Below are 144,179 nucleotides of genomic sequence, written 5' to 3'. Positions count from 1 at the left end.
TATTTTTAATTAACTCTGCAACTCTTCCAACCATTGACTTTTCTTCACACTGCCATGAGTTTCACACCAAAACATTAACAATAAATACATATTGCCATAGTAAAATGAATTAAAGTGTCAAAAAAATAAGGATATTTCATGCTGAAACCCTCATATTAAACATCAATGTTATTCACCCTGTTGATGGTTTATATTTAGGATAATGTTTTACAGCTTTGTTATTCAATTTGTTTTTTAAATCTTATTTAACTTTCATATATTTTACATGTGATAAGGCCACACAGAGGGACAGAAATAATTACAGACACCTGAGATAATCTGAAGTACCCAAAAGGGCCAATAGATGTCTTGTAATAGATTACATAACATCCTTGAATGATTTACATTTACGTCATTTAGCAGACGCTCTTATCCAGAGCGACTTACAGTTAGTGAATACATATATATATATATATATTTTAAAAAATTATACTGGCCCCCTGTGGGAATCGAACCCACAACCCTGGTGTTGCAAACGCCATGCTCTATCAACTGAGCTACATCCCTGCCGGCCATTCCCTCCCCTACCCTGGACGACACTGGGCCAATTGTGCGCCGCCCATGAGTCTCCCGGTCGCAGCCGGCTGCGACAGAGCCTGGATTCGAACCAGGATCTCTAATGGCACAGTTAGCACTGCAATGCAGTGCCTTAGACCACTGCGCCACTCAGGAGTTGATACGACAATTCTGGTAGTTTACTGGTAAACTTGGAAGGTTTCCAGTAATATACCCTCCCTTTGCCACCTTAGAAATAGCAGACTAAATTGCATTGCATTCGAGCCATGTACGTTCTCAACATTAACCCATGGACAGTGAATCTTTCTAATACACTATATATACAAAAGTATGTGGCCACCCCTTCAAATTAGTAGATTCAGCTATTTCAGCCTCACCCGTTGCTGACAGGTGTATAAAATCGAGCACACAGCCATGTAATCTCCATAGACAAACATTGGCAGTAGATTGGCCTTAATGAAGGGTTCAGTGACTTTCAACGTGGCACCGTCATAGGATGCCACCTTTCCAACAAGTCCGTTCGCCAAATTTCTGCCCTGCTCGAGCTTCCCTGGTCAACTGTAAGTGCTATTACTGTGAAGTGGAAACATCTAGGAGCAACAACGGCTCAGCCGCGAAGTGGTAGGCCACACAAGCTCACAGAACGGGACCGCCGAGTGCTGAAGCGCGTAGTGCGTAAAAATCGTCTGTCCTCAGTTGCAACACTCACTACCGAATTCCAAACTGCCTCTGGAAGCAACGTCAGTACAACTGTTAGTCGGGAGCTTTATAAAATGTGTTTTCATGGCCGAGCAACTGCACACAAGCCTAAGATCACCATGCGCAATGCCAAGCGTCAGTTGGCGTGCAGCAAAGCTTGCCAACATTGGACTCTGGAGCAGTCTGGCAGTCCGATGGATAAATCTGGGTTTTGAGGATGCCAGGAGAACACTACCTGCCCGAATGCATAGTACCAATTGTAAAGTTTGGTGGAGGAGGAATAATGATCTGGGTCTGTTTTTCAAATCTAATCAAAAATCTAATTTTATTGGTCACATACACATGTTTAGCAGATGTTGTTGCGGGTGTAGCAAAATGCTTTTTCATGGTTCGGGCTATGCCCCTTAGTGAAGGGAAATCTTAACGCTACAGCATACAATGACTATGTTTTCTCTCATAGTCCAAGAGCATCTGGTCATCGCGGTGGTGGCACAGGGCTACTAATTTCTCCTAACTGGAGATATTCTATTTTCTCCCTCTGTCACACCCTGATCTGTTTCACCTGTCTTTGTGATTGTCTCCACCCCCCTCCAGGTGTCGCCCATCTTCCCCATTATCCCCAGTGTATTTATACCTGTGTTCTCCGTTTGTCTGTTGCCAGTTCGTTTTGTTTTGTCAAGCCTACCAGCGGTTTTCCCCTTGCTCCTGTCGTTCTCAAGTTCCTGTTTTCTACTTTTCCCGGTTTTGACCATTCTGCCTGCCCTGACCCTGACCCTGAGCCTGCCTGCCGTTCTGTACCTTGTCACACCACCCTGGATTATTGACCTCTGCCTGCCCTGACCCTGAGACTGCCTGCCGTTCTGTACCTTTTGGACTCTGATCTGGATTACTGACCTCTGCCCTTGACCTGTCGTTTGCCTGCCCCCTGTTTTTGTAATAAACTTTTGTTACCTCGACACTGTCTGCATCTGGGTCTTCTCCTGAAACGTGATACCCTCTCTCACCTGTCCATCTCCGCATTTGAATTCCATGCTGTCACTTGTCCAATCAAGCTTAACATTGTTGTCATCTATCGCCCACCAGGTGCTCTTGGCGAGTACCTCATTGAGCTTGACACTTTGATAAGCTCATTTCCTGACGATGGCTCACCAGCCTTTGTACTTAGCAACTTTAACCTCATGATGTCTGCCTTCGATTAACTTCTTTCCAACTCTCTCTTTCCCTTCCTTGACTCTTTTGACCTCACCCTTTCCCAATCCCCTCCAACTCACAAGGCAGGCAGATATCTCAGCTTGGATGTCGGCCCACGACCTCAAGCTCAACCTCGACAAGACGGAGCTGCTCTTCCTCCCGGGTAAGGCCTGCTCGCTCAAAGACGTCTCCATCATGGTTGACAACTCCAGTGTCGCCCTCCCAGAGTGCAAATAACCTTGGTGTGACCCTGGACAACACACTGTCGTTCTCTGCAAACATCAAATCAGTGTCTCGCTCTACAACATCCGTAGAGTATGACCCTACCTCACACAGGACGCGGCATAGATCCTAATCCAGGCACTTGTCATCTCCCATATAGACTACTGCAACTCACTATTGGCTGGGCTCCCCACTTGTGCGATCAAACCCCTGCAACTTATCCAGAACGCTGCAGCCCGCCTGGTTTTCAACCATCCCAAGTTCTCCCGCTCCTCCGCACACTCCACTGGCTTCCAGTTGAAGCTCGCATCCACTACAAGACCATGGTGCTAGCCTATGGAGCAGCAAGAGGAACTGCCCCTCCCTACCTTCAGGCTTTGCTCAAACCCTACACCCCAACCTGAGTACTCCGTTCTGACACCTCTGGTCTCTTGGCCCTCCCACCCCTATGGGAAGGCAGCACCCGCTCAGCCCAATCCAAGCTCTTCTCTGTCCTGGCACCCCAATGACGAAACCAGCTTCCCCCTGAAGCTAGGACAGCAAAGTCCCTGCCCATCTTCCGAAACCACCTGAAACCCTACCTCTTCAAAGAGTATCTTAAATAATATCCCTCCTCACCATGACTCCCCACCCCCAAATAAAATACAAATAAAACCTTCCTGAACCAACACTTGCACTTGACCCCCCCTACCTTTCTATCTCTGACTTTGCTGATAACAAAGTGTACTTACTATGCCTGTGATATGTGGTTGTCCCACCTAGCTATCGTAAGATTAATGCACTAACTGTAAGTTGTGCTGGATAAGAGCGTCTGATAAATGACTCAAATGTACAAAAAATCTAAACTTATGCCATGTTAAAGGGGATTTTCATCCTGGGGGAATCTGGGCTTGTTTTCATCATGTCTTTTTAGGACAGTGAGATGTGTTTCTGTTATGTGAATTATTTAACAAACTATTTAAGTGTCTCTGTGCGTCTCCCAAAAGGTTGTAAGTCTTTTGGATTTAAGAAACGGACAGAGTCTCGGTCTGCATAGTCAGAGATTTTATTCATTGAGAATTGTGCCATCACAATTTCAGAGTCCATCTTTTATACTCATACGTCATACAAAAATACCTCCTCTCTGTAGGCGGGCTGTAGTTTTCCACTTTAAAACTGCTCTCCTGACCATCAGTACACACACACACACACACACACACACACACACACACACACACACACACACACACACATGCACTCTTCCAAGCCTAACAGATTCTCTCCTCCCTAAATTCCTCAGTTATCTTGGTTTCTCAGTTGCCTGTAGACAGTTCTCCTTGTCCTTTGTTGTCTGGTCTAACTCTTACTCACATTGCTAAATAGTAGCTCAATGTCATAGTCTTTACTGGTTCTACACTCACACATTACCAGGTAGTAGATTCTAACACATCTCACACAGTTTCGGAGTATAATAATTAGTCACTACTAAGAAAGTACTAATCATACTTAAAACAAGAACATTTCACAACTATATTTAAAGGTGGAACATTTAGTCATTACTTTTAACCTGTATATATTCTAATTTCTATATCAGTTTCACACATAATTGCCCAGGAGTCAGGGCTTCGCGTGCTGAATGATACACCCTATAACGGCTTCCGGTGTATTGATGGGGGGGCGGGCGTCTTTCAGCGAGGTTCCTATCAGTGGATTCATTGCTAAATATACAAGCAGACACATTTTTTCCAGTCTGTGAAAGACTACAATTTGTGTTGGTCAGTGCTTCGTGCACTGGCCCCACTCCCTCCCCCAAAGCAGGCATTTTTTTTAATGAGGTCGGACACTAAGAACAATCCTTTGGGCAAAACTTAAAGAACTGACCAGATGCAATGGCTTCAAGTGATTCCTCTCATCAACACGAATTTCACGATGGAGCACCTATTAGCTACCTGGTGACATTCAACCATACATTTTTCAACAGGAATATAGCGACAAGGATTCAAAACGAAGAGTTTGATTTAGCTAATGTTAGAAGCTCAGCTACAGCCGATGCCAGCACCAAGAGAGCAGATGACAAATACGGTGCCTAGCTAAGTAAGTTATTTTTCCTGCAAGCCATCTAGCTAGCTAGCTAACTTTAGTTTATCTACTGAAACCCATATTGTGTATTGCTGCCTAACACACTACTGTGTTAAAGTGGGGGGGAAATCCAATTATTTTTCTGTTTGCTAACATAGCTATCTAGGTAGCTAGCTAACATAGATATGGCTACCAGTAGTTGTTTAGCTAACTAAGTTAGCTAGCTAAACAACTGCCGGTAGCCATATCTATGACAAAAAATAGAAGAGGTTTTACAATCTGAGATCTTTTGTATCTCAATTGTAAAAACTCTTCTCTTTTTAGTCGTAGATATGGCTAGCTACTAAACAGCAAGCTACAACATTACAACCAGCCACCTACAGCTAGGTTTACCAGCAAACATTAGTACATGACTGGAGTTGAGTAGCTAGTTAGCTTGGTGCCTGCTAACTTGTTATGTGTCACGCCATACATTTGTAACTTGTTAGCAAATGTGTAACATCAGCAACTGTAAATAATTTTTCTAGCAAGCGATGTAACATAATTGATGAGAGTTGACATTGGTTATGATTATGACCGTGGATGCATTTAAATCTCACAAAATTATAAGCATGACGCAAGATAGGATTCCAAACAGATGTAAATAACAAGTATTGCATATACAGCAAGCTAGCTGTTTGTTCTCTGTTTGCTAGCTAGGTTTACTAGCAAACAGAGAGGAGAAACAATAATACAAAAATTCACTGTTGTAAATCTCTAAAACTGCAGCTGGTTTTACTATAAAAATATTTTTCAAAGCATGCCTAATAGACATGGCTGTAGGTAGATACTGTCTGCCTAACTACCTAGGCTCATTTGTACAGTCTGGTCACTGTGCAAAGGTTGAGGGTTATGCCATATTTCTTTCAATTAGGCTATATATTGTTGTAAATGTCATCTCTGTGCCTGTGCACATGTATGCATGTTCAACTAGTCTACCCTAATGTTGATGTTATGCTGGCACGGTTCAACCTCATGTTCAAACTCTACAATAGAGTTTAATTTGCTTAGTTTTTTGTCTTACGGACAGTACCGTGTGGTGCCTGGGATTCTTCCTGGAGTGTATTCTAGATACAGAAACAGAATTCCTTTGCCTGCGTGTGTAGCAAAACTGTATCCCGTGAACTGTATCCCTCTTGAGCGATTAGACATTATGCTGGATTTCAAGCTGAATCGCAATTTGATCATGACAACACTCCTCCCACAGCTTTACAAGTACTTACTGTATGTTTCTTTGGAATGGCAATTCCATCATCTGCTGATCACCGGTTCTCTTAGCTACAGATTGTTACACCAGATAATGTGATTTAACCAAAGATTTTGGGTATCCATTACTGGGAGTTACAGGATTAGTACTGTTTGGTGTAGCACAGCAAATTTGACCAACCTTAGCGATGCCGTCTTCATCCTCGATTCTGGGAAACAGGAGTCTCATAAAATGTCTCTGTCCAGTTGCAGGGGGTCAGTTTGAATTCATAAAATGCTCCGTTATACAAATTAATATTTTTTTAGCTCCATAAAGTAATCCAACAATATGTGCACCGTCATCGTGTCTATTTCAAGTCTTCTCACTCATTGATTGAGACAGGTCTATGTCATCATGACATGCAGCACCTTGGGGTGGACACCCACCTGTCTCGATCAATGAAAGAAGACTTGAAATAGACTAGATGTCGGCAAATAACATTATCTGGTGAAACAATCTGTAGCTACAGTTCTCTGCACTTGTGTGTCTCTACATCTGAGACACACTCGGACCCACTGTACTACACCACTCATACACATTTTTTTGGTATGTTACTTTTATGTTACTTGTATGTTACTTTTACCATATAACATTCTTGTTGAATACCCAGTTCTCTTGAGTTAGCATTAAATAGTGTACAGTCCCCTGTATTTTAGATGTTGACAAATAAACAAACATTCTTTGGATATATCTGAATGTCTAGCATCTGTTTGATGCTACAGAGCCCTGTACAGCTTATATAAATATCTTCTGTGAATCCATAATTTTATGGTGGTTCTACATCAGGGCTCTCCAACCCTGTTCCTGGAGAGCTACCGTCCTGTAGGTTTTCACTCCAACCCTAATCTAGCACACCATATTCTAATAATTAGCTGGTTGATAAGATGAACCAGGTTAGTTACAACTGGGGTTGGAGCAAAAACCTACAGGAGGTTAGCTCTCCAGGAACAGGGTTGGAGACCCCTGTTCTACATGGTCTTATGCTGAGCCACACTAGCTGCGTTTACACAGGCAGCCCAATTCTGATATTTTTTCAATTGGTCTTAATCACATCAGGTCTTTTTCAGAACTGATCTGATTGGTCATAAGGCCAATTAGTGAAAAGAATGTCAGAATTTGGCTGCCTTTGTAAACACAGCCATAGTCCTTTATCCAGCTTCGGTACACTGGCAATGGTGTTCGACATGGTGGGCTGGGGAAGCTGAGACTCTTTGTGCTTATGGCGATGGGCTTGTCCTGTCTGCTGTGAATAGCCAGCTGGATAAGACTGCCGAAAGTGGTGTAGGGCTTCTTAACCACCAACTGTTTGGTCCTCTTGCAGAAGATTTGCTGGTACTGCACGTCTCCTGGAAAGACATGGTTGTGGTGTTAGCTTTTTACACTTTTTGTGGAAGGGACGTAGGGCAACACGTCTTTGATGGTAAAGGTATCAACCGAATGGGACCGGCTAGCGTATTGTTTAGGGACAATGAGGGGATATTGTGAGCTGCTTTTGAGAGGAACGATCAGTCAACAAAGTGAATGGGCTGGGGGGCTAAAGAAGGTATAACAAGTCTTAGGAAGGCAGTTCTTACATAGTATGAATTGTTGTGTATGAGAGATTGAGGAGAAATGGCACCTCAATCACTTTCATACACAACAATGCATTTACTGTCTAAGGACAACCCTGCACAACCAAAACCCCCTTCCTCATCTCAAAGTACTGTCTGTAAACCTCCCCCAGCCCATTCACTTTGACAGATCATTCTTGGCAATAGTAGCCCTTTGCAGGGCAATTTTGTAGACATGTCTTGAGAATCTGCAGAGAGAAGAATGAGGTGGTTTCGTAATTACTGTTGTAGTCTTGATTTTATACCTTTCAGTGTCCCTTGCTGATTTCTGTCCCACAATCGTGTTGTGCTCCATAACTGCAAGGTGTGTCCGCTCCCTCATGCTTGTGTACCCAAAATTCCCCCTCTTTGGGGTATTTGTCATCAGGGCACTGTGGAATGAATCCAAATAACCTGAGTTTTACAAAAAGAAAAGGTAAAAAGAGAAGAGGGGTAGACTAAATTGATTACATGGTCTGGAAGGTACTCTGTCGTCCTCAGGTTACCTATAACCACCTGCAACCACATAACACAAACACAAACCATACAAACCCTACCCAATTCATGTTTATACCATGCTTACTGTAAATTGAGCTATCTTAGCCGTCAGCTTGTAAATATTTTGGCCAACTTACACTACCGTTCAAAAGTTTATAGACATGTCTTGAGAATCTGCAGAGAGAAGAATGAGGTGGTTGTGTCATTACTGTGTTCGAGCTATGGACAATTGGACATTGCCCAAACGTTATAATAAGATTAACCTACTATCGCCGTTGATATGGCCTGTTAGTGACTTTGCCAACTGAAAGGTAAACATAGGCAAATAGCCTAGGCTACAAGCAGATTCAGCACCAAGGACAGTGAACAGAATTCCTGCGATTTGACAGTTAGGTCCAACAGATGAAAATGGAAAATGCCATTTTTTAAACAAAATTATAAAGGAAAAACAATAAGCAGTCTATTGTTATAACTTCATGTTCCTAAACAGGCTTCCTACAGTCATTGACACCTGTCATTCAATGGGCATCGCACATAGGCCTAATGAGTCCACAGAAGCTGCATGGAGAACAAATCATGTCCAATATATGCTTGTGATATTTTAATAAAGCATTAGTTATAGGCTACTGATTGGGCTACTGTGCGCCTTTGCTGGCAAAATTGATGCCATTGCGTTACTGCTAAGACCAGCTTCTGGTGAGTCTTAAATATCACCAGTAGCACAGCTTGAAATTGGCACATTGGTGCATGTTTTTAAGGACACACCTCAAATATTTCCACCCCTCACACCTCAGCGCAAGTGAGCTGATATAAGACAGGTAAATTACCAACCCTGGAGTTAGGTCTGGAAAATGCCAGTGCGCCAGTTTTTACATGACAAAATTGCAAACTAACGTTTGAATGGCACTAGCCTCGAGGGACCCCCCTTCAAGCTAATGAGCAATCATTTTGACTGCAATATTGTAACAGTGTAATTCATACATTTCATATATGCTTTCACGCAAATAATAATTTGGTTGTTTTTATGAAGGTCTTAGGTAACATTAGAACATTATCTTTATTTTATTTAAAATAACACAATAGCATTTAAATTAGTTTATGTTAGGCTACTGTAGGCTATATATAAACACAACAAAAACACTAAAAACAACCGAATTCAAGTGTTCAATCTATTTTATTAGTGTAGTGCCTTTAATACAACTATCACACAGAAAGCATGTGTTGGGATGCAGTAACAGCTTATTTGTATATAAAAATAATAATAATAAAGACCCCAACAACCAAGACGCACGGTCAGCAAGATGTGTGGTCAAATGCTGAAAACCTCAGTAGCCTAAACATCATTATAAGCTCCAATTGTGCTTGATAAATAGTGAAAAACAGCACGAGCAACAATGGCATTATAGACATGACGATAGTCGTTTCTATATAGGCATTGGTTGAAGCTCAGTGTTAAATTAAAATCTCTCTACCATCATATCTAAGCCAATACGACAGCAATCTTGCTGAAAATTTGCAAATCAACTTGATTGGAGGTACACAACACACTACCCTCCTCTTGTCATGAGCCGTCCGTCCGTTAAAGAGAACCACATTCTGGATTTTTAACAGGGTCGTTAGCATTAGGGTAAGACAATTTCTTGCCCAGGACTAGCTCAATATCTTGGCGTCAGATAAGAACAAGACTACAGAGTCCATAAAGTGACCATAAGACTTGCCACCTTTCGGACTGAATAAGTTTGTAGGGGCTGTGAAGTAAAATGTTATATTTGTGCTTTTCTAATAACCAATTTGACTGGGTTCATGCAAGTGACTGATTGATCGTGCCTGTGAGGAATCCTCACTATCAGTATAAGCAATTTGGTAGTACGCTCAGAACATTGTTTTGAGAATCGAAAGGGGTGTCTCAGTTTCAAGGTCTCAGCTTGGAGAGAAGAAGCCTCGTGAGGTATTGGTCGGTCACATGCATGAACCAAACATTAATGATGGATTATATAAGAGAACTAACGGGACTGCCCCGACAGAGCTCCCGACCGACGTGTGCTATGGTGCATTAAGTTTGTTGGAACCTCTCCAGCTTGCTGATAATAAAGAATGATTCATTTAATATTGACTACAGGTGTCCCTGGTGGTAATTTCCACGACAATTTGCCGTCACGAAAAGGATTATTGATTTTGCCGGCGGAGCTTTCCAGTGAGGGTCTGTGAGGAAAACCGGTGGTGCTTTTTATGAAGCGTGAGTGAAATTCCTGTTTGACTAAAAGACAACGAGGACCCGCCCAGACAATACCCTTACTGTGAGCTGCCCAGGAGGGGACACATCATCCGCGAACAATTGAGGGACACAGCGACTGAATTTCAGTAAGTCAATTTAAATGAATGAATTTGTATTTTAAAAGAATATATAAAAAATTAAATAAAAAATAAACATAAAAATGAAGGAGGGTACACTAGTCTTAAGTAATAGCACGAGGTGTTATTCTATATGTATGGGAGGCGGCAAGACTATAGAGCCTATAGAGACTATAGCATTTATGACTATATAAACTATTGAGACTATAGATGCTGTAGGGACTATAGATGCTAAAGTGTGAGACTATAAGGACTATGGATGCTATAGGGACTATAGATGCTCAGGGACTGTAGATACTGTAGAGGCCATGGCGACTGTAGAGACACTGTTGAAGATACATATGACAGAAGAAGAAGGCCAGAGCTAGGCTTATAGAGAAGACTAGAGCAAGGGCAAGTAATGGTACCATGGAAAAGCAGCGCTATTTTTTTATTTTACCTTTATTTAACTAGGCAAGTCAGTTAAGAACAAATTCTTATTTACAATGACGGTCTACACCGGCCAAACCCGTACGACGCTGGGCCAATTGTGCGCCGCCCTATGGGACTCCCAATCACAGCTGGTTGTGATACAGCCTGGAATCGAACCAGGGGGTCTGTAGTGACGCCGCAAGCACTGAGATGCAGTGCCTTAGACCGCTGCGCCACTCGGGAGCCCATAATAAATAAATGCAAGCAGATATTTTGATTAGCTACGTAGCTACCTAGAAATGATAGACACTTGTAGTGCACAACTGAACTGAGGCTCTGTTTACATGTACGTTTGGGGTTCAACCATTGACTATATGCGGTTCATAACTAGCTAACTAGTTTCTTAACAAAGCAATTTGTTTTCTTGGCTATGGTTTGTGTTGTAGTCTTGGTTGTTCTCATTTGAGGAAATGTAACGTAGCTAACTGCAGCATTTTCCCTGTCTGAAATCTGGCTACCTCATCTTACCGTAGCTTGGTCTGTGTAATGCAAATGAACGTGAGCTAACTGCAGTGTTTTTTCTGTCTGAAATCTGTCTACCTCGTCTAGAGGTAGTCCTGCTGGTGTAGTCTTCTACGTATGGTAGACTTTGACACATCTACACCTGCATCCAGGAGAGTGTTTTTGATCTGTTGGGCTGTTGTCAGGGGGGTTTTCTTCACCATAGAGAGTATTCTCCGGTCATCCACTACAGTGGTCTTCCTCGGTCTACCGGGTCTTTTGACATAATTTAGTTCACCGGTTGTTTTTTTCTTGTTAATGATGAAGAACCAAACTGTTGACTTGGGCATGGCCAGGGTTTTTGCAATGTTCCTGATTGATTGATTTTCATTCATGAGCCTAATGACGGCCAGCTTCATTTGCATCGACACTGCTGTCTTCCTCATGTTGTCACACCCCAACAACAAACTCCAAAGGCAATAGCAAAGTCTAGAATCAATACTATTCATCAACAGCTCTCCTGCATTCACTAACAACACAAATGAATACACCTGCCGACAAACATCTGTGAAGCCAATTTAACAAATACTTGTAGTACATTAAAATGGGGGGACCATGTACAAAAGGTGCTGTCATTTCTAAACGGTTCATCCGATATGTATGAAAATACCCTCAAATTAAAGCTGACAGTCTGCACTTCACCCTCATTGTCATTGTATCCTTTCAAACTCAAAGTGCTAGAGTACAGAACCAAAATAACAAACAAATGGTCACTGTCCAATGAATTATGGTGCTCACTGTATATACTGTATCTCATTTGGCTGTATGTCTGTATTTGGCTGTATGTATTGGTGTTGCATCACCATCTTTATTGCAATAATAAATTCAACTGCAAACATAACTTTAAGCAACATTTTATTTTGACAGAGGTAATGAACTGTCCATTGATCAGCACAGCAATTGAGAAAACAGGACCATGTTTGAAACACAAGTGCTTTTGAGCTTATGGCAATATTACACAGGTAAGGTAACAGTTACAGAAATCAGGAATGTAGACAGGCTCTATCTATCTGAGCTACTGTATCCAACACACCACCATCTGTTGTTATGTTGGGCACCAACTGACCAAAAAAGGATGATATTATTATGATACATTATTTTCAATGACATGTATTGCTAAAATAAAGGTTTAAGGAAATACATGCATGCACCACATTATTACAAGACAAAACAGCTCAATCAAGCCTGATGGTCTTGTAAGTATAAAAGCAAAGCTTGCTTTAATTTAATTTTTTTAAAGCATGAAAAGGTAGTGTAATGGGACACTACACTATAATGGGACACTACACTATACACTACATGACCAAAAGTATGTGGACACATGCTCATCGAACATCTCATTCCAAAATCATGGCCATTAATATGGAGTTGGTTCCCGCTTTGCTGCTATAGGTCAGTACAGGTGCATCAAAGCTGGGACCGAGAGACTGAAAAACAGCTTCTATCTCAAGGCCATCAGACAGTTAAATAGCCATCACTAGGCGGCTTCCACCCGGTTACATAACCCTGCACCTTAGAGGCTGCTGCCCCATATACATAGACTTGAAATCACTGGCCACTTTAATAATGGAACACTTGTCACTCGAATAATGTTTACATATTTTTGCTTTACTCATCTCATATGTATATACTGTATTCTATTATACTGTATTTTAGTCTATTCCACTCCGACATTGCTTATCCTAATATTTCAAATATTTATATATTCCTTAATATTCCTTTTACTTTTAGGTTGTGTGTATTGTGTGTATTGTTGTGAATTGTTAGATATATACTGCACTGTTGGAGCTAGAAACACAAGCATTTCGATACACCCGCAATAACATCTGCTAAACATGTCTATTTGACAAATACAATTGGATTTGATTTGATTTGATAACAGCCTCCACTCTTCTGGGAAGGCTTTCCACTAGATGTTGGAACATTGCTGCGGGGACTTGCTTCCATTCAGCCACAAGAGTATTAGTGAGGTCGGGCACTGATATTGGGTGATTAGGCCTGGCTCGCAGTCGGCGTTCCAAATCATCCCAAAGGTGTTCGATGGGGTTGAGGTCAGGGCTCTGTGCAGGCTAGTCATGTTATTCCACACCAATCTCAAGAAACCATTTCTGTATGGACCTCGCTTTGAGCACGGGGGCATTGTCATGCTGAAACAAGAAAGGGCCTTCCCCAAACTGTTGCCACAAAGTTGGAAGCACAGAATAATCTATAATGTAATTGTATGCTGCAACGTTAAGATTTCCCTTCACTGGAACTAAGGGGCCTAGCCCGAACCATGAAAAACAGCCCCAGACCATTATTCCTCCTCCACCAAACATTACAGTTGGCACTATGCATTCGGGCAGGTAGCATTCTCCTGGCATCCGCCAAACCTCTGCCAGATGGTGAAGCGTGATTCATTACTCCAAAGAAAGTGTTTCCACTGCTCCAGAGTCCAATGTCAGCGCGCTTTACACCACTCCAGCATTGCGCATGGTGATCTTAGGGTTGTGTGCAGCTGCTCGGCCATGGAAACCCATTTAATGAAGCTCCCGATGAACAGTTATTGTGCTGACGGTGCTTCCAGAGGCAGTTTGGAACTCGGTAGTGAGTGTTGCAACCGAGGACAGACCATTTTTACGCTATTCACGCTTCAGCACTCGGCGATCCTGTCCTGTGTGCTTGTGTGGCCTACCACTTTGCGGCTGAGCTGTTGTTGCTCCTAGACGTTTCCACTTCACAATAACAGTACTTACAGTTTACTGGGGCAGCTCTAGCAGGGCAGAAATTTGATGAACTGACTTGTTGGAAAGGTGGCATCCTATGACGATGCGACGTTGAAAGTCACTGAGCTCTTCAGTAAGGCCATTCTACTGCCAATGTTTGTCTATGGAGATTGTATGGCTGTGTGCTTGATTTTATACACCTGTCAGCAACGGGTGACACTGAAATAGCCGAATCCACTAATTTGAAGGGGTGTCCACATACTTTTATATATATACAGTGTATCTTACTGTGGTGTGTGAAGAATCCAATACTTTACTTAGGTAAAAATCACATTATTGTGGAATCACCTCCTTTAAGAGTATGAATGGGGGTCCTGTGTGGTGCAGTGGTCAAAAGCACTGCATCGCAGTGCTGAGGCGCCACTACAGCCTGGGGTTAGATCCCAGGCTGTATCACAGCCTGCTGTGACTGGGAGCCCCATAGGACGGCTCACAATTGGCCTAGCGCCATCCGGGGTAGGGGAGGGTTTGTGCAGGTGGGGCTTTCCTTGGCTCATTGTGCTCTAGCGACTCCTTGTGGCAGGGTTGGGCACCTGCAAGCTGACTTCGATCATCAGTTGAACAGTGTTTTGTCCAACACATTGGTAAGGCTGACATCCGGGTTAAGCGAGCAGTGTGATAAGAAGTAGGAGGCCAGGTGGGTCATGTTTAGGAGGACGCATGACTCGACCTTCGCCTCTCCTCAGCCCATTGAGGAGTTGCAGAGATGAGCCAAGGTCCTAATTCAGGGAGAAAATGGGTTAAAAATACGATTGTGGCCATACCACCCTGAACGCGCCTGATCAGGGTCGGGCCTGGTTAGTACTGGGGCAGGAGACCGCCTGGGAATACCAGGTGCTGTAAGCTCAAAATAAAATACAAAAATAAAATAAAAATGAAAAAGTGTATGAATTAGGCTGTTTTAAAAGGTAAAATGCTTACTTACGGGCTCTTCCCAATAATGCAGACAGAAAGAAAATAGAGAAATAATAGAAAAGTAATAACACATAATGACTAAAACGGTCCCGCTTTAAATTACGTGCAGCTTATAAAGGCTTCATAAAGCCTTCATAAACACTACATAAATGTGTCACAAATCATCTATAACTGTATGTCATGCTCTATAGAAGGTTCATAAATGTGACATAGCTGTGTGACATAACCCACTATGTGAAATATTACATAAACCTGTGTTTTATAAAGGTGGCATAAGCACTGATTAATAAAGGCTTTATAAATCATATTAAATTGAGGCTTCACAAAGCATTTATAACCTTGTCATGCATCTTGGTAGAGCATTGCAACGCCAGGATAGTGGGTTCAATTGCCGGAACCAACCATACGTAAAAATGAATGCACACATGACTGTAAGTCGCTTTGGATAAAAGTGGCTGATAAATTGTATATATTATATTACTTTAAAATATTTATAGGATTGCCCAACCGTTCCCCTCTTGGGTGCATAGCCAATATTGGACCTGACCTCAACTTAGCCCAAAATGCACAGCAAAAAAAAACATTGGAAGGCGTTTTAATTTTATTATTTTTAAATAATTTTCTGTGTCCACAACAATGCTTAAGCCACATCAGTGGACGACTTTTGAGTTCTGGCAAAAATCTAAGGAACTTCAATTTTTTTGTGTAGTTGCCCTTTAATTCAGTGCACATGCCCTGCACTGTTGTTTGGTTAGCCGTGTTTCTGTAGGGCAGTAAGTGCACATGTGATGAGTTCGCAAATCAAATGCCCACTTGTGGTGCCATTGGACAGCAAAAAACGAGTAAGTTAACCTTTTATTTATTGTAATTTAAATTAGTTTGTAGTAGTTAGATTACATACAGTAGCTACCTCAATCATTATTTCAAATAATTTCGGTGACTTCACAGCAAAGGTGTCTGTACTAAGGCATTGATGTATGTGTTATGACCAAAGGTGTCTGACTTTATAGCAAGTACAGCATCATGCGATATAGAGTCTTTATGGATGTGTTATGAATGAACGAAGTATTACAGGACACTACATAAAGTGTCAATAAATAGGTTATTAATGTTCTGCTAATTTATGAAGGTTCTCATGACCCACAGGATACTGTAGGGTGTGAGAGGTATTTAAATGGATTGATGGACCTGCACATTTTTTGTGTGTGTGCAGTAGTGGAAAAAGTACCCAATTGTAATACTTGAGTAAAAGTAAAGATACCTTAATAGAAAATTATTCAAGTAAAAGTGAAAGTACCCATTAAAATACAACTTGAGTAAAAATCAAAGTATTTGGTTTTAAATATACTTAAGTATCAAAAGTAAATGTAATTGCTAAAATATACTTTGTATCAAAAGTCAAAGTAAATGTGTGTGTGTATGGATGTATGTATATATGTATGTATGTACAGTGGGGATAACAAGTATTTGACACACTGCCGATTTTGCAGGTTTTCCTACTTACAAAGCATGTAGAGGTCTGTAATTTTTATCATAGGTACACTTCAACTGTGAGAGACGGAATCTAAAACAAAAATCCAGAAAATCACATTGTATGATTTTGAAGTAATGAATTAGCATTTTATTGCATGACATAAGTATTTGATACATCAGAAAAGCAGAACTTAATATTTGGTACAAAAACCTTTGTTTGCAATTACACAGTTAATACGTTTCCTGTAGGTCTTGACCAGATTTGCACACACTGCAGCAGGGATTTTGGCCCACTCCTCCATACAGACCTTCTCCAGATCCTTCAGGTTTCGGGGCTGTCGCTGGGCAATACGGACTTTCAGCTCCCTCCAAAGATTTTCTATTGGGTTCGGGTCTGGAGACTGGCTAGGCCACTCCAGGACCTTGAGATGCTTCTTACGGAGCCACTCCTTAGTTGCCCTGGCTGTGTGTTTCGGGTCATTGTCATGCTGGAAGACCCAGCCACGACCCATCTTCAATGCTCTTACTGAGGGAAGGAGGTTGTTGGCCAAGATCTTACGATACATGGCCCCATCCATCCTCCCCTCAATACGGTGCAGTCGTCCTGTCCCCTTTGCAGAAAAGCATCCCCAAAGAATGATGTTTCCACCTCCATGCTTCACGGTTGGGATGGTGTTCTTGGGGTTGTACTCATCCTTCTTCTTCCTCCAAACACGGTGAGTGGAGTTTAGACCAAAAAGCTCTATTTTTGTCTCATCAGACCACATGACCTTCTCCCATTCCTCCTCTGGATCATCCAGATGGTCATTGGTAAACTTCAGACGGGCCTGGACATGCGCTGGCTTGAGCAGGGGGACCTTGCATGCGCTGCATAATTTTAATCCATGACGGCGTAGTGTGTTACTAATGGTTTTCTTTGAGACTGTGGTCCCAGTTCTCTTCAGGTCATTGACCAGGTCCTGCCGTGTAGTTCTGGGCTGAACCCTCACCTTCCTCATGATCATTGATGCCCCACGAGGTGAGATCTTGCATGGAGCCCCAGACCGAGGGTGATTGACCGTCATCTTGAACTTCTTCCATTTTCTAATAATTGCGCCAACAGTTGTTGCCTGCTCACCAAGCTGCTTGCCTATTGTCCTGTAGCCCATCCCAGCCTTGTGCAGGTCTACAATTTTATCCCTGATGTCCTTACACAGCTCTCTGGTCTTGGGCATTGTGGAGAGGTTGGAGTCTGTTTGATTGAGTTTTTTGGACAGGTGTCTTTTATACAGGTAACGAGTTCAAACAGGTGCTGTTAATACAGGTAATGAGTGGAGAACAGGAGCGCTTCTTAAAGAAAAACTAACAGGTCTGTGAGAGCCGGAATTCTTACTGGTTGGTAGGTGATCAAATACTTATGTCATGCAATAAAATGCAAATGAATTACTTAAAAATCATACAATGTGATTTTCTGGATTTTTGTTTTAGATTCTGTCTCTCACAGTTGAAGTGTCCCTATGATAAAAAGTACAGATCTCTACATGCTTTGTAAGTAGGAAAACCTGCAAAATCGGCAGTGTATCAAATACTTGTTCTCCCCACTGTATATGTGTTTATGTGTATGTGTATGTGTGTGTATATATATATGTGTATATATGTATATATAAATATATAAATTTGCGAGAAAAAAAAAGTAAATGTATAAATAATTTCAAAATCTTTATTTTAAGCAAATTCCTTTTATTTTTTTATTTTTTTACAGATAGCCAGGGGCACACTCCAACACTCAGACACAATTTACAAACTAAGCATGTGTGTTTAGTAAGTCTGCCAGATCAGAGGCAGTAGGGATGAGTGCGTGAATTGGACCATTTTCCTGTCCTGCTAAGCATTCAAAAAGTAACAAGTACTTCTGGGTGTCAGGGAAAAAGTAAATGTAGTCAAAAATATAAATAGTAAAGTAAAGTACAGATACCCCAAAGTAGTACTTTAAAGTATTTTGACTTAAGTACTTTACACCACTGTGTGTGTGTGTCAGAGCCAAGATGATCTGGAGACCAGGGCTTGGTTACAACCTGTTACAATGGTGCCAACATTTTGAGGCTGATCTTTCAGCGGGGGAGTGGGTGAATGTGTCAAAGAACTGATTGTGCCCAGCACAACACGGTATGGCTCGTTATATTGTTGTGTGCATGTTTGTGTACTGAGGACCATGTAACTTGGTTCCAGAAGCAAGACACTTTCAATTTCCTTATATTGGGGGCTTTCATCAAGGTAAGTGTTTCTTAGTGTAACATCGTCCCCAGGTTATTGCGCACACAGCACATATAAGCCTGGGATATCAACCATTAAAAGTTGGCCTTAGTGGGAGTGACCATAGAATTCTATGGGAGTGACATTACTGAGTAAAGTATTTGTCATCAGGCTATGTCCTTTGCTAGCAAAAACATTCCCCCTTGTCATCACTATTTAACACAGCCACAAAGTCATAATTATGGCTAAACCCTGCCTGCCCATTTCCACAATTTCTCTTCTTAAAATTTGATTTTAAACCTAACCTTAACTAATGAAGGCCAAGTTTGGAGTTTGCGCTGGTGGGTGGACCTGGGAGGGCATAGGCCCACCCACTTGGCAACCAGGCCCACCCACTGGGGTGCCAGGCCCAGCCAAACAGAATGAGTTTTTCCCCACAAAAGGGCTTTATTACAGACATAAATAATCCTCAGCAAACCCTACCCCTACACCCCCCTCAGACGATCCCTCAGGTGAAGAAGCCGGATGTGGAGGTCCTGGGCTGGCGTGGTTACACGAGGTCTGCGGTTGTGAGGCCGGTTAGACGTACTGCCAAATTCTCTAAAATGACGTTGGAGGCAGCTTATGGTAGAGAAATTAACATTCAATTCTCTGGCAACAGCTCTTGTGGACATTCCTTTCAGTCAGCATGCCAATTGCATGCTCCCTCAAAACTTGAGACATCTGCGGTATTGTGTTGTGTGACAAAACTGCACATTTTAAAGTGGCCTTTTGTTATTCCCCAGCACAAGGTGCACCTGTGTAATGATCGTGCTGTTTAATTAGCTTCTTGATATGCCACACCTGTCAGGTGGATGGATTATCTTGGCAAAGAAGAAATGCTCACTAATAGGGATGTAAACAAATTTGTGCACAACATTTTAGAGAAATCATATTTTATTTCAGTTCACGAAACATGGGGCCAACACTTTACAAATCAAATCAAATCAAATAAAATTTTATTGGTCACATGCGCCGAATACAACAGGTGCAGACATTACAGTGAAATGCTTACTTACAGCCCTTAACCAACAGTGCATTTATTTTAAACAAAAAAAGTAAGAATAAAACAACAACAAAAAAGTGTTGAGAAAAAAAGAGCAGAAGTAAAAATAAAGTGACAGTAGGGAGGCTATATATACAATAGAATAAAGTGACAGTAGGGAGGCTATATATACAGGGGGGTATATACATGTTGTGTTTATATTTTTGTTCAGTATATGTATACACTGCATATAGGTAGACTATATCAGTATGATTCTAGACTGGTTTGGTACTTCTATACTTTACTGGTACACAGATTCATTAATATTCAGATTCCCTCATCCTGTTATCCCCTGCTGAGCTATTGGTTCCCGGGTTGGACTCAAGATCCATATTAGTCCACCTCACTGACAGCATCTGGGGCTTGGTGTTGCTCTACATAGAGGAGAGTACAGGGCAGTGGTGGAGAGCACCAATAGAGCCAGTCTCAGGACAATGTCTTTCATTTGGTCCCAGATAGCGAACCGCCTATGTTAAACTCTCTAATTCATAATTTTTTTATCTGCCTTTTTCCAGCCAAATATGTTGTTATACTGCTATTGGAAAACAATGGACAAATAATACAAGCCTGAGGAGAATGATATTGAGATGGAGCTGGATGTCACTCCTTCCAGGCAGCATTTTGTCTCCTATAACTTGTCTCTCTGATGAGAAAGTGCTGTCAGTGCATGAGGCTTTCTCTCACAGATGCACAGGCCTAACCTGCTCCCATCCATCGATTGGCCCTCACTGACACGAGGACAAAGGCCATAATCAGTCTTCCTGCAGAAGGTGGATTAGCAGCCTCCTTTGTATCTGTTTACGCCAATAAAGATTCTCCCCTGTTTTCTCTCCACTTTAGTTCGAGAAGATATGTAATCTGTTATTGCATTAATAACCTTGCTTTAATGAGGCACATGAACTGCGTAATAGCTCTTTATAGATGTTTGTGGTAAATGGGTGTACACACTTCTACACTGTCATACTGAACAGATGAGAAAGAGGTGTAATGGTCAGTTAGCACTAAACTCAACGTCACTAATAGAAATACAAGAGAGGGCAGGAATGTGATAAACATTACCAGACAACTCCTTTTTTCTATGTTTACAGCTTAGGTCAGCTATCCTGGTCTATGTAGTCCCTTGGGAAACCCAACTACCGAACCATCCAATGATGGGATTTATAAATAAATTATCTGGGTTCCCAAAAGGACTGATCTTTATAATACAGTGCATTCGAAAAGTATTCAGACCCCTTGACTTTTTTCACATTTTGTTACGTTACAGCCTTATTCTAAAATGGATTACATTGTTTTATTTCCTCATCAATCTACACACAGTACCCCATAATGACAAAGCAAAAACAGGTTTTCATAAATGTTTGCAAATGGATAAATAAATAAAAATATTCAGAACCTTTGCTCAGTACTTTGTTGAAGCACCTTTGCCAGCGATTACAGCCTCGAGTCTTCTTGGGGATGACGCTACAAGCTTGGCACACCTGTATTTGGGGAGTTTCTCCCATTCTTCTCTGCAGATCCTCTCAAGCTCTGTCAGGTTGGTTGGGGAGCGTCGCTGCACAGCTATTTTCAGGTCTCTCCAGAGATGTTCAAGTCCGGGCTCTGGCTGGGCCACTCAAGGACATTCAGACGCTTGTCCCAAAGCCACTCTTGCGTTGTCTTGGCTGTGTGCTTAGGGTCATTGTATTGTTGGAAGGTGAACCTTCGCAACTGTCTGAGGTCCTGAGCGCTCTGGAGCATGTTTTCATCAAAGAACTCTCTGTACTTTCCTCCGTTCATCTTTCCCTCGATCCTGACTAGTCTCCCAGTCCCTGCCGCTGAAAAACATCCCCACAGCATGATGCTGCCACCACCATGCTTCACCGTAGGGATGGTAACAGGTTTCCTCCAGACGTGACGCTTGTTAATCAGACCAAAGAGTTCAATCTTGGTTTCATCAGACCAGAGAATCTTGTTTCTCATGGTCTGAGAGTCTTTAGGTGCCTTTCGGCAAACTCCAAGCGGGCTGTCATGTGCCTTTTACTGAGGAGTGGCTTCCATCTGCCAACTCTACCATAAAGGCCTGATTGGTGGAGTGCTGAAGAGATGGTTGTCCTTCTGGAAGGTTCTCCCATCTCCACAGAGGAACTCTGGGGCTCTGTCAGTGACCATCGGGTTCTTGGTCACCTCCGCGGCCAGCTCTAGGAAGAGTCTTGGTGATTCCAAACTTCTTCCATTTAAGAATGATGGAGGCCACAGTGTTCTTGGGGACCTTCAATGCTGCATACATTTTTTGGTACACTTCCCCAGATCTGTGCCTTGACACTATCCTGTCTTGGAGCTCTACGGACAATTCCTTCAACCTCATGGCTTGGTTTTTGCTCTGACATGCACTGTCAACTGTGGGACCTTATATAGACAGGTGTGTGCCTTTCCAAATCATGTCCAATCAATTGAATTTACCACAGGTGGACTCCAATCAAGTTCTGGAAACATCTCAAGGATGATCAGTGGAAACAGGATGCACCTGAGCTCAATTTCGAGTCTCATAGCAAAGGGTCTGAATGCTTACCTAAATAAGGTATTTCTGTTTTTCTAAAAACCTGTTTTTGCTTTGTCATTATGGGGTATTGTGTGTAGGTTGATGAGGAAACCTTTGTATTTAATCAATTTTAGAATAAGGCTGTAACATAACAAAATGTGGAAAAAGGGAACGGGTCTGAATACTTTACGAATGCACTGTATATGAACAACTTTTGGAAAGCTCATATTCTGAGCTAGCCATTAAAGATATATTTGAATATGAACAACCATTTAACTGGAAAATAATATGTAAAAATATGACCTTGGCTTCCCGTAATTCGAAACATCAACTTATATATTTTAAGTCTGTTCACAGACTGTATTTAAAGCACGGATCCGTAGTTGCTTTTCCCAACAAAAGGGGCCCCACTGTTTTTTTTTTTTTTTAAATAGACAGTACCAGTCAAAGGTTTGGACACACCTACTCATTCAAGGGTTTTTCATTTTACATTGTAGAATAATAGTGAAGACATCAAAACTAAGAAATATCACATATGGAATCATGTAGTAACCGAAAAAGTGTTAAACAATTCAAAAAATATTTTATATTTGAGATTCTTCAAATATACACCCTTTGCCTTAATGACAGCTTTGCACACTCTTGGCATTCTCTCAACCAGCTTCATGAGGTAGTCACCTGGAAAGCATTTCAATTAACAGGTGTGCATTCTTAAAAGTTAATTTGTGGAATTTCTTTCCTTCTTAATGCGTTTCAGCCAATCAAGTGTATTGTGACAAGGTAGGGGGGTATACAGAAGATAGCCCTATTTGGTAAAATACCAAGTCCATACTATGGCAAGAACAGCTCAAATAAGCAAAGAGAAACGACAGTCCATCATTACTTTAAGACATGAAGGTCAGTCAATACGGAACATTTCAAGAACTTTGAAAGTTTCTTCAAGTGCAGTCGCAAAAACCATCAAGCGCTATGATGAAACTGGCTCTCATGAGGACCGCCACAGGAAAGGAAGACCCAGAGTCACCTCTGCTGCAGAGGATACGTTTTGAGAGAAAAATCACGTATTTACCTGATTTGTTTAATATTTAAAATTAACCATTAATATGCTTAACGATAGTAGAGACATTTCTTTAGTGCCAATGCTGTGCTTCTGAGAATGGAAGGTTCATCTCTTCCACGTTCACTCCCCGCAGCTGGTCTAGGTGTGTAGTCAAGGACATGGGATAGAGATAAACTTGAGGAACAGATAGACCTGTATAGTTTCAATTTCTCTTTGTTTCTGAGTAGCCTGGTCACAAAGCATAAGACAAAGAGCCTCTGAGAAGTGACCACAGTTCTTCAGCCCATCCTGTTCTTTTACTATCTTCCAGGGGCACAGCTGTGGGGAGATAGAAGAGAACGGAGGCTAGCTTGGTAGAGAAAGGAGCAAACAGAAATGCCGTTATCACTTCTTTGTGTGCTATAACCTCACCCACCCAATACACCTGGCCACAAGAAGAAAATAAGATAGCTTATGATGCCCTGATCTGCCAGGGAGGGGTGGAACCAACCATGACTAAGAAGTTTTGTGTTTCTATATACAGTGGGGAAAAAAAGTATTTAGTCAGCCACCAATTGTGCAAGTTCTCCCACTTAAAAAGATGAGAGAGGCCTGTAATTTTCATCATAGGTACACGTCAACTATGACAGACAAAATGAGAAATAAAATTCCAGAAAATCACATAGTAGGATTTTTTATGAATTTATTTGCAAATGATGGTGGAAAATAAGTATTTGGTCACCTACAAACAAGCAAGATTTCTGGCTCTCACAGACCTGTAACTTCTTCTTTAAGAGGCTCCTCTGTCCTCCACTCGTTACCTGTATTAATGGCACCTGTTTGAACTTGTTATCAGTATAATTGACACCTGTCCACAACCTCAAACAGTCACACTCCAAACTCCACTATGACCAAGACCAAAGAGCTGTCAAAGGACACCAGAAACAAAATTGTAGAACTGCACCAGGCTGGGAAGACTGAATCTGCAATAGGTAAGCAGCTTTGTTTGAAGAAATCAACGGTGGGAGCAATTATTAGGAAATGGAAGACATACAAGACCACTGATAATCTCCCTCGATCTGGGGCTCCACGCAAGTTCTCACCCCGTGGGGTCAAAATGATCACAAGAATGGTGAGCAAAAATCCCAGAACCACACGGGGGGACCTAGTGAATGACCTGCAGAGAGCTGGGACCAAAGTAACAAAGCCTACCATCAGTAACACACTACGCCGCCAGGGACTCAAATCCTGCAGTGCAAGACGTGTCCCCCTGCTTAAGCCAGTACATGTCCAGGCCCATCTGAAGTTTGCTAGAGTGCATTTGGATGATCCAGAAGAGGATTGGGAGAATGTCATATGGTCAGATGAAACCAAAATAGAACTTTTAGGTAAAAAACTCAACTCGTCGTGTTTGGAGGACAAAGAATGCTGAGTTGCACCATACCTACTGTGAAGCATGGGGGTGGAAACATCATGCTTTGGGGCTGTTTTTCTGCAAAGGGACCAGGACGACTGATCCGTGTAAAGGAAAGAATGAATGGGGCCATGTATCGTGAGATTTGGAGTGAAAACCTCCTTCCATCAGCAAGGGCATTGAAGATGAAACGTGGCTGGGACTTTCAGCATGACAATGATCCCAAACACACCGCCCGGGCAACGAAGGAGTGGCTTCGTAAGAAGCATTTCAAGGTCCTGGAGTGGCCTAGCCAGTCTCCAGATCTCAACCCCATAGAACATCTTTGGAGGGGAGTTGAAAGTCCATGTTGCCCAGCGACAGCCCCAAAACATCACTGCTCTAGAGGAGATCTGCATGGAGGAATGAGCCAAAATACCAGCAACAGTGTGTGAAAACCTTGTGAAGACTTACAGAAAACGTTTGACCTGTGTCATTGCCAACAAAGGGTATATAACAAAGTATTGAGAAACTTTTGTTATTGACCAAATACTTATTTTCCACCATAATTTGCAAATAAATTCATAAAAAATCCTACTATGTGATTTTCTGGAATTTTATTTCTCATTTTGTCTGTCATAGTTGACGTGTACCTATGATGAAAATTACAGGCCTCTCTCATCTTTTTAAGTGGGAGAACTTGCACAATTGGTGGCTGACTAAATACTTTTTTTCCCCACTGTAAACCCATTGAGTTTCTGTATTATTTGGGCTCTCACTGCATTCACTTTGTGTGTTGTATGACCAGCTCCCTTATTGCAATAAATTTTTTATAAAGGTAATACCTTGATTGATTATTGACTTTGCCTCTCCTCATTATTGATTAAAGGTAGAATTTCCACCACAAAGTTCATTAGAGTTACCATCTCAGAAATTGCAGCCCAAATAAATGCTTCACGAAGTTCAAGTAACAGACACATCTCAACATCAACTGTTCAGAGGAGACAGAATCAGGCCTTCATGGTCGAATTGCTGCAAAAAAAACACTACTAAAGGACACCAATAATAATAAGAGACTTGCTTGGGCAAAGAAACACGAGCAATGAACATTAGACCGGTGGAAATCTGTCCTTTGGTCTGATGAGTCCAAATTTGTGATTTTTGGTTCCAACCGCCGTGTCTTTAGAAGACGCAGAGTAGGTGAACGGATGATCTCCGCATGTGTGGTTTCCACCATGAAGCATAGAGGAGGAGGTGTGATGGTGTGGGGGTGCTTTGCTGGTGACACTGTCTGTGATTTATTTAGAATTCAAGGTACACTTAACCAGCATGGCTACCACAGCATTCTGCAGCGATACGCCATCCCATCTGGTTTGTGCTTAGTGGGACTATCATTTGTTTTTCAACAGGACAATTACCCAACACACCTCCAGGCTGTGTAAGGGCTATTTGACCAAGAAGTCGTGTGATGGAGTGCTACATCAGATGACCTGGCCTCCACAATCACCCGACCTCAACCCAATTGAGATGGTTTGGGATGAGTTGGCCCACAGAGTGAAGGAAAAGCAGCCAACAAGTGCTCAGCATATGTGGGAACTCCTTCAAGACTGTTGGAAAAGCATTCTAGGTGAAGCTGGATGAGAGAATGCCAAGAGTGTTAAAAGCTGTCATCAAGGCAAGGGGTGGCTACTTTGAAGAATATAAAATAGAAAATATATTTTGATTTGTTTAACACTTTTTTGGTTACTACATGATGTATTATTTCATAGTTTTGATGTCTTCACTATTATTATACAATGTAGAAAATAGTAAAAAATAAAGAAAAACCCTTGAATGAGTTGGTGTCCAAACTTTTGACTGGTACTGTATTTCCCTCCTTAGATAAAACAATTGCCAGAAACTATAACAGAATGCTCAAATCAATTCAATCTGATCTCAGTAGATGTAATAATATCCCAGTTGCTTTAACTGGCAGAATATCTATTGTCAAAATTAATACCCTTACCAATATCATGGACAGTAATGGTTTGAGAACATTCCAAGACTTTAAAGATAAATACACATTATGAGGCAACTCCTTTTATCTATATTTACAACATAGGGGAACTATGGAAATCCAACTACCAAACCATCAAATTATCGGATAAATAATGAATAAATAATATTGGCTCCTGAAAAGACTGATCTCTATTGTCAGGGCCGTGTAGAAATGGTGTGGTGTGGAATCAGGTGCAGAAGCAGATTGATAGTCCAATAATCTTTACTGGAAAGTGCGAGGCAATAATCCAAAACAGCCAGAGGCAAAACGCACACAGGCGTAAAATACAAGCGCGCATAAACAGGCGCGCAAAACTCTTCTCAACCGAGAAGTAAGCAATACAGTAGAGGCGTACCAAACACAGGTACGAAAATGACACCTAACACGAAACAATTACACACAACACTACACTAACAACAAGGAAACTAAATAGGGTGCTTAATTAGACATAACACAAGACAGGTGTGGCTAACAGACAAAACTAGTCTAACAGAAAACATAGAGCGGTGGCAGCTAGTACTCCGGAGACGACGACCGGCGAAACCTGCCCGAACAAGGAGGAGGAGCTGCCTCGGCCGAAACCGTGACAGTATCCCCCCCTTGACGCGCGGCTCCAGCCGTGCGCCGACTCCGGCCTCGGGGACGCCCAGGAGGGCGCGGCGCCGGGCGCGTAGGATGACCACGATGGAATTCGGTCATCAGGGACGGATCCAGAATATCCCTCCTCGGCACCCAGCACCGCTCCTCCCGGACCGTACCCTCCCACTCCACGAGATATTGGAGACCCCCCATCCGGCGTCTGGAATCCAGGATGGTCCGAACAGTGTGCGCCGGAGCCCCCCGATCTCCAACGGGGCGGAGGAGTCTCCTCAATCTCGAAGTCCTGGAGTGGACCAGCTACCACCGGCCTGAGGAGAGACACATGGAATGAGGGGTTAATATTCTTGTAATCAATAGGTAGTTCTAACCTGTAACACACCTCATTCAATCTCCTCAGGACTTTAAAAGGCCCCACAAACCGCCGACCCAGCTTCCCGGCAGGGCAGGCGGAGGGGTAGGTTTCTGGTTGAGAGCCAGACTCGATCTCCAGGTGCGTACACTGGCCCCTCACTGCGGCGTAGGTCGGCGCTCGTCTTTTGTCGACGTATGGCACGCTGCAGATGGACATGAGCAGCGTTCCACGTCTCCTCCGAGCGCCCTACCCACTCATCCACAGCGGGGGCCTCGATCTGGCTCTCATGCCACGGTGCCAGAACCGGCTGATACCCTAAGACACACTGAAAAGGGGTTAGTCTAGTGGAGGAGTGGCGGAGAGAGTTCTGTGCCATCTCGGCCCAGGGCACATATCTCGCCCACTCCTCCGGCCGGTCCTGACAATATGACCTCAGAAACCTACCCACATCCTGGTTGACTCTTTCGACCTGCCCATTGCTCTCCGGGTGGTAACCCGAGGTAAGGCTCACCGAGACCCCCAAACGTTCCATAAATGCTCTCCAGACTCTGGAGGTAAACTGGGGGCCTCGATCAGACACTATATCTCGGGTACCCCGTAATGCCGGAAGACGTGAGTAAATAGAGCCTCAGCGGTCTGTAGGGCAGTAGGAAGACCCGGCATGGGAAGGAGACGACAGGCCTTAGAGAACCGATCCACAACGACCAGGATGGTGGTATTCCCCTGAGAGGAGGGAAGATCGGTAACAAAATCCACCGATAGATGAGACCAGGGTCGCTGTGGAACGGGCAGGGGCTGTAATTTACCCCCTGGGCAAATGTCTGGGTGCCTTACACTGGGCACATATTGAGCAGGAGGAGACATAAACCCTCACATCCCTGGCTAATGTTGGCCACCAGTACTTCATACTAAGGCAGTGCACCGTCCGGCCAATACCCGGATGTCCAGAGGAGGGCGACGTGTGAGCCCAATAAATCAACCGATCCCGGACCTCGAAGCGGGACGTACGTCCGACCCACCGGACACTGTGGAGGACTAGGGTCGGTATGCAACGCCCGCTCGATCTCCGCATCGACCTCCCACACCACCGGTGCCACCAGACACGACTCCGGTAGTATGGGAATGGACTCCACGCACCTCTCCTCCGCGTCATACCGGCGGGACAGAGCATCTGCCTTCCCGTTCTGGGACCCAGGGATGTAAGTGATCTTAAACACAAACCGGGCGAGAAACATAGTCCATCGAGCCTGGCGAGGATTTAGTCTCCTAGCGGCCCGAATATATTCCAGGTTACGGTGATCGGTCAGAATAAGGAAAGGGTGCTGAGCCCCCTCAAGCCAATGCCTCCACACCTTTAGGGCCTGGACTACGGCTAACAGCTCCCTGTCCCCTACGTCATAATTCCGCTCCGCCGGACTGAGCTTCTTAGAATAAAAAGCACAGGGGCGGAGCTTAGGTGGTGTACCCGAGCGTTGAGATAGAACGGCCCCAATACCGGCCTCGGACGCGTCTACCTCAACTTGAAACGGTAAAGTGGGATCCGGGGTGCGCCAACACCGGAGCCGAGGTAAACAGGTCCTTCAGTCTCCCAAAAGCCCTGTCCGCCTCAGCCGACCACTGCAAGCGCACCGGACCCCCCTTCAGAAGAGACGTAATGGGAGCTGCCACCTGTCCAAAACCCCCGGATAAACCTCCGGTAGTAATTCGCAAAACCCAAAAACCGCTGCACCTCTTTAACCGTCGTTGGGGTTTGCCAATTACGCACGGCGGACACTCGGTCCACCTCCATTCTCACCCCTGACGCAGACAACTGGTAACCCAAAAAGGAAACTGACTCCTGGAAGAACAGGCATTTCTCAGCCTTGACATACAGGTCATGCTCCAACAGTCTCCTCAATACCCTGCGCACCAGGGCTACATGCTCGGCCCGAGTAGGGCTGTACACCAGAATATCATCGATGTACACCACCACTCCCTGCGCCTGCATGTCCCGGAAAATTTCATCTACAAACGATTGGAAGACTGATGGAGCATTCATTAACCCATATGGCATGACGAGATACTCGTAATGGCCGGAGGTAGTACTAAATGCTGTCTTCCACTCATCGCCCTCCCTAATGCGCACCAAATTATATGCGCTCCTGAGGTCCAATTTTGTGAAGAACCGTGCCCCGTGCAATGACTCCGTCATTGTCCCAATCAGCGGAAGTGGATAACTATATTTAACAGTCACCTGATTGAGACCGCGGTAGTCAATACACGGACGCAGACCTCCATCCTTCTTCTTCACAAAAAAGAAGCTCGAGGACGCGGGAGAAGTAGAGGTCCGTATGTATCCCTGTCTCAGAGACTCGGCAATGTAAGTTTCCATTGCCCTTTTCTCCTCCTGTGACAAAGGATACACATGGCTCCGCGGAAGCGCGGCTCCTGTCTGGAGGTCTATCGCACAATCCCCCCTGTCTATGAGGTGGCAATCGTGCCGCTCGGGTTTTACTAAACACGAGTGCCAAATCCTCATACTCAGGAGGAATGTGCAGTGCGGACATCTGGTTCGGACTTTCCACCGAGGTCGCCCCTACGGAAACACCCAGACATAACCCCTCACACTGAGCAGACCACCCTTTAAGAGCCTTCTCTCGCCACGAAATAGTAGGATCATGGGTAGTCAACCAGGGAAGCCACAGTACCACCGGATACGCAGGAGAGTCAATCAGATAGAGTTGAATCATCTCCTCATGACCCCCCTGCGTCATCATCCTAAGTGGCGCTGTGAGCTCCCCAATCCACCCAGATCCTAACGGACGACTATCTAAGGCATGTACGGGGAAAGGCTTATCGACTGGAAGGAGGGGAATCCCTAACTTAACACAGAATTTACGATCTATAAAATTCCCAGCTGCGCCTGAATCGACTAGCGCCTTATGCTGGGAACGAGGTGCAACCTGTGGAAAACAAACAGGTAATGTAAAGTGGACGACAGAAAGCTCTGGGTAAGTAGGGCGCCTACTCACCTGGGAGAACTCCCCACTGTATGGCCTGCCATCTCCCTCCTCAGGGAACCCTCCCCAGCACCTAGCCGCTGCTCCCCTCGGGTTCCTTCCTCTTTTCGTTCTAGCGCCAGCCCCTCCGAGCTCCATCGGACTCGGCTCGGAGGTGCTGGAGGGTGGAATGGGAGGCCCCCATCTGGGACGCCCGCGGGTCGTGAGTAGGTTGTCCAGACGAATAGCCATGTCCACAAGCTGGTCAAAAGTTAAAGTAGCGTCCCTACACGCTAACTCCCTGCGGACGTCCTCCCTAAGGCTACACCTAAAATGGTCTATGAGGGCCCTCTCATTCCACCCCGCGTCAGCCGCTAGAGTCCGGAACTCCAGTGCGAATTCTTGAGCGCTCCTCATCCCCCTGTCGGAGGTGGAATAGACGTTCCCCCGCCGCTCTTCCCTCTGGTGGATGGTCAAAGACCGCACGAAAGCGGCGGGAGAACTCCGCATAGGTGACTGTGGCGGAGTCTATTCCCCTCCATTCGGCGTTGGCCCACTCCAACGCCTTGCCGGTGAGACAGGAGATGAGGGCGGAAACGCTCTCGTATCCCGAGGGCGCCGGGTGTATAGTGGCCAGGTAGAGCTCCACTTGCAAAAGGAAACCCTGACACCCGGCAGCGGAGCCGTCGTACGCCCTCGGGAGCGAGAGCCGAATCCCACTGGGTTCCGGTGGATGAGTAGGCAGGTTCTCTGGTGGTGATGGAGCGACCGGTGGGGCTGTGGGAACACCGCTGATCACCCAGCGCCGAAGAGTGTCCATGACGCCCTCCAACGCGTGCCCGATCCGATTGATGCGATGTTCCTGTCCCTGGAGACGGTCCTCCACGCTGTCGACTTGTGCTCCTGCTGATTCCATCGAAGTGGTGTGTAATTCTGTCAGGGCCGTGTAGAAATGGTGTGGTGTGGAATCAGGTGCAGAAGCAGATTGATAGTCCAATAATCTTTACTGGAAAGTGCGAGGCAATAATCCAAAACAGCCAGAGGCAAAACGCACACAGGCGTAAAATACAAGCGCGCATAAACAGGCGCGCAAAACTCTTCTCAACCGAGAAGTAAGCAATACAGTAGAGGCGTACCAAACACAGGTACGAAAATGACACCTAACACGAAACAATTACACACAACACTACACTAACAACAAGGAAACTAAATAGGGTGCTTAATTAGACATAACACAAGACAGGTGTGGCTAACAGACAAAACTAGTCTAACAGAAAACATAGAGCGGTGGCAGCTAGTACTCCGGAGACGACGACCGGCGAAACCTGCCCGAACAAGGAGGAGGAGCTGCCTCGGCCGAAACCGTGACATCTATATTATACAAACTACTTTTGGAAAGCTCATATTCTGAGCTAGTCATTAAAATATTATGGTCCACAGATCTAATTGAATCTGAACAATCCTTTAACTGGAACAGAATATGTAAAAATATGACCTTGGCAACCCGTAATCCGAACCATCAATTTATACATTTTTAGTTTGTTCACAGACTGTATTTCCGGGTGGGGGAGGGAGGATGCGGCTCGGTAGATTGGGATTGAGGGGGGAAATGGGTTGGGGTTATCTTTGTATGCATTTCTTTGATTGTTTTTGTACCTGTAACCCCCCATCTGAAACAAATTATAAAACTAAATAAAAAGTTGGTCACAAAAAAAAAGAATAGGCCTGTCTGTGTAAATGCAGCCTATGTCCTCCAATGAAAGTAAATGTTCAATTAAATTCAGTCCCACAATCCCAACATAAGCAAAGATCCAATTAATCCAGCGAAAGATCTCACTTGTATCAAGTGTGAAAACCCTTTTTTTTAACTACAAACAGTTTTCTGACACAGTGTGTGTGTGTGTGTGTGTGTGTGCACTCGTATGTGTGCACACGTGTGCGTACATGCATGAGTGTGTGTGTGTGCTTGTGATTGTGAAACTCTGTTCACCTCATAAACACTACAGGCAGAGCTTTCGGTGTGCCTGTCTCATTTCAGTCCCATCATGATCCGATGACGAACAGCATTATACCCACCATAAGTCTGCCCCTTGCCGGTGCACAGTGGAAAAATGTGATACTTTAATTAATCCAAATTGTATGAAATGGATTCTGATTCTGAGCAGCTCATGGAAACAGCTGTCCCAGGATAATAGTGCTGGATTGGCCTCTGCCTCATCCAGGCTGGATTGCAATGCTCTACCATGGGATTCAGGGTGAGAGGATGTAGAATTAACCCAGATTCATAGAATAGTCACACTCTAAAACACTAGGAAGGCTTTGTTACACCGTAACAGTTCTGGTACATTGTGTCTGAAATATGACTGATGATGCAGTTTTACTATGTCTGCAGGGGGAAAATTGACACCTCAGATAATTACCTGTTCAATTACTTATTTAGGCACCACAAGGCTTTGATAGGGCCCAGCTACACATCCTAACCTTCAACAGCCAAGGGGACCATTAAAGAGACTAAGTAACTCCTATTCAGCTATACTTTATGACCCATTTGGTGCTATGACTCAGCTTAATTGCTATGGAATGGAGTTGAGAATTGCTTTAGTATTGCCTTGTTTGGCTCCAAACAAAATCATTTACAAGTGATCATTCTTCACACAACTTAAGTCATTAAGTGAAGAAAGGCGTGAAGAGAATGTGAAATTGTAGCAATGCATTCAACATCTTTGCTCTCATTGCCGATTGTCCTGACAGTTTAATAGCTGCTCGACCAATTAGTAATTTATCTCCTCATTATTACTTTTATGTGATCATTAGTATTAGCTTAATTGTTTATCAGATGTATGGTGTTCTTACTAATCTGTTTAGGGCCATTTCCATCAAGACAATTTGGAACTTTTTGTAGGACACCAAATTATGGGGTTTTGTTTACTCCCATGGCGTTTGCACTTTTAAATGCATCCATGTTTAATAGCCATTTTAAACATCCTTTCAAACTGTTTGCCTTCTGGTTTGTTTGTAATAAAGTATATTCAGCACTGGCCAGTGGGTCATTGATTTATAGCTAAGACTTATTCCAACACCTTCCCTTTGCTTGTTGATAGTTTGGCAGTTGGACCACAGCTCAGCCTGGTCTCATTGACTAGACCTAACATAGTAAATGTAAATCCAGGACACTCAAATGAGTATGATATGTTACATTTGGTATGGTTACATAAGACAAGGTTACTTAAGGCAAGAATGAAAGTAGGCTGATTGGTTGAGGTGGATAGGTGAGTGTATAATGTGAACGTCTAGCAACCCAAAGGTTGCGTGTTTGAATCTCATTGCGGACAACTTCAGCATTTTAGCAACTACTTAATACTTTTTTGCTACTTAGTTAGTTGCTACTAATTACTTAGCATGTTAGTTAACCCTTCCCCTAACCCTAACCCTAACCTCAACCATTTAACCTTAACCTTAACCTTAACCCTAACCTTAACCCCTAACCCTAGCCTAGCTAATGTTAGCCACCTAGCTAACGTTAGCATTAGCCACCTAGCCCCCTAGCTAACATTAGCCTGAACAAATTGGGATTTGTAACAAATGCGAGGTTTGGAAATTCATAACATATTGTACGAATTGCAATTCGTAGCATATCATACGAAATGTAATTTGTAACATATCATTACGAAATGGATGATGGACATCCACAAATGTAATACATACCATATGAAATGTAACATTCATACTAATTGGAATGTCCTACATTGTCTTTACTATGTTACGTCTACCCCTGAGTCCAAGTTGCACAGCTAACTGTACCAGTTCTCTCTGTGAAGCCTGTTCTGTGTTGCACCTCCTGGCTGATTCTGATTCTGTACAGGATGAAGAGTGGAGTTTAATTCCACATCACTTCTCCAATTAATCTTCAGAGGCTTTAATTAGCCTGTCTGTCTCATGTCAGATTTAGGTGTGCAGTGCTGTTGAACTCGGCTCTGTAGCTGTGTCTTAACTCAGACTGGGCTAATTTGTTTTTAGCAGGAGAGCTGAAAGTTGTGTCTCTGAGCTCTGTCATGTCCAAATCTAGATCAACTCAGATCTGCAGTTGTTGAGCTTGAATTTATCAGGTTACCTCTCTGCAGTCTCCAGAGAACAACACAAGATCAGAAAGGAAAGATAAACTAGGTTCCCCTGTAACCCACAAGGTTTCATGGTACCTTGAGACAGAGAGGAAGAGGCAAAGCAAGAGGGTTTACTCCACCCAAAATCTGTCCAAGAAAATAAGACTACCAAATGAGGAATTTTTGTATGGAGGTCAATGAGAGTGGCGAATTTGGTCAACAAAAAATGTAATTGCTCATTTGCTACGTGAGGCTTATTTGACCTAATATACTTTTTTAATGGTTAGGCTGTTACGCTTTGCCCTAGTCACTCGCTAGCCACACCCATAGTCACTTCTTGGTTTGAGTGAGTGAGGGCAGAAGTAGAGAGGAATCCTTCTAATTATCCCCTGTTTTGACTGATTGACTGTTGCTGTTCAGGACACTTCCACATCCTGTCGGTAACACCCTCTCAGGGATCAGAGCTCAGATTGGCTCACATTACACTGCTCTCTCGCCCCCTTCAGCTCTCTAAGACACAACATTGTAAATCCTGTTGATTTTTGTTTACTAGTGAATCCAGTAGCTGCTGGACTTGACTGCCATCTTGTGGTTGTAATGTATAACACTGTACCAAAGATTGTTATAAATAAACCAAGATAGACCACAGCCCGTTGTTTCAAATTGGAACAAATGAGTCATAGTGGGCAGAACAAGCAAGGAGGTGGGCAGAGCCAAGCACGACCTAGCGAGAGCTTATTGGTGCGTTCTAGGTATATTTGCATATTTCCGTTAGGGAACGCCTACTCTGAAGTGCGCGTGTGCAATAACTCAATTCGCCTTTTCACTCCTTCTAAAAAACGGAGAAAAAAAAATACTTTGGCAAAGGGTAAAGTCTACAAACTTTTGTCCACTGTTCGTAACAGATTATAGTTTTGGGAACAGAAAACTGTATTGAGATCAAGTGTTTCATCGATGAGAAAATTAGCAGAATGTCGGCCAAAATCTATCTCGTTCAATATTCTCCCACTGGGCATCCTCTTACTACCATATTTGGTAGTGAGTGGAAACGCCAAGCGGATGCTTCACATTTATACATCCAGTGAAATATCTGTCTCATTGTTCTATCTGTGACAGTACCATCAAAGACAGTACAGTATGAAGTTAGGCTGAAACTGCTTCTCCAATAGAAATCCCCCATCACACTTTTTTTTTGTTGTCATTTAGCAGACGCTCTTATCCAGAGCGACTTACAGGAGCAATTAGGGTTAAGTGCCTTGCTCAAGGGCACATCGACAGATTTTTCACCTAGTCATCTCAGGGATTAGAACCAGCAACCTTTCGGTTACTGGCACAATGCTCTTAAAAACTAAGCTACCTGCCGCCACTTGTAGGTGATGTCACTTGGAGGCGATGACGTTGGCTGGCAAAGCTCATGCGTAGAAACACGTCATCAGGTCTAACAGTCGTCTCGCGCCGATATAACGTTTTCTTTACGAAAATGAAAACGTGTCAATTTGTCACTTTCACGAGGTTGGAGAAATAACATATTCAGCTACTGAAGACATTGGCTTGAATATATAACAGGCTGTGCCTTTAGATTGAGAAAAACGTTTTTTTATCACTTCTCATTGACTTCTCAAACCCCAAACCTCGGCCTGGTCTGTTCGGTCTGTTTTGAAAGTGTTCCCGGAAGTCTCGCGGTATTGCACCTCTGGGTTTAGAAACTCTGTGGTGGCATGGTGCTCTCAAAAAGTCACGACTTGGCATAATGTTTATATCATCACAATTCACATCTAGTTGGACCTCAATGAAGAATATGCTCATGTGAATATTGTGTAGGAGACACAGAGGGAATGCCAGGCCTTCATCTTCACCTTAATTCTGCTCGATAAGCTGTCAGATACAGTTGAAGTCGGAAGTTTACATACACCTTAGCCAAATACATTTAAACTCTGTTTTTCACAATTCCTGACATTTAATCCTAGTAAAAATTCCCTGTCTTAGGTCAGTTAGGATCACCACTTTATTTTAAGAATGTGAAATGTCAGAATAATAGTAGAGTGATTTATTTCAGCTTTTATTTCTTTCATCACAATCCCAGTGGGTCAGCCATTTACATACACTCAATTAGTATTTGGTAGCATTGCCTTTAAATTGTTTAACTTGGGTCAAACATTTCGGATAGCCTTCCACAAGCTTCCCACAATAAGTTGGGTGAATTTTGGCCCAGTCCTCCTGACAGAGCTGGTGTAACTGAGTCAGGTTTGTAGGCCTCCTTGCTCGCACAGGCTTTTTCAGTTCTGCCCACACATTTTCTATAGGATTGAGGTCAGGGCTTTGTGATGGCCACTCCAATACCTTGACTTTGTTGTCCTTAAGCCATTTTGTCACAACTTTGGAAGTATGCTTGGGGTCATTGTCCATTTGGAAGACCCATTTGTGACCAAGCTTTAACTTCCTGACTGATGTCGAGATGTTGCTTCAATATATCCACATCATTTTCCTTCCTCATGATGCCATCTATTTTGTGAAGTCCACCAGTCCCTCCTGCAGCAAAGCACCCCCACAGCATGATGCTGCCACCCCCATGCTTCACGGTTGGGATGTTGTTCTTCGGCTTGCAAGTCCCCCCTTTTTCCTCCAAACATAACGATGGTCATTATGGCCAAACAGTTCTATTTTTTGTTTCATCAGACCAGAGGACATTTCTCCAAAAAGTACGATCTTTGTCCCCATGTGCAGTTGCAAACCGTAGTCTAGCTTTTTTATGGCTGTTTTGGAGCAGTGGCTTCTTCCTTGCTGAGCGGCATTTCAGGTTATGTCGATATAGGACTCGTTTTACTGTGGATATAGATACTTTTGTACCTGTTTCCTCCAGCATCTTCACAAGGTCCTTTGCTGTTGTTCTGGGATTTATTTGCACTTTTCGCACCAAAGTACGTTCACAATTGTTGAAAAAATACTTATGTCATGCACAAAGTAGATGTCCTGACCGACTTGCCAAAACTATAGTTTGTTAACAAGAAATTTGTGGAGTGGTTGAAATATGAGTTTTAATGACTCCAACCTAAGTGTACGTAAACTTCTGACTTCAACTGTAAATATATCAGTTCCTTCTTCCTGTCTGACAGTAATCTACTGTAGCCAGAGAAAGGTTACAGAGATAATAAAGAATAAAAGTGTTCCAACACTCCGCTCTCTGCATAACACTTTTCTTCTCACTGCCATCTGTGTTGTTCTTTGTAATCTGCCATAGAAGTGTGTGTGTGTGTGTCTACCATCGTGCCAACTACAAAGCTAGAGAACATGTTCCACAGCATGAAACACAGATATGATACATGATGCACTGTACACTACAATGTTGTAGTAAATACTAGCACATCTGCAAATCATGGGGGGAAACCCATTTCACCCCGCATACATCACTCTGTTGGCCCTGTCTGTTGTCCTCATTCTGTCTTAATGTCCATCCCCTGAAACCCACCAACTCCCAATCTTCACCGAATATAGATTTAGTATAGAAACATTATTTGAACCACAGGTGCATGCAATAAATTCTCCATGGGTGAGTGAGTGTGATAACTTACAAAGGACAACTTACACATTAAAGGTAACTCTATGATGATATCTAACTGGAGCTTATTTTAATTTTTATGTCCCCATGTGCCCCTTTGAAGATATTATAACAAAGCTTTCTAGGTGCATGTGTGGTGCGCTGGTTGGGGTACATTCTTTATTAAACAATGCTTGAATGCCATGGAACATTGAGTCATGTTGCACAGCAGTGGAACAATGGCTCTGTGTACTGTCGCTACCATCTGCTGCAGTCTGTGTTTGCTTGCCAGAGACAGATTGTGTCTGCCCTGTTTGTTGTCACAGCGATGTCTGAAGGCTAGAATCACTTCTGGAATAGAGAGATACCAAGGTCTCTAGACTCTAGAGAGCAACACAAACAAAAATAAAAAGTCAGATACAATTCAAATCATAGGAAAATATCTGAACTTCATCTTTTTCAACACTTCCCAAAACATAGGCAATGACTTCTTATATTCCTTTTTAGAAGTGGAGGCATCATATCATGTCCTTTCCAAATTGCTTGAATGTCTTACGTTATGTAAGTTTCAATGTGAGACCTCCTATGCTAATTTTGACCTCAAGGGGGAATCATAAGCCACAGATGACAATATCACGTGCATCCTACCACTGTCACATTTTGCATGAACGGTTGGGCAAATTATAATTTTACATTTACATGGCTTACACAGTCTACAGACTGCTTTTAAAAGTCATAGTTATTGGCTAGCCGGAGCATTGTAAATAAATGCAAAAGAAAGTTTGATGTTCCTAACAGACTGGACATTTTTGTGGAATGAGCTAACATGTAACTAAAGCCAGAAATCATATGTTTATCGAGAGATTTACTCTATACACCAACTAATTGGTTCCAGTAACCAGTTGCATAAGCAGGCTTATTTTAACTTCCAAACTTACATAACAATCTCCACTAAGTGGCTAGGCAGCTGGCACACACGTTTATCAACAAAAGACAGAGAGGGAAAGACTAGAAAGATCTGTGTATGTGTAACTCATTGTTACCTCATTCATTATGCCAACTCCAGATGACCAGGTTGGACACCTCAAGTTGGACACCTCAAGTTGGACACCTCAAGTTGGACACCTCTCTGTAATGCTTCAGTGCTGTTAATGTATTACAGAATGTTTTTCCATTCACGGGACAAGTAAAAAAACATTGCATGCTTTACACATCAATGTGAAAACAACTACATACAGATGGTTTTATAAGACCTTTATTTATTGTTCACCTTTTCATCATATAAAATTAGCTTGGTGATACAGTATCTGAACGGCATATTATGTGATAAACAATCTACATTAATATCTGATTTCCTATAGACACAGATATGACAGTTGAGGCAACAACAACTGAATTGAAATTGTAACTCAACAAAGCACTGCTTATCCTTTGACAATACATGAGCTCCATTTTCTCATTAATACCCTAAAATATGAGATATTTTCCTTTCTAAAAGGGCTATATGCATTAAGATAACATGTTGATAGACCTTCTCTCGAACTAATATCAGCGAAAATCATTGCAAAACTGAAGAATACCATGCACAGGGCTTTTCTTATTGACATGCATTATTCCTTCAACAAATTGGTGAACATCTAAATAAGACTGCCATTATATACTCATACTACCTTTTGTACCCTTACAAAAAAAAAAACGGATGAAAAAAATCACGTGGTTTTCAGACACATTCATTACGTGTGAACAAATCACGTGATTCATTTTAGAGTCATATGCATGGTTTTTGGACATGTGTGAAGTTTCACATGTGACATTTTTCACGTGTTTTTCCCTCATGGGAGGGAGAAAAAATCCTCACCTGACGTTTTTTTAAACTCAATTATTTTAACCACTTCCAGCTACTCTCCCATCCAGGGACCAACCAGGATCGACTCTGCTTAACTTCAGAGGCAAACCAGCAGTGGGATGCAGGGTGCTATGTTGCTGGAATGATTGTGCCAAAACTTGCAACTGGAAAAAAGGCAGCAAAAGCAACGGCCAGGCATTTTATTTCATTGTGTTATGATTTTAAAAATAATCACTGAAAACTATTATTTTGCATTCATTTAGAATTAATTTGTTCTTGCATTTCAAAACGATTTCCTCGCAATATTTTGTTTTGCTATCAATACTTTTGGGTTTATGTTTTGCTTTCAATATCTTTATTTTTGCTTGCAATACTAAGAATTTTGTTCTCGACTTCAGAATCCGCTGAAAAACATCCCCACAGCATGATGCTGCCACCACGCTTCACCATAGGTATGGTACCAGGTTGCATCCAGACGTGACGCTTGGCATTCAGGCCAAAGAGTTCAATCCTGGTTTCATCAGACCAGAGAATCTTGTTTCTCATGATCTGAAAGTTCTTTGGGTGCCTTTTGGCAAACTCCAAGCGTGCTGTCATGTGCATTTTACTAAGGAGTGGCTTCCGTCTAGCCACTCTACCATAAAGGCCTGATTGGTGGAGTGCTGCAGAGATACAGTGGGGAAAAAAAGTATTTAGTCAGCCACCAATTGTGCAAGTTCTCCCACTTAAAAAGATGATAGAGGCCTGTAATTTTCATCATAGGTACACGTCAACTGTGACAGACAAAATGAAGAAAAAAAATCCAGAAAATCACATTGTAGGATCTTTTATGAATTTATTTGCAAATTATGGTGGAAAATAAGTATTTGGTCAATAACAAACGTTTATCAATACTTTGTTATATACCCTTTGTTGGCAATGACACAGGTCAAACGTTTTCTGTAAGTCTTCACAAGGTTTTCACACACTGTTGCTGGTATTTTGGCCCATTCCTCCATGCAGATCTCCTCTAGAGCAGTGATGTTTTGGGGCTGTCGCTGGGCAACACGGACTTTCAACTCCCTCCAAAGATTTTCTATGGGGTTGAGATCTGGAGACTGGCTAGGCCACTCCAGGACCTTGAAATGCTTCTTACGAAGCCACTCCGTTGCCCGGGCGGTGTGTTTGGGATCATTGTCATGCTGAAAGACCCAGCCACGTTTCATCTTCAATGCCCTTGCTGATGGAAGGAGGTTTTCACTCAAAATCTCACGATACATGGCCCCATTCATTCTTTCCTTTACACGGATCAGTCGTCCTGGTCCCTTTGCAGAAAAACAGCCCCAAAGCATGATGTTTCCACCCCCATGCTTCACAGTAGGTATGGTGTTCTTTGGATGCAACTCAGCATTCTTTGTCCTCCAAACACGACGAGTTGAGTTTTTACCAAAAAGTTCTATTTTGGTTTCATCTGACCATATGACATTCTCCCAATCCTCTTCTGGATCATCCAAATGCACTCTAGCAAACTTCAGATGGGCCTGGACATGTACTGGCTTAAGCAGGGGGACACGTCTGGCACTGCAGGATTTGAGTCCCTGGCGGCGTAGTGTGTTACTGATGGTAGGCTTTGTTACTTTGGTCCCTGCTCTCTGCAGGTCATTCACTAGGTCCCCCCGTGTGGTTCTAGGATTTTTGCTCACCGTTCTTGTGATCATTTTGACCCCACGGGGTGAGATCTTGCGTGGAGCCCCAGATCGAGGGAGATTATCAGTGGTCTTGTATGTCTTCCATTTCCTAATAATTGCTCCCACAGTTGATTTCTTCAAACCAAGCTGCTTACCTATTGCAGATTCAGTCTTCCCAGCCTGGTGCAGGTCTACAATTTTGTTTCTGGTGTCCTTTGACAGCTCTTTGGTCTTGGTCATAGTGGAGTTTGGAGTGTGACTGTTTGAGGTTGTGGACAGGTGTCTTTTATACTGATAACAAGTTCAAACAGGTGCCATTAATACAGGTAACGAGTGGAGGACAGAGGAGCCTCTTAAAGAAGAAGTTACAGGTCTGTGAGAGCCAGAAATCTTGCTTGTTTGTAGGTGACCAAATACTTATTTTCCACCATAATTTGCAAATAAATTCATAAAAAATCCTACAATGTGATTTTCTGGATTTTTTTTCCTCAATTTGTCTGTCATAGTTGACGTGTACCTATGATGAAAATTACAGGCCTCTCTCATCTTTTTAAGTGGGAGAACTTGCACAATTGGTGGCTGACTAAATACTTTTTTCCCCCACTGTAGTTGTCCTTCGAAGGTTCTCCCATCTCCACAGAAGAACTCTGAAACTCTGTCAGAGTGACCATGTGATTCATGGTCACCTCCCTGACCAAGGCCCTTCTCCCCCAAATGCTGTTTGGCCAGGCAGACAGCTCTAGGAAGAGTATTGGTGGTTCCAAACTTCTTCCAATTGAAGAATTATGGAGGTCTGAATACTTATGTAAATAAGTTGTTTTTTATTTTTAATACATTTGCAAAAATGTCTAAAAACCTGTTTTTGCTTTGTCATTATGGGGTATTGTGTGTAGATTGATGTGAAAAATGTAATCCGTTTTAGAATAAGGCTGTAACGTAACAAAATGTGGAAAAAGGGAAGGGGTCTGAATACTTTCCGATGGCACTGTATGTGACGTAATATGCAATTTTCAGGGACCACTTTTAATTTGTGTGCGCTACTTTCAGAACTACTAGCTAAAAATTATACATTTACATTTTAGTCATTTAGCAGATGCTCTTATCCATTTTGTTCCACATTTTGAGCTCAGTTGCATCCTGTTTCTATTGAACATCCTTGAGATGTTTCTACAACTTGATTGGAGTCCACCTGTGGTAAATTCAATTACAGTAGTGAGTAGATACATTTTTCATACTTGTCCTCCGTTGGAATCAAACCCACAACCCTGGCGTTGCAAGCGCCATGCTCTACCAACTGAGCCACACGGGACCATGTACATACAAGAAAACAAACCATTTCTGAACACAAAATGAAACACACAAAGACAATGGACACATTAAATAGGTGCCTAAACAAATCCAGAAAAAATCTACAGTCAACTACAGTTTAATCAATTTACAGTTAAACTGATACGACCACTAAGTTATTTACATAAAAGACCACTGATTAAGCCACTGTACCACGACAAATGCAGTGGATAAGGATTATCATAGATAATAAGGACATTTTCAGCTGCAATAAATAGAGCAAAAAGGCAGAGACAGGGGGTCAATTGGCATTAGGATTGTATCTCAGTACTAGACACAGGGGTAAATCCTAACTTCCACTTACTGTAAGTAAAATTTTCACTTTAGTCTCCCATTCACATCAGTGCATGACTAAGTGAAAATTCGACTTAAGTGGCAGTTAGGGTTCCTCCATTGTGCGCAGGGCAGGTTCAGTTAAGACACTGGAATGTTTTAAAGGGGCGGAGTGCTGGTGTGCCAGACAGTCAGTCAGCTCAGTTAGTACACAGGCTTGTAGAGGATCTGTCCGTTGAGCAGCCTGCGTTTGAGCTCCTTCCACAGCAGGCTGCGCTCCCTCTGGGATCCCTTCATGAAGCCCCGGTTCTCCAGGGCACGGCGAGACAGGTAAGGGATGACCTCGTTGACTGGGCCGTAGGGGACGTACTTGTACACTGGGAATCCAGCCTGGCCTATTCTCAGACAAAGAGACAGAGAGGGAGTGTGAGACATGTTACATGACTGGAGAAACTACAACAGGCAATACGTTTCACACAAGCACAAAAAAACATTAGAACTTAATTACATGTGAGGTATTTTTGTCTAAACGTTTATGTTTCTAAACTAATTTTGCAAATCAATAGAAAGCAATATTATATAACAACAAAATGTGTAAGGAGAGCTATGGTATGGTATCAGGTGACTGAGTGAGACCCTAAGGTTGTTGTTTGTTTCACAGTCATCTATAGTTCAGTCGGTGGTATGGAGGCTCTAAGATTTCTCAGAATTTCAGACTAAAATGCCAATCAATAAATCTTGAACTCCAATAAACCCATTGATTATGCAACAACAATATACAGTACTGTGTTGATATTACTGTACCTAGAGGGAAGCTGATCTGGTCACACATGCCGAGCAGCTGTCCAAAATAGACCTTGTTCTCAGTGGGGGACAGAGCCATCTCGTTCATCCTGCAGAAACAACACAGATGGGTTGTAAATATTCAACAACATAACACTGCTCAATAATAAACATCACCTCACTGATGTAAGCATTTATATAATACATTTGGTTTCTATGATGTGGTGTCACTATTGGTTTGGTGCTTTGTGTAACAAAATGTATGTACAAATTAACTAGCTGATGCACGTCCTACCCTAAATTAGTCTAACTGCCTCTTGATTTGAATAAAGCCCAGAGGCTGGCCTTACTTTTCCAGGGTGAATTTGACAGTGTCCTCGTTGTGTGACGCCACCATGACATTAGCCTTTCTGTTGTGGTCGATCTCCTCCAACACAAACTCTAAACACCTTCAGAGGATCAGGGAAAAGACCAGGAACTTCAGCTAATCCATTCAGCTGATATAATGATTTCATCACATAATGCATATCCTTATTCAACCAATTAAATAACAATTTACTAAAGTCACACAGAACGCCAGTGGGAGTAGGGTGAAGTTGATCTTAGGTCAGTTTTGCATTTTCCACAGTAATGGTTAAGGTTAGGGGAGGGAAGCTGATCCTAGATCTGTCCCTAGGGGAAACTTCACACCAGAGCACGTAAGGGGCCTTACTTGTGGTACATTCTGTTGGTGGCCTCATAATCTGGGTTGATGGGGTCCTCATAGCCGATTTCCTCCGCTCTGCTCCTCTCCTGGTACATGTAGGCGCCGCGAACCAGCTTGGCCCCAAAGTACCAGCCCTCACGCCGGGACAGCTCCACGTCCACAGACACATTGTCATACGCTTCCTGTATAAGTCATAGGTCACACAATTATATAACGCTATGGTTAACAACACAAATATTGCCATTCAAGTCACCTGAGTGTCCATAACATCTCTTATAAAGGATAAATTAGTAACACAGTCATGTTATTTTCATTTGATATGTTCATATCAGGTTTATGTGTACACACCTTATCATAAAACTAAAAAGATGCAGCATAAACATGGATATGGCAGGTTTAAAAGGTTTATATAGTAGGTTGGTCTTTTACAGGTTAAATATGGAAGGCTTTTATGGGTTAACTATGAAAGGGCTTATGAAACCGGTTGTCCTCTATTCCTAGGGGCACGACAAGTCTATACATAGAGGGCCTCCCTACATACATAATCTATGAGATTGTACATGTAGTCCCGACAGTCCCGAGCTTGACAAAAATGCAGATGAACAACAACAACCAGAGATGATGGGGGGTGTTGAGAACGGTGTCAAGGCCTCACCTTGAGGTAGCACTGGTAGGTATTAAAGATGATGGGCTTCTCTCTGTTGAAGATCCTCTGCATCTCCAGGGTCAGTCTGCTGATGGCCGGCTGAAAGTACGTCTGCTCAGCGTCCACCATCAGCCTCACCCCATTGTCCACTGCATGCTGGGATACGAGAAGCAACAACAGCTTTCTGTTAACCCCTGCTGAGCTTTAACCCTAGGTACCTCCTGGGATAGAAATGGTGCTTTACTTCAACACAAAAGTGAAGACATTTGTCTGGATCACTTGAAACATTTCAGTGGTCATGTTATGCCTTCTTTTCTATTTCTGAGCATTTGGAAGCATTTGGGCCATTGCTATCTACTGTTGCCTTTAGTCCAGCCATGATAATGTAATTATCTATAGAGACTCACTTCAGAACAGACAGACTCTGGATACAACACGTCATAGTAGTAGACTCTTGCTCCTATTGGAGGAGGGTAATTACAATTCAAACCTTTCCCAACAATGACGACATTACTGAAGTTGCATTATTCTTTTTTTAAGTTAGTAAATCTGACAAACAAAACTATTGCCAAAAGGTTTATTTCCAATAAACGAATGGTATGGCCTGCTCACTGAGGCAGGGCAGAGAGTAAGATAAGTTTCTCGTAAAATTTGAGATATACTGCATCCCATGATCCATGTGACCAGCTAGGTCAATATACTGTTGTTAACCAACTGTTCAATTGTAAAACCATGTTAGGCAACAGTGCCTTATATTGAACTCTAGAATCGCCTTACCTTGGCCAGAACATCCACTCTCTGCAGCATCCTCTTCATCTGTTTCTCCTCTTCAACAGTGAACTTCCTCAACAGAGGCTCCAGCTGACCAGTCTAGAAGACCAGCGGAAACTGACATTTCATTAAGGGTAAACTTTGACTTGAACTACAAAATGCATTCATGTATGCATGCATATACTGTATGTACACTGCATGGATGGATGGATTTGAGCTTGGACTTCAAGAGTTTGTGTACAAACGCATTCAGGTGGATAGCATACAGTATGCATACCTGCATGTTAAATATCGTAAGGGTATGTAAATGTGTGTGTGTGTGTGTGTGTGTGTATGTGTGTGTGTAATATGTGGCTAGCTCACCTCAAAGTTGGGAATGACGAGCAGGTTTGAGATCGATGTTCTGTCGTTGATCAAGCTATTCCAGTCCAGGAGGTCTATTGTTCTGGGGAACATGAAAATGGCAGATTCCAAGTCAAATCCAGTCCTGTACACACATCCTATCCATTGAATAGTAGATAGTCTGTGTGCTCATGATGCATTCCAGGTGAGTTTAACCGCTTACCCTGATAAGCCCAGTTTCTCTCCAGTAAACCAGTTCTCAATGTCGTCTTTATTTCCAACACCCAGCTTAGTCAAACTCTCCTACGGGAAACAAAAGGATTTCCAAAAATGTAATAATATTAATAACTAGGCTACTACTGATGAAACATTAACGATATAGGGAATCACTAGCCTTTTTTTCCCCCCCACAGGTGTTTTTGTCTCAAAGAAGCTAATCTGCTTTTTAAGCTGGGAATCTGCTTGACCTCAGTCACATCTCTACTTTGAGTGTTGCTCTAGGCGACACGCACCTTCAGTTGCTCCAGTTCCAGTTTCTGCTCCAGTGCGTCCATGCCCGACTTCCCCTGCTGTGCTGCCAACAGGTTGAAGAACCTCCTCCATTTCACCAGCACCTCAGAGAACTGGAGCTGGAGAGGGGAGCAGCAGAAAGGTCATAAAACCAAACAAACAAAGCTGCACTCTGTCACGATCACTGCCCATGTTAAATCAAGGGCTAAAAGAGAGAGTCTAACAGGCAGAGGGTCTTACTCACCAGGAACTGTGGGCGGCCCAGGGCTGTCATCTTAATGGCAGAAAATCCATCTACAGAGGCCCCCCCTGAGAGGAATAATAAAGATAAAGATAAAACATAATATTTAGTGCAGCAATAACACCATTGATAAATATATCATAAGAATCATATTATGCATGATATAATAACATCTGCAAAGAGTCTGCAATGAGTTTGACCTTTCAAGGATGTTTAGAAAAATTTTATGAATTGATGAATTCACTGCATTTTATTGTGTGCTCACCTGAGGCTTTGATGCAGTTCAGGAAGGTCTCCATTTGGTTGTCACACTTGGCCTCATCAGCATAGAAATAGGTCCTGGCACTGATCACGCCCCCACGACGGTCCCCAAACTGACGGTGGGCCTTGTACTTCTTCTCACGGTGGTCAATGCCTACAATCAGAAGACAACATGAGACATCTATCTAGGCAACCAGACTTTCCTCTAGACTAGAGTAGCCACACCGACCACTGGCAGGAAAGGACAGGAGAGTAGCCTAGTGTCAATAGGAATGACCCTCACCACCATCACCTAAATAATCTACTGCAGGACTAATTTGGCACAGATACCTGAAGATCTTTTTCTTTAGAACATCAGTCTTAGCATATATCAGCATAAACACATGCTTGAGCAGGCATGTGCTTCTTTAATACAAATACTGACCCATATGTACACCATATCATTTTTGGGAATGTGGAAAATTAGTCAAAAGAAGTCAAAGAAAATAGATGTTTAGATATCTAGTGCCACTCAGAAAATAATACATGGGGGGGAGAGAGCGTTACATAAATTTAAGTCCAGGGCCCCAAAACATGCAACACATGACATGAACCAGGGTTTCAGCTGCTCTCTAACTTAACATGCATACCTGCCCTCCTTAACCCCTCTCCTAGCCTCCAGAGTAAATCCAGATAAAACCAGTTGCCTCAACCATGCAAACTCTCATGTAAGAGTCCTATATCAACCCTTAAATGACTGCTGGCATAGACCCAGGAGGTTAGCATTCAGGCACACTGCTGAAGTAACAGACATTTTGGCAGTGACCCCACTGCTATCACTCCCCACACCTCCACCAACCAGATGGCTTGATGCATCAGAAATAAAACATTTGTCAAGTAGTAACATTTACTGTAGTCATGTTCCTGCGTTACGAAGTATTCTCTAGTTGGCACTACAACAAATTAAGTGCACATTAAGTCAATCAAAGTATTGTAAATGAAAACTCATTTTCAGTTGTTTATCATTTTCCATCAACAAATACACACCTGGACTTTCTTTCTCAGCTTCAGACACACAGGAGCTGAAAAATATGAAACATCAAATTAACATGACATAACACTACTAGGTCTAATATCACTGCCAGTCTGCCACCACTACTATAACGACAAATAATAATTGTAAAAGTGTTCAGTACCATATAAGATGTTGGACATCATGTTGAAGTTTTTTTTATTTTTTTTATTTCACCTTTATTTAACCAGGTAAATCCCATTTCAGCTAAAGAATGGATATTTAATTGTTTCGCAAACAAAACCCAATTTTAATACACATTTAAAATCTATTAATAAAAAATCTGAGAACAGTAATATTTTACACACACACACACACACGAAGGTACCCATAAGCAATTATTTCTGATAAAAAAACAAAAACAGTAGGTAGATGAGGTGGAAGATGAGGTCTTGAACTGTATTATGAGTTATAATTTCATAACTCAAGGTCATGCGCTAAAGATTATCACGTTTTGTGCCAGGCTCCACATGCAGGTGCTGTTAATATCAGTTTGAGCTCAGCGTTTCACAACCTATCCAGTGAGTTTGCCAATATCTTGACTGTGCTATATATGGTACGCATGGCAGCACAGGGGGCCTAACGTTATGTAGAAGTGCAAATGTCCTGCTATTTGATCTCTTGTACCGTTGTGGACTTCTGATAAAGAGTGCTGACTGTGAGTCACAAGGGGGGCTATTTCAAAACCTCAGTGCATCACACATGGCCTAGGTTAATCCAGTAAGATCCTGTCTAGATCCACAACTCTACAATCCAAGTTTGAATAAAATGAAGGATATTGATCTTTCATTAGCACATTACTGAATTGATTTTTTTGAGCTATTGGTTGTCTCAGTGGCTGCATCGCTCAATGTTATTAGGGCCTTACGATACGATCACGATACTTAGGTGTCGATACAATATGTATTGCGATTCTCACGATTCTATATGTATTGGGATTCGATATTGCGATTTGCTGTCCCAAACATATTGCTCACTATATGTCTGCTGCAGAGAGACAAGAGAGCATGAGAAAACTAGTTTTGATCAGTCAAGGAAATAAAAGGGCTGAAAACATGTTGGCTCACTATTTAAAAAGAAGATAGAGAACAAGCTATAGGATGAAAAATATTGGGAGTTTTGGCACAGGTAGAGCGGACAAGCACTACCTACAGCAGCACATTTGAGTTGTATTATTTATTTTTTCACAATCGATACTTGGGAGTCAAATATCTACATTGAGTATATCAAACATTAGGAACACCTTCCTAATATTGAATTGTGCAACCCTTTTGCACTCAGAACCACCTGAATCGGTCGGGGCATGGAATCTCCAAGGTGTCAAAAGCTTTCCACAGGGATGCTGGCCCATGTTGACTACAATGCTTCCCCCAGTTGTGTCAAGTTGGCTAGATGTCCTTTGGATGGTGGACCATTCTTGATACACAAAGGAAACTGTAGAGCATGAAAAAAACAGCAGAGTTGCAGTTCTTGACACAAACCGGTATGCCTGGCACCTACAACCATACCCCGTTCAAAGGCACTTAAATCTTTTGTCTTGCCCATTCACCCTCTAAAATGGCACATATACACAATCCATGTCTCAATTGTCTCAAGGCTTAAAAATCCTTATTTAACCAGTCTCCTCCCCTTCATCTACACTGATTGAAGTGGATTTAACAGGTGACATCATTAAAGGATCACAGTGTTCACCTGGATAGTATATGTCATGGAAAAAGCAGGTATTCTTAATGTTTTTTTATACTCTGTGTATATAATAATTTCCCAAAATAATATCGCGATATGTAACTATCAATTTTTTACACCATCACTAAATATTATCTGGAGATAAATATTTGCACAGGCTGACTGTACAATCTGAATATCCTTTAGTTGAGTCTGGAGGTTTGGAAGCCATAGACTTCAGAAAGTCAATCAAAGCATGTCCTTTGCCAAAGTTAATAAAAAAAGGTTGACCAGAACTCTGGTACACTCCCACAATGATGAATTCACAACAAGTTGATCCTGTACGGACGGACCATCATCACATTAGGAGGGTGTTAAAGCCTTACTTGTGTGAACAATTCCAGTGAATATGAGTAATCCTTTTCTCTGGTACATTCAATTATTAACAAGAGAGGAGAGGATGTTATGTGTTATTCCATCAATGTAGTTTGGCTCTAAAGGTGCAAATTAGTCTACTCATGTGAAGAGTTCCACAGCAATGATGAGGTAAGGCCAGAATGTTACCAAGTTTGTCTTTGATGGTATCACTAACCCGTTCACTGTATTCCCATCCACCACCCCACCCCCTGGCTCATCTTTGACCTGTTGCTGAGACATTGCTATGCAGCATCTCCTTCCCTAATCATGATGTTACATGAGAACAAACCGGAGGAGATGGAGAGGGCGGCAGCTGGCTGATGGGTAACCCAAAATACTGAGCCACGTAGTACACAGCACCCTCTAGGCTGTTCCATAACTTGCAATGATTTGTAGACCCCAATGTTGTCATATATGGACATTTCCTTATGGTTGAGTTGATGGAGACAGCAGAATATTGTTCACAACATGATTACCGCAACATGTTTTTAATAACGAAATGCATGCTGTGTATGCATAAATGGTATGTATCACTGAATCGTTCTGTAACACAAAATATACCATAATAACATATTATGTTAACATTTAATTTATTTCTGCTGGACTCAAGCCCCTTCCTCAAATGTACACTTTAATTGGAACCATTCAGTGGGGCCTCTTCAGTATTCCGCCTGTTAGTTCAGCTTGAGTGTGTGCATAGCCCATCTAAGAAAATCCCTAACCAAACATGGGAGGGCTGTTTTCCAAAACACATTACATAACACTTCCTGGGCCTCCTTCGAAAGAGTGCGTCAAGTTACCCAACAAGGCTGTCATGTGACTGCATTCTCAAAAGGGACTGGAATAAATGTGCTCCTTCAGCTCAACAAATCAGGAGAGAGGGGTGTGTCTGAACTGACCAATAGTGTCTGGGTATTGCTGGGCAACGTCAGATACTGAAAGTGATGCATGAAAAAAGAAATCTGGTGGGAAGCTGTAAACACAGCTTTTTATGAATATGAAACATGAGTAGGCCTGTGGGTTTGAGAGGGAGAGAGACAGACATAGCAGGGAGAACCTACATTAAAATCTGAGAAAAGTGCAACATATGAAACTGTAACCCATAACCTTTGCAAATAGTATTGGATCAGATAGGATGATTTTGGCAGTGGCATTTTGCCATAGGTCAATTGCATAACATGTTTACATAGTGGCCACTGAGTTAGCAGTATAGGCATCTCACTCTATAGCACATAGCTAGAAATAAATAAATGATTCCTAATCAATAGCTTATGAAACTAGAAAATGTGGAAGCTTGTGTTTGAAGTGTTGAGCCCTATATCCTTTATTAGAGTTATAGAGGCCGGGTTTGTGAGATATAGACTAGGAATGACAGAGACTACTTACTCCATCTCCTTCTTCTCTGCCTCCTCCTGGGTCAGGTCCTCCTCCACACTGTAATCCAGGACTGACCCCACACCAAAGGCCTGGTTCTTATGGATCAGAGGCTTGATGGAGTTGTGGTCCTCCCCAGCCACAAACTGCCCGTAGAACGTCATCTTCATCAGCCTCTCAAACAACCGCTTGCCAAACACCTTCTTGCTGAGGTCCATCAACTGAGGACAGAGCAAATAATCAACGGAGTTAGACCCATGTAAAGTATTGTGAGCTATAGCTTGGAAAATACATAAATGTGACTCTGGATGACAACACAATTGTTTGTTTCCAACATTAGGGCTGTTTTCCTAGAAGTTAAATCTGCTTCATGTTTTGTTTCCTTGCCACGATGCTAACGAGTATCGAGATACTGGTATCGTCCCGGCCTATTAATTGTATCCACCCAGGACCTGATCTGAGAAAACCACCACCGTTTGACTTAGGTTCATGTGCAATGCACATTTAACTTTCAGTCACAAAATTCAATGCAAATGGTATGATAGCCTAGGCTACTTGTACACCTGGAAATGTCAGGAAACGCTTTGTCCCACAATCACGCCAGCGTGATTTAGTGCTTCCAAACCCTTTTAAACATTGTGTCTCTGTGCTACAGACTTGTGCAATTAATGACGGCTGAGCTACAGCGGTGTTTGAGACAAGGCCGGATCCCGAAGACGGTTCTTCTCACAAAAACATCTGTAAAGTCCGAACGGTTTGAACTGCAAACTATTACGACCTCACAAGCCACACAATAATTAGAAGACTATAGGAAATCCCAGGACATAGTGTCTATAATACTGTAATAATCTCACATAGTTGCTGTCACAAACTCCACACAGTTGTCACTTACTAGTTGGATCTTCATTTCCCACTGAGCAAACAATTTCTGTATTTACAGCATTCTTATAAATGCATAATTTTTTTTAAAATCAGGTTTTTGCTTGGCGGACCTTATTTAGATATTGACATTTGTCAATAAAACTCATGAATGCAACTGTTTATGTCAAATTGTTTTGTGTTCTACCTGTAGCCCTGGTTGTCCTTAAAAGAAAAATGGTAAAACACTTCAATGTGAGGCTAAATATGAGTAGTCTCCAGGGGCGCAACTTTAACTGGGGATGGAGGAACATGATTTAGGACCATGCGGACGCCTCCGAGCAGCCGGGTAGGCTATTTGGAGTGTTTATCTGACTGGATTAAAAAGAAATAAAAAATGTTCCCCCCACTTCTAAAACCAAAATTGGGCCCATCCTCTCTACATCCTTGACTTGCGCGCTATGTAGTCACGTGGGTCGCGCGTCAAGCAAATGAATGAAAGTAGTGAATTGGAACTTTTTCACTGTGAGAATCCCTTGGACCCTTGTTAACAAGCTGTTCTTGTTTTTCCGCATGAATGTTTAATAATGTCTATTTAACAGTCAAAAATGTTATCGCTTGTATCATAGTTCTACTAACCACACCTACTACTAACCACAATGTAACAAAAACAATCTCATCAAAATAATATCCGTACCTCCTTGTTCTTGTCAACGAGGAAGTCGAATGTGCAAAGCTTGAAGACCAACAGACTTCTAAGCAGCTCAATGTTATTTTTACTTTTATATGCTTCATGCGTATTATCAAAGTCGATTGCGATCTTCTGTTTTTGAGCATCGGTGTTATTTTTTGTTTGGCTGATGAGGTCCGCTTGAACAGCTTTCACCACGGTGCACTCATCAACTTGCTGCTCTTCTTTCCTTCCTCCAACCTCCTTACGTTTCGTGGATGCGACCGTGGACCGAAATCTCCCCTGAGACAAGCATATTCTCTTGATGTTGTCAGAATTTGCCCTGACTAGAGCTGGTACTACTTTAGTGTACGACATTAGTTTAGCTGTATTTAAAGCAGTTAGAAAACCGGTTTCTTGTGTTAGAGGGCGCGTGGTTATATCACTTTTAGTTCGTGGCTAGACTGACAGAGTTGGTGCGCGCGCGCACTATTTAGAACCCAAGGACCGCCTACTAGTAGTCGGCACTCCTACTCTGACGCATCTGGCATGAACTCAGTGTTATGAGGAACTCCCCCTCCACACTGTTATTCTGCAAAGATTAAGGCTACAGCATGTCCTTCATAAGAAATCAAATCAAAGGTGAAATATGGGTTGTTGAAACATACATCTTATAAAGACTTGTCAAATTTAGGTTCATGAACTAGGAAATTATTACATTTTAGTCATTTAGCAGACGCTCTTATCCAGAGCGACTTACAGGAGCAATTGGGGTTAAGTGCCTTGCTCAAGGGCACATCGACAGATTTTTCACGCAGTCGGCTCGGGGATTAGAACCAGCGACCTTTCGGTTACTGGCACAACGCTCTTAACCACTAAGCTACCTGCCGCTTTAAAATGTTTAGTCATTTAGCAGACGCTCTTATCCAGACCGATTTACAGTTAGTGAGCGCATACATTTTCATGATACCAATAGCTTTCACATTGATGTTGAGTGACTTTATGCCACGCCTGGCGCAAAAATTCAAGCAGCTCGGCTTTGTTTAATGGCTTGTGACCATCCATCTTCCTCTTGATCACATTCCAGAAGTTTTCAATCGGGTTCAGGTCTGGAGATTGGGCTGGCCATGACAGGGTCTTGATCTGGTGGTCCTCCATCCACACCTTGATTGACCTGGCTTTGTGGCATGGAGCATTGTCCTGCTGGAAAAACCAATCCTCAGAGTTGGGGAACAATATCAGAGCAAAAGGAAGCAAGTTTTCTTCCAGGACAACCTTGTACGTGGCATGCGTCCTTCACAAAGACAAATCTGCCTGATTCCAGCCTTGCTGAAGCACCCCTAGATCATCACCGATCCTCCACCAAATTTCACAGTGGGTGCGAGACACTGTGGCTTGCAGGCCTCTCCAGGTCTCCATCTAACCATTAGACGACGAGGTGTTGGGCAACGCTGAAAATTTGACTCATCAGAGAAGATGACCTTACTCCAGTCCTCTACGGTCCGATCATTATGGTCTTTTGCAAACCTCAGCCTGGCTCTTCTTTGCTTCTCATTGATGAAGGGCTTTTTTCTAGCTTTGCACGACTTCAGCCCTGCCCCTAGGAGCCTGTTTCGAACCGTCCTCGTCGTGCACTTCACCCCAGCTGCCGTTTGCATTCTTTTTGTAGGTCACTTGATGTCATCCTACGGTTGTTGAGTGACATTCGAATGAGTTGGCGGTCATCCCGGTCAGTAGAGAGTCGTTTTCGCCCTCTGCCGGGCTGTAGCTTTGTTGTCCCCAATGGCTGCTGCTTGACCTTGTTCTTATGAACCGCCGTCTTTGACATTTTAAGGATAGAAGCAACCTGACGCTCACTGTATCCCTCTGCCAGTAAAGCCAGAATTGAACCCTTCTTTTCCTCACTCAAAACTTTCGGCAAGGTCAATAGTTATTTTATGATTAATATTACTTTTGAGGTACTATTAGCACTGTTTTTGCCATCCAGCTGGTCCTATTGCAAGAGGAGAGTGATGACCACAGCAGTGGTTTTTATAATTTTCCTCATTAAATAACATTTGGTTCAGGTGATCACCTAATCAGTACCTAATTCAGTAGAATGAGGTGTGCCTGTGTTGGAATTTTATTTATTTATTTTTTGGAATTCAACAGACACTGGAATGGAATGGCTGTCATACATGTAGAGATGCTGATTTAAGGAAAATTTGCAGTGGTCTCTTAATTTTTTCCAGAGCTGTATATATATATATATATATATATATATATATATATATATATATATATATATATATATATATATAATACACACACATATACATATACATATATATATATATATAGCCTAATCTCAGCTCGTTGCCTGTATAAAAGACACCTGGGAGCCAGAAATCTTTCTGATTGAGAGGGGGTCAAATACTTATTTCCCTCATTAAAATGCAAATCAATTTATAACATTTTTGACATGCGTTTTTTCTTGATCATTTTGTTGTTATTCTGTCTCTCACTGTTCAAATAAACCTACCATTAAAATTATAGACTGATCATGTCTTTCTCAGTGGGCAAACGTACAAAATCAGCAGGGGATCAAATACATTTTTCCCTCACTGTGTATATATATATATATATATATATATATATATATATAAAATGTAAATGTAAATGATGTATATATATATACATGTATATATATATACATGTATATATATATATACTGTGACGTCACGAGAGGCTACACAGCTTTCAGCGGGATTGCTCAAGTAGTGCAAGGAGACCAGGTTCAACCAAAACAAGGATTTTATTAAAGGTCTGGGGAAACTAACGAAAGTATAACACAATACTGTTCTCTGGTGGCTCTTAAGGGTTAACAGTTCAGGGATGTCTCTTCCACATCCAAAATCATAACTCTCCCTTGCTCAAATAACTTTTCCCCAGTCTTACTGTCTTCCACGTTGCAGCTAGTGGCCAACCCAGCAAAACGTCCTTCCAAATGTCCCACACGTATTTCCACAGGTGCATATATCCAAAGGTGAGTATTTCCCAAAGGTAAGTATCTCCAAATCCTTATATTCCTCATGGAAGTGGACGTGCAGCACTCTTGTCCTCCAGAGAGCCCAGCTTGGAGACTGTGTCTCTTCACCCCCCAAACACTCCCTCAGTGTGTCTCTTCCCTTCCCAAACCTTCAGCTCATCAGCTCCTGATTGGTTTCAGCTGCGTGGGAAGATTGGCCATAGAGGGTTGGAGTTCCCGACCATACCAGCAGATGGAGCCATAGCTGTCTGGGTTTGCAGCCATCTCAGGGGGATGTAACGTCCCTCCAGGACACAGCCTCTTGTGACATCACAATACACACACACACATATATATATATATGTATATATATATATATATATATATATATACACACATATACACATATATATATATATATATATATATATATATATATATATATATATATATATATATATATATATATATATATATATATTGTGTGTGTGTGTGTATATATATATCCAGACTAGCATTATACTATCACCTCAGTGGGTTAAGCCTATTGGCAAGGTGTGCTAGTGTGTTTGCCTGATGGCTTCTGTCTGAAAATACAGCAATCGATGAGCTTATCCTACACCTTAATACTGTCTGAGAGCCAGAGTTTTACAACCATGCAGTCATAAAGGTTTTATGTTCAGCTTCTGTTTGAGAAGATAACACTTCACCCAAGTCAATACATATGCCTGCATGGCCTGAAGAAATGTTGAACTAGTTGTCATTCATCCGACCATAATAGACACCGAAAATACATAAAGCATATCCAACAGAACAGAATCATGTCCTTTGTGTCAAGTTCTCTCTCTCAAATTGTTCGGTAACACTTAATTTAGATAGTCCATCTGTAGAGAGAGAGTGTGTGTGTACTGTGAGGCACTATGTGCAGCTTCCTATTGTCAACAACAGAGGGAGCCATTGACTAAGTGCTAAATCTGCTCTGTAACTGATAATGTTTTCATATGGTAGTCGGTTTTACTGGGGGTGGGGAGTTTTCTGCAGTCTGTGGTGATGTTGGTTCTGTGGGGAGGTCCCAGGGAGGTTTACAACTTGTTGCCATTACCTCTTCATACTGAATTTGCAGAACAGACTTTAGGCTAACAACCTACCGGTAGGCAACTTCATTTACTACTGTATAACGCCACCCTCTGGATGGGTAACTTTTTGGACAACACAGGAAAATATTTTATGTGCTTTTTGGAAGAAAGTCAGACATATTTCCACTGGAAAGCCCTTGGAGGGATGCTGTTCATCACAACATGGAAACAACGAGATATGTCTTAGTCATTGTGCTTCTACGTGTCTTCTGTTGTTGGACTTACAGCCAAGAACTAAATCCCAGAGGTAGAAATGTATGCAAAGCTGGGTAAGTCATTGTGTGCCAGGTTAAAAAAAGTTTTAGGCTTGAAATTGATGGACAAAACTATTACAGTAGCCTGATTCATGTCAGTGAAGGTAGATAAACATGCATTCAATTGTTTTAGATATGTTAAAGTTTGAGATTTTCTGAATACCCAAGCCCTTCTATACACAGATAACCTTCCTCAGATCTCTGCTTATTTAGTCTACTGCTACACTGGTTCGTTGTGCCAGTAATTCCCTGCATTATGAATGCATTGACCGATTTGCATCTGAATGTGATTAGGATAATGTTCAGGATTTAAATGTATTAGTCCATTTGTCATGACTGAAATGTGATCATAATATTAGTTTGGATGGAAGGAGTTCAATTACGTTAGTTTCTATAAATCAAATACAGATGATTTCCATAATAACAAATGTTTTTTTCCCCCTCCCAGATCTGACAGGCTCCAATGCTGTAGTGGCTGGGCACAGCAAGGAGATGAGTGCTTAATACGTGAGTACTGGAAAGCCTCTATTATCCCATTCCACAAACCTGAATCAGATAATTGGGAGTAGACTCCCAAGCCATTTTTCCCTTTCATTTCTAAAAGCACAATTATTTATTGCGAACTAACTTGCCCAATGGTTTTTCTTCAGCAATTTGTGAGGGTAACTTCACCTGCAAAGAGAATGAAGTTTGTGTGCGACCCAACGAATGCCGCTGTCGTCATGGTTATTTTGGAGCCACTTGTGATACAAGTAAGTTAGTTCCCTGTTCCTCACTCACAGCTATCCTTAAAGCAGCAATCAGCAGTTGAAACAAAGTGACCTCCCTGTCCCTGTTAAGGGTAAAAGCTGAGGGATGGGGCAGGAGAAATGTAACCACTCTCAAATTCATAGACATAGCTATGGATGCAAGTACTAACCATCCATGATATCAAAATTATAGTTTAAATCGTGTTTTGAGGCTATATAGTGTTTGTTAACATTTACTTTGTTTACAAACATTGGAGTAAAATAGGCTTATATTTTGGGTTCTGATGGGGTACGACAGTTGAACTAAGCTCATGAGGCATTAATTAGTTATATACTTCAAGAATCAATGGGTACACATAATTAATTTATACGTAAAGAAAAATGGATGTAGCAATTGCAGATTGCCCCTTTAAATGTAATTTTGCCATTTATTTAAAGCATAAATTCCTGTGAAAGGTAATGTCAGTGTGTTAACACTGCAGTCATTTTCACATACAGCCAGTCCAGGTAGCCTACTTCTCAGAACTACGTAGCCTACGTCCAGAGAACTTAGTGCACAAATGATCTCATTGTTGACACATATTTTCCTTTCATCCTCCCTGTAGAATGTCCGTCTGAGTTCTGGGGGCCTGACTGCAAGGGTAAGTGTGATTGCCATCCCAACGGGAGGTGCGATGATGTCACTGGGGCCTGCACCTGTAACCCTAATCGCTGGGGGCCAAACTGTGAGCGAGCCTGCGGCTGCCAGAAGGGCCAATGCAACCAGGAGACAGGTGCTTGTACGTGCTACGCAGGCTTCTGGGGCCCTCAGTGCTCCAACAACTGTTACTGCAGCGTCAACTCTGTGTGTGACGTGGGGACAGGTCAGTGCCACTGCAACCCCGGCTGGTATGGGAGGAGCTGCGGTGCCCAGTGTGTCTGCAACGGCTCTCCGTGTGACCAGCTCACCGGCCGCTGCAAGTGTCGAGATCGTCTGTGGGGTATTCACTGCGAGCGCATGTGCCAGTGTGTCCATGGACGCTGTAACCAGGCGGATGGATCGTGCACCTGCAGGCCAGGATTCAGAGGGAAATTCTGTAGGGAGCCGTGTCCAGCTGGATTCTACGGACAAAATTGCAGAAACAGGTGTGTGACAGCTGTGTTGGACAAATATGACTTACTTGGAACCACTCTGGTAGCCACATAGGTTATTTAGCTGGATAAGACATACGTCTTTGCTCTTTCAGTCTGCTGTACGGTGCCCATTGTGGTAACCATGTGGTGAAGCTGGCTAATCTAATGTGGTTTACAAACTGTTTTGAGCTGTGACACACCTAAAGAGTTTGGCCAACTGAAGCTGTTGGCAAACAAAAATAATATCTTGTCACAAGCCAGTTTCTAGCCACAAGGAAACTAGCATCGGTTGAAAGGATCTAGAAGAGGGAACCAACCATTTGGAAACACTATTCTAGCATGAATGTGACTGTAATGAATTTAGTTAGTCCATGCTATTCATGTTTTGTTACAATGTTACTGAGGACTTGGTCTTACCGTTCTTCCAGGTGTGGTCGCTGTAAAGGCCAGCAGCCCTGCAAGGTGGCAGAGGGACGTTGCATCGCATGTGAAAGCGGTTGGAATGGCACCAGGTGTGACCAGATGTGTACCCCTGGGTTCTTTGGTGAAAACTGCAAGGAAGTTTGCTCATCCTGCAAAGACGGACACTTCTGCAACCGCATCAATGGCAAATGCCCCCACTGCAACCCTGGTTGGATGGGTGATCGGTAGGAATATGATTATGAGCTTCCGATCACATTCGTCATCTCTAATCAAATATAGATAAGAAAATAAAATATAATTATATCACCTCTAAGTTTGTGTGTGATCTTCAACCATTTGTGTCTTCACAGATGTGAGGTCAAGTGCCCAAATGGAACCTATGGAGAGAACTGTGTCAATGACTGCAACAGCTGCTTCAATGGGATGTGTCACTTCGCCACAGGAAATTGTCTCTGTGATCCCGGCTTCTCTGGTGCCTAGTGAGTGCAAAACATTTTACATGCAAAAATGTAATTGAATGTAATAAATAGAGAATGTAATATGGATGGTGTCGAGACCAATTTTGAAATCTCAGGCAAATAAATGTGCCACTCTTTCCTATGCAGCTGTAATGTGACCTGTTCAGCGGGTCAGTATGGGCTTAACTGTACCCAGACCTGTTCCTGCCATGACAACAACTGCAACATAGTGACTGGAGCATGTAACCTACGTAAGAACCTTTCCTAAAACAGACTTATCTAATGTGATGAGGGAGAAAACGTGTAATGTATTATTTTTCCAGAGAGCTTATTGGTAACATGCATTTGAAGTCGGAAGTTTACATACACCTTAGCCAAATACATTTAAACTACATTTTTCACAATTCCTGACATTTAATCCTAGTACAAATTCCCTGTCTTAGGTCAGTTAGGATCACAACTTTATTTTAAGAATGTGAAATGTCAGAATAATAGTAGAGGGAATGATTTATTTCAGCTTTTATTTCTTTCATCACATTCCCAGTGGGTCAGAAGTTTACATACACTCAATTAGTATTTGGTAGCATTGCCTTTAAATTGTTTAACTTGGGTCAAATGTGTTGGGTAGCCTTCCACAAGCTTCCCACAATAATTTGGGTGAATTTTGGCCCATTCCTCCTGACAGAGCTGGTGTAACTGAGTCAGGTTTGTAGGCCTCCTTGCTCGCACATGCTTTTTCAGTTCTGCCCACAAATGCTCTATAGGATTGAGGTCAGGGCTTTGTGATGGCCACTCCAATACCTTGACTTTGTTGTCCTTATGTCATTTTGCCACAACTTTGGAAGTATGCTTGGGATCATTGTCCATCTGGAAGACCCATTTGCGACCAAGCTTTAACTTCCTGACTAATGTCTTGAGATGTTGCTTCAATATATCCACATAATTTTCCTTCCTCATGATGCCATTTATTTTGTGAAGTGCACCAGTCCCTCCTGCAGCAAAGCACCCCCACAGCATGATGCTGCCACCCCTGTGCTTCACGGTTGGGATGGTGTTCTTCGGCTTGCAAGCAACCCCCTTTTTCCTCCAAACATAACGATGGTCATTATGGCCAATCAGTTCTATTTTTGTTTCATCGGACCAGAGGACATTTCTCCAACAAGTACAATCTTTGTCCCCATGTGCAGTTGCAAACTGTAGTCTGGCTTTTTTATGGCGGTTTTGGAGAAGTGGCTTCTTCCTTGCTGAGCGGCCTTTCAGGTTATGTCGATATAGGACTCGTTTTACTGTGGATATAAATACTTTTGTACCTGTTTCCTCCAGCATCTTCACAAGGTCCTTTGCTGTTGTTCTGGGATTGATTTGCACTTTTCGTACCAAAGTACGTTCATCTCTAGGAGACAGAACGCGTCTCCTTCCTGAGCGGTATGACGGCTGCGTGGTCCCATGGTGTTTATACTTGCGTACTATTGTTTGTACAGATAAACGTGGTACCTTCAGGCGTTTGGAAATTACTCCCAAGGATGATCCAGACTTGTGGAGGTCTACCATTTTCTTCTGAGGTCTTGGCTGATTTCTTTTGATTTTCCCATGATGTCAAGCAAAGAGGCACTGAGTTTGAAGGTAGGCCTTGAAATACATCCACAGGTACACCTCCAATTGACTCAAATGATGCCAATTAGCCTATCAGAAGCTTCTAAAGCCATGACATCATTTTCTGGAATTTTCCATGCTGTTTAAAAGGCACAGTCAACTTAGTGTATTGTATGTAAACTTCTGACCCACTGGAATTGTGATACAGTGAATTATAAGTGAAATAATCTGTCTGTAAACAATTGTTGGAAAAATTACTTGTGTCATGCACAAAGTAGATGTCCTAACCGACTTGCCAAAACGATAGTATATATATATATTTTTTTTTTCTGTTGTATTTTTGACTTTATGTTTTGTTTACCCCATATGTAACTCTGTGTTGTTGTTTTTATCGCACTGCTTTGCTTTATCTTGGCCAGGTCGCAGTTGTAAATGAGAACTTGTTCTCAACTGGCTTACCTGGTTAAATAAAGGTTAAATAAAAAATTCAAATAAATAGTTTGTTAACAAGAGTTTTAATGCCTCCAACCTAAGTGTATGTAAACTTCCGACTTCAACTGTATGTCTGCCATAAAAACACACATGGCAGAGATTTCTTTTTAAAATAGAGTCTATTCTGTGGCAAGTGAGACAGATGTATGACCTCTGCTCTTTGAACAGAGCCTAACCAGAGGATGGGTGTGATGGCAGCAGGGGTGCTGGTCACCTGTCTCCTCCTCCTGCTCCTCTCCTTGCTGTGTTGCTGCTGTGTCTGCAGACAGAACAAACAGAATGAGTAAGAATGATTGTTGTTTGTATTGGGCACAGTACATCATACATATATTGTCACATTGGTTGGAGTTAAACTTATACTTCACAGCTTATTTTGTTTCTCTGTTGATTGCGTTTAGCCCTGAGAAAATGTCCAAAAGAAGACTATGTGGAGGGTTCACACGAATCAGCTCTAAACTTCCTCGTATCCCACTGAGACGGCAGAAGCTACCCAAAGTTGTTGGTAGGTCCTACCTGCACAAACTCTATGAATGTTAATGTATGTTTTCACCATGTTCTCATGATTGATGATAAACCAGCCCAATACCCAAAGACAGTTCTCTCCAAAATCAAAGTAGCATCCCTGCTCCTTGGTTTTTTGCTTTGCTTGCTCTCTGAATGGCTGTGACAGTGAACTCAGCGTCTGTTTAAAACCATACTTAAACAGCGTCCTGCTTCCCCCCTTTTCACCCTCCCCATTTCCCTACATTCCATCGAGGGCCCCTCTGGACCACCGACAGGAAGTGGCAAAAATTATCCTAACCTGCAATGTCTCTCTACTGGAACAGGGGCAGTGGGGCTGGTGGGACAGAAGGGAGAACGTTTGGGCTGGTCCCAGGTGTAAAACAATTTATTTGAAGGGACAAAATGCAGTGAATGATTATTGTTGTCAACAAATAAGTTCAAAGCTTTAGTGAATGTAGGTTCTAACGGTAAGAGGCTAAGTGCTTGCTCTGTTTCTGTTCTCCACAGTGTCCCACCATGACCCTGAGAATACTTTCAACTGTAGTTTCATTGAGCCCCCCTCTGCAGTGGAGCAACCCACCCCCTCCGGGTCATCCCGAGCCTCCTTCTCTTCCGTAGAGACCACAGAGGATGGACATGTCTATGCTGTGCCTGACGGTGAGTGTCCCAGACTAAATCTTCCCTGTCAATCCTGCATGATAGTGAGTGCTGCATTAAAAAACCCTCTGTCTGTTCTGTCTGTGACAGTCACACCTGTCTATCATAGAACCTTAATTTCTGCAGGTGATGGGAATTTGTTAAGGCAAATTATTGTTGAACTCATCATGAAGAAAATATGTGAATGAAGGTTACATTTTTCACATTCAGCTCCGATAATGATGGGAATGTCATTCCAAAAACAAGATAGCATTTTGGAATGACAGAACATTATGAGGTGATGTTGAGTCCTTGATTGCACACAATGTTTTTTTTGTATGATTCACCGATTTTCTGCAATGACTTGATTTTTGTCCAAACAACTGCTGCATAGTCATATCCTGTGTCATATCCTGTGTAAGATCCAGAGGGTATGACTGCGTAAACTACAGTTCTTGACAGATCATAATTATACTGATCTGCCCTAAATACACTGCCTAATCTGCTGCCATATCATCCAATTAAAGTTTCAAAAGTAAGCATCAACAGGAAAATGTTACTAATAGGAAATCCAGCATTTAAAACATTCCCAAAGCATGTGTATTTATTTCCTCAACATCTTTAGAACTGAAAGGGAGTCTGATTCTGCTTATTTTTTATTTAATTGAATAAAAATTGACGTTTGAATCTCTTCCCCCCCTCCCCCTCCCCCTCCCCCCCTCTCCCCCTCTCTCTCTCCCCCTCCCCCTCCTCCCCTCTCCTCTCCCCTCCCTCCCCTCCCCCGCTCTCTCTCTCCCTCTCTCTCCCCCCTCCCCTCTCTCTCTCTCCCCCTCTCTCTCTCTCCCCCTCTCTCTCTCTCCACCCTCTCTCTCTCTCCCCCCTCTCTCTCTCTCTCTCCCCCCCTCTCTCTCTCTCTCCCCCCTCCCTCTCTCTCCCTCTCCTCTCTCCCCTCTCTCTCCCTCTCCTCTCTCCCCTCTCTCTCCCTCTCCTCTCTCCCCTCTCCTCTCTCCCCTCTCTCTCCCTCTCCTCTCTCCTCCCCCCTCTCTCTCTAAGAAGAGAACAAAAAGAAATGGGACAGAATCAACACAACAGAGACTACAGTACTAGCTGATAATGATATCCCTGAGGTAGACACGTTGCCGGAGGACATGGATATGACTGAGCAGGCCTCAGTTAACACCAGTGAGCTGCCACTCCAGAAGTTATCAGAGAGTGAGGGCTCCTGCAGTGGCACAGAGTCAGCCACCAGCACCCTCCGCCTCAGGGCCTCTGCCCCTCAGCCACCCCAGCAGTCCAGCAAGGAGCCAGAGAACAATAGAGGGTCAAACAATGTCAAAGATAACGGGAAGCCTATAGCTGCTGAGAGGGTTAAACCACAGCCACCAGACCCCTCCACCAAGCCCAAGCTCTCCTGGATCCATGCATCTCCTGGGCCAAATCAGAATCAGATAAGTCAGGAAGAGACTGTGGCTGAGGATAACATTTGTTCCAGAAAGAAAGCCAGCAAGCATCAAACTCCCAACGCCCCCGAGTCTGCAGGTACAGATGGGGCCAGCTCCATAGGTGAGAAGAAGCCAAATAAAAGCAGACCAGGTCGGTTGCAGATAGAGCACATCAACGGGGCAGTGCAGAGTGTCCTCAGGAAAATGGGCAACTTCCGGAAAACTGCAATCCCCAAAGAGTCCCCAGAGAAGAGCCCCAGCTTATCCCTAAACAGGGAGGTTAACCAACCGAACATACACTCTGAGGTAGCCTCCCTCTTAACTGCTCAGCTGAAGGAGAAGACTCAGAGCCTGAACAGGAGTGAGGCCGGCAGCTGTGAGGAGAGCCTGTCTCACTTCCAGGCCCAGAGAAAGAAGCCCACCCCGCCCCAAAAGACCTCGGGCACCCAGCCTGGAGCTGGAAAGGCTTTGCTTCCCACATCCGCCAGCTCACAGAAGCCTCTGCCAGATACTCCATCTAAAGAAGCCAAAAGCCCAGAGAAACAAGACTCTAACAACTCTGAAAGCAGATCAGATAAGGGAGAGCCCAAAAATAAGACCCCAATGAAAAAGCCTCCTCGAAAAAAGCGCAAGGAAGGTAATGTAGACTCAAAAATACAGACTACTACTCCAAAGGTTGCAGTGATGCCACCAAAGGCTGCAAATTAGCATGGCCAGTCTTGATGTTTCTCAATTCTGGGAAAACAATGACGCACATGTTGTGATGCTTGAAAGAATTTATTGAACACGTTTCATTGTATTTTGCACCAAATTGAATAACGATGGAATCTTTTCCCTTCGGTGGATGTTTTTGATCTTGAGAAATGTTATGATACAATGCAGTATTCTTTATATTTTAACTTTTTATATTCCTTCACTTTAGTTACTTTTAAAATCAATATATTAGTAAAAGTGCTAAGACATCAGAATACTTATTTACCAACCCTCGTTATTTTACTCATTTCCTATTTTGTTCATATTGAATAAACCAAACACCCCAAAATCTCGATTTTGCATCTCCTACATCTACTAAATGTTTTAAGTTGGATAGTTGATCCCACTGCCCAGAACTGTGAAGCCACGACAGGACCACAGACAAACAAGAGGTGTGGCGTATTGATGGTGGAACAGTCTGGGGTCTGTGTAGAGCGCCCTGTGGCTGTCTGACACATGTGCTACAGTTGTGTGTGTGCAGTTTGTTGGGGGAATGGTAGACTTTGAGGCAGCTGTAAAGGCTACAGAAGATCATATGGTGTTTAATTGAATCCAGACTGTTGGTACCGGTCGTCCAGAATCCATGATGTGACCTGCTTAGACAGGAACATCTCTCCCTTTGCTATCAGGAGTCACAGACAAAGCAAAGACACATTTAGGAGCAGCAAGGTCCTGAAAATAAGTTGTTATTAAACATAAATAAGTAACACAGTAAGTAAGTAAGTAACATTGTAAGATTGGCAGATCACTTGAAATAATACTGTATGTCCACACAGACCAGCTGCCTTGTTGTGAAAGGTAGATCATAATGAACGCATTGATAGAGGCTCCAACATGCTTTCAAGACATGACTGCGTGCATTGCTGCATGCATAGGCGCCTATACATCATTATTTAATTCTATAAGTTTTACTGTGGAAAAAGGATGGGGCCTAGTTGTGGGAAGGGGACTAGAATTACGTTTTGACTGCCTGTTTAAACATCTCCCTGGAGCTTGGTCTGTGTCTGAATACCAGGCCTTGAGAAGCAACCACCAACTCAATCCTGTCCCAGAATCCTCTTGGGAGACAGTGGTTACCATAGAGACACCCTATGAAAGCATTAACATCTTGTAGCCATTACATCGTTGGAAAAACATTTACGAGTTGAGGAAAAAAGCAAATATTTTCTGCTAAGCAAAGCAGAAAACCTAGTGATAACGCCTAAATATCAGTATGACCTAATTGGACACCTTGGTCTCAGTAACAAACATAAGTTGTTACCTAAATATGGTTTTAATTTGATGTTGAACTCCACGTCTCTCCCTGCCCTAGTTCCACAGAAACTTGCCTGACCTTACCAGGAACTGAGACCCGGCTGTGGCTCTTTACCTACCTCCTTAGAAATATGAATATACAGCAATAACATATGTGGACATGGACACTTTCTGTACTACCCTTTGTCTGTAATTTTCATCATAGGTACACGTCAACTATGACAGACAAATTGAGAAAAAAAATTCCAGAAAATCACAATGTAGGATTTTTAATGAATTTATTTGCAAATTATGGTGGAAAATAAGTATTTGGTCACCTACAAACAAGCAAGATTTCTGGCTGTCACAGACCTGTAACTTCTTCTTTAAGAGGCTCCTCTGTCCTCCACTCGTTACCTGTATTAATGGCACCTGTTTGAACTTGTTATCAGTATAAAAGACACCTGTCCACAACCTCAAACAGTCACACTCCAAACTCCACTATGGCCAAGACCAAAGAGCTGTCAAAGGACACCAGAAACAAAATTGTAGACCTGCACCAGGCTGGGAAGACTGAATCTGCAATAGGTAAGCAGCTTGGTTTGAAGAAATCAACTGTGGGAGCAATTATTAGGAAATGGAAGACAATCAACTGTGGGGTCAAAATGATCACAAGAACGGTGAGCAAAAATCCCAGAACCACACGGGGGACCTAGTGAATGACCTGCAGAGAGGGTCTTTCAGCGTGACAATGATCCCAAACACACCGCCCGGGCAACGAAGGAGTGGCTTCGTAAGAAGCATTTCAAGGTCCTGGAGTGGCCTAGCCAGTCTCCAGATCTCAACCCCATAGAAAATCTTTGGAGGGAGTTGAAAGTCCGTGTTGCCCAGCGACAGCCCCAAAACATCACTGCTCTAGAGGAGATCTGCATGGAGGAATGGGCCAAAATACCAGCAACAGTGTGTGAAACCCTTGTGAAGACTTACAGAAAACGTTTGACCTGTGTCATTGCCAACAAAGGGTATATAACAAGGTATTGAGAAACTTTTGTTATTGACCAAATACTTGTTTTCCACCATAATTTGCAAATAAATTCATTAAAAATCCTACAATGTGATTCTCTGGATTTGTTTTCTCTCATTTTGTCTGTCATAGTTGACGTGTACCTATGATGAAAATTACAGGCCTCTCTCATCTTTTTAAGTGGGAGAACTTGCACAATTGGTGGCTGACTAAATACTTTTTTTCCCCACTGTACATGGCTCCAAAAGTACTGTATATAACACCGCAAGCAAATGGCAGGACTTTTCTATGGGCATGACTACATGTTTGCGAGTGTCTAGTCCAGGGGTGTCAAACTAATTTTAGCTCAGGGGCCACATGGAGGAAAATCTATTCCCAAGTGGGCCGGACCGGAAAAATCATGGTATATATAACTTAAAAACAACAACTTCAGATTGTTTTCTTTGTTTTAATACGATCAACATACAACATAAAGCTGGAGCCTGAGGACAGTGTGTCCAAAATAGTACAAGCACAACATCACTATTAATCAACAAAATTATTTGAAAATTCTAAAGAAAAAGAACACACAAACACACAATGCCTCAGTGATTAACAGAACTGTTTCACAGATCACATAACTATATCAGGGTGTCATTTCTCAGGCAGAAATGTAGATAAAAATAATGAAATCCTGTTCCCCAAACAAGTGCAAGAACCACAGAGTCAAGAATAGGTTAAATATACAAATAAAATAAAATCAATTAAAAACAATAGCACATCAACATAAAAACATATAAACATAAATCTGAAAGCGTTGCTCAAACTCCCGTAACAGTCCCGTTATTTTATCTTTGAACCGCTTCATGTCTGCCACATGTTGGGTCGCGCACACATTTTTCAGACAGGGGAAGTGAGCTGCATCACCACCGGCAAGTTGCGTCTCCCACAATGACAGCTTCAACTTGAAAGAACGTATGCTGTCATAATACTGCGTGACAACTTTGTTGCGCCCTTGCAGCTGTTTGTTCAAGTTATTCAGGTGCTCTGTAACATCCACCATAAATGCAAGGTCCTGCATCCATTCTGCGGAATGAAATTCTAACACTGGTTTGCCCTTTTCTTCCATGAACTGTTCAATTTCTTCTCGTAAATCAAAGAAACGCCTCAGCACAGCACCTCGGCTTAACCATCTTACCTCAGTGTGGTATGGCAGGCCATAGATGTGGTCTTTCTCTCTGAGAAGGCTGTCAAACTGACGGTGATTCAGGCTTCTGGATCGGATGAAATTAACAGTTTGGATGACCACCTTCATGACGTTATCCATCTTTAATGACTTGCAACACAAAGCCTCCTGGTGCAAAATACAGTGAAAAGTCAAAAAATCACGTCCTCCATTTGCAGATTGCACTTTCTCTCTGAACTTTGTCACAACGCCTGCTTTTTTCCCGATCATTGAGGGCGCACCATCTGTAGCCAGGCTGACAGCGCGGGACCAGTCCACTCCGACCCTGTCCAGCGCGCCGACGAGTGCGGTAAAAATATCAGCTGCTGTCGTTGTATCTGTCATCGGCACCAACTCCACGAACTCCTCGGTGACGGTCAATGTGTCATCAACTCCGCGGATGAAAATGGCCAGTTGTGCAACATCTGTAATGTCCGTGCTTTCATCAATTACAACCGAAAACGCAATAAATGGCTTTACTTTTTGCTTCAACTGGCTGTCCAAATCCACTGAAAGATCGGAAATCCTGTCTGCAACTGTGTTTCTTGTCAGGCTGATATTTGCAAAAGCCTGCCGCTTTTCAGGGCACACAATCTCCGCTGCCTTCATCATGCATGTTTTTACAAATTCACCCTCACTAAATGGTTTTGAAGCCATTGGGATTTCATTAGCAATGAGGTAGCTAGCTTTCACTGCAGCGTCACTGATGTGTCGGCTGTGAGTAAACACAGACTGCTGTTTCTTCAGACCCGCCAACAGTTCATTCACCTTCTCTCATCTCCGCTGTCCTTGAAAGTTGTAATATTTGTCGGCATGAAGACTCACATAGTGGCGACGAAGGTTATATTCTTTCAGCACTGCAACATGCTCTGAACACACCAAACATACAGCTTTCCCATTCAATTCCGTGAATAAATAGGATGACCATTTTTCTTGGAACACTCTGCGTCCACTTTTCTCTTTTTTGACAGAGACATATTGGGGCAGTGAGGGTGCCAAAGCACATAATGTTAAAAGTAGAAGCCGTAATAAATATTGCGGGAAAAACAAAGTAGCTCATTGGCTGCACGTGCTTGACCTACTTGCTCTGCCCCGGTATAAACAGTTTGCTTGCTTAACACAATTGCTATTGCGCCATCCAGTGGACGCAATTGGAACAGCAGTTTATTTTATTGAAAAATTGCAGCGCATTTTTATACTTTACAAAATTATTATATATATATATATATATATATATATATATTATTTTTTTCAAAATCATCTCGCGGGCCGGATTAAACCCGTTTGCGGGCCTGATCCGGCCCGCGGGCCGGACGTTTGACACCCCTGGTCTAGTCACTGTGGTATGAACGGGACGTTGGGGACCTTCTGTGTAGGCAATGCTACACCATGATCTTTTTATTTTCTCTGTTCCCTGAAACAGGAATGGAATGTACAGACATCATGAAATGTCATGATTGAAAACCAACACAGGCGACCCAGAATGAACAGACAGGATCATAGCCAGACCCAGTGTTATGATGTGACTCATCAAAGAGGGAATTTACTTTGTATGTTGTGTAAGAACTTTTTATCAGTCACATGGTCATATTGGAGTCACTCAAATAAAGGTGTCAATCAACTTCCTGGAAAAGGCTGCTATCATCGTCAACATGTAGGCCAAAGCACATGTCTCATCTCTGCAGGCAGTACCAAAACTGGCTCCATCTTTCCATGCTAACATACTTGTTCTGCTAACATACGATTGAATTGTCTGTCAGGACCACATTCTAGTCTTCTTGAACTCATCTGTTATTCTTTGGACACAATCACAACATCCGCAATAAAATTGCTCATGATCTACAGTGGGGAAAAAAAGTATTTAGTCAGCCACCAATTGTGCAAGTTCTCCCACTTAAAAAGATGAGAGAGGCCTGTAATTTTCATCATAGGTACACGTCAACTATGACAGACAAATTGAGGAAAAAAAATCCAGAAAATCACATTGTAGGATTTCTAATGAATTTGTTTGCAAATTATGGTGGAAAATAAGTATTTGGTCACCTACAAACAAGCAAGATTTCTGGCTCTCACAGACCTGTAACTTCTTCTTTAAGAGGCTCCTCTGTCCTCCACTCGTTACCTGTATTATTGGCACCTGTTTGAACTTGTTATCAGTATAAAAGACACCTGTCCACAACCTCAAACAGTCACACTCCAAACTCCACTATGGCCAAGACCAAAGAGCTGTCAAAGGACACCAGAAACAAAATTGTAGACCTGCACCAGGCTGGGAAGACTGAATCTGCAATAGGTAAGCAGCTTGGTTTGAAGAAATCAACTGTGGGAGCAATTATTAGGAAATGGAAGACATACAAGACCACTGATAATCTCCCTCGATCTGGGGCTCCACGCAAGATCACACCCTGTGGGGTCAAAATGATCACAAGAACGGTGAGCGAAAATCCCAGAACCACACAGGGGGACCTAGTGAATAACCTGCAGAGAGCTGGGACCAAAGTAACAAAGCCTACCATCAGTAACACACTACGCCGCCAGGGACTCAAATACTGCAGTGGAAGATGTGTCCCCCTGCTTAAGCCAGTACATGTCCAGGCCCGTCTGAAGTTTGCTAGAGTGCATTTGGATGATCCAGAAGAGGATTGGGAGAATGTCATATGGTCAGATGAAACCAAAATAGAACTTTTTGTTAAAAACTCAACTCGTCGTGTTTGGAGGACAAAGAATGCTGAGTTGCATCCAAAGAACACCATACCTACTGTGAAGCATGGGGGTGGAAACATCATGCTGTGGGGCTGTTTTTCTGCAAAGGGACTAGGATGACTGATCCGTGTAAAGGAAAGAATGAATGGGGCCATGTATCATGAGATTTTGAGTGAAAACCTCCTTCCATCAGCAAGGGCATTGAAGATGAAACGTGGCTGGGTCTTTCAGCATGACAATGATCCCAAACACACTGCCCGGGCAACGAAGGAGTGGCTTCGTAAGAAGCATTTCAAGGTCCTGGAGTGGCCTAGTCAGTCTCCAGATCTCAACCCCATAGAAAATCTTTGGAGGGAGTTGAAAGTCCGTGTTGCCCAGCGACAGCCCCAAAACATCACTGCTCTAGAGGAGATCTGCATGGAGGAATGGGCCAAAATACCAGCAACAGTGTGTGAAAACCTTGTGAAGACTTACAGAAAACGTTTGACCTGTGTCATTGCCAACAAACGGTATACAACAAAGTATTGAGAAACTTTTGTTATTGACCAAATACTTATTTTCCACCATAATTTGCAAATAAATTCATTAAAAATCCTACAATGTGATTTTCTGGAAAAAAAATTCTCATTTTGTCTGTCATAGTTGACGTGTACCTATGATGAAAATTACAGGCCTCTCTCATCTTTTTAAGTGGGAGAACTTGCACAATTGGTGGCTGACTAAATACTTTTTTCCCCCACTGTATATCTACCCCCAGAGATTATACTTTACCAGAATCCGCAATCTGGCTGTATAGCATTCATTTTAAACTGTCCATGCAGGTGTTATGACAGGTTTATACTATAGAAAAATGTGTCAAAACATCTGGGTTGTACCAATGATGTATATAAACCCTGGATTGCTGATGCTATGCGTTGGACATTGAGAGGCTGTGAAGCCACATGTCGGCCATATTGGCACTCCCCAATAAGAGCAGTCCTCCATAGGAATGAATGGAATTCTACAGTACTTCAAAGTAATGTTTCAAGGACAGAATTACATGTTTAAGTATTTATTTATTGTAGTGGGGACATCAACATTAGTCATCGCAAAATAAATGATACTTTTACGGAAAATGTTTTTAAATTTGTATGTTTAGCTCACTAAATATAATTTAAAAGTATGCATTAAGGTGTCTGTAATTGATTAAATGTGGCAAATGTAGACATTTATAAATGCATTTCTATAGCTTCCAAACTAGTTTTTACGATGGTGGGGGAGTGCCAAGATGGAGGCACTAGTGTATATATAAATCATTGGGTTGTACCGACCTTGGATGTGGGATATAAAGCATTACATAAACAGGACATGTATAAAAATAGATGGATGCTGGATGGACTCTACAAAAAGAGGGAATGGCTCCATCTGCTGGACACGGTCTTCCTTGTGTTACCTACTATAGCAGGTGTAAAAGAAACGCCTGAAACTATCATGAACAAAATTATAAAAACGCAACATGTAAAATGTTGGTCCCATGTTTCATGAGCGGGAAAAAAAGATTCCAGAAATGTTCCATACACACAAAAAGCTTCTCATTATCCTTTGCCAAGATAATCCATCCACCTGACAGGGGTGGCACATCTAGAAGCTCATTAAACAGCATGATCATTACACAGGTGCACCTTGTGCTGGGGACAATAAAAGGTCACTAAAATATGCAGTTGTCACACAACACAATGCCACAGATGTGTCAAGTTGAGGGAGCGCGCAATTGGCATGCTGACGGCAGGAATGTCCACCAGAGCTGTTGCCAGAGAAATGAATGTTAATTTCTCTACCATAAACCGCCTCCAACGTCGTTCGAGAGAATTTGGCAGTACATTCAACCGGCCTCACAACCACGTGTCACTACGCCAGCCCAGGACCTCCACATCCGCCTTCTTCACCTGCGGAATCGTCTGAGACCAGCCACCCGGACAGCTGATGAAACTGAAGAGTATTTCTGTACATAATAAAGCCCTTTTATGGGGAAAAACTCAATCTGATTGGCTGGGCCTGGCTCCCCAGTGGGTGGGCCTTGGCTGCGCCCCTACCCAATCATGTGAAATCCATAGATTATGGCCTAATGAATTTATTTCAATTGACTGATTTTCTTATATGAACTGTAACTCAGTAAAATCATTGAAACTGTTTTGTTTATAAAATAAATAATAATCGGTATATATCCCCTACATACTGGTCTTGACGTTTTTTTTAAACTGTCGGGAGGTTCTCTTCTGCACTGTTCAACCAATCCAGTAAATGTGGAGGAGAAGTTAAGATTGAGTGTCACCTTGATAACATCCAAAAAGTCGCTTCAAAGGCTCTCTTTCCATTTCCCCTGAAAACCAGAACATCCGGTTGTTGGGGACGCGGCAAAGGCTGTGTGTTACCCAACAGAGCAGGACCTGGCTGTCACACCTGTGACCATAGACCACTTCTCACGGTGAGGGAAACCAAGGACAGCAGTGCCTTCTGAGTGGAGGGCTACCTACAGCTATCTTCTGGTAAATAACCGTTTGGGGTTCTCTCGTTTTGCCAAAGTCTGTCCTCAGTCCGCTCTCCTCCATGACCTGGAAACCGATAAGTGGTCGAGGAGTGAATCAATTCGGAAGATGGGCCTTTTATTAACTAGATTTGCACACCTCATGCCTCTCTCGAATCCTTTTGAAAAAGGTCAAAGTTAATCGAGGAGAGTCGGCGAGGAGAGTGAAAGCGGCTGGAAATGCACTCGCTTGAAACGAGATGGTCCTACTCCATTTGCGCATCATTAGGCAAATGTTTACAGGGGTGGATCCTAAATAAATGTGTAAAGCGCTCCAAACAAATTAAGTTAGTTGTGCAAGACATTTTATAGATAAAACAATAAGTAGCATATTGTTTTTAAACGTGTGCATGCTTTTCTCCTCTGACAAAACAAAAGCTGATTCAAAGTGGGTTTGGAAGATTTTAAAACTCTTCTGCGGTAGGATACACGAGTAACCTCGATGAGAGATGGCTATCGAGGAGGGGAGGACACTCTTCCGTTTGCCTACTAACAAATTGACACATTCCTCGACAACTTATCGATTTCCGGGTCACAGAGGAGAGGACAGAGGCGAGAGGATGGTCTTGTTCCCAAACAAGAATCTCCCATGGTCCTCCATTCATCGATAGCCTCCTTCTGGCAAGGAAGCACAAGTATATCGTACCTGAGTCCACAAGTGCATCCTACCCCCTTTGAATCAGCTATTGTTTTCTCAAAGGAGAAGCGCATGCAAACATTTAAAAACAATATGCTACTTATCCCTTCATTTATAATAATGTATTGCAGGACTAGATACATTTGTTTTGATCACTTTAAACATTTATTTTGGGATTCCACCCTGTAAACGTCATTTGCCTGATGACACGCAATTGGAGGAGTCATTTCATACAAGGGCATTTGTCCACTTTCCCTCTTCTCGCCACCTCACCTCGATGACCTTTTACCTGTTCAAACAGAGAGGACAGAGGAGCGAGGATGCAGGAGTTGAGCAAATCTAATTGAGAATAGGCCTGTGTTTCTTCTGGGACTGACTGACTGAAGGATAAACCTAGTGCTGTTGACCTTTGACCTGTGTTGGACTTGAGCTTTGACTTGTGGATAGGTGCTATTTATGAAGTTTGAGTGCTTTTCTCAACATCCATAAATAACACTATTCAATAAGTCCATAGTCATACACATCATACCTATTCAGGTCTCATTGCCAGTTATGGGATCCTAATCAATAAATAAAAATACTAGTACCCAAATATTACTGCCACACAGTCCCAAGTTATTGCTGTGTAATGCAAAACAATCTACACGACAGAACTCTACAGCACTGTACTAAAGTGATTAGATAGACATCTTGTTATCTTCTACAATGCAATGCTAATACTAAAATAGTAGACGTGGTGGGGTAACTTAGGGCGCAATATTATCTCAAGAGACTAATGTCAAGTACAGTTGATGGCTAGTTAGCTACATATCTGATTCTACAAATCAAAACATGCGTATAGGTTTATGTTTAATTTATTAACAGTTTTAACGTATCAGTACATTTACAAATGGTGAGGGACAGGAGAGCATGACAATGACAGTATGTGAGGTAAAGTTGATAGGAAATACTTCCACGATGTTCTGACCAGTCTTTTTAAAACTCCCATGCCATGGATTTCTGATAGCCAGCAGTCAGCCTCGTAGTGACAGATCAATGTCAATGCAGGTGATGGTCCACGAAGATCGACTCAGGAATGGAAATTGAAGTGTGGCGTTGGCATCCTTTCTGCCGCAACATAGGCCCACTTCTATTCCTCCTCGTTTTCGTATTGGTGTTTAATGTGTTTCCAGAGTTTCTACGAACCAAACACAACATTGAAAGTTGGATTACACGTATAACGACTTATGCTGTATCCTAAATATGAAGAGAATTTAGCTGAACAAACAAGTTAATGGACATAGGCATAGCTAGCTAAGCAGTAACTACTGACAAGCCATCTAGCTAGCTAAAGCAGAAATCACACAGATGCCGTCAGTGTCAAAATTTGCGCACGAGAGTAGATAGCGTCAATTCACATATTGCTTAGCATATGCCAACTAAATTGTCATAAGAATCCATAATAAACAGTTGTATTTGTTATGTTCGCTATGTGTAGCCCTTGTGAATTATGGTTGTGGGTTCCTCTTAACGCACCTAATGTCCTACGGAGGCACCATAGCAAGCTAAATTAGCTAACTATTAAGAATCCTGTCAGCCACAAAAACGACTATCTATCAACTTCTAGCTAAAATTAGTTTAGTAACGTTTTGGTTCAAAGTTGCTGGCAAGTTTGATCAGATCACGTTAGCTACTAACGTTAGCTATGTCTGCCTGACAGTGTTGTGGTCGCGCTAGCTATTAATAAAGAAGAACATCAAGACGAAGCAGCTGATTTACAAGTGGGATGCACTGTTGAGCACTACATCCCGAGGGGTTCGTGCTGATTATACAGAGATTGTGACAGCCGGTTAAATGGCGTCCTTTGACAAAGAACAAGATGTATGTCAGGAGAAGTGCAGTATTATCATAAGGAGACTTATACTTGGAATACGGAGGAGGAATGGAGGGAAAGAGAGGCAGATGAGGTCTAAGAGAGAGGGAGGAAGAGGGTGAGCTTGAGTCGGTTAAAAATGGCGGGAAAAGGGGAGATGGTTTGTTAAAGAAGAATGGTAGAAAGTGTAAGCAGAGTGAGTTGAAGACAGGAGGAGAAATGGAAGTGAATGAGGGCAAAGTATCGGAGGTGGTAACTGTGGTGAAGTTCTTGGAGCCCTAGGCTTGCACCGAGGGTCAGGATAAAGATTAGTCTGACAGTAGGAGTGAAGTCTTTGGAAAAAGTGGACCCTTGCTTTGTGGCTGATCCATTTGTGGTTTCAGGGTGGGTGAAAACAGAGTTGGGTGCTGTGGAATCGGTGAGGGTAACCAGAAGTGGTCTTGTTATAATTGTTTGTGTTTCTGCTGGTCAGAGGGAGCAGGCGCTCCGTGTTAAACGAATGGGGGCAAGAGGTGTGAATTGTTTTGCTCTCAAGAAAAGGGTGCCATTGAAAGGAGTGATTACTGGGGTAGCGGTAAATGTTTGGTGAGATGCAGACAGGGTGGCGTGAGTGGAGAAACAGAAGAGTCATTGTCTGATCTTTTGAGTTGTGATGTTGAGTCTTTGCCCGACAAAGTGATGTTTGGATATATAAGTTATACTGTACGAGCTTTTGTGCTGAATACATTACATTGTTACAAGTGTCAAGCTTATGGGTATGTGGCAGCAGTGTGTAGGCGGGATGTTCCTAGGTGTGAGAAGTGTTCAGAAGGGCATGAGACAAGGGAATATGTAGCATTGGGGAAAGTAGTGTTATGTGTTAATTGTAGGGGTGCCCATGGGGCTGGGGATCAGAAAAGTCAGGTGCAAGAGAGGCAGGTTATGGTTTCCAGGGTTATAGTAGTGCAGAAGTTGTCAGTGAAGAAAGTTGAGAAAGATGGTTCAAGGGGGAGGGATGTGAGTAGTAGATCTGTACCAGTACAGAGAGATAAACCAAAAAGTGATATGTTTGAGTAAGATTGGATTTTTGCCATTTATAGCAATGGTTATCAACTGTACTGCAGGGATGGAACATAAGTCTGCCAAGGATATATGTCTGTGATCTAAATCAAAAGGTAGGCATAAAGTTATTGTTTTCAAATATGTATTATTGGCACTGGCTGTATTATTCTTATTATCAACACAAAACGTATTTCTGCCAATGTATCCGCTCAGACACAAGAAATTGACTTTCTAATTTGACGCCCTATGAGGCCCCTGGCCCGTCTGTTCTCTTTAGCTGTGTTCGAATACTCATACTAACCTCACTAACCGTACTATTTGTGACGTAAACTGAGTAGTAGTATGCTTATTGGTCATAGTATGGATATAGTTAGTATGTGAGACACCATTTCCGTGCTTTTAGGGCCCCCGAGTGGCGCAGTGGTCTAAGTAGCTGTGCCACTAGAGATCCTGGTCAAATCCAGGCTCTGTCGTAGCCGGCCGCGACCGGGAGACCCATGGGGCAGCGCACAATTGGCCCAGCGTTGTCCAGGGTAGGGGAGGGAATGGCCCTCAGGGATGTAGTTCAGTTGGTAGAGCATGGCGTTTGCAACGCCAGGGTTGTGGGTTCGATTCCCACGGGGGCCAGTATGAAAAAAAAAAAAGATGTATGCACTCACTAACTGTAAGTCGCACTGGATAAGAGCGTCTGCTAAATGACAAAAATGTAAATAATCAAATTCTACAGAAGATGGGCGTGGCTTCACAAGGTTTTCAGATTTGAAGAAATAACTGATAACTGATGAATTTACGAACGCTCAACACAAGTTGAATATGGCCGGTGTCAGTAAATGTCGGCAAAAAAGCGTAATTAAATTGTTGCCAGCTGCACAGTTACAGTCACCAACGTTCTTGATAACATGAAAACAGCCTAACCAGCTCTGCTAGGGCGATTAAAATGGTAAGTGTTCTCTTGTCTCATTTGTGTCTGGAAGTAACTAGCAAGCTAGCCAGTTAGCTTTGGTGCTTGACTGCCGTTGTGAGATCAGAACGCTCAGATCAACCCTACTCCTCCGCCAGAGCGTCCAGCAGTGTGCGCTCTGAACGCTCTGAATTTACAAACGGACAATCTGACAACGTTCTGGATTTACGAACGCCCAGGGCGCACTCTTGCACTCCAGATTGAATTTAACGACACTCGAATTGGTAAAATGTCTAACTAGTAATTTATGCTAACAAGCTAGCAAGAGGTTGCATAGCAACAGCATCAACTTCCGGTAGACAGGCGAAGCGCTAGTACGCTCAACTGAAAGGATACCGTTCGTTTACAGTATACTAAAATTAACTAATAGAGTATGTAGTATATACTCATTAAGTATGTAGTATACAGTATGTTCCAGTGTGTTCACGCGCGTAAAACACACTTTTTTTGGGGGGGGGGCCTTCGCAAACCACTGGCGGTTGTTTGTCCTAAGCAAGGTCAGGCAAAGGAGACTACGGGAAGATCTGTCAATAGACTTACCCCCCGATTCAATTGCTCGAATATGGCATCTCCTCCTTGGTCAAACATTCGTTCAAAGAACACTGCCCCGACCATGATGGTAATGGCAAAAGTAGATGTTCTCCTGAAGAGCAAATTGTAGACACCTTTCGCAAGCGACATGTTGGCTGATGGTGATTAGAGAAAGGAGGACATTACGTCAGAACAACATAAACGGAAGTGTGTATGATGTGAAATTAAGTGGTAAACCTGTGAGTCACATCCTTGTGCGACAAAGGAAATTCTAAAACAAAATTCTGACGATCTAAAATAATACATTGTCTTGAAGATTAAAAACTATAATTACTTGTCTAACAAATATAAGTATAACAAACTGCGGAGTACCTAAAGATGGAGAGATAACAAACAGGCTACAGAGAGGACTCCAACCTGTAGCAAAGATTATGGATATACTGACAAAATACATGTATCTCCGGCCTAACACTCAGTGTATATTGGCAATAATAATAATACATTTTATTTGGCAGATGCCTTTCAGGACACTCAAGGACATCTTACATAATAAAATAATGGGCGGGTTCTGGCACGTGTCACTTCGCACTAATCCCATGTGCATTAAACAATAGCTAGGCTACAATGTGTAGGCTACTCACGTTAGCTAGCTAGCTAAGACTCACTAGCCAACTTGGTTAGCAAAAACAAGGAAAATGTCCAAACAAAGCTCACTGTTCTATGTTTTCAAGAGACCGTGTCTGGAAGAGGATGTTGTAGAATTTGCAAAGTAATTTGATATCAGTGATTTCGCCATGAAGGTCCTCCAGTCCCCGTCTATATCAATCACTGATTGCATTGATCTAATCGAGGGCCTTAAGGACCGTTTCAGTACATTCAGAGACAATGATCAGAACTACAAAGCTGTTTTTATTGAACACTTTTAAAAAGCATGAAATGCTTATCCACTTCGACTCGCACTCTCCCTCCTGCCAATGAGACATGACTATCAGTCCAGTGAAAAAAATTATAATAATTATTTCAATTTGTGCCTCGTAAGTAATAGGCTACAACAACTGACCTATTACCAGTGTTATCATATAGCCTAGCTTGAGACTCGAGTTTTTAAATATAAGGGACACAACGTTATTTATAATAAGGGACAGGCCTACATGGAGAAAATCGGAAATCTTATTATATATGAAAATAGGCAAATTAATGAAACAAATGTATTTCCAGTCAATGTTAATAGCCTATCATTTTTAGGAATTGTGCTCGGCTTGCATTTTGAGTCATGAAGTGATCTTGACTAAAAATAGTCTATATAGCACGGATAATCAACTACATTCAACTGCGTGCCAATTTTTTCTTGAGCAGATGGTCAGGGGACCGGAACGTAATTACAAATCATGTGTAGATTTTAAATTGACCGCAAGAAGCACAAACATATATCATATTTTACTAAAACATACTTTCAAACGTTGCTTACATTTGTATACGATCACATATACTGTATCTCTCTATTATTGTTGGGAATACTTTCAAACATATTTCCAAAATGTAAATTACTTGGAGCTGATTTTCTGGTGTTTTTACAGTCTTTTATGTACAACAATAAAACTTGGGAGGTCAAATAAAATCACCTGCTGGGCCAAATTCGGACTGCGAGTTCTCCCCACCTCACTTTTATCTCAGCAAAAATAATCGTTTTTTCTCTATAAACTAATATATCATGCATTTGCATTGGGGGCATTTATTTGACCTTGGAACGTGTTGTAAAACCCTAATTTAATGCAAATGTCACTTAAATATGAACAAATATGAATCCTTATTAATGTTTAAACATACATCATGAATAAATACAGCTTTATGAAACTTGTCTAGTATTACGTTTGGGACTTTTATTTTGAAATATTTCGACATATCGTGACCCGGAAGTACGTTTTTAGTGTCGCTGACAAACGAATTCGCGTCGAAGAATCTTTGGTCGAAATCACAACAATTTAACAGTTTAAAGATAAACAATTTCCTAAAATGTAACGTTGGCTGACAGCTTTTACTGAGTGTCCCGTGGAGTGTCTTTAAATTCTCACATAAAAGGGTTTGTATTGCTTATTTCTTTATACTAAAAGACAAGGGTTACGTTAGCTTCTGTTCCTTCCCCTCCTGGCTGGAGTGAGAGGGTCTGCAGGCAGCTCTCTCCAGCCCTGCTTCAAATAATCAAATTCCTGATGAGCAGGTGGTTGCGGGATTAGTAGCCTATATAATCAGGTATGTAGAGTAAGGTTTTTTTTTATTATTTTTTTTTATTATTATTATTTTTATTTTATTTTTTCTGCTCTTTTTTTCTCAACACTTTTTTTGTTAAAAATAAATGCACTGTTGGTTAAGGGCTGTAAGTAAGCATTTCACTGTAATGTCTGCACCTGTTGTATTAGGCGCATGTGACCAATACAATTTGATTTGATTTGCTATTAGCAACGCTGGTGTGTTTACACTACAGCGTTGGTCCCTTTTGGATTGGCATTGAGTTGCACAAAAACAGTCCGTAGCATAGGAAGCCTGGGGCGTATTCATTTCGGAAACCGTTTATCGTTTAAGAACCAAACGGAAGCTTCCGTTTAAGAAACGTTTTGCAACAGAATCGGCGTAATGAATACGCCTCAGAAGTTAAATATAACTTTACTTACACAAACGTACTGTGCCGGTGGTCATGACGGTTGGTCATTAACACGGAGGAATTTGAGTCAAAATATGTAAAGGAATAACATTATTGAAGACTTTCCAAACGTGGGTCTGTTGTAGACTCATTTCTTCTCCGCTTACCTCATGTCAAAATAAAAGTCCTGTATGTGCGCCATATGTTGACAAAAAATGAATAACTTGTGGGGGACTTTTATTTGACATGAGGCAAGCAGAGGACTTAGGTCTACAACAGACCCACGTTCGGAAAGTCTGTTTAATAATAAGTAGCTTTATATATTTTGACTCAAATTCCCTCAGTTTAAATGACTAACTCCTACCCACCGGCTCAGTAAGTTGAAGTTGAATTTTATGGTAAGCACCTCAAGGTTTTGGCACTTTGATTAGGCCTATATTGTGGTGGTCGTTGTTGCAAATCATTGTGCGTTTGTTTCAGAGATGTGAGGGTACCTACAGCTGACTGAAGTGAAGACCAGATTCTCAACCATGGGGAAGCGGTATTACTGCGACTACTGTGACCGGTCCTTTCAGGACAACATGCACAACAGGAAAAAACACCTGTATGGCGTTCAACACCACAGATCTAAAAAGGCCTGGTTTGACAATTTCAGGGGTAAGTCATTTCATTTCCCCAAAGTTTCATGGTGCATTGAAGACAACTGAGAACAACAACAAAAAAACGAGCTCATACTGGGAGAAATCTTTACGTAAGTGATCTTCAGGTCAGAGATCTAGGATGATGCCTGTGTTTGTGACTTGTAATTCCGAGTTGGATGACCGTAAAAATATATTTTTCCCAGTCTGAATTTTTTTTTTTTTTGGGGGGGGGGAGTTCCCAGTTGTCTTGAATGCACCATTAGTCCAACATGGTTTGGGGGTCAGAACAATTTTTTTTTGCTGCCTGGTGCTCTTAAAGGGCCAATCAGCAGTTAAAACAATAACAAAGCCACTGTTTCTGTAAAAATGTGATGGATGGGGCTGGATAAATTTGAAACCCCACCTCTTTAAGGAATACCTGGGATAGGATAAAGTAATCCTTCTACCCCCCCCCAAAAAAAAAAAAATATAATAAAAAATAATAATTGTAAAGTGGTTATCCCATTGGCTATAAGGTGAATGCACCTATTTGTAAGTCGCTCTGGATAAGAGCGTCTGCTAAATGACGTAAATGTAAATGAGAAAATTTATCACTCCCAAATTCATAGACAGAGCTTTGGATGCAAGGACAGGGACTGACCATTGATAATATCAGAATTATTGTTTAAACCATGTTTTTAGGCTATACAGTGTTTGTTTACATTTACTTTGTTTACAAACATTGGAGTAAAACAAGCTTATGTTTTGCATTCTGACAGTTAAACTAAAGCTCATGAGGCATTTATAAGTTATATTCTTCAAGAATCAGTGGGTACATATCATTAATTTGTAACTCTAAAAATGGAGACTTTGTATAAGGTGCACTTTGAAAAAGGGCACTCTATGGACTGGCAGAAAACCAATGGGGATGATGGCCACCACTTAGTAAACGAAAAATTTAGAAAAAATAATTATCTTGCACTCTTTTAGAACGAATGAAGGCACTTCTTCATTTAAAAGGCTTTATTTACTTGGCATTTCAGTAGACATGTTTGAAAATAGCAGGACCAACGCCAACGTGTTTTGACTTGGTATCAGCCTTCATCAGATCAGGGCTTAAAGGTTTGACACAGTAACCAATTAGAAGACATGTAACATAATTAAACAAAATAACAGCATAAAGAGATGGTTGGTATGGTAGGGTTGGTATCTTCTGGCAACATCTGACAGATACTTGTTGTAACAGGCTGTAGATTTTGGTGTGTAGACAATATGACACCTCTTCTCTCATCACAGATGCAGCAGCCATCCTGTATGATGAACAAACTAAGAAACCCTGCAGGAAGTTTCTTCAGACAGGTAAAGACAACAAAGATACAATTAACGTTTCATGAAAGACCCTTACAACTATCAGTGTGTAATGCTTATTTTTTGTCCTTTGCATCAGGCCAGTGTGTTTTTGGCAACAACTGCAGGTTCTCTCACATGTCAGAGAGGGACATGGAGAACCTAAGAATGCAGATTGAAGGTGAGTTGTTTCCACAAGATGGCACTGTCTGCCATGGAGATGTTCCTCATATGGAGAGAGTTAGTTAATGAGCAATGCTGTCGTTTTACTCACACCTTGCATGATGATAACATTTTTAAGAAGTACAATTTTCCATCACTATTGTGGCAAGTTACTCTGGTGTTTCAATTATGAACACACAATGCCATTTAATTTAGGTGGTTAAATTAAATCTAGTATTAATCATCTTTACTCATTTCACTCAGAATTCAAAGTTACCATGGTGATTGTGTTAATGAGATCCATATTAAGAGGTGTAGTCTAATCTCTAGATGAAAGAAGGAGCAGAGAGGACCCGGAGCACAGAGCGTCCCCTGAGCGGAGCATAGAGGAGTGGCTCACCAGGAGAGAGAAGAAGAGAGCCGCCCTCAGCAGTGGAAGGTACAGTATGAGTTAATGGTCAAAGGCTGTCAGTACATACATACAGTGCATGTTAGTGCTAAAATATGTTATTTACGCTTGCACAGAGCCAGATTTGATACAGTTAGTACGAAAATATACTTTTTCCTAAAAGTATTTTACTTTAGTTTACTCTCTACAGTGTTCTGAAAGAGGAAGATGAGGAGGATGAAGAGAATCAACCAGAGAATGACATACCTCAACATTTCCTCACCATTCCTGACCTCCCTCCCTCCCTTCTGCCCCCTCCCCCTGGTGGTTGGAAAGTCAAAGTCAGAACTGAATGGGGTTAAAGGGGCAGTGCAGTTAACAGGATTTTTCTGTTTTTTTTAATGGCATTTCCACACTATGAGGTCGAAATAACCTGAAATTGTGAAAATTATAATTGTGCCCTTTTTGTGTAAGAGCTGCTTGAAAAAAAATAATCTGGAATTTCAACCTGTTCAGGTGGGATGGAGTTTTTGGCCCAGATCATGACATCACAAACTGATCTGATTATTCTGACCAATGACCAGTCATCTTTTATTTGCATATGTATCGTCCTACTTTGAAGGCGTAAGCATGGTAGGCTCTAGAGTCTAGATCAGGGTTCTTCAATTCCAGTCCTGGAGGGCCGAAACACCTCTGTTTTTCATCCTCTCCTTCTAATCAGGGGCTAATTCAGACCTGGGACACCAGGTGAGTGCAATTAACTACCAGGTAGAAATAAAAAACAGAAGTGTTTCGGCCCTCCAGGACCGGAATTGAAGAACCCTGGTCTAGATGATCCTATCCGCCAATCAGGGCTGTGTATGTTAATATATGAAAATTTGTATCAACCCACCCACACGAGCAGACTGAGCATTTCAATGGCAAAAGGAGGCTCAGGGAAATAAATAATGTAAAATGTTTTAATGAAATAAACACAGAGTGATTTATTACACATACAGTGATTTAAAAATTAAAAAGGATGCATGGGGGCTTTAAAGCTGGTTCATAATTTCTTGCTCTAAGTTTTATGTGGTAATGCAAGAACTGATCATTAATTTCTATTAGGGCTCAAACTTTACTTGATAGAAGTGAGTGAATTGATAATCTTCACATTTTAATTGAGTTTCTTCATTACGGACTACATTAAAATTGAGTTGTTACGTGCATGCAGACATTTTGTTGAGTAGGTCCTTGTATTGAAGAAAATGTATTATGAATTAGAAATTTACAGAATGTGATGTTCTAATGCCTTTTAAGTTATAGCCTCAGGAAAGCAGCAGAACAGCAGTGGCAACCATGATATATTTTGAAAAATGCTGTGATTTGCTTCCCTCCACATATTCTATGTGATGGGAAAGTGGTTTGTCCATATTGGTTGATTTATTTCTAATGGATGGCATACAGCTTTACCTGGGTCCAAACTGGTTAAGAGAAGAGGGAGAAGGATCGGAACCGGAACAAAGAGCTCCACCCCCTCTCTGAGTTACAGGCAAGTCTATGGGCCAAATGTCTCCTCCCCTTATGTAATTCGAAAGATGAGAAAATCGAGATTTGTCCAAAGCATTGGAACTAATGCTGCTCGTTGTCTCACGCATCCCGTGTCATGACAGATCTACGATACCATTTATGTAGTCTGTCCACGAGAGATTACCTCACCAATGATGTTGGCCATGTACCAAGGATGGCTGGCCACTTTTGTAACAAAATTGTTGTAATTTTTTGATCTTCTGGTAATAAAATAGTGTTTTAAATAGACTTATTGTTATTTCCCCTGTTTCATTTGTGATAACAATAGGGGGATAACAGAACAAGTGGTATTCAGGTCATTACTTCAGTGTGTTAATGGAGCCCTGTCTGTATGTGCCACACAGCTGCGGTTCAGACCAGATCTTGGTAGGATGTCCCATCACCCTGTGACAGGGACCCTTTACTGGCAGCATCTGCCTTTCCTGTGGCAGTGACACAGATTTTAACCGAAACCGCTACACCCTAGAAGAACACTTTCAATTTGTTTCAGATTGGCTCTGTGAGGGGGATGACAGGACAGTTGGATCCTTCCCTGGTTGGTTGGCCGGCAGTGTGAATAATATTCGGATGAATATTATGACCATGCTGGCTGTCTCGCATGTCTGGGCTCTGTCATAAAAACTTGCATGGCCAACATTGGAGCAGGACTACAGTGAATTACTTGTCTTAAAGCCTTGGTGTCTGCCTACCTGCCACCAAGAGCTCTGATACATTTCCCTGGCCCTGAGATTTCCAGGCATAAAATAACTCCACATAATTAAGTTTGTAATTACCAAAAAGTTATGACATTTTACTGTGGATGACTTTTATCCACACTTGTAGTTTTGCATGTACTCAAACTATAATAATAAAATAATATGCCATTTAGCAGACGCTTTTATCCAAAGCGACTTACAGTCATGTGTGCATACATTTTTACGTATGGGTGGTCTATTCACCAACATGTACAGTCATTGTACCCAAACAAAATTCAAGTACAAAAGTGTTTAGCTATCACTAGCAGCCTCTCGCTACTTGTCATTAATTAATTCATGTCATTAATATGCAGCTTGCATTGATTGCTTAATTGTCAGTACACTCTGTGCCCTTTAGCTGCACTGCTCCCCTTTACCATCATAACTTCTCTTTAAGACCTTAACCTCCACAAATGAGAAGTTGCTGTACTGAATACTGAGTCAATTCCCTGCTGAAATGTGCCACATTAACAAGCTCTCTCTCAGCTCAGCAAGAGAGAATTACAAGCAGAGTCCCAATGAAGCTCTGTTGTACATAGAGGCTGTCTTCCTTGAATCCATGATGAAACAAGTCGCCTGTGTCTTGGAAATATATCAGTAGGCTATTTTATAACAGGTGGCTGTTGTTGAACATTCTTGCTAGAGTAATTGTGTTTGACATAGGTGCTACTGAAAGCAGCTTGTGTTGTTTTGTTATTCTTCAAAAGTCCCTACAGATGTTCCATTATTGACTGTGCTCTAGGCACCAGGCAGTAGTAGAGGTCCTTTCACTGTGACTGTGAGTCGGTTTGTTTTTCACAGTCCGATCACTCAAGCATCGAATTGGGATTTGATGGGTGTAAGGTTAAATGCAGAGTAGACAGCAAATAAACACTACCATTTTTTACTTTTGATTTGTAACACGCAGTTGTAAGAGAAATGGCTCCCCAGCAGCAAGTCTTTAGCTTCTCTGCTGAAAGCATATGCACCAGGAACAGATGTTGATGTTGATTCAGTTGTTTGAGGAGAGCAGCACATAACAGCCAGGTCAAACCTCATTTCACAGATTGGTCATTAATCATTAATGTCATCTTTTTATTTTATATATCACCCTATTAGATAGCTTGGAATTATGGTCAACACATGGAATTATCATGATTGCGTCCTATGCGTCACGGTAATAATATAGATCATTATGCAGTTCTAGAAAACGACAACATAAAACAAATGGAAATTAATATTTGGCTGATAAGTATCTAATAAACATTCCACTGCCTTGTTTGGAATCCAAAGGTTGATTGAAAATTAATGGGAAATAAAGGTTGATTAATGCATTATGCCGCAATAATAGTTGGTAAAGATGAAGTGGGATAATTGATCATATATTCATAGTGTATGCAGCTGCTTGGTTGGACCCGTTATTGGTAGGCAGTCCGAGATGCATGAATTAATCATTATTGAGGCTGGGCACATTCTCCCCTTCCCGAGACAAACACCAACAGTCTTAATATTTAATTAAGAGACGAGCAATATTCTGCATCGCCTTTTGTGGAACGAGTGCCAGGGTTACCCCCAGCTGCTCTCTTGCCTCTCAGTAATTCAGTACCTGCAGGCACTATTCCAAACGTAGATCCTGTTTTATAACCGTCCAACCATTGTAGCTTTCTTTTCAGTGGAGGCACCTCAGAGGAAGATTAAATCATCAAAAAAAATATATCCCTTTTAGAACTATACTAAATACAGATTCACGTCACCAAATGATTGATTAAAACACAATGTTTTGCAATGAAGGTCTACAGTAGCCTCAGCAGCACTCTTTAGGGTAGCACCATGTGTAGCCGGAGGACAGCTAGCTTCTGTCCTCCTCTGGGTACATTGACTTCAATAAAAACCTAGGAGGCTCATGGTTTTCACCCCCTTCCATAGACTTACACAGTAATTATGACAACTTCCTTAGTACGTCCTCTAACCTATCAGAGCTCTTGCAGCATGAACTGACATGTTCTCCACCCAATCAAAGGATCAGAGAATGAATCTACTACTGAAAGCATAAATTACAGCTAGCTAGCACTGCAGTGCATAAAATGTGGTGAGTAGTTGACACAAAGAGAGAGAAAGACAGTAGTTGAACAGTTTTGAACATTCATTTCTTCCAAAATTAAGGAGAAGCAAGAGAGAGAGATTTGGTTCTATTTTTTTTACTTTCACATTCACTTAGCTAGCAAATACAGCTAGCTAGTTTAGCCTACTCAAACACCCGACTCAAACAGAGGGGCATGCTATATTAGCTAGCTGGCTATAGCTATCCACCACTGGAACTCTTCCAAGTCAAGGTAAGCTTTTGGTTTTATTAATTTATTGCCACCGGTGTAACTGCTTTCTGACTGTACACTGTACTGCATGATTATAGCGGGTTTACTAACGCAGTAGTTCTAGTTGACTATGATGTGACAACGATGTAGGCTGTGTGTAGCGGTTAGCGGTCATGATATGAAGGTTTGGCTTGGAAAGGTTTATTCGCCTGGTCACAGACAGCTGATGTGTTGTGTACTGAAGTCCACAAGCGAAGGGAAAAGGTGAGAGGAGGAGAGTGCGTAGATAGTTGCGAGAAGGAATTAAATATACAATGAGAAAAGTGATCATGCTGTTTTTATGTGGCTGCTATGAAAATTAACTGTTTGTGTGTGATCAGGGGTCTATTCATTCCGTTGATTCTGTTGAAAAACGTTTCTTAAACGGAAGCAAACGGAATGAAACGGGGATAAACATTCCTGAATTTGTCCAACAGAAACTATAATTTGCAACTGTTGGACTAATGAATACACCCCAGATCAGATAGATGCAGGCAAGAGTGTGCAAAGGCGGTATTGAATGTGTTGCTGTCTGTCACCTTGATTACTCAAAATTCTCTCGACCTGTGCACCTACATTGTAAACTTTCATTCATAGGCTAGGTTGTAGCAACCTCATTATGGGTACAGGGAATATCTGAGTATTATATAGTAGCCTAAACCTATCAATGTTACATTGAGCTGTGTGAATGGAATATGAATGACAGTCATCCAATATGCTATAATAGAAATAAGGCCATACTCATTAAAAAAAAGTATCATCCTCCCTCATCTTAAATGGCACCGACCTCCACTGTTTCTCTTCTAACAAATATAAATACTTTAAAAGGCTTGGCAAATCTCAGGAGAATAACATGTTGTATGAATCTTTAAAACATAAGTGTTGAGTCTTACTCTATCCACAAAAATATGCTAAACTTTAAATGTGCCCCAGTGATAACTTTTTTTCATTGTCTGGAAAGCTGTCTAGATGTTTTCAAAGGGATGTAGATATTATTAGACTTTGTAGTCCCCTAGAATATAATTTATTTATCTTTGCTAAAATGGTATGTGTTACAGTCTATGAAGGGTGATAAGGAGTTAGTAAACCGGATATGCAAAATATAAAAGATGGAAAAGGAAAGAAGGCATAGATTACCATCGTTCAATTTTAATTAGTTTCTGCATATCTGCACTGCTGAAAGAAACCCATTATAAACAGCAGTGTGGTGTATGTGGGTACCATTTCCTCTTTCAGATCCATTACATAATCATTTCAGTTGTATTCTTTGGCTATTTACCAGCATTCAAAAAACAAGTTCCTATGATAAAGTATACAATTCATTTCTGCCCTTCTCCCAGTGGACAAAATATACAGTCGTCAATATGATCCAAAGTCCGTCTAAAAGTCTGAATTGTCCTGCCAGTCACATCCATCCCCTTCTGTCTCATCACCTCTGGAGCTCTCCCTTGGAGCCATTAGAGTCCTTTAGGAGATCTTTGGCCAGCTAAAGCCAGCAACTAGTGTCTGCCAAAGTCCCCTTAGGGGAATGTTATAGACTGTCTGCCAGACTCTTGTTGTGAGATGGAGGACCTCGAGGGAGAAAGGGAGTGCTTTCCCTGGGCGTGAGTCATAGCCCTGTCACTGTCAGAGGGGTAAAGAGAAGACATGCCTTGTTTGGGACTAAACTCATAATTCAGTGAGTGCCTCCATGTTAAAGCCTCTCGGGTCATCAGCTTGTCAAGACACGATATCATCAAATAGGATTCTGACACGTAAACAACCAGAGATATGGGAACCCTTTGGGCAGTAGCTGGTGAAATAACAATAAACAAAGTATCTGTGAAGAATACTATGTGGGAATTTGAATATGTTTATCTTAGTTGCATGGTTTCATGGAAAATCGAGGCGCGTGATCAAATGACAGATTTCATTTGCAATGGGACTGTAAGTTATTATTGTCAATTGTGTTTCATTTTTTCCCAACGGAATCTTGCCTTTACTGTGGTGTATTGATTTTACACAATTGATATTGATTTTACATTCATGTTGATATAATATTAATGCTCTGAGAGGTTGGCTGTCAGGTTATTATACCACCCATCCATCCCTTGAAAATATATTTTCATACAACAGCATAGCCATTTGTTGTATTGCTGATTATCTTCAGATAATGTCACTTTATCAATCCCCACTTGAGTACTCACTGTCTTTATCACCTGCTTTATGTTAGTAAACAGGGCAGAAAGAAGTTCCATTTTGTAATTGTCAGACCCTAGAGGTTGTGGGTGGGAATTTCAGACAGGTTTGCTGGTATTTTGCCATATGAATAATAGATTAACAATTATAGTCACCTAAAACAGAACTTTCAATTCACTCTCCTCTCTGGTACGACTTCCCATGTGATTAATATGGTAGGCTGAAAAGAAAGTGAAATAGACCAAGAACATTGAGATTCCAATTTCCAGCTCCCTTCTCTTTCTACACAGTCGGTCTCCTTTTCTACCTCTGTATGGTTTACTGAACATTTGGATCACTCATATAGAGGTGGGATGATGAACTGAAAACTATCGGCACCGACCATATCGATCACTTATCGCAGGCATTTTGCTGATATCGTTTATTACAATAAGTAGCCTATACTAGAGAAATGAAATAAGTTTGCTAATATGGGTGATTGTTAATGGGAGCCAGCCATACAACCATCAAACAAGTAGTAGTAGTTTAAAGGATTATTATTTTTTTTACGGTGGTGCACATTAATGTTATAAACGTATTGTTCTATTTGTCGTTACTGCATCAATTCAGGTAATTTATTGTGGTATGGATTTTTGTCCATATCACCCAAGGCTATCTCTTAATGATGTCTGCTACTGCTCAATATCTAAAGTTGTCCTGTCTACACATGCTGGGATTTGAGTCCTAGGGACCCAGAGATACTGACGTCTGTCTGAAGGGAGGGCCGCCATCTGTCCTGTTGGGATTAAACCATATAGCTACTGGCACAACACTAATGGTGTTGTCACAGAAAGCAGCTGGATGATTCATATTCAAACTTCATTAGAAAGCAGCTACACAATTCCGTATAATTTCCAAATTTCTATCACATTCTAGTAACTTCCCTGAGTAGATTTTGAGGCCATCTTATATGAATGTGTATATCACCTATTGGCTCACAACATAACACATGGTTTGCAAACTGTGGGGCGCTCCCCCTAGGGGTAGGCAAGGGGGGGCCGCAAGGTTCACACAAAAAAAATTATAATAATATATAGTACAAAGGTTTGGACACACCTACTCATTCCAGGGTTTTTCTTTATTTTTACTATTTTCTACATTGTAGAATAATAGTGAAGGCATCAAACTATGAAATAACACATATGGAATCATGTAGTACCAAAAAAACGGTTAAACCAATCAAAATATATTTTATATTTGAGATTATTCAAATAGCCACCCTTTGCCTTGATTATATCTTTGCACACTCTTGGCATTCTCTCAACCAGCTTCACCTGGAATGCTTTTCCAACAGTATTGAAGGAGTTCCCACATATGCTGAGCACTTGTTGAATTCTAAATAAATCACAGACAGTGTCACCAGCAAAGCACCCCCACACACAGGCCTAATGTCCATTGCTCGTGTTTCTTGGCCCAAGCAAGTCTCGTCTTCTTATTGGTGTCCTTTAGTAGTGGTTTCTTTGCAGCAATTCGACCATGAAGGCCTGATTCACACGGTCTCTTCTGAATAGTTGATGTTGAGATGTGTCTGTTAATTGAACTCTGTGAAGCATTTATTTGGACTGAGGCTGGTAACTCTAATGAACTTATCCTCTGCAGCAGAGGTAACTCTGGGTCTTCCATTCCTGTGGCAGTCCTCATGATAGCCAGTTTCATCATAGCGCTTGATGGTTTTTGTGACGGCACTTGAAGAAACATTCAAAGTTCTTGAAATGTTCCGTGTTGACTGACCATGTCTTAAAGTAATGATGGACTGTTGTTTCTCTTTGCTTATTTGAGCTGTTCTTGCCATAACATGGACTTGGTCTTTTACCAAAAAGGGCTATCTTCTGTATACCTTGTCACAACACAACTGATTGGCTCAAACGCATTAAGAAGGAAAGAAATTCCACAAATTAACTTTTAACAAGGCACACCTGTTAATTGAAATGCATTCCAGGTGACTACCTCATGAAGCTGGTTGAGAGAATGCCAAGAGTGTGCAAAGCTGTCATCAAGGCAAAGGGTGGCTATTTGAAAATATATTTTGATTTGTGTAACACTTTTTTGGTTACTACATGATTCCATATGTGTTATTTCATAGTTTTGATGTCCTCACTATTATTCTACAATGTAAAAATAATTTTTAAAAACTTGAATGAGTAGCTCTGTCCAAACCTTTGACTGGTAGTGTCCGGGATGTTCCCCAATGCTGGAAGGGGGGCCCAGAGTGAAAACATTTGGGAACTCCTGAATAACACACCAATAATCAGTAGCCTTGACTTGTACACACTAGAACTTAAAACATTACAATACTCATGTCTTTTCCCTTAAAAACTACAGTATCCGTGCGATAGGTATAAAAACAACATTTGACCAGGCTATTACATTTGTGTTTGTTTATTGGACAACATGCATCCAGACATCACGTTTATAAATGTATATTTGATGTGGTGATGGATACTTATGTGCCATTACAGTGCATAGGATGAGATTACTGATGCTGAAAGAATGCCATAGAAAGTTCAACCAAAGGCAACAACAGACACTTGAAGGTTCACATGAGGGGTAATTTCCATTCTCCATGTCCATACAGTATACAGTATATTGCGTTAGTTTTTATTTGCAAGACATTGATTTCTGATAAGAAATACATTTGTTTGCAAGTTATTTTTCTATCAAGAATAGTTGATCCCTAAGACACGTTATTCTGAAATGATTGATAAGTGCATTTCCCCCAGCGTTTGACACAAAGTATCAGAGCTGCACTATGTTTGACTTGATGGCAATCACAGTCACATATAGAGAACAAATCTGCTTCATATGACAACACATTGAGGGACATGAATAAACATCAGATCAGCTCTCAACAAACTGTACATTAACATATTCTCCTCATTAATGCAATTTAACAGTGGTCATAATACAATATCAGTGCTTTAATATTTTTGGATGTATTGTCTATTACACTGGCTATTTCACGTTTGCACAAATGCATGTAATGTCAAATAGTTAATTCTCATATAAATATGAACAGATAACCGAGCAACATTTTGTCACCCTCATCAAGCTAGACTATTGCAAGCCCCATTCTTTTTCACTATTTGATATGCTATTTTCTGGTATGATATAGACTTGATTCAGTTTGTGATAAAAAAGTGTAAAATAATATATATATATATAGCATTTCATCAAAACGATAATTCAATTCTTCATATATGATAAAGAGAAAACATAGTTTTCTAAAAATAAATATGACAATAGAGCAATACGTAAAATGTAAGTACATGGCCATTAACAAATTACTAATTGTGTTAGAATGATGTTTCAGTAAACCTGGGAATCATACATTAGAACCTTAATTTTAAAAAAGCATGTTTACATTCTAAACAATAGCTGAATGTTGTTTTGGTGGACCATGTCAAAAGCAAAACAAAACATTTGTTTAAATGTCCTTTGAAATTGTCTCCACATTCACAGAATATAAATATTTACAGAAAACGTTAATGAACAATGTACTTTTTTGCAATAATAACTATCATTTGCATAATCATTTGAAGGTGAACACCACAGAGGAAGTACATATCCTATTACTTGGTATTATGTACATGTATATGTGCTGTGTGTTTAGAAGGAGAACTGGGGTGAGCCAGCCGTCGGAACAGTGACTCAAGACATAGAGATTGGCAGATGAATCTCAGGTTTGATGATGATAACTATTATTATCTGTGCCTACGAAATTCCCTCAAATCATATCTCCATATCGCTAATTTCATTCTCTACAATAGGTAGGCTACTGCAGCTGGTACTGTAGAGTTATACTGTGTATGTACTGTACATGTTCTTTATGTGCTGTTGAATAAAAATGTATGTAGAAAAAATGCCGTTGGTTACATGCTTTGCAACGGCAGGATGTAATGCCACATAATATACACTAGTAATGTCGATATATTTCAGACAACATGGTTACCAATAGAGCACAGACACTACTCATTTATCTCAGAGGAAATAGGAGGCTAATAAATGTACCTTGTGAATGGTATAGGGCAACATTATAGTGAGGTGAATCAAAGAGATTGTATAACTGCTTAATATTTGTTCTTTCTTTTTGTGTATGGTACAATGTGTTGGGTGGTAACCTTCAGAACATCTGAAACTAATGGTAAACGGTAAGCAAGACATTTAGTGCCTCAGGTTCCTGGCCTATATCCATTTGTCCAGTTGATAGTTTTGGTAACAGGGTGTTCGGTCTGTGCTCTGGCTCTAAATGGATCTCAGGACAGAATGGTCATTAAATATGTCTCTGGAAAAAATTACATGTTATTTAGGTTCCTTTTTGTCAGTTCAATTTGTCTATGCTTAGTCACTGGGTTGAGTGTGAAAGGATAAGGAAGAAAACAACCCGTCTGGTGGTGGAGGACAGGGCTTTCTACTTCATACCTCTACGAAGCATCTGGTTAGCTGCAATAAGCATTACGCTGATGATGAATGCAAAGGCGAAGGCACAAATCAGGCTCTTCCGCACACATGTGTGCTTCTGTTGTGTTGGGCTGGCTGTGAAGATAGAGAGAGAGAGAAAGTCAGAGAGAGTTATATACTGTATATATATATATATATATATATATATATATATATATATATATATATATATATATATATATATATATATATATATATATTATATATATATATATAGAGAGAGAGAAATAGAGCGAGAGAGAACGTCAGAGAGAGAAAACGACAGAGACATATATATACAGTGAGGGAAAAAAGTATTTGATCCCCTGCTGATTTTGTACGTTTGTCCACTGACAAAGAAATGATCAGTCTATAATTTTAATGGTAGGTTTATTTGAACAGTGAGAGACAGAATAAATAAATAAAAATCCAGAAAAAAGCATGTAAAAAATGTTATACATTTATTTGCATTTTAATGAGGGAAATAAGTATTTGACCCCTCTGCAAAACATTACTTAGTACTTGGTGGCAAAACCCTAGTTGGCAATCACAGAGGTCAGACGTTTCTTGTAGTTGGCCACCAGGTTTGCACACATCTCAGGAGGGATTTTGTCCCACTCCTCTTTGCAGATCTTCTCCAAGTCATTAAGGTATCGAGGCTGATGTTTGGCAACTCGAACCTTCAGCTCCCTCTACAGATTTTCTATGGAATTAAGGTCTGGAGACTGGCTAGGCCACTCCAGGATCTTAATGTGCCTCTTCTTGAGCCACTCCTTTGTTGCCTTGGCCGTGTGTTTTGGGTCATTGTCATGCTGGAATACACATCCACGACCCATTTTCAATGCCCTGGCTGAGGGAAGGAGGTTCTCATCCAAGATTTGATGGTACATGGCCCCATCCATCGTCCCTTTTGATGCAGTGAAGTTGTCCTGTCCCCTTAGCAGAAAAACACCCCCAAAGCATAATGTTTCCACCTCCATGTTTGACGGTGGGGATGGTGTTCTTGGGGTTATAGGCAGCATTCCTCCTCCTCCAAACACGGCGAGTTGAGTTGATGCCAAAGAGCTCCATTTTGGTCTCATCTGACCACAACACTTTCACCCAGTTCTCCTCTGAATCATTCAGATGTTCATTGGCAAACTTCAGACGGGCCTGTATATGTGCTTTCTTGAGCAGGGGGACCTTGAGGGCGCTGCAGGATTTCAGTCCTTCACGGCGTAGTGTGTTACCAATTGTTTTCTTGGTGACAATGGTCCCAGCTGCCTTGAGATCATTGACACGATCCTCCCGTGAAGTTCTGGGCTGATTCCTCACCGTTCTCATGATCATTGCAACTCCATGAGGTGAGATATTGCATGGAGCCCCAGGCTGAGGGAGATTGACAGTTATTTTGTGTTTCTTCCATTTGCGAATAATCGCAACAACTGTTGTCACCTTCTCACCAATCTGCTTGGCGATGGTCTTGTAGCCCATTCCAGCCTTGTGTAGGTCTACAATCTTGTCCCTGACATCCTTGGAGAGCTCTTTGGTCATGGCCATGGTGGTGATTTTTGGATCTGATTGATTGATTGCTTCTGTGGACAGGTGTCTTTTATACTGGTAACAAACTGAGATTAGGAGCTCTCCCTTTAGGAGTGTGCTCCTAAACTCAACTCGTTACCTGTATAAAAGACACCTGGAAGCCAAAAATCTTTCTGATTGAGAGGGGGTCAAATACTTATTTCCCTCATTAAAATGCAAATCAATTTATAACATTTTTGACATGAGTTTTTCTGGATTGTTTTGTTGTTATTCTGTCTCTCACTGTTCAAATAAACCTACCATTAAAATTATAGACTGATCATTTCTTTGTCAGTGGGCAAATGTACAAAATCAGCAGGGGATCAAATACTTTTTTCCCTCACTGTATACAGTGGGGGAAAAAAGTATTTAGTCAGCCACCAATTGTGCAAGTTCTCCCACTTAAAAAGATGAGAGAGGCCTGTAATTTTCATCATAGGTACACGTCAACTATGACAGACAAATTGAGAAATTTTTTCTCCAGAAAATCACATTGTAGGATTTTTAATGAATTTATTTGCAAATTATGGTGGAAAATAAGTATTTGGTCACCTACAAACAAGCAAGATTTCTGGCTCTCACAGACCTGTAACTTCTTCTTTAAGAGGCTCCTCTGTCCTCCACTCGTTACCTGTATTAATGGCACCTGTTTGAACTTGTTATCAGTATAAAAGACACCTGTCCACAACCTCAAACAGTCACACTCCAAACTCCACTATGGCCAAGACCAAAGAGCTGTCAAATGACACAAGAAACTAAATTGTAGACCTGCACCAGGCTGGGAAGACTGCATCTGCAATTGGTAAGCAGCTTGGTTTGAAGAAATCAACTGTGGGAGCAATTATTAGGAAATGGAAGACATACAAGACCACTGATAATCTCCCTCGATCTTGGGCTCCACGCAAGATCTCACCCCGTGGGGTCAAAATGATCACAAGAACGGTGAGCAAAAATCCCAGAACCACACGGGGGGACCTAGTGAATGACCTGCAGAGAGCTGGGACCAAAGTAACAAAGCCTACCATCAGTAACACACTACGCCGCCAGGGACTCAAATCCTGCAGTGCCAGACGTGTCCCCCTGCTTAAGCCAGTACATGTCCAGGCCCGTCTGAAGTTTGCTAGAGTGCATTTGGATGATCCAGAAGAGGATTGGGAGAATGTCATATGGTCAGATGAAACCAAAATAGAACTTTTTGGTAAAAACTCAACTCGTCGTGTTTGGAGGACAAAGAATGCTGAGTTGCATCCAAAGAACACCATACCTACTGTGAAGCATGGGGGGTGGAAACATCATGCTTTGGGGCTGTTTTTCTGCAAAGGGACCAGGATGACTGATCCGTGTAAAGGAAAGAATGAATGGGGCCATGTATCGTGAGATTTTGAGTGAAAACCTCCTTCCATCAGCAAGGGCATTGAAGATGAAACGTGGCTGGGTCTTTCAGCATGACAATGATCCCAAACACACCGCCCGGGCAACGAAGGAGTGGCTTCGTAAGAAGCATTTCAAGGTCCTGGAGTGGCCTAGCCAATCTCCAGATCTCAACCCCATAGAAAATCTTTGGAGGGAGTTGAAAGTCCGTGTTGCCCAAAGACAGCCCCAAAACATCACTGCTCTAGAGGAGATCTGCATGGAGGAATGGGCCAAAATACCAGCACATTGACCAAATACTTATTTTCCACCATAATTTGCAAATTAATTAATTAAAAATCCTACAATGTGATTTTCTGAAGAATTTTTTTTCTCATTTTGTCTGTCATAGTTGACATGTACCTATGATGAAAATTACAGGCCTCTCTCATCTTTTTAAGTGGGAGAACTTGCACAATTGGTGGTGTAGTGTATGGAGAATTATGACTTTGCTAATGTTTTCAAGTGGAACCTGAGAGGATGTTTATTCAGTTTCAGAGGGAGACGTTTTAGAGTGACACCTCATAGAACAGAGAAGTAGGTGATTGGACAGTAGAGGGAGCCACCCATATTTTGGGAAAGATTATAAGTACTGGGTTTGAACAAAGAACATTAGAGCAGACATATTATTTTCGGACACTGCTCTCCGGATGCTATAGACATCTGTAAACTTATGCTGAAATCTTGTGATATGAATAAAACTTATGATCAAAGCTCAGTATAAGCGACTCCTTTGTTACAGCATAATTAGCAACATTAACTCGACACTTCAAATGGCGACGAGTGATGAGGCGGTTTACGTCTCTACAGTGTTTCATTCATGAGCAACGAAGTGACTCTCGCTCAAGACGCCGGCTTATAAGGTGAGATTTCTCACGGTCTTGTGTGTGATTTCGTTCGTCTGCTTTTGGGTGTGTGCTGCTGTTGCTTTTATTGCTGCGAACGAGGGGTCTGGCCTAACCATTCTAAATTTGTTTGCACTGGTAAACAGCGCAAAAAGGGGGGAGTGTCTATAGAGATATTTTGCTTGAATAAGAGTTCAAGAACAATCGATTGAGAGGAATAAGGCCTAGGCATATGTATGTAACTTAGAACCGCTGTGAATCAACGGAAACCCTCATGGAGGTGATCTCTAGGATGGGCCAAAAATCCTAATAACGCGTTAGGTGAAGTTAGGTAAGCCCAAGGGGCTTGAGGCTGTGGTATATTGTGATTGTATGTCACCGCTCAGCTGGTGGTTGACGAATCATTTGATTGATGTGACCGCTCATTACAATTCCGGAGGGACCTCGTGGTAGCATAAATTTAGCAAACAAAATAATTTTACGACACGGCGGAGGGAGAAATGCTAAACGTGGCCTGCTAATAATGCTTCATGCTAAATGCTAATGCTAATTTATTCATGCTACATGCCAAGTTTGATGCGGGTTATGTTCGATATTTTTTCCTTGGTGGTCCATTGGAATGGGTCGAGCCACCAATATCGTGTTTAGATAGTTTGGGTTTGGTGCCTGATGTTTTGTGAGCTCTGTTAAGTGTTATTGTTTGTCTATAAGGGTAAAGGAGAGGAAGGATAGCGGGACTGCTAACGTTCTGTTGTCTGGAGTGAAGAGAGCTGAGAGAGAGCCCCTTCCACTGTGAAATCGTAGTGATGAATGTACTGCGCATGCGTGTGATTTTATGTCTCTAGAGTGACGTAGGGGTAAATAGGTCACTCCTCTGCTACACTGTGCTGTGGGGAGGCGCAGACAAACGAAGGAACAAAAGACATAGAGATTTAGAGTCTAATGGTGTATTCTGGTTGTTACATCGGCTGTTGTTTGAAGATGAAACTGTTTTCTTGAGACCTATTGAATTGATAAATTAGAGATATGTTGACGGATTAAAATAAATAAAATAAAATGTTATTGAGTTACTTATAATATTCCTGAGTTAAGTTTTTGCTTATTTCTTAGCGCGAATGTGACTAGAGGAATATTAAATGGTTGAAATAACTCAGTGACTGCATAAACTACTAAATTCTTGTCTGTTTGTTTGTTCTTTTGTGATATGAGAGACGATAAGAGGAACGAGAGGAGAGAGAGAGAGAGAGCGGAAGTGCTGACGTGTACATCACGTGACAGGGTGTGACGCGACAGAGTCTGCTGCACCGGATCTCGTTAGAAATCAGGCTAGTGCTGTTTTGTTTACAAAAACCTTCCCCTACAGGATATTTGATGTTATGACAATTTGACAAGGACTTGGCAAAAGACTGATCAATTGATGAAAATAAAAATTGCGTATTGGAGTTTTTGTGCATGAGTGGGTTTGATTAGAGTTGTGTTGGGAATCGAGTACTGACATTATTCTGTAAAATTAAGATAATTGGGTGCTTATTAAGCAATGGGATTTATGAGTACTGTAGTGTTGCTGGATTATAGGTATTTTCTTTTTGGATTGCTCTGAAGTTGTCTACTTTCCTGTACTTTCCTGATTGGATGTGGTAAGATTGCCACTAATCAATAATTTGGTAAAATAAAATATAAAAAATTGTTTTTGATTATTCATAAATTTATTGATTAGTTGTTTAATTGGAAGGAAGAAAAAATAATAATTATTTTTGAATATTCATAATTGTATTGATTAATTTTTAATTATTTAGATTTTTAAAAAAGTTTTATTTTAGTTTATATTAATAATTAAAGGGAGGACACTATAAGCTATATATTCTAAAATAGAAAATAATTTACAATAAAGGAATATAAAATAGTTGTTACAAGGGGGAAAAAGGACATAAGAACTATGAAAGTAATTACACCTGTTGATATAGTTGAAAATAGTAAACATTGAAATACCATTAACTAAAGGTTATCTGGAAAAGGGAATAAAAGTTGGCTTGACATTGAACAACCATAGCCAGTGGAAGGGACTCTTAACCCTGACGTCATCAACATAATGAAAGTGCTTCTGTCAATTCATAAAGCAGATCAAAAGAAAGGGAAAAAAGGGGTGATGGATGTTTGAAGAAGAAGAATACAAGATATTTCAGTTCTGATGAAAGCAAAGATGAAGACAAAGATAAAGAGTGGGAGAGTAAAGGTGCTTCATATTCAAGAGGATTTTATCCAACAATGATTAGCAAAGAAGAAATAGAAAGAGATATAGACTGAAGTGTATTATGCCTGGATAAGGGGAATAATTTAGAAGAGACAACGAGAACTGGAACAACAACTCAAGAAGCTGAAGATACAGAAGAGAAGAAAAAACTGCTAAGAAAAGGATCCCAAGAATTTGAGAAAAAAATATACATTGAGGCCAAGGAAAGAGGGCACTAGTAAGAAAATGATGCCGGTGATCATTCGAGGTCAAAACTTAGAATATAAGCCTTTGCAAAGTACCGATATGTCAGATATACTTGAGAAGCTGCCTACTCTTCAAGATGGAGCCTATCCTTGGATTTCAAAATTGGAAGAAATTACAGTGGGAACACAGTCTGCTATAGGAGACATTAAGAGACTTTTGGCTAATCTCCTGGGGATTCCAGGTATGGAAGAAATTTTTCAGAGAGCGGGACTCAATAGATATGTGGGGACTGCAGTGAACGACCCTGAATTGTTGGCTGCAAGTAGGAATCGTCTGTGGAGAGCATTGAAAGATACATTTCCAACAAATGTGCATCCTGATAACATTCTGATTGATCCACTAGGACAACAAGAAAATCCGAGAGCCTATGTGTCAAGAGTCCATCAAGTGTGGAGAAATATTACTGGAAATGATCCAGATGTGAGTCAAATTGAGCAGTCAATTTTGAGAGCTAAATTGCAGATGGGACTGCCCTCACCAGTAAGGAGTAAACTGGCAGAGGTGGTTGGACTTGGAAGCATGACAAAAGGCGTCTATACAGATCATATAGCCCATCAAGTGGATTTGTACAGAAAAAATGAACACAACCAGAAAGAACAGGACCAAGAAACTCTCAGAAAACTCAATCAAATACAGCTGGGGGAGAAGAAGAAGGAGAAGAAAAGCTTTGGTTATGAAGGATCAGAGTGAACCAAATCAACAATCACTGCTACAGCTTCAACTGAACAAGGTCAAATGCAATTGTACCAGCCACAACTAGAGGTAAAAGTTGTTATCATATCCATAGATAGTTTCTGGAAAGAGGGAATTTCAGAGGAAGATACAGGAGCAAGTGAAGATCATCTGGAGGACAGGTGAACCCTTAAAGGAGCAAGGATTCTAGAGTGCCTAGAAAATCCGAAGGGGGGTGTCAGCTGGTAGCACCAATTAGGGAAGATATCCAACAATTGAAGTGAAAACAAAGGACTATGAGAAGGGATAGCGGAGCTGCTTTCACCTGTGTTCGGCCTGAAGATGCTACACATCTCCCTATGTCCAATCAACTCATTAGGACAATCGGATTCGAGGGAGTAAAACAGCTGATTCCTCTTACGGAACCAATTGAGCTCTGCTATAAAAATCAAAAAATTACAATACCCATACTGGTATCAGAACATATAGCTATTGCATTGTTGAGAAGAGATGCTTTGTGTAAGTTAAACTGTACAATAAGATGTACACCAGACGGCTGCCTGGTAGAATATTTTTTAAAGGAGGCTAAGGTTAGGAGAAAGATTTATAAAAGAGTATGGTTTTTGGGAATCATATTTGCTTGAAAAGACAATCTGTCTGAAAAATAATGTTAAAAGGGGTGACTGTTATTCTTGGTTACATTCCTACACCAAGAGGGGAAGAGATTTCAAACTAGGCTAAAAGATGTTCAATCGTTTGCCAAGTCTGTGTGTAAAGAAGTCAGAAGCAGGTGGGGACTTCCTGATCACATATTCTAATATTAGTGGTAAAGGCTTTTGTGAATAAATCAGTGAAATGGGTTTTTGAAAAAGTTAGGAGAAAAGTCAGATTAAAAAGTTAAGAGAACTAGGGTTGAAGGAACTCTAGGACAGTTAGCTAAGTTTCAATGTTAGTTAGTAGTACGAGAGAGAGAACTAGTGTTATAGATGCATTGAAGAATATAAGGGATGCATTTGGTAGATCTGAAGGAGCTGGATGGTCAGCGAAGACTTGGTTGCAAGATCAGTTAGGCCCAGTGGGAGCAGTGATGGTTCAGATTTTAGTAGCAGCTCTGATACCGTTGTGTGTGATGTTTTGCTTTTGTACTTTGTTACTGACCTTTGCGAAAGCTATGATATTGAGATGGGTTGGAGTTGTGATGCCTGGAGACAACACTCAGATGCCGTTGTTGACTGTTCCTGATCTGGATGAAGATGGACAAGTGGGACTGGATGGAGTATTGATGGATAAATATCCATTTTGATTATTTGATCATTTTTCAAATGTTTTTCAATATTAGTGTGATTTTAGTATTTTGTTATGAATCAAAGGGGGGAAATAGAATAATGTGATTCATTTTATATATCATTTTTATATTCTTAGTTGATATTGATGTTTTAATTTGAATGTGTTGTTTTGCAAAAGATACTGTTTGGTCTTTTTTTTTCTTCCAGAAGCATATGGGGGAATATGTAGAGATTGAAATACTCAAACAAGGACAATATGAAGGGACTGGAGGAAATGGAACAAGGAAGGTGTGGAAAGGTTCCGATTCCATCATCGAAGATGCATTGGAAGTCGACACTGCTGAGGAAATGAAGTGTAGTGGACTACATTCCAGTGTCTGCAATGAAATAAAGACATATTTGCATGTGTAATACATAATTTGTGTCCTATTCTTAGGTATTAATTTTTGTAGAATGATATTTGATGTTATTGGATACATGTGGGGATCTCAGATGTTTTTGTTTATTTCGTGGAAGCTTAGGGACATGGAGTCTAGGCAGGGATAGAGATAATCCACAGTAGGGTTCGATGGGTCGACCAGCCTGAGAGTGGACATTTTGGATAGTATTTTGTTTGCTGGGGCTTTCATGTGTATTTAATGGCATTATAGTTTCAAATGCATTGATAAAGATTTATGAATTGATCTGGAGTACTTAAGTGGTTGCCTGGGGCAGAGGGGCCGTGAGAGAATTTTACTGTCTTGATTGATGGATGGATATTTGGAAAGAAGGCTGCCAGACAGGTTTTTCGCTCTCACACTCCATAAAGATTTGTTCATAATTCATAGTAATGTATGCACACTCCATAAAGATTTGTTATATTTCATAGAAAGGTATTTACACTCAATAGAAAAATGTTTTTGGTTTATTGTTAAAGATACTCAATAAGATAAATTGTTACTTGTCATAATCCTATTCTTTTTGTTTTCGAGACTTTTAGTTAGTCTCGAAGGGGGGAAATATGTAGTGTATGGAGAATTATGACTTTGCTAATGTTTTCAAGTGGAACCTGAGAGGATGTTTATTCAGTTTCAGAGGGAGACGTTTTAGAGTGACACCTCATAGAACAGAGAAGTCTGTTTGTTGGAGACAGGTGATTGGACAGTAGAGGGAGCCACCCATATTTTGGGAAAGATTATAAGTACTGGGTTTGAACAAAGAACATTAGAGCAGACATATTCTTTTCGGACACTGCTCTCCGGATGCTATAGACATCTGTAAACTTATGCTGAAATCTTGTGATATGAATAAAACTTATGATCAAAGCTCAGTATAAGCGGACTCCTTTGTTACAGCATAATTAGCAACATTAACTCGACACTACAGTGGCTGACTAAATACTTTTCCCCCCACTGTATATATACAGTATATATACAGTTGAAGTCAGAAGTTTACATACACTTAGGTTGGAGTCATTAAAACTCTTTTTTCAACCACTCCACAAATTTCTTGTTAACAAACTATAGTTTTGGCAAGTCGGTTAGGACATTTACTTTGTGCATGACACAAGTAATTTTTCCAACAATTGTTTACAGACAGATTATTTCACTTATAATTCACTGTATCACAATTCCAGTGGGTCAGAAGTTTACATACATTAAGTTGACTGTGCCTTTAAACAGCTTGGAAAATTCCAGAAAATGATGTCATGGCTTTAGAAGCTTCTGATAGGCTAATTGACATCATTTGAGTCAATTGGAGGTGTACCTGTGGATGTATTTCAAGGCCTACCTTCAAACTCAGTGCCTCTTTGCTTGAAATCAGCCAAGACCTCAGAAAAAATATTGTAGACCTCCATAAGTCTGGTTCATCCTTGGGAGCAATTTCCAAACGCCTGAAGGTACCACGTTCATCTGTACAAACAATAGTACGCAAGTATAAACACCATGGGACAACGCAGCCGTCATACCGCTCAGGAAGGAGATGCGTTCTGTCTCCTAGAGATGACCGTACTTTGATGCGAAAAGTGCAAATCAATCCCAGAACAACAGCAAAGGACCTTGTGAAGATGCTGGAGGAAACAGGTACAAAGTATCTATATCCACAGTAAAACGAGTCCTATATCGACATAACCTGACAGGCCGCTCAGCAAGGAAGAAGCCACTGCTCCAAAACCGCCATAAAAAAGCCAGACTACGGTTTGCAACTGCACATGGGGACAAAGATCGTACTTGTTGGAGAAATGTCCTCTGGTCTGATGAAACAAAAATAGAACTGTTTGGCCATAATGGCCATCGTTATGTTTGGAGGAAAAAGGGGGCACTTGCAAGCCAAAGAACACCATCCCAACCGTGAAGCACGGGGGTGGCAGCATCATGCTGTGGGGGTGCTTTGCTGCAGGAGGGACTGGTGTACTTCATAAAATAGATGGCATCATGAGGAAGGAAAATTATGTGGATATATTGAAGCAACATCTCAAGACATCAGTCAGGAAGTTAAAGCTTGGTCGCAAATGGGTCTTCCAAATTGACATTGACCCCAAGCATACTTCTAAAGTTTTGGGAAAATGGCATAAGGACAACAAAGTCAAGGTATTGGAGTGGCCATCACAAAGCCCTGACCTCAATCCTATAGAACATTCGTGGGCAGAACTGAAAAAGCGTGTGCAAGCAAGGAGGCCTACAAACCTGACTCCGTTACACCAGCTCTGTCAGGAGGAATGGGCCAAAATTCACCCAACTTATTGTAGGAAGCTTGTGGAAGGCTACCCGAAATGTTTGACCCAAGTTAAACAATGTAAAGGCAATGCTACCAGATACTAATTGACTGTATGTAAACTTCTGACACACTGGGAATGTGATGAAAGAAATAAAAGCTGAAATAAATAATTATCTCTACTATTATTCTGACATGTCACATTCTTCAAATAAAGTGGTGATCCTAACTGACCTACGACAGGGAATTTTTTACTAGGATTAAATGTCAAGAATTGTGAAAAACTGAGTTTAAATATATTTGGCTAAGGTGTATGTAAACTTCCGACTTCAACTATATATATATATATATATAGAGAGAGAGAGAGAGAGAGAGAGCGAGAGAGAGAGATGCCATCAAAACCATAATATCTCAGCAAAACGATAAATTTGCTTATTTAACAAGTGTTGAATTTCATGTTGTATAATTACACAAAATCGGAATAGTTCCATGCCTGATATTAGTGTACATTCGTTTTGTTGTTGTAAGTGCTCTTTTTAATGTCGCACACTTACTTCTCCTTCTGTTTTCCCCCTCAAACATCCCCTGCCCCCCTTACCTCTTCCCTGTCTACTGTACCCATGTGGAAGAGGTAGGTTACTGAAAAATTGTCCCATGAAAATCATAATCAATCCTATATGTTAAAAAACTTATGAGTTTCAATGGTCACTGACAGTGTATTATAATGGTCTCCCACCAACATATTGGGATATTCATGTATTTCAGTCATTTATTAACTTTTTATCTGTTGAGTTGTGAGTGCTTTACATTTTAGTCATTTAGCAGACGCTCTTATCCAGAGCGACTTACAGGAGCAATTAGGGTTAAGTGCCTTGCTCAATGGCACATCGACAGATTTTTCACCTAGTTGGCTCGGGGATTAGAACCAGCGACCTTTCGGTTACTGGCACAACGCTCTTAACCACTAAGCTACCTGCTTGCTGTAGTGCTACCTAACCACTGTACTTTCTACTGTAGGCTACATGTCATCATTGGGCAAGCATGGCTACTCCTGTCCCCTTTTGTTGTTCATTGGTACTTTGCAGGGGATTTTTTGTGTATAAGGGCAGCACAGCATTTGTTTATGGAAGTTTTTCCTGTCATTATCAGGTATGTCATGTGTTTTTGTTTGTTAAGATCATTTAGATGATATTTTACTGTTAGTAGTTTGCAAGTTCACATCACATACTGTACATAATGCCTGACTGTCACTGAGAAAGTCGTCTAGCCTAGGTCAACAGGCTATACTGTACATTGCATTTACCTTATATTGTACTGTTATGTGAAACGAGATTATTGTTATTTTTCCCTGTCTACTGTACCCATGTGGAAGAGAGGAGTTTGGCGTTTTAGGGCAACACAGCATTTGTTTCTGGAAGTTTTTCCTGTCATTATCAGAGAATAAAAGATCAAAACCAACCCTGATCCTTTGGTCATACACTATATGTACAAAAGTATGTGGACACCCCTTCAAATTAGTGGATACGGCAGGTGTATAGAATCGAGCACACAGCCATGCAATCTCCATCGACAAACATTGGCAGTAGAATGGCCTTACTGAAGAGTTCAGTGACTTTCAACGTGGCACCATCATAGGATGCCACCTTTCCAACAAGTCATTTCGTCAAATTTCTGCTCTGCAGGGGCTGCCCCGGTCAACTGTGAGTGCTGTTATTGTGAAGTGGAAACGTCTAGGAGCAACAACGGCTCAACCGTGAAGTGGTTGGCCACTCAAGCTCACAGAACGGGACCACCGAGTGCTGAAGAGCGTAAAAATCGTCTGTCCTCGGTTGCAACACTCACTACTGAGTTTCAAACTGCCACTGGAAGCAACGTCAGCACAATAACTATTCGTCAGGAGCTTCATGAAATGGGTTTCCATGGCCAAGCAGCCGCACACAAGCCTAAGATCACCATGCGCAATGCCAACCGTCGGCTGGAGTGGTGTAAAGCTCGCCGACATTGGACACTGGAGCAGTGGAAACGCGTTCTCTGGAGTGATGAATCACTCTTCACCATCTGGCAGTCCGATGGACAAATCTGGGTTTGGCGGATGCCAGGAGAACGCTACCTGCCCCAATGCATAGTGCCAACTGTCAAGTTTGGTGGAGGAGGAATAATGATCTGTGCTTCCAACTTTGTGGCAACAGTTTGAGGAAGGCCCTTTCTTGTTTCAGCATGACAATGCCCATGTGCTCAAAGCGAGGTCCATACAGAAACGGTTTCTTGAGATTGGTGTGGAATAACTTGACTAGCCTGCACAGAGCCCTGACCTCAACCCCATCGAACACCTTTGGGATGAATTGGAACGCCGACTGCGAGCTAGGCCTAATCGCCTGACATCAGTGCCCGACCTCGCTAATGCTCTTGTGGCTGAATGGAAGCAAGTCCCCGCAGCAATGTTTCAACATCTAGTGGATAGCCTTCCCAGAATAGTGGAGGCTGTTATAGCAGCAAAGGGGGGACAAACTCCATATTAATGCCCATAATTCTGGAATGAGATGTTCGACGAGCAGGTGTCCACATACTTCTGGTCATGTAGTATTTGTAAGCGGATCAAAACATAACGCAGAGGCAATCTACACCAGTCACACTTGGTGCCGTGTCCATTCGGATCTACAAGATCATCCCTTGCATGATTGCCGGGTTGCTCCATCACCACCGGACTCCCCTAATCTCTCCGCTAGTCGGCCGTCTGCGCTCCACTGTATGTGCGAGTCTATGCACGGGATGTACAGCGCATTTAGGCACGAGACAGAGACATTCACTACTTTGTTTGGTGTTTACTACCACATTTTGTTTATGAAAGTTATTGATCTACAGTGTCAGAGATATTTTATCACGGCAGATATGAGTTTTTCTCAAGCTTTCAATGTGTTTTTGCATGTGAACGTGCATACTGAATATTTCATTTCTGATCTGCTGTCACGATCGTCTAGAACAGATGAGGACCAAGGCGCAGCGTTGCAGGCAAACATACTCTTTAATTAGAGACACGATGAAAAAACAACACACGATACGTGACAGTTCACGGTCTAACATAAACAGACTAGAAACAAGAACCCACAAACACTAAGGGAAAGACAGACAGTTTAAATATGGCTCCCAATCAGAGACAACCAGCACCAGCTGACACTCGTTGCCTCTGATTGGGAGTCACTCAGGCCAACATAGAAATACAAACTAGAACTCCCAACATAGCAATAGAATACATAGAATTACACACCCTGGCTCAACATAACAGTGTCCCCAGAGCCAGGGCGTGACAGTACCCCCCCCTAAAGGCGCGGACTCCGACCGCGCCAACTAAATACCACAGGGGAGGGACCGGGTGGGCACTCCGCCTTGGCGGCGGATCCGGCTCCGGGCCTGATCCCCACTCCCTCTCCAACCCCCCAAAGTACCCCTGGTCCGGTCTGGCCCCACTGGCCGGAGCTGGACTGCACACTGATGGAGCGGATTGCTCTAGCTCCGGCGTAACGCATCTGACCGGTGCCGACCAGGCACCAGTGGAACAGGCACGGGCCGTGCCGGACCGACGACGCACACCACTGGCTTGGTGTGGGGAACAGGCACGGGCCGTGCTGGACTGACGACGCACACCACTGGCTTGGTGTGGGGGAGCAGGAGCGGGCCGGACAGGGCTGACGAAACGCACCACTGACTTGGTGCGGGAGCAGGAACGGGCCGGACAGGGCTGACGCAAAACGCACCACTGACTTGGTGCGGGGAGCAGGAACAGGCCGGGCCGAAGCTGGCGACGCGCACCGTAGACTTGGTGCGGGGAGCAGGAACGGGCCGAGCCGGGCTGACGGGCGCACCACTGACTTGGTGCGTGGAGCAGGAACGGGCCGAGCTGGGCTGACGAACCGCACCACTGACTTGGTGCGGGGAGCAGGAGCGGGCCGGACCGGGCTGGCGGGCGCACCACTGACTTGGTGCGTGGAGCAGGAACGGGCCGAGCCGGGCTGACGAAGCGCACCACTGACTTGGTGCGGGGAGCAGGAGCGGGCCGGACCGGGCTGACGAAGCGCACCACTGACTTGGTGCGGGGAGCAGGAACGGGCCGAGCCGGGCTGACGAAGCGCACCACTGACTTGGTGCGGGGAGCAGGAGCGGGCCGGACCGGGCTGACGAAGCGCACCACTGACTTGGTGCGGGGAGCAGGAACGGGCCGAGCCGGGCTGACAAAGCGCACCACTGACTTGGTGCGAGGGACAGGAACAGGCCGGACCGTACTGGGGACACACACCACTGGCCCTATGCAGGGATCAGGAACGGGCCGGACCGGACTGGTAACACACCCCAGTACCTCTCGCCGTGCCTCCACACTTTCCTTCCCCTTTAACACCAGTGGCCCCCGTAACCTGGCGGCCTCCTCTGCCGACCCGCTGGACCGCTCTATCGCGGCCTCCTGCTGCCCAGACGTCCACGTCGTGAGCCCCCCCCTAAAAAATTTCTGGGCGGCTCTCCTCTTGGACCAGGCCTCCATGTCTCTAGCCAGACACTCACTCCACTGCTTCAAAGTCCAACCTTTCTGCTCCTCACTTGGCTTGGCCCAGTCGAGACTCTTACTCCACTGCTCCATAGACCAACCTCTCTGCTCTTCACGCTGCTTGGTCCTGTCTTGGTGGGTTCTTCTGTCACGATCGTCTAGAACAGATGAGGACCAAGGCGCAGCGTTGCAGGCAAACATACTCTTTAATTAGAGACACAATGAAAAAACAACACACGATACGTGACAGTTCACGGTCTAACATAAACAGACTAGAAACAAGAACCCACAAACACAAAGGGAAAGACAGACAGTTTAAATATGGCTCCCAATCAGAGACAACCAGCACCAGCTGACACTCGTTGCCTCTGATTGGGAGTCACTCAGGCCAACATAGAAATACAAACTAGAACTCCCAACATAGCAATAGAATACATAGAATTACACACCCTGGCTCAACATAACAGTGTCCCCAGAGCCAGGGCGTGACATCTGCAAACAGTATTGGGTATTTTGCTTTATTCCATTTACTCTATTGATAGCCTATGCTTTTTTATTTTCTGATCTTTGCATATGAAAGACATAATCTCCATCATGCACTATTCCAGTGACACTTACAACTGAGCCCTGATAGTCAGAACGCATCAGTTGGATATGGGAGAGGTCGTCCAGTTGTTCCATCTGGGTATGGGAGAGGTCATCCAGTTGTTCCATCTGGGTATGGGAGAGGTCGTCCAGTTGTTACATCTGGGTATGGGAGAGGTCATCCAGCTGTTCCATCTGGGTATGGGAGAGGTCATCCAGTTGTTCCATCTGGGTATGGGAGAGGTCGTCCAGTTGTTACATCTGGGTATGGGAGAGGTCATCCAGCTGTTACATCTGGGTATGGGAGAGGTCATCCAGCTGTTACATCTGGGTATGGGAGAGGTCGTCCAGCTGTTACATCTGGGTATGGGAGAGGTCGTCCAGTTGTTACATCTGGGTATGGGAGAGGTCGTCCAGTTGTTACATCTGGGTATGGGAGAAGTCATCCAGCTGTTACATCTGGGTATGGGAGAGGTAGACTAGTAGCTCCATATGAGGTGGATCATGACGACGCAGTTAACCAGTTATTGTTAGATTCCCCAGTTGGTCCAGCTGCTAGGTCCACTCCACATACACACAAAGCCTTTCACCCTGCTAACCAGGTCATTACTACACCGTATGATTTCTGACCTAGCCAAACAGATTGGTGAGTCTATCACTGCAGGTATCCAGACCATGCACCAGCCTAGTGATAATCAGCCCCAGCCTTCCAGTCACAGTCACCAGTCACAGTTTGATGTATCAAAGATTAATGTGATTGTCCAGTCAGACATAAAACCACCAACTTTCTTCAGAGGTGACCACACAGATCAGTTCTCCATCCATGAGTGGGAAGAGATGCGCAGAGTGAATTGTGCTGAAGGTGAGATGTTTAATGTCATACAGAGTAGACTCACTGGTAAAGCACGCGATGTGGTGAAGGTGTCACTAGACAGTTGAGCTCTGACAAGAAACCCACTGCTCTGTTTGACATCCTGAAGAGAGATTTCAGTGAACTGACATTCTCCAGTTTGCCTGTGGCAGACATCTACAGCACCAAACCGAAAGCTGGTGAGAATACGATTGGATTACTGGATCCGTTTGAATAAGGCCATTGATGTTGCTGATGAGTGTCTGCGCAGATGGGGTAGAAATGTTGATGACTCCAGTGCTGACCTTGTTATGATGTTCATCTCCCACTGGTCAGACCCCAAGCTCGCCCCGTCTTTCCAGTTTAAGCCTGCCGAGGAGTGGACCGCATCAGAGGTCCAGGGATGGTTGAATGGCCATCAGAGGGATCTGAGGAGAGGCCAAGCTCAATACGCAGTGCCTCTGTCAGCATGTTGTCAGAGCCCAGCAGCAGTCAGCCAGCCCATTCTCCAGCCCATTCTCCATCACAGTGAGCCACGTCAACACTCTGAGGTATTCAGCCAGTCTCAGCCCTCCTTCAATACTCCAGCTCCACCACCGGCCCCTCCAATCAGTCTCACTACAGAGGAACTAGGCATTCGCCATGTGGTTGGCATGTTGGACCGAGTCCTCTCACTGTCCACCGCTTCTCTGTCACACTAGCCAAGTCCCTCACGCCAGGTCCAGTCAAGTCCCTCCCGCCAAGTCCAGTCAAGTCCCTCACACCAGGTCCAGTCAAGTCCCTCACGTCAAGTCCAGTCAAGTCCCTCATGCCAAGTCCAGCCAAGTCCCCCATACAAAGTTTGTGGCTCCACTGAGCATACGACCTATGCACACTGCAGGCTACACAGGCTGTGTCACTCCTGTCTCAGGCCTGGCCATTTCAAGAGAGACTGCCCAAAAGCATCTCAGCCTCCCATGACGTCAGCGCTCCCCTCCGAAATCAACCCCTTTTTAAACTAGCCAGCCCATGTAGTGCGAAAGCATGGGCAAAGATAAAGTGATCCTCATAGGTGAGCCAGACCTGCAGTCCATCTATGTAAATAGCTGTATGCTACTGTCAGACGACCAGAACTACGTTTTTGTCGGATCACAGAGACTAGAAGGGGCTAGTGAGCTGTTTTATGCCCCAGTACTAATACATTGAATGGAATGTTGGACTCAGGCTCTATGTCATGCATAATCAGTGAAGAGGGAGAGTCGAAACTGAAAGCTGCTGGTGTTCTTCCCTTTTCTCAGCTAGCCCTCAACAATGTGGTTCTCGTCGGTTGTGGTGGTCTGACTACGAAGCCCAAATGTATATAGGACCTGGAAATCGAAGTTTACGAATCAAAGTTCACAGTGCCAATCCTGGTTGTCCCTGGCCAATGAGATGAGTTTATCATGTGGTCCTCTGTAGCTCAGCTGGTAGAGCACGGCGCTTGTAACGCCAAGGTAGTGGGTTCGATCCCCGGGACCACCCATACACAAAAAAAAAAAAAACATGTATGCAAGCATGACTGTAAGTCGCTTTGGATAAAAGCGTCTGCTAAATGGCATATTATTATTATTATCAAACGTAATCAAGTCTGTCAAGAAGAACTGAGAAGCCATCTCCTACAATTACATTGACTCCAAGTGTGAGCAGTCGCATCCACCTCTCTGACGACTGCCCTTTCAGGCTTCCCTACCGCCGCGTCCTTCCTGCACACTTTCACAAGCTGAGAGAAGTGTTGAGTGAAATGGAGGAGAAACAACTCATCACCAAGTCAGTACGCCTCGACACTGGTCATGGTCTGGAAAAACAATGGGGACCTGGGGATCTGCACTGACTTCCGCTGGCTCAACACAAGGACCATCAAAGACGCTCACCCGCTGCCACATCAAACTGACTGCCTGGCTGCCCGCCTATTTTAGCACCATGGACCTCACATCAGGGTTTTACACAACATCCCTCTCCATGAGACTGACCAAAAATACACAGCCTTTACGTCACCCCTGGGTGTGTACGAGTACAATAGGCTTCCACAAGGTCTGTGCAACAGTCAGGCGTCCTTCATGAGAATGAGGATTTTTGGTGACCTTAACTTTTCCAGCCTTCTGTGCTACCTGGATGATCTGCCCGTCTTTGCTCCTTCCAAGAAAGAGTCTCTGAGACTCCTTGAAGTCGTGTTCAGTTGATTGAGAGCTAACAACCTGAAGCTATCACAGAAGAAGTGTCACTTTTTGCATAATTCTGTGAGGTTTCTGGGCCATATCATCGACAGCACTGGCGTCTCTATTGACCAGGAGAAGTTCAAGGTAATCTCAGCCTTTAAGAAGGAAGATCTGATGAAAGACAACGCCCGCACACCATCACAGGGATGGTCCTGTACTACCAGCACTTCATCCCCGGATGTTCCTCCATCGCAAAGCCCCTTTTTGCCCTTAGTGTCTGCAGATGTGTCCTTGTCTGAGGATAACGTGTCAGGCTTACTCTCCTCTCCTCTCATGAAGACTGGGAGACTGCGTCTCGGCAGAGAGCTGCTTCGTTAGTGGACCACATAAGCACGTTAGCTCCAGCTGGCCAAGACACACTCCCCTCCTTGTTCGTAGAATAGCCCACCAACAACATGATGCCGCCATCTTCAGAGTGATTCACCATGTTGACAGGAAGCGCAGACCACCCAAGCGTGAGCGTCACAATGAAAATCAGTTTGTTCTGAAGATTCTGAAGCAATGGGAAAAGCTCACGCTGCTGAATGATATCTTGTACAGAGTTTCCAAAGATCCACTTACCAAGAGCAAGAGATTCCAGTACGTCCTGCCTGAGACTGAGGAAGCAGGCCTTGCCTGGTCAATGCCTGGCTGGCTACCAGGGTCAGCCACACACCCTCTCCCTCACCCATGTGATGGATGTGCTTGAGACTGAAGCTTCTGGATTGGAATTCAACAGTGCAGCAGCTTCCATGGAGGATGCTCTCTCCTGGCTGGATGGATGTGCTGAGGATCATATTACTTCCTGGGTCCAAGAACAGTCTTCGGCTGAAGACACTGATGAAGACACTGCCAGCCTCAACCCAAGTAACCCACAGTTTAACATTCACTCAGATGAGCTTCCTGTGGCTGGTGCTCCTGGTGCTGGTGCCCCTTCATCCCCCACCCCTATCCCTGCCCCTCAATACCCCCCTGCCCCAGAACAACCTAGGCAGAGCGCCCATGCAGGCAATCACCCCACTTCTAGGTTTGGGAGGGTTATCAAGCCAGTGTGTAGACTGATAGAGTCTATGATACAACACATTTTAGACTCTAAAGGGCATTGATAGGAGAAAGTCCCCTATTATTCACAAGGGAATCAACATATATATTAATAGTACAGTCGTGGTCAAAAGTTTTGAGAATGACACAAATACTAATATTCACAAAGTCTGCTGCCTCAGTGTTGATGATGATGATTTGCATATACTCCAGAATGTCATAAAGAGTATTCAGATGAATTGCAATTAATTGCAAAGTCCCTCTTTGCCATGAAAATGAACTTAATCCCCCAAAAACATTGCCACTGCATTTCAGCCCTGCCACAAAAGGACCAGCTGCCATCATGTCAGTGATTCTCTCGTTAACACAGGTGAGAGTGTTGACGAGGACAAGACTGGAGATCACTCTGTCATGCTGATTGAGTTAGAATAACAGACTGGAAGCTTTAAAATGAGGGTGGTGCTTGAAATCATTGTTCTTCCTCTGTTAACCATGGTTACCTGCAAGGAAACACGTGCCGTCATCATTGCTTTGCAGAAAAAGGGCTTCACAGGCAAGGATATGGCTGCTAGTAAGATTGCACCTAAATCAACCGTTTATTGGATCATAAGAACTTCAAGGAGAGAGGATCAATTGTTGTGAAGAAGGCGTCAGGGCACCCAAGAAACTCCAGCAAGCGCCAGGACCGCCTCCTAAAGTTGATACAGCTGCGGGATCGGGGCACCACCAGTGCAGAGCTTGCTCAGGAATGGCAGCAAGCAGGTGTGAGTGCAACTGCATGCACAGTGAGGCGAAGACTTTTGGAGGATGGCCTGGTGTCAAGAAAGGCAGCAAAGAAGCCACTTCTCTCCAGGAAAAACATCAGGGACAGACTGATATTCTGCAAAAGGTACAGGGATTGGACTGCTGAGGACTGGGGTAAAGTCATTTTCTCTGATGAATCCCCTTTCCGATTGTTTGGGGCATCTGAAAAACACCTTGTCTGGAGAAGACAAGGTGAGCGCTACCATCAGTCCTGTGTCATGCCAACAGTAAAGCATCCTGAGACCATTCATGTGTGGGGTTGCTTCTCAGCCAAGGGAGTGGGCTCACTCATAATTTTGCCTAAGAACACAGCCATGAATAAAGAATGGTACCAACACATCCTCCGAGAGCAACTTCTCCCAACCATCCAAGAACAGTTTGGTGACGACCAATGCCTTTTCCAGCATGATGGAGCACCTTGCCATAAGGTAAAAGTGATAACTAAGTGGCTCGGGGAACAAAACATCGAAATGTTGGGTCCATGGCCAGGAAACTCCCCAGACCTTAATCCCATTGAGAACTTGTGGTCGATCCTCAAGAGGCGGGTGGACAAACAAAAACCCACAAATTCTGACAAACTCCAAGCATTGATTATGCAAAAATGGGCTGCCATCAGTCAGGATGTGGCCCAGAAGTTAATTGACAGCATTCCAGGGCGGATTGCAGAGGTCTTGAAAAAGAAGGGTCAACACTGCAAATATTGACTCTTTGCATAAACTTAATGTAATTGTCAATAAAAGCCTTTGACGCTTATGGAATGCTTGCAATTATACTTCAGTATACCATAGTAACATCTGATAAAAATATCTCATAACACTGAAGCAGTGAACTTTGTGAAGACCTATACTTGTGTCATTCTCAAAACTTTTTACCATGACTGTAGTAGAAGATATTGCCTAAGTCCTTGTGGTGTAAAATGCACCTCATTTTTCTGTAGAGAGCTCTGTCCTCTCTTAAGCTTTTATTAGGTAGCTATTTAGCTGATATATTCCAGTGTGTGGTTTGGTAACACTTAGGGCCGGTATCTACGAAGTCATTACAATATTTTATTTTTCTTGTCATACTCTCCAGATGTTTGTGTAATTCTGGCGGGAGTGAGTGTAACAAGTGTTGAATTTCCTGTTGTATAATTACAAAAAATCTGAATAGTTCCATGGCTGATATTGCTGTACATTCCTTTTGTTGTTGTAAGTGCTCTTTTTAATGTTGCACACTTGCTTCTCCTTCTGTTCCCCCTCAAACATCCCCTGCCCCCCTTAGCTCTTCCCTGTCTACTGTACCCATGTGGAAGAGGTAGGTTACTGAAAAATTGTCCCATGAAAATCATAATCAATCCTATATGTTAAAACACTTATAAGGAGTTTGAATGGTCACTGACAGTGTATTATAATGGTATCCCACCAACATATTGGGATATTCATGTATTTCAGTCATTTATTAACTTTTTATCTGTTGAGTTGTGAGGGCTGTACATGCTAGCTAACCCCTGTACTTTCTACTGTAGGCTACATGTCGTCATAGGGCTAGCGTGGCTACTCCTGTCCCCTTTTGTTGTTACTTTGCAGAGGAGTTTGGCATATTAGGGCAGCACAGCATTTGTTTATGGAAGTTTCTCCTGTCATTATCAGAGAATAAAAGATCAACACCAACCCTGATCGTTTGGTCAAATGTAAGCCGATCAAAACACAACGCAGGGGCAAACTACACCGGTCACACTTATTGCATAGCAAGATTGTACTGGTTGAAAGCTCTTACTGTCAATGTCTACTTGGCACTCTTGAATGTCCAGGTGGCTCTCTTCAGTCATGATGATGTTCTCAATGTCTTTCATGGTGAGGTGGTCACAGAAGGTGTCATACAGTAGCCTCTTCAGCTCATCCACGGTCAGCTTTGACATGTCACACTGGAAGACAGTACCAGACACAAACACTTAACATGAGCACAGGTGTCTGTCTGCATATCAATGTTTGAGCAAGGTTACACTGAGAAGCATTTCTATGTAAGACAATTAGAAGTGGTGCAAGGGTTTCTCTCCCATCCCATCACATCACAGACAGGTGTGGTGAATATATTTAAAATAATGGATTATGTTAAATCAAATTTCACATGTTTGATTTAGAAAAACATCAATTGTGTATAGCCTGGAGCTTTTTTTTAAAATGTAAATTCTTTGTACTGCTATAAAGTTTAAAATCATGAACAGCCTCCTGACTATTATGACATCCATTGTAATTATCCATTCATCACAGTGATGAAGAATTTAAACGATAAAGCGACTAATAAAGTGTTTGTTTTAATTGTCTGAACATGGCTCTGGAATCGACTCTCTCTCATGAATAAATTGAATAGAAATTGTAATCCCTGGGGAACGCTTGCAACGGCAATTAGGAATATAATACGTGATGTCATAACCACAGTGGAATTGCCCTCTCTTTAATGATTATTTAACTCCTATCATGTTTTTATGGTAATTTTAATTAGACTGACTGTGATTTATAATCACAAAAGCTTTAAAATCCCTCAGGAAAATCATCTCACTCCAATGAGGAAATATTAAGCCATAATTAACTCTGATGAAGAAAGAGGAGAAGGAGGTAGATGAGGGGGCTGATAGCAGATACCTTACCTTCCAAAATACAGAGTCAAAGTCCGCCCCATGGAACTTATCAGGCATCCCAGCAGCAATAAGTTTTGGTCCAAGCAGTGCAACAAATTCCTCAAAGTCAACCTGGCCATCACCTGCAGGGATAGGAGTGTGGATATTTAGTCAATATTTTGGTCAGCCAGACACTTTTACACATGTAATGGAGCAAAGGCCTTATCTTGAATGATCTCAGTGAACAGCATTTAAAATTGTGTGTGTTTGTGATTCACCATCCATGTCCAGCCTTTGGATAATAATCTCCAGCTCCACCTCATTGGGCATGTATCCCAGCGACCGCATAGCCACCCCCAACTCCTGCTTTGAGATGTACCCGTTTCCATCTCGGTCAAACACCTTGAAGGCCTCACGGATCTCTGTGGAGAAATGAAGGAACAAAACTCAGATAGGATGATTGAGACTAGTCTGATATTCTAATGCATTGATAACAAGAAGTTCACATTTCCCCACCACACAACAGAGCTGTCCTGACCTTTCAAACTACCCACAGATAATAATGCTCAGACTCAGAGTTAGGTGGCTTTAGGTTAATATCTTATTGCAGCTAGTTGGCTGATATTTTTATTGCTCAGCTGAATTTGTAGAGCTTTAAATCTCTGAGTGTGTATTTGCATCAAACTGCAAAGAGACTGAAGTTTTGCATATTTGATGCCAACTGTACCTTTTTCACTTCAAACAGAATACTTTAGCACATGAGGAGAGGCTACAAGCCTATTATCAGTAGCTAGGGGGTTTGGAATAGTTTCCATACAAGATCTTGGAGGGTTGCAAATAAACAAAATACTCATCAAAATGGTAAAAGACTTCATACGTTTGTTTAGATCAGGCGTGAAATATCCTTGACCTGGAGTTTACCGAGAGACAGTACACCACTACTGAGACATTTGTGCATAAGAAGACCCACAATAAAAGGCTGAGCCTGGGCAGGACAGGGAAACACAACAGATAAGAAGGGAGGGCCTTCCAGAATCAGCTAGTACAAAGTGAGCAAATTATGCATACAGTCATATCACATTTCAGCACATCAAACTTCAACAATACTGTGCTCAAATGAGGTATATAAATTAAATCAAAACCCTATAATAAATCTGTACACAATCCATGCACATGTGCATAGGCTGTTTTCCCTCAACTGGTGCCAATGTAAATCCACATTTGGTTGGAAATAAGCCTTCTAGTGCAAAAGGGGTTTTAAATATTGCAGTTACCTAATTTCAACAAGACTCAACGGGTTTGAAAACGACAAACTGCAAAGTGCCGCATGTGATTCGAGGAACTGGTTCTTATATTCCCCTGCTGAATGCATAATCCAGGTTATTTACACAGTAACACAATTGAATGTATCCTCTGAATCAATGAGCAACTGAGTGGCTATAGGCCATTTATATTTAGTGAGCTGAGACAAAGTCCAGAGGACTTGGCTTATGGAATCTAGCACCACATACCTCCACAGCATCCACTATAAAACATATATGGGGTCTGAATTACAATATAGTTAAGTAATTAGACAGTTCCATTTGACAGGAGAATGGTAATAGTAATAGCATGCAAACAAATTAGTCGAGACTCCCATTACTTTAGTTGAGATTAATACTTTGAGCATTTGCATTGATTTGTTAACCTTCTGTTAAATGTTTGCAATTGATAAAAGGCATATTGTAACCTCTTTTGTGTACTGAGGACTGAAAAGAGCGCCAACTATTCTGCGGCCAGGGTCAGACTGACCCTACTGCTCTGGGACACAACAGCAGGATCAAGACAAATCACACGTTCCAATTACAGTGAGTGCTTTTATAGCAGCAAACTGTTATGTTTCCCAGAAAGCACATCAAAGGAAAACTATGATTTACGATTTCTATAACAGTCAAATTATTGAGTAAGTTGTTTTGATAGTTATTGTTCAGTCTTCACATCCTATGTATGATGGAGATGAATATGCCATTGCCAAGGTTATCTTTTCCGTGCACTCTTAGAACTCACTCAGAGAAAAGAGTTCTACCTGGAACCAAAAACAGTTCTACCTAGAACCAAAAAGGGTTCTACCTGGAACCAAAAAGGGTTATTCTATGGGGACAGCCGAAGAACCCCTTTGGAACCCTTTTTTTCTAAGAGTGTACCAAGTAGTTTTATGGATTTCTGTACTTTTGGCTGTATAAGGAAGGATGATACAAATACCAGGGCCTCAATGTAATAAACAGTTTGTGATAATAGTTAGGTTTTCACCACCTACAATGATAGGGATAGGCGGTTAAAACAATAAGAGGAGTGGCTCAATAGTTTGTGTTGATAGTCCTTTGCCAATAAAATCATTGTTTAGTGTGTTCTCTGGGAAGCAGACAGCTAGGCTGTTGGTTTATTCTTCATCTCCCTCCAGTGTGGCTCTGTTTGTTGTTTCTGTTTGATCTGCTGTCAGGTTATCATCTTTGTCTTTCCTTCATCATCTCAGTGAAAGAGAGATCTTCCTGCTATCTCCTCCTCCTCCTTCGCAAGTCTCACATAACCCAATTTTTGATTTCAAGTCTTTGCATCAGTCAGACTTACATCCCATCAGCTCTAACAGAGAGATGGGGTCACATTGACCTGGCCATCAGACATCATTCAGCCCTGCTCAATGCCTCATAACAACAATAATAGCAACCAATGTCCTACTTCCACCTGACCAATGGGTGTTATTGAACAATTGTCTCATAGCTCATATAGTGGCAACTTTTGTTTTCTTTTACTATTGATATATGATGCCATCACGCTGACAAATGCAACACCCCTTGGAGTGTTGTGGCTGTAGAGACAGTCACCAGTGACTGAGCATTATTTGGACAGCGATTAATCACCTTTTCACCTACAGACTGTTGTTGTACTATTTCAGCACAGCCTCACTAATATAGATACAGTGCCTTCAGAAAGTATTTAGACCCCATGACTTTTTCCACATTTTGTTACGTTACAGCCTTATTCTAAAATGTATTAAATAAACAAAATTCCTCAGCAATCTATACACAATACCCAATAATGACAAAGTGAAAACAGGTTTTCAGAATTTTTGCAAATGTATTAAAAATAAAAAAGAGAAATAACTTAGTATTCAGACCCTTTGCTATGAGACTTGAAATGGAGCTCAGGTGCATCCTGTTTCCATTGATCATCCTTGAGATGTTTCTACAACTTGATTGGAATACACCTGTGGTAAATTAAATTGATTGGACATGATTTGGAAATACATACACCTGTCTATATAAGGTCCCACAGGTGACAGTGCATGTCAGAGCAAAAACCAAGCCATGAGGTCGAAGGAATTGTCCGTAGAGCTCCGAGATTGTGTCGAGGCACAGATTGTGTCGAGGCACAGATCTGGGGAAGGGTACCAAAAAATGTCTGCAGCAATGAAGATCCCCAAGAACACAGTGGCCTCCATCATTCTTAAATGGAAGATGTTTGGAACCACCAAGACTCTTCTTAGAGCTGGCCGCCCGGCCAAACTGAGCATTCGGGGGAGAAGGGCCTTGGTCAGGGAGGTGACCAAGAACCTGATGGTCACTCTGACAGAGCTCTAGAGTTCCTCTGTGGAGATGGGAGAACCTTCCAGAAGGACAACCTTCTCTGCAGCATTCCAATCAGGCCTTTATGGTAGAGTGGCCAGACGGAAGCCACTCCTCAGTAAAAGGCACATGACAGCCCGCTTGGAGTTTGCCAAAAGGCACCTGAAGACTCTCAGACCATGAGAAACAAGATTCTCTGTTCTGATGAAACCAAGATTGAACTCTTTGGCCTGAATGCCAAGCGTCATGACTGGAGGAAACCTGGCACCATCCCTAGGGTGAAGCATGGAGGTGGCATCATCATACTGTGGGGATGTTTTTCAGCGGCAGGGACTGGGAGACTAGTCAGGATCGAGGCAAAGATGAACGGAGCAAAGTACAGAGAGATCCTTGATGAAAACCTGCTCCAGAGCGCTCAGGACCTCAGACTGGGACGAAGATTCACCTTCCAACAGGCCAACGACCCTAAGCACACAGCCAAGACAACGCAAGAGTGGCTTCAGGACAAGTCTCTGGATGTCCTTGAGTGGCCCAGCCAGAGCCCGGACTTGAACCCGATCGAACATCTCTGGAGAGACCTGAAAATAGCTGTGCAGCAACACTCCCCATCCAACATGACAGAGCTTGAGAGGATCTGCAGAGAGGAATAGGAGAAACTCCCCAAATACAGGTGTGCCAAGCTTGTAGCGTCATACCCAAGAAGACTCAATACTGTAATCGCTGCCAAAGGTGCTTCAACAAAGTACTGAGTAAAGGGTCTGAATACTTATGTTAATGTAATATTTCAGTTATTTATTTTTCTATAAATTAGCAAACATTTCTAAAAACCTGTTTTTGCTTTGTCATTATGGGGTATTGTGTGTAGATTGATGAGGGGGAAAAACAATTTAATCAATTTTAGAATAAGGCTGTAACGTAACAAAATGTGGAAAAAGTCAAGGGGTCTGAATACTTTCCAAAGGCACCGTAGATCTTGATATGTTCATTGACAGATACTGAATATATTGGTATGATTTTGCTAGCAAGTGACCTTGGCTCTTTGTCAGATATGATTATGAATGCATTATTAATGAGTGAGAGAGGTTGAGGGTCATAGATTCTTGACTAGGACCACCTTCTTGGAAAATGAGTTTGTAATTTTGATTTGTCTTAGTCCTTCATTAAATGTCAAGGGTATGGCCACCACATTGGTCCTGTTCCAAGAATAGTTACACTTGAACGCCTTAGGTTCCTTGGCATGTCCTGATTTCATGTTTTTTCTGAACTTTAAAAGTCAGTCAATATGTAACTTTTTCCGCAGTTAGCTTAAAAATACATGGTGTAATTTCAGCTGTAGAGATATTGAGTTAAAGTCATGGTCTGTTGCTTCAAGAATTGAAAACTACTAAGTCTAGCTTGCTGCCTGCACCTGTCAATTTTCTTCAAAGTAATTGCACAACTGCAGATCTTTGACTGGAGTTGAAGTCTCACGTCGACTATCATTATTAATGCTCACATTACAAGTCTGATCTATAGAATTGCTGACATTCCTGAGCAGTGACAGCACTAGGAATACGCACCAAACCACATTCCATTATTGTAGAATGAATTTGCATTCTAAGTCAATTCCTCCATTTCCACCTGGAAGTCACTTAAAAAAGAATCAATCTACATGTGTATTAAAATCTCCTCAATCAATCTGCTCTTTATTGAATAGAGCAAGCCCTGAAAGGGGATCTCTACAGGGGTCTGTCTGCACCATTCCCCTTGAACAAAAGGTCACCTCTGAGCCTGAGCCCTATTCTTCCCCAGTGCCTCAGGACCATTGATTCTCTCTCTGAAGAGGACAGTTTTTTCTGCTCATCTGTCTCACTCGGCTTGTAGGTATTGTATGGGCGACATAGCTATATTCTGCACTGTCGCTAATGCTTTCCCAAACGATGACTAACGACAATGAAACCAAAATGGAAAAAAACACGCAAGACTGTGCGGTTCCAACTGACTGATAATGGGGTTTATATTGTTGTCAAATATTTTAAAGCCTTTTTGGTTGTGCATACATCTATCAAATATTAAATTACTTTATTCACTGCCGTCTCACTGTATTTGCTGAAGCTGGTGTCAGATGTATATTTTTTTGAGACCTCCCACTGGGCACAAACTGGTTGAATCAACATTTTTCAACATCATTTGTCAATGTATTGTGACGTGGAATCTACATGGAATATACAATGGATTTGTAAAAATTTATCAACTGTTGTTTTGAGGGTGAAATGTAATCATGGCAACCAAATTTCAACATAGACATACAGTGAGGGAAAAAAGTATTTGATCCCCTGCTGATTTTGTACATTTGCCCACTGACAAAGAAATGATCAGTCTATAATTTTAATGGTAGGTTTACTTGAACAGTGAGAGACAGAATAACAACAAAAAAATCCAGAAAAATGTATGTGAAAAATTTTATAAATTGATTTGCATTTTAATGAGGGAAATAAGTATTTGACCCCTCTGCAAAACATGACTTAGTACTTGGTGGCAAAACCCTTGTTGGCAATCACAGAGGTCAGACGTTTCTTGTAGTTGGCCACCAGGTTTGCACACATCTCAGGAGGGATTTTGTCCCACTCCTCTTTGCAGATCTTCTCCAAGTCATTAAGGTTTGAGGCTGACGTTTGGCAACTCGAACCTTCAGCTCCCTCCACAGATTTTCTATGGGATTAAGGTCTGGAGACTGGCTAGGCCTCTCCAGGACCTTAAAGTGCTTCTTCTTGAGCCACTCCTTTGTTGCCTTGGCCGTGTGTTTTGGGTCATTGTCATGCTGGAATACCCATCCACGACCCATTTTCAAAGCCCTGGCTGAGGGAAGGAGGTTCTCACCCAAGATATGACGGTACATGGCGCCGTCCATCGTCCTTTTAATGCGGTGAAGTTGTCCTGTCCCCTTAGCAGAAAAACACCCCCAAAGCATAATGTTTCCACCTCCATGTTAGACGGTGGGGATGGTGTTCTTGGGGTCATAGACAGCATTCCTCCTCCTCCAAACACAGCGAGTTGAGTTGATGCCAAAGAGCTCTATTTTGGTCTCATCTGACCACAACACTTTCACCCAGTTCTCCTCTGAATCATTCAGATGTTCATTGGCAAACTTCAGACGGGCCTGTATATGTGCTTTCTTGAGCAGGGGGACCTTGCGGGCGCTGCAGGATTTCAGTCCTTCACGGCGTAGTGTGTTACCAATTGTTTTCTTGGTGACTATGGTCCCTGCCTCCTTGAGATCATTGACAAGATCCTCCCATGTATTTCTGGGCTGATTCCTCACCGTTCTCATGATCATTGCAACTCCGCGAGGTGAGATCTTGCATGGAGCCCCAGGCAGAGGGAGATTGACAGTTATTTTGTGTTTCTTCCATTTGCGAATAATCACACCAACTGTTGTCACCTTCTCAACAAGAAGCTTGGTGATGGTCTTGTAGCCCATTCCAGCCTTGTGTAGGTCTACAATCTTGTCCCTGACATCCTTGGAGAGCTCTTTGGTCTTGGCCATGGTGGAGAGTTTGGAATCTGATTGATTGATTGCTTCTGTGGACAGGTGTCTTTTATACAGGTAACAAGCTGAGATTAGGAGCACTCCCTTTAAGAGTGGGCTCCTAATCTCAGCTCGTTACCTGTATAAAAGATACCTGGGAGCCAGAAATCTTTCTGATTGAGAGGGGGTCAAATACTTATTTCCCTAATTAAAATGCAAATCAATTTATATCCACTATAAAAAAAATAGTCTGGGCAGCACCTTCTGCTGGATAATTGATCTATCTACAGCTACCCTTTGGTCTCCCATCCAGGGTTTTATCGAAGCCTAGTCCTGCTTAGCTATGATATTTGTCACTGACTATTACCAATGTGCTATCATGAGAGTGATTGTTAAGAGATCTCCACTCCAACTACATAGACTCACTGTTGCTATCAAAGTCATTCCAAAGGGTAGGTTTAACATAACAAATGAAATGTGACTGACCATACTTTATCACTCATAAAGTGCCTTCGGAAAGTATTCAGACCTCTTGACTTTTTCCCCATTTTGTTACGTTACAGCCTTATTCTAAAATGGTTTGAATAAATACAAAATCTTCAGCAATCTACACGCAATGCCCCATAATGACAAAGGTAAAACATGTTTTTATAAAATAAAAATAGGAAATACCTTATTTGCATAAGTATTCAGACCCTTTGCTATGAGACTCGAAATTGAGCTCAGGTGCATCCTTTTTCCATTGATCATCCTTGAGATGTTTCTACAACTTGATTGTAGTCCACCTGTGGTAAATTCAATTGATTGGACATGATTTGGAAAGGCACCTGTTTATATAAGGTTCCACAGTTGACAGTGCATGTCAGAGCAAAAGCCATGAGGTCGAAGGAATTGTCCGTAGAGCTTCAAGACAGGATTGTGTCGAGGCACCAATCTGGGGAAGGGTACCAAAACATTTCTGCAGCATTGAAGGTCTGCGAGAACACAGTGGCCTCCATCATTCTTAAATGGAAGAAGTTTGGAATCACCAAGACTCTTCCTAGAGCTGGCCGCCCGGCCAAACTGAGCAATAAGGGGAGAAGGGCCTTGGTCAGGGAGGTGACCAAGAACCTGATGGTCACGCTGACAGAGCTCCAGAGTTCCTCTGTGGAAATGGGAGAACCTTCCAGAAGGACAACCATCTCTGCAGCACTCCACCAATCAGGCCTTTATGGTAGAGTGGCCAGATGGAAGCCACTCCTTGGTAAAAGGCACATGACAGCCCGCTTGGAGTTTGCCAAAAGGCACCTAAAGACTCTCAGACCATGATTAACATGATTCTCTGGTCTGATGAAACCAAGATTAAACTCTTTGGCCTGAATGCCAAGCATTCCATCTGGAGGAAACCTGACACCATCCCTATGGTGAAGCATGGTGGTGGCAGCATCATGCTGTGGGGATATTTTTCAGCAGCAGGGACTGGGAGACTAGTCAGGATCGAGGCAAAGATGAACGGAGCAAAGTATAGAGAGATCCTTGATGAAAACCTGCTCCAGAGCGCTCAGGTCCTCAGACTGGTGCGAAGGTTCACCTTCCAACAGGTCAACGACCCTAAGCACACAGCCAAGACAATGCAGGAGTGGCTTCGGGACAAGTCTCTGAATGTCCTTGAGTGGCCCAGCCAGAGCCCGGACTTGAACCCGATCGAACATCTCTGGAGAGACCTGAAAATAGCTGTGCAGCAACGCTCCCCATCCAACCCGACAGAGCTTGAGAGGATCTACAGAGAAGAATGGGAGAAACTCCCCAAATACAGGTGTGCCACGCTTGTAGCATCATACCCAAGAAGACTCGAGGCTGTGATCGCTGCCAAAGGTGCTTCAACAAAGTACTGAGTAAAGGGTCTGATTACTTATGTAAATGTGATATTTCCATTTTTCCAAATATTTATAAAAAATTGTTTTTGCTTCATCGTTATAATAATATAATAATAATTAGTCATTTAGCAGACGTTCTTATCCAGAGCGACTTACAGGAGCAATTAGGGTTAAGTGCCTTGCTCAAGGGCACATCGACAGATTTTTCACCTAGTCGGTTTGGGGATTAGAACCAGCGACCTTTCGGTTACTGGCACAACGCTCTTAACCACTAAGCTACCTGCCGCCCTATATGGGGTATTGTGTGTAGATTGATGAGGGAATAAAACAATTTATTCAATTTTAGAATAAGGCTGTAACCTAACAAAATGTGGAAAAAATCAAGGGGTCTGAATACTTTTCCGAAGGCACTGTACAGTATAATAATGATCAATGATGCTATTTAGGCCAATATAGCAATTGCAAAGTCATCCACAGCTATTGTTTCAATTCAACCCAGAATTTAACTAAAAATAGACAATACAATAGGCCTAGGGTTTCAAGCTCTGGTTTATTTCAAATTAAATGATATTTAGTGATATTGAATGGAATTATCCAAGCAGAAGATACATCTTCTTCAAATGTTGATGTTTGGTTGTGTTGACCACCAAACACAATTCAATTTCACTTTTGAAATACAATAAACAGCGTATTAACCTGTCGACAGGTTAACAAATTATATGTTGATTTACATCTCCAACTCAACCAAAAATAAAAGTTAAAGAATGGGATCAAGCTGGTGGCTCAGATGGAACTATCCAAGCAGTAGATATATCTCCAAGAAAATGTTGATATTTGGTTGAGTTGTCAACCAAACACAATTCAATATTACTTTTGTAATACAGTAAATAGCCTAAAGTTAAGGCTATCTTGTAAACTAATGTAACATTCAACCTTAAAATGAGTAACACATCCATGGCCACATTTTGAGGTTACTGTAACTTAAAATGTCTTCTTATGTAATCATACAAAGCGTAAGGGGCTTAATACAGTTGTGTGCTTGTTTAAGATAGCATGCATAGGTCATCACAGCTCTGTGGAGATTTTCACAATTGCTTTAATAATCTGCACAGAATCTCGAATGGCATTGATCACTTGGACCATGTAAACTTTTAATTTAATCTCAACTGCAATCCAAGTAATTTGGTTCTGCTATTAGATTAAGCACAGTGATACAATCTGTTTTATAAATAAACAAAATATCTGACATTGTATTCCCATTTGAACTTTACTGCACTTTTAATTTGTTGAAAGTGTGGTGATAGACATTTGGGTTGCTAAATATAAAATCAGACAGTTTTTCCATTGGATTTTGGTTGTTCTTTTAGATGGTTGAAAGCATAGTGATAACACATTGGCAATTCAACTAACTTTTGGCTGTCTTTTTGAGTGGGTGAATATAGGTTGTAATGTCATTGATCAATGTCTCAACCAAATATTACCCAATTATCCACGTTGAATTGACATGGTGTGCCCAGTGGGCTGCTCATCCATTTCATGAGATTTCTCTATCTTTCAACAGGCTTTTCTTTTTATGATAATACAGCTGAACTCGCACTGTGACATTGGTTCTGCATTCAGTGAGGCTACATCTAAGAGAGAGAGAGAGATAGAGAGAAAGAGAAGAGCCCTCCTCTTCAAATAGCTTACTGTAAGCCTAGAGCTCTCCAACAAATTATCACAATCTCCATTCCATCTTTGTTATGACTAATCCCAGGTTATCTCTTCAGGTTTACAAATACTACAAGAGACTAAGCTTCTTCTGATGTGCCCTGGGAATTGCAGTACAAGCTGTCTGCTTAGATATAGCAGAGCTCGGCTCTACACAGTGGTGGTGAGGTAAGGTGAGGAAACCCCCTCATAGTTCACAGTATTCTGGGACCCTGCAAATGAGAGGAAAAGCCTCCCTGGTACTAATTTAAACTGCTGGTGTGTCCATTGGGACTCCACTGCTTACCATATGTCCACGTTTGGCATAGGATTCCCTATTCTGGGAATTTACCCACCTACATACAGTAAGTGATAAGGGTAACAGTATTTGATGAGAACAGCACTATAGACTACAGTGTTATAATTTGTTCAAACAATGCCATGCCACTTTGTTCAATGGCACTTAGAAAAGCTTGTAAAGCTTGCTCAATAAAATATAATGCTGATGATTCTTTCTATTACAGATGGAGGATCTTAATTTGATCACTCTTTTGCTGCTGAGAGTTTTCCTGCACCGCATGGACATGCAGATGAGCTTCGTGATTTACATAAATTCACTAACACATGGGTAGATTAACATTATTCCACTTTTCATGTAGCCTCATTTTGACCAGCTAATAGCCTAACCACCGATCAAGCAACATTATGGACTAAATGTTCCAATCCTGTTGCTCCAGGATTATTTTGCTGCGACAATACTGGTCAAATTAAGATCCTACACCTGTATGTATGCACTCTATTATATCCAGATTAGAATCCAGTGTGTGTTCAACTGTGAGTTTGGTACTATGTGTGAATCAGCTGATGGGGGAGCAGAGATTTATGGGTCTCTGTCAAATGTTAACATTGTATCAAATATAATAGTAGATTAATTGATTTGCAGATTTACAGATAGTAGAGTCAGAGGCCTCCAGCTCCTTTATATGAGGTGCTTACTGCAACCTTTTCCCATTTTTAACCAGGCATAAAGATAGCTTTTGCATACAAAGTGGAATGTGATCTGAGTCCTACCACAATGTCTGGTGTCTGGGGGATTCTCTGACATGTTTTGATCTATAAATAATGTTTGCAAGCTCCGTCAGTTGTGCGTTGACAAACAGGAAGAGGGGTGGAGACAGACTGAGACCTGGGACCTCACTCCAAGGAAGTCAATGCTGTGTGGGCAAACCACCAGTCTTATCTAGTTCGGCAGACATGTTCAAGTGCGTCAACTGGCATTTAAAAACACTTTCCTGACTATGCAATAGTTGTTGAGGTACACTTGAATGAACTGTGCAGTCTGATTATTTTGAGGAGTTGATTATTGTTTGTAGGGACTAGGGATCGGGAAGAATAATAAGAAGTGCCATTCTCTTTAATTTCTGTTTGTTTTTACTGATGATGAAGATAGTTGCACCTCCCCACTACATATTTAAAAACGTATTTTCAATGTATTTTTTAAATGCATTATTTTGGTAAATGTTTTTTGTCATATAATAACTATAATAATTGTAATTTTGGTGCGAAAATGTAAATGTAACAATTATCATATTGACGCATTGCAGTGTTATCTTCAAGGAGCACGCAGGTTTTAATATTGAAACTTGGACTGTGCATTATTACAGTGTAATCAGTCACAGCAGCCAGCAACCAGACAAAAACACAAGCCAATCATGGCAGAAAGAAAAGACAATTGGCTCCTGTGCCAATTTTATCAAGCCTTTACCCTCATAATCAACCTGTCCTTTTTCCACCCCCCTGTCTGAATTTGGACAGCTCACTGTGCCCGTTACATTGGATGATCCTCAATGAGTAAACAGCAGTCAAATGGCTTCCTCAATAAGTGAATGATTTGCTGCAGAGCTCTGGCTGCTGCACTGTCATTGGGCTGGCACTCCACCTGCAACACATGGCATCTTGGGTATTTTTGTTTTTATCTAATTCTATGAGTTGGGCCCAGTCATGGTTGGTCTTTTGATTATAGTCTCAGTCCCCCAACAGCTAGTGGTTTCTCCATGCCAAATAAATTGCTCAAAGCAAGGATGGAATTTTAGGGCGAGACAGCTTGGCCAGATCTGGGGCCAGGGCGACCAACCAATAGCAGAAATAGGAATTTCATTATCAGCATGAAATACTGAGGCATATCTGTTCTGACTTTCATCTCTATTTTTCGTCTTGCTGACTTTGCTCCAAATACACTAGCATTTAAACAGATTTTGATTAGGGTTTGTTTCAACAAAATCTCCATTCTCAACTTTCAGGAAACGTATGAAAACACAGTCGAAATTCATGCAGGGCCTCGTTTGTGCCCGAAGCCATCCGCCTGGTTAATAGGAACATTAACGAAGTCCGAGTGACTATTCTTGAGATAGTTTAGCCCTACAATTAATTAAGAACTGTGAATACCATGAACCTTTAGTTTCATCAATTGCATTATGCACCCTTATATAATGCCTTAAGTGTTTATATTTATTTTTTACACTGTCAGTGTGTGTTTGTCCTGTCTGAAGCACCCTGTCAGCCCGGAAGGAATTGCCCCTTGGGGATTAATAAAGTTGTATTGTATTGTATGTGTATCTCGTCATTGCAGGAACCACCAAACTGCCCTTTCAAACAGGAAGAATGCTACTATATTCTGGCAGGGTTTTGTTTTTTACCCAATGCCAGACAGAGGATCTCTTTAATGATCCCTCTGCTGAGATGCAGCTGTACACCAAAAGCCAGGGAGATTTTGTTACATTTTAGTCATTTAGCAGACGCTCTTATCCAGAGCAACTTACAGTTAGTGAGTGCATACATTATTTTAATTTTTTTCATACTGGCTCCCCGTGGGAATTGAACCCACAACCCTGGTGTTGCAAACGCCATGCTCTTCCCTCCCCTACCCTGGACGACGTTGGGCCAATTGTGCACCGCCCCATGGGTCTCCCAGTCATGGCCGGCTACGACAGAGCCTGGATTAGAACCAGTGGCACAGTTAGCGCTGCGATGCAGTGCCTTAGACCACTGTGCCACACTATGTGAACTTCAGAATCTGGCTTTTCAAAATGAAAACATCCCCTATGAATTTAACTGCCCGGCCCATTCTTCCTGGAGTAGTAAATAAATCATAGTCTCAAATTGTGATATTTGGTTAATCTCGTAACCCAGGACCAAATCTACTGTGCAAGACTAGGTTCTAAATTACCCAAACCCATAGGTTCTCTATGGTTTGCAACCTCTATCGACAAACTAACGTCAACTAGAACAATGATGCATCAATGCCAATCAATCCCTAACTAAAGGTTTTTATTATACTGTTGATTGTTTTAATTTCTATGTATTTAGTTCACAAATCTCCACCATGAACCACTTGTTTTCAGAATTCACCGTGCAGCTTTTTTCATTATCATCTGGAGCTTCCAGGTAGCATTCACTCCTCCCTGCCCCATGTTATCTTCTGCTGTCAATCATCAATGACCTTCATAAAAACAGCCAATGTCATGAATATATTCACTTTTTATTGTCTGCTGTGAGTCATACTCATCATCAACAGTCATCACATATTGTGATTTCCAATGCCATACCATGTACACAGTGCACACATATGGATCGAAAGGCACAATTTCCTATACTTCAGGGTTAGAGAGGACCATCTCTTACGTCAGGCTGGATTGTATTCTAATGACTGTTCTTTTCTTAAAGTGTGAAAAAGTGTATTTATTTCTTCCATTTGAATTGTAAGTACTTTGTTCTCTATGATTCAGAGTTGGAAAAGACAGACATACACAGGTTATATTCTGTAGCGTCGGCTCGTCTTTGCTATTTTACATTCTCTCAGGAAAATCTGATTGCATTTCCTAGGAAATGCTGGTGGAATGATTTGTTTTGTCCTGCTACACAGTTACACTTGGTGATATCTATGTCCTGATCTTTACTCTATATGTCCCTTCCTTGCAGCACCAATGCATTAATTATAAGTCATAACTTTAATTGAATTACCTCAGAAAGGTTATTAGAGTAGGCAGATAGAGAAACTCTGTGGATGCTGGGTGGCCTCTATAGGAAATACTGTAGCTTGGAGTGGGCAATACGCAGGGGCTTCAATAAATAATGTATTGTTACTGTATAATGGAGTTAATTGAGTGATTGCTGTTGAAAGATATATCTGTAACATACACATGCTTACTCACAGGCAGTCTGAATCACCAATGTTTTGCAAGATACAGTAGATTGATAAAGACTGAATATTGAGTGAGGTCTATATTGAAGAAAATAATTAGCTAATCACACTCTTTTAGTACGTCATAAATGTGAGAAGTCCATAGATCATTTTGTGAGTCTAAATACAACGTGTAATTGGTGTTTCTCAATTTAAATGAAGGGAAATTACATTGTGGGCATCATTTAGTAAATGTTTAATGACCTTAGATTTGAGCATATGTGGCCCCCAATTAAGAAAATCCTCTATAACCTAAAATTTGTCATTGATGTTACCATCATTTTACTATTCTTACTGGTGGCACAATGTTATCATAATGGTAAGCATTATTTAAGTCATTAAGCTGCCATATTAGTTGGTTTACAATGGAAAGATGTACCCAAATACCTTCATAAAATAACATAGCAAAATTAAGTACTTTTTTCCCCCAAAATGCCATGCCCAAATGCCATCATAATTAAAAAACGACCCAAAAACAAGAATAAAGTATCAGAGAACTAGTACAACTATATAAAAAAAATGAAGGTACAAATACCTGGACATTGTCTAGCACCATTCAAGCAACATTCAAACAAATATTGTCTAGCAATATTCAAGGCATACTTTTCCAAACCTGCAAGCACTCATTCAGATTGGCATGCCTACAGGAAAAAAAGGGTTACAAAAGGGTTCTTCGGCTGTCCCCATAGGAGAACCCTTTTTGGTTCCAGGTAGAACCCTTTTTGGTTCCATGTAGATCCCTACATGTAACTCAAAAGAGTTCTACCTGGAACCAAAATGGTTCTACCTGGAATTGAAAAGGGTTCTTCAAAGGGTTTCTCCTATGGGGACAGCCAGAACCGTTTTAGGTTCTAGGTAGAACCTTTTGTTCTAAGAATGTAGCATACATTCTCTTTGGTTTAAATTATTTTGCAGATGGTGGAACTAACATTATTAACAACAATAATGAAACTTTAGTACTAACTGATGTCTCCCAACCATATGTAAAATGTATGCACGCATGACTATAAGTCGCTTTGGATAAAAGCGTCTGCTAAACTGGCATATATTATTACCGCAATTACAGCTGGGCACATGTAAGTTGTCTTATGAACAAGTGATTTGGTCAAGACAAGTACGATAGAACATACAAGGGCATAGAACATGCCCTAAAATCTTAGTGCATTTTAAATTGTAATTGCTGCTTGTGTGAGACCATTGTGATGTGCTAACATTTAGCCCCGTAGCTGTGGGGCGCTCTCCAAGGTGCTGAACAGCTGAGCTCGAGTGACTCATTTCACGGTCAGGGCAGGGGTCATTCTCTTGACCTGGCTGGATCGATCCTCCACATGCAGAATGGATTTAGGCAAGACATGAAATAATAGATATAATAATCATGACTCACCTTCCACCTCATCCTCGGGCAGGTTAATGGGGGTCCGGTATGATAGGATATCTGGAATAGTGCAATTCCCCTTGTACATGAACCTTGTGGTTCGCACTGGCATTCGCACTGGCATTTCTGCGAGGGAAAATCTGTGTCGCGATCTTCATATAGCTCACTGTAGTTTTCTGACCGAAACTTTGCTATAGTCCACTTTGGAGAACACAAGTTTGTAATCAGAAAAAATATCTCTGTTCAGGTTCTGTCACTTGACCGTCATTGTTTTTTGGTGTAGCCAGTTGAGAAAACAGTGGCGGAATCGAAGCTCGCGAAGTCCCGGACAAAGTGGCAGATGTCTCTGCCTTTGTCTTCAATGCATGGAATGCCTGTACATCAAGAGTGCTTGTGTAGCCTATATGTCACACCAACGTTGCATTACAATTACCGAAGGATATAAGTAGGCCTATTAGATATATTGCTAAAACTTTATTATTGGGTGTAATTCTATCTATTTTATTGTCTCAGATAAACATAGCAAATATCTTTGTTACATCAAAACCAACCATTTTAAACCGCACATTGCAACATATTTTATTCCGCATTTATGGGAAAAAAAACAATGATACCAAAATAGAAAATACAACTATATATATTTTTAAAAAACGTGTCAACTACAAATCCAATTCGAGAGCAGTTTAAGTCTGCGCTGGCTTTTAAATGCATGCCATTTCATATTTGTTAGATTGAAGACTTATATTTTGCGTTTGATAGGATTAACATGCACAGTCCCACAGGTCGTTGTTTTGTACAAGGTACGTATTTCCTTCTGTCTCCTCACACTTTCCTTTTCCGTTCCCTTTATCTTCACTTCTGGAGACCAGTCGATAAAACTGTAAGTAGTCTAACCAATAGCCCCCAAAAGCTGCAACCAGTAGCCTATTGAAGAGATTTTCGTCTGTAACGATCTCATTGAAAATAAAACAATAAAAAAAAATGCCGGCAAAAATAGACAAAAGAATGAATGGCCTAATAAATAAATAACAGCAAAACTAAAAACCAGAGTTGTCAAAGTATTCAATTGTCAAGGGATTTCCTGGGCTACCACTGTCTCTTCAGATGGAGAAACACTCTGTTGATCCTTGAGGTTGATCCTCCTTGTGCCGTCTGCTCTGCACACTGTTGTCTCATTTTGTTTTTCTCAGTCTAAGCTCCCCAAGCTTTTCACTCCCCTCCAGTGATGACACCTCCTCCACCTCCCCTTTCTAAGTAGACTAAATGATGTTATTGAACACAAAAGTGTCTCTCAAGGTTGACATTGATGGCTGACTCATTTTACTAGTGATGCTTGAACATGATGGTCATGGTATTACGGCACGTAATGTTGAATGAATAGATGGACAGTGTAATAGCCTACCTATAGAGATAGAGACATGATGTCGTTTTATAGAAGAATAGAGTTTTATCTCTAACGATGTGTATATGGTAATACAAATGTGCAAGGGCTAATCCCGAGGAGCAACAGGTGAACTTTAGTTTGACTTTATTGGAGGACACCTGCTGTGACTGGAAGGTCAAAGCCACGCGTCGTAATTACATTTCAGCACCAAGGATAGCGCGTCCTAACGTTCATACACTTGCCGTACTGCCTCCTCTTCCGTATGTCAGTCTGAAATCGAAGAAACCAAAGGCCCCTACCATTTCCCTTTGGAGTTCTTCAATATGTGTTTTCAACGAAGCATCACTCAATAAAGCATGCATCACTCAAGTCTGTGGATGATTCAAACTAGAATTATTCACAATTTCTGAACTGTGTAGCAATTATTCAGTATTGTGTGTGTGCATGTGTGTGTGTGTGTGTGTGTGTATGTATGTGCGTGCCTGCCTGCATGTATATATCTTTACATGCTGCTTGTAGGTTGGCTATGTGTCAGGATTCTTCATATAGTTGAATGAGAATCCTGTGGTGAGGGCTCTCTATGGTTTCTCTGGCTGTTTTAGTGCTGGTTTGGCTGACAGGTCTATTCCACTCTGGATGCTGGGGGATTGTCTCGCTCTACTGCACCTGCACCCCTCCCTGAGCATCTGTCTGGGCACTGCATGGGCTCTGACAGCAGCAGGCTTTATGAAAGCTGAATAACAGGCCCCTCTCATTCCAAACCCCTCCACAGTACAATGGATATGTGATGGTTCAGACCCTGAGTCATCCTCTCAAAACCAGAAAGACTGGTGCAGCTTTAACAATTTGTAACACAATGTCCTGAGAAAACCATGGTTTGATAATCACATCTGAAATGGATCCAAAAGGATCCCTAGCTAGAGCTATTTAGAAAAAAACTTTATTTGAAAACAGTAGGCTACTAGAAATGTCTATAGGAACCCACCTGTTTACCTTAATATCAAAATGTGTGCAGTACATAAACTGAACAACAGGTAGCTAGCATTTCTTTGCTGAGAATACCATTCCACAGTTAGTGAGACTCTGTTTGCCCCCAAACTGCACAGTATGTGTCTTGTTTACAAAGGCATCCTTGCATATATGATGAATGAGTGCGACACCTTTAAATATGTATTGACTTTCAATGTCAAAGCTGCCCTGCTAGTATAAAATATGTGGAAAACCTGTTGTTTATTCACTGTGTGGGCACTGCACTGCATGAGTTTGTTTGTCTCTCTATCTCAGTGCGTGTAAATGTGAATGTGTGAGAGAGCAGGGTCAGGGCAAAAGGTGCTCCTCAACAGTGTACACGTTCTTAGTCCACAGGCGGTACTAGAAGGTCAGACATCTATACAGCGTTTGACGTCCAGACTGCTTTCATTCCTCTTTTGTTCTGGTAAAATCTTTAATGGTCTCAGACCACTGTTACAGAACCAGGGGTGACAGAATCTGTCGATATTACCACGTTATTTTCCTTTATTTATTTGCTTGTACTACACAGGTGGAAAATAACGCTCTGTCCCTCTTTGTAACAGTAAAGCAATGAAGTAAGATCCCCTAAAACTTCTCAGTATCAATTTCATTTGTGTCAGAACTTCTTCAATAGTGTGATAGAGGTCACAGTGAAATGATGTTGGAGTCACGTTAAAAAGACAGACAAAACCCCATTAAAACAACCCTCTATTGTTTGTTTGTTTTATGGCTGTTTCAGAGAGTACATATTTGATATAAAACATTCTCCACTGGGGGCAAACCTACATTAAGGGATTTCAGACTCATCTTTATGCCTTGGAAGGGCAAAATAAGTAGAAATGTTCTGAGTCGACCACTAGATGAGGGATCGGATTTGATGGCTTGAAGTGTTTTTTGTTAGTCTTTTACCTACAGCTATCAACCTCTCCAATTTCTGCACTCCGTGTTACAGATGCACTGTAGCTCCTCCTGGAAATGTTAGATAACACAGGGGAAAAGATTCCTAGTTCTCGGCTAAAAAAGTTTGAACATGCATTAAGATGCCTCATTTATTACATAAGATGATACACAACACACAACAAACTTATAAGAATTCATAGGTAGAATCTATTCAAATAAAATACAATTTTATGGGTCACATACACATATTTAGCAGATGTCATTGCGGGAGTAGCGGAATGCTTGTATTCTGTTGGTTGTTAGTTTGTCATTTTACTATTCACCACACACATATAGTCAGATTTATGTCAGTTGTTACCAACAAATGCTCTGATGTGAATAACAATGGTCTGTATCTATTTGAGAAATAAAGAAATGTGGACTTCATTCCATTTCTTTCCGCTTCTGTTGTTCTGGTAAACAGCCAATCGGTGGAGGTTGAAGAAATTCCAGTAAATACCTATTTGATGAGATGTTGTTGAATCCAGATAATAAAATAATAATAATCTGTAAAACAAACAAACTATAACAGATTTTCCCTCCATGAAAAATACAATCTGTAAAACTAACAGAGCAGAAAGAAGTTCCCCAAAATCTCATCAATGGTACCTGCATTGCTACAGCTTACCATGGCCGATTCTATTGGCAATATTGATTGCTTCTGTAATTGACTGGAGGACCCTCAATGCCAGAGTATACACTTCTCTGAAAGCATGCATGTGATCAGAATGGAACCTTACCCATTATCCAAGTAACACACTCTCAACTTCCAAGGCTTATCTGTGGCATGTGACAAAACCTTTTCTTGAATTGGTCTGCCAGTACCCTCACAACACTGTCATAGAAGTAACAAATACAGCTGTGTTTGAAGTAATTTGTTAACTGGCAAAACTACCCATTTATGTTGTAACATAATCCTAATATCCAAGTGGTTTTAATTGAGAAGTTGTAATGGGCCAATCAGCAGTTGAAACAATAACAAAGTGTTCTTGATGCTATACAGTGTTTACATTTACATTGTTTACAAACATTGGAGTAAAACAAGCTTACATATTTGGTGTTCTGATGGGGTACAACAGTTAAAACCTCTTAGATGTAAAGTCCCCTGTTTTGGGGACCTGCGTGGTTCTGTTTTTTGCTTCTTAATCGATCTGTGGACACCGTAGATCGAAATGGCTTGCATTGAGTGATAGCCCTGGTTCCCACGGACACAATAGTATATTGTCTGAGCCTATGTGTCATAGGATGTGAAATCTGAAACCACTTGAAGCTGGGATGTCCCTCCTACCATTTAATTCGCTCTTCCGACTGTCCATCAACTCCTGGTTGAACCCTATGTCACAGCCATTGACAAAGCATATGCCAGCAATCCTTACATCGTAGCGCAGCAGGAGTGAGGGGTTTCATCACTGTAGCTCCTTCAGAGATCGATTTATAGCCATTCATCTAAAATAATTAATAGATTCTAAATACGAGATGAAAGGTGAGTTCCTAACGAGTTCAGGAAGCCAAGCTAGAGCTTTGTGAGACGTTCACAGCGATGGGGGCAGACGTTTGATTAAGAGAGACCTTTAGAAAATATGCAAAGTTTCTCTAACACTAAAGACACAAATATGTATTTTATAGTTATAAGGAAGGTGAAATCTTATAGTTAGTCATTTTATAATTTGATTATACTATATTTAGAAAGCATATAAGTCATTTCAAGCCTTATTCATACAGGTTTGTTGAATAGGAAATACATCATATAAAATATTTCAGATTTTTTATCATATGTGTACACCTCAGCAATTTATAACTATTTTTACCAGAAAGGTGAGATTTTATGCAGCATTACTAGTTATTGTTTATGGCCCTCTCATGATAAATAATCACTTTTGGGGGTTACGTAGATTACATTTCCAATTACATTTAGTTACATTTAACTAGTTTGAAACTAACCTTATGAGGCATTTATAAGTTATATTCTTCAAGAATCAATGGGTACATACCAAAATTGATGTAGTAACTGCTGATTGCCCCATTAAGTTACTTTTTGTATTTTGGTATTTTATTTGCTTTGGTCTTTATTTATCCCTCAGTCTGGAATAAACCATTAGGAACCTGAGAGCAGATAATCTGAATGGATGCTTCCAATTTGAATTCCTGGTCGTAAAATGTAACCGTAATGTAGTTTTGCATATCTATGGGGTAATAATCATAATATTGCGGTGGGGTAGACACTAATGAATTTCATCCTGATGATGATTTGAACAAAATTTCCTTCAATTCATGATACCATGAAGCTGCAGAATTAACATTCTGTAAATGAGAATCTATGATTTCCATTACTATTGTCCCGCTTTACAAAGGGAATTCTAACTCACAGTTGTTGCCTGTGTGAATGTTGTGATCATCACCAGTTTAATCACCACTTTAAGCGCCTTACCCACAGGATATCTTGCTCTAATACTGCCAGGGAAGAATGCCAGGGGTGTTGTGTTACTTCTGCCATGGCACACTGCATTATTTCTGCCTAACTTCACCAAACAATAACATTTTGGGGTGACAAGGTGTTTCACCCAAATTTATTGTCAAGTTGTTTGTATAAGTGTGAGGACTTGCCAGGAACATAGACCTCTCAATACTGCTTAACGTAGTTTAGGGACAACATCCTGTTGACTTCAATAACTCTGTGTTTGTATCAAGCTGACATATGCAAAACAACCACCTTACTTAATATTCTCTGTATGCTCTTGACTTGCCTAGAGTGCTTCAGAGGAATGAGGCACAATGATTTTTTGCATATAATTGTATATATTTTGGACTTTATTTCTTAATACAGTACTTTGAAATCATTATCTCTTGTCCAACCTCCAAGTATACTATTACCAAACCTTTCTTTCTAAAAATAACTAACGATATTTGCACAGCAGATCAACAAGCCTCTTTGACAACTCAGATATGCAATGAAAATGAAATCCAGAGTTTTTAGCTCAATTCTCTAAACCAAAGAATCAACAGCAAGGGGATTTTGTTTATTTTTCTTGCCCATTCAGTTTATGCTTTAGTGTGGGGGAGTATGACAGAGTATGGAGAGAGGGACTAGTTGTCACCGGGTAGGTTGTCACAGTGCTCATGAATAATCTTGAGGGTGCTGTCAGCTTCAGAAAACTTTTGAGATAGGGACAACTTTCTGTTTTCATGACCAAGGAAAGGTTTTTCATTGTTGTTGTTTATGTCATTACTGTTCAACTGTAATTAAATCACACAGAGGCAGTCAGTTTAAGCTACTGTATGAATTCTCATGCCGAGCCATGAGTATAGAGAATCCTCAGAAATGTTTTTGAATAAGCATTAGTTGTACATCTCACAGAGAAAAAAGTTCCCCTGCTTTGACACCAAGATTACTCAGAATAAGCTAACATGTTCATGAAGTGAAAGTAACATAAGTTCATCATGTCTTCTTGGGAGAGGTTTTTCATGTGGAGTTCTGCACCAGTCAGCCAGTCAGGAGAAAAATGGGCCACATGACTCAAGTTAAAAAAACAGATTATGTAAGAAAGGGCCTTGAGGTTTTTCTGTAGTTCTTTTAGATTGCTTCCCAGTTGAGAGATGCTCCTCTGAATAAAAATACTTCCTTTCCTAAGTTATTTTCCTATTCCCTTTATCTGCAAAGTAGTCTACATTCAATCGGCCAGTGTGCGGAAGAGTGGTACAAGAATGAGCCTGCGGTGGTTTAGCAGAGTGCTTCTTTTCCAGCAGGGATGTGACAAGCCTCATCAGGCTCCAAGTTATAGAGCTGATTTGTAGGAGCTGAATCAATATTAGAGACAGACGTTTTAACACCACCTCCCTGTCTTGACAATCTTCCTCTTCTGAAATAAGTTTCTCTTGGTAGAAAAAAATCATTAAAACAGACCCCCAGCTTGAATAGAAGACAGTTAATCTTTCATCAAATGATGCTCTTCTTAAACACAACTTCTGCACAACTGCAGCCCTAAGCATGACGTAATGGGTGTCATAAGCAATAACGACAGAACAGTATCACAGTTTGTGGTGATGAATGATGCAGTAGTAAAGCCTTGTGAGTCAGCCCCCAGATGAGCCTGTCATTGTTAGCTTGACTATGGTGACATATTGACAGCATTATAGGCCTATAAACTCTAAACTGTACTGCCCACTGTACGTACAGTGGCTTGCGAAAGTATTCACCCCCCTTGGCATTTTTCCTATTTTGTTGCCTTACAACCTGGAATTTAAATTGATTTTTGGGGGGTTTGTATCATTTGATTTACACAACATGCCTACTACTTTGAAGATGCAAAATATTTTTTCTTGTGAAACAAACAAGAAATAAGATTAAAAAAACAGAAAACTTGAGCGTGCA

At 41.9% G+C, this 144,179-nt stretch overlaps 5 protein-coding genes and 1 long non-coding RNA gene across 9 annotated transcripts; 2 read left to right on the top strand and 4 right to left on the bottom strand.

Moving 5' to 3' along the window:
• Positions 1 to 43,195: 43,195 nt before the first annotated feature.
• LOC121582345 (proline dehydrogenase 1, mitochondrial) lies at positions 43,196 to 54,357 on the bottom strand. The gene is made up of 14 exons (XM_041898071.2): positions 53,899 to 54,357; positions 52,356 to 52,564; positions 48,863 to 48,897; positions 47,841 to 47,990; positions 47,579 to 47,643; positions 47,337 to 47,453; positions 47,048 to 47,127; positions 46,846 to 46,927; positions 46,489 to 46,581; positions 45,721 to 45,867; positions 45,072 to 45,247; positions 44,710 to 44,808; positions 44,381 to 44,469; positions 43,196 to 43,971 (listed from the first exon to the last, which is right to left on the bottom strand). The coding sequence occupies exons 1-14, from the start codon at positions 54,247 to 54,249 to the stop codon at positions 43,781 to 43,783; spliced, it is 1,884 nt and encodes a 627-aa protein (XP_041754005.1). The 5' UTR covers positions 54,250 to 54,357; the 3' UTR covers positions 43,196 to 43,780.
• A 3,596-nt stretch (positions 54,358 to 57,953) lies between these two features.
• LOC121582344 (scavenger receptor class F member 2) lies at positions 57,954 to 67,867 on the top strand. 2 transcript variants are annotated; one of them, XM_041898070.1, is made up of 11 exons: positions 57,954 to 58,283; positions 58,717 to 58,775; positions 58,919 to 59,020; positions 59,623 to 60,142; positions 60,559 to 60,777; positions 60,904 to 61,032; positions 61,159 to 61,262; positions 63,265 to 63,379; positions 63,495 to 63,598; positions 64,108 to 64,257; positions 65,293 to 67,867. In XM_041898070.1, exons 1-11 carry the CDS (start codon positions 58,177 to 58,179, stop codon positions 66,384 to 66,386), a joined length of 2,703 nt encoding a protein of 900 aa, XP_041754004.1. In that variant the 5' UTR covers positions 57,954 to 58,176; the 3' UTR covers positions 66,387 to 67,867. The 2 variants fall into 2 exon arrangements, with proteins under 2 accessions (XP_041754004.1, XP_041754003.1); XM_041898069.1 differs by having other exon boundaries at positions 65,290 to 67,867.
• On the bottom strand, positions 60,670 to 63,356 carry LOC121582346. The gene is made up of 3 exons (XR_006003347.1): positions 63,311 to 63,356; positions 60,861 to 60,930; positions 60,670 to 60,758 (listed from the first exon to the last, which is right to left on the bottom strand). It is a non-coding gene; the product is annotated as an uncharacterized LOC121582346 (long non-coding RNA).
• Positions 67,868 to 74,977: 7,110 nt separating the features above from the next.
• zmat5 (zinc finger, matrin-type 5) lies at positions 74,978 to 86,059 on the top strand. Of its 3 annotated transcripts, none has more exons than XM_041898075.2 (6): positions 74,978 to 75,120; positions 83,299 to 83,475; positions 84,735 to 84,797; positions 84,886 to 84,966; positions 85,278 to 85,386; positions 85,547 to 86,059. In XM_041898075.2, the coding sequence occupies exons 2-6, from the start codon at positions 83,349 to 83,351 to the stop codon at positions 85,695 to 85,697; spliced, it is 531 nt and encodes a 176-aa protein (XP_041754009.1). In that variant the 5' UTR covers positions 74,978 to 75,120; positions 83,299 to 83,348; the 3' UTR covers positions 85,698 to 86,059. The 3 variants fall into 3 exon arrangements, with proteins under 3 accessions (XP_041754009.1, XP_041754007.1, XP_041754008.1); XM_041898073.2 differs by lacking the exon at positions 74,978 to 75,120 and adding an exon at positions 82,082 to 82,260; XM_041898074.2 differs by lacking the exon at positions 74,978 to 75,120 and adding an exon at positions 82,082 to 82,430.
• On the bottom strand, positions 76,634 to 80,379 carry LOC123492590 (cytochrome b-c1 complex subunit 9-like). The gene is made up of 2 exons (XM_045225175.1): positions 80,190 to 80,379; positions 76,634 to 76,972 (listed from the first exon to the last, which is right to left on the bottom strand). The coding sequence occupies exons 1-2, from the start codon at positions 80,328 to 80,330 to the stop codon at positions 76,925 to 76,927; spliced, it is 189 nt and encodes a 62-aa protein (XP_045081110.1). The 5' UTR covers positions 80,331 to 80,379; the 3' UTR covers positions 76,634 to 76,924.
• An 8,486-nt stretch (positions 86,060 to 94,545) lies between the features above and the next one.
• On the bottom strand, positions 94,546 to 137,640 carry LOC121582348 (calcium-binding protein 7). The gene is made up of 5 exons (XM_041898076.1): positions 136,486 to 137,640; positions 120,485 to 120,628; positions 120,237 to 120,349; positions 119,366 to 119,513; positions 94,546 to 96,715 (listed from the first exon to the last, which is right to left on the bottom strand). Exons 1-5 carry the CDS (start codon positions 136,598 to 136,600, stop codon positions 96,591 to 96,593), a joined length of 645 nt encoding a protein of 214 aa, XP_041754010.1. The 5' UTR covers positions 136,601 to 137,640; the 3' UTR covers positions 94,546 to 96,590.
• Positions 137,641 to 144,179: the final 6,539 nt, after the last annotated feature.

This window comes from Coregonus clupeaformis, chromosome 15 (genome assembly GCF_020615455.1).
Source record: "Coregonus clupeaformis isolate EN_2021a chromosome 15, ASM2061545v1, whole genome shotgun sequence".
In the NCBI taxonomy this organism is placed as follows: domain Eukaryota; kingdom Metazoa; phylum Chordata; class Actinopteri; order Salmoniformes; family Salmonidae; genus Coregonus; species Coregonus clupeaformis.
The sequence above is the reverse complement of the archived record's forward strand: the minus strand, read 5'-3'. Positions and strand labels throughout refer to the sequence as shown.

Excerpts from the sequence above, each read along its gene's own strand:
- LOC121582348 (XM_041898076.1), bottom strand. The coding sequence starts at position 136,600 with ATGCCAGTGCGAATGCCAGTGCGAACCACAAGGTTCATGTACAAGGGG. Across the intron at positions 120,629-136,485 it reads GCCCGAGGATGAGGTGGAAG|AGATCCGTGAGGCCTTCAAG; the intron begins GTGAGTCATGAT and ends ATTTCTCCACAG. Across the intron at positions 96,716-119,365 it reads GTGCCAAGTAGACATTGACA|CCAGCCCAACACAACAGAAG; the intron begins GTAAGAGCTTTC and ends CTATCTTCACAG.
- LOC121582345 (XM_041898071.2), bottom strand. The coding sequence starts at position 54,249 with ATGTCGTACACTAAAGTAGTACCAGCTCTAGTCAGGGCAAATTCTGAC. Across the intron at positions 47,128-47,336 it reads TGGAACTGGAGCAACTGAAG|GAGAGTTTGACTAAGCTGGG; the intron begins GTGCGTGTCGCC and ends TGTTTCCCGTAG. Across the intron at positions 44,470-44,709 it reads GTCAAATTCACCCTGGAAAA|GATGAACGAGATGGCTCTGT; the intron begins GTAAGGCCAGCC and ends TTGTTTCTGCAG.
- LOC123492590 (XM_045225175.1), bottom strand. The coding sequence starts at position 80,330 with ATGTCGCTTGCGAAAGGTGTCTACAATTTGCTCTTCAGGAGAACATCT. Across the intron at positions 76,973-80,189 it reads TCGAGCAATTGAATCGGGGG|AAACTCTGGAAACACATTAA; the intron begins GTAAGTCTATTG and ends TTTGGTTCGTAG.
- zmat5 (XM_041898075.2), top strand. The coding sequence starts at position 83,349 with ATGGGGAAGCGGTATTACTGCGACTACTGTGACCGGTCCTTTCAGGAC. Across the intron at positions 84,798-84,885 it reads CAGGAAGTTTCTTCAGACAG|GCCAGTGTGTTTTTGGCAAC; the intron begins GTAAAGACAACA and ends CCTTTGCATCAG. Across the intron at positions 84,967-85,277 it reads CCTAAGAATGCAGATTGAAG|ATGAAAGAAGGAGCAGAGAG; the intron begins GTGAGTTGTTTC and ends TCTAATCTCTAG.
- LOC121582344 (XM_041898069.1), top strand. The coding sequence starts at position 58,177 with ATGGAAACAACGAGATATGTCTTAGTCATTGTGCTTCTACGTGTCTTC. Across the intron at positions 60,143-60,558 it reads GGACAAAATTGCAGAAACAG|GTGTGGTCGCTGTAAAGGCC; the intron begins GTGTGTGACAGC and ends CCGTTCTTCCAG. Across the intron at positions 63,380-63,494 it reads AGACAGAACAAACAGAATGA|CCCTGAGAAAATGTCCAAAA; the intron begins GTAAGAATGATT and ends GATTGCGTTTAG.